General features: G+C 40.7%; 8 protein-coding genes across 12 annotated transcripts; 6 read left to right on the forward strand and 2 right to left on the reverse strand.

The window, feature by feature from the left end:
• Positions 1-11,871: 11,871 nt before the first annotated feature.
• LOC308091178 (galactosylgalactosylxylosylprotein 3-beta-glucuronosyltransferase 1-like) lies at positions 11,872-16,631 on the forward strand (the record flags this gene model as incomplete). Its single annotated transcript, XM_080436601.1, has 5 exons — positions 11,872-11,989; positions 12,429-12,940; positions 13,186-13,482; positions 14,157-14,262; positions 16,127-16,631. 4 exons carry the CDS (start codon positions 11,872-11,874, stop codon positions 14,241-14,243), a joined length of 1,014 nt encoding a protein of 337 aa, XP_080292727.1. The 3' UTR covers positions 14,244-14,262; positions 16,127-16,631.
• A 904-nt stretch (positions 16,632-17,535) lies between these two features.
• Positions 17,536-24,718, reverse strand: LOC308090339 (beta-galactosidase-1-like protein 2). 2 transcript variants are annotated; one of them, XM_080435465.1, is made up of 19 exons: positions 24,588-24,718; positions 23,971-24,156; positions 23,813-23,881; positions 22,591-22,686; positions 22,000-22,108; positions 21,813-21,905; positions 21,551-21,632; positions 21,308-21,372; positions 21,099-21,183; positions 20,594-20,731; positions 20,321-20,401; positions 20,108-20,214; positions 19,865-20,011; positions 19,365-19,436; positions 19,158-19,236; positions 18,879-18,966; positions 18,678-18,789; positions 18,411-18,527; positions 17,536-18,007 (listed from the first exon to the last, which is right to left on the reverse strand). In XM_080435465.1, the coding sequence occupies exons 1-19, from the start codon at positions 24,677-24,679 to the stop codon at positions 17,921-17,923; spliced, it is 1,905 nt and encodes a 634-aa protein (XP_080291591.1). In that variant the 5' UTR covers positions 24,680-24,718; the 3' UTR covers positions 17,536-17,920. The 2 variants fall into 2 exon arrangements, with proteins under 2 accessions (XP_080291591.1, XP_080291592.1); XM_080435466.1 differs by lacking the exon at positions 22,591-22,686.
• Positions 24,719-28,144: 3,426 nt separating this feature from the next.
• ei24 (EI24 autophagy associated transmembrane protein) lies at positions 28,145-35,930 on the forward strand. 2 transcript variants are annotated; one of them, XM_080435750.1, is made up of 11 exons: positions 28,145-28,262; positions 30,445-30,581; positions 32,236-32,381; positions 32,650-32,710; positions 33,129-33,195; positions 33,286-33,410; positions 33,515-33,634; positions 33,821-33,932; positions 34,030-34,141; positions 34,256-34,330; positions 34,442-35,930. In XM_080435750.1, exons 2-11 carry the CDS (start codon positions 30,540-30,542, stop codon positions 34,602-34,604), a joined length of 1,023 nt encoding a protein of 340 aa, XP_080291876.1. In that variant the 5' UTR covers positions 28,145-28,262; positions 30,445-30,539; the 3' UTR covers positions 34,605-35,930. The 2 variants fall into 2 exon arrangements, with proteins under 2 accessions (XP_080291876.1, XP_080291875.1); XM_080435749.1 differs by lacking the exons at positions 28,145-28,262; positions 30,445-30,581 and adding an exon at positions 30,809-30,930.
• Positions 35,931-36,919: 989 nt separating this feature from the next.
• Positions 36,920-45,735, forward strand: stt3a (STT3 oligosaccharyltransferase complex catalytic subunit A). 3 transcript variants are annotated; one of them, XM_080435409.1, is made up of 18 exons: positions 36,920-37,037; positions 38,217-38,339; positions 38,679-38,739; positions 38,828-38,949; positions 39,166-39,311; positions 39,438-39,528; positions 39,631-39,737; positions 39,854-40,018; positions 40,383-40,563; positions 40,863-41,018; positions 41,180-41,271; positions 42,094-42,249; positions 42,564-42,752; positions 43,369-43,485; positions 43,572-43,674; positions 43,926-44,114; positions 45,044-45,159; positions 45,354-45,735. In XM_080435409.1, exons 2-18 carry the CDS (start codon positions 38,252-38,254, stop codon positions 45,390-45,392), a joined length of 2,118 nt encoding a protein of 705 aa, XP_080291535.1. In that variant the 5' UTR covers positions 36,920-37,037; positions 38,217-38,251; the 3' UTR covers positions 45,393-45,735. The 3 variants fall into 3 exon arrangements, with proteins under 3 accessions (XP_080291535.1, XP_080291536.1, XP_080291537.1); XM_080435410.1 differs by having other exon boundaries at positions 37,001-37,087; XM_080435411.1 differs by lacking the exon at positions 36,920-37,037 and adding an exon at positions 37,050-37,072.
• Positions 45,736-46,891: 1,156 nt separating this feature from the next.
• On the reverse strand, positions 46,892-52,879 carry LOC308090176 (cytoskeleton-associated protein 2). Its single transcript, XM_080435232.1, has 7 exons — positions 52,747-52,879; positions 51,952-52,040; positions 49,140-49,957; positions 48,706-49,033; positions 48,356-48,416; positions 47,665-47,932; positions 46,892-47,518 (listed from the first exon to the last, which is right to left on the reverse strand). The coding sequence occupies exons 2-7, from the start codon at positions 51,994-51,996 to the stop codon at positions 47,254-47,256; spliced, it is 1,785 nt and encodes a 594-aa protein (XP_080291358.1). The 5' UTR covers positions 51,997-52,040; positions 52,747-52,879; the 3' UTR covers positions 46,892-47,253.
• A 2,745-nt stretch (positions 52,880-55,624) lies between these two features.
• thap12a (THAP domain containing 12a) lies at positions 55,625-62,538 on the forward strand. Its single transcript, XM_080435219.1, has 5 exons — positions 55,625-55,840; positions 57,591-57,711; positions 59,637-59,729; positions 59,818-59,851; positions 60,349-62,538. The coding sequence occupies exons 1-5, from the start codon at positions 55,755-55,757 to the stop codon at positions 62,178-62,180; spliced, it is 2,166 nt and encodes a 721-aa protein (XP_080291345.1). The 5' UTR covers positions 55,625-55,754; the 3' UTR covers positions 62,181-62,538.
• A 1,816-nt stretch (positions 62,539-64,354) lies between these two features.
• On the forward strand, positions 64,355-82,036 carry LOC308089783 (uncharacterized protein). The gene is made up of 11 exons (XM_080434703.1): positions 64,355-64,771; positions 66,527-66,647; positions 69,170-69,277; positions 71,931-71,967; positions 72,118-73,931; positions 74,053-74,083; positions 74,268-76,045; positions 76,162-76,210; positions 76,596-78,397; positions 78,535-78,571; positions 79,836-82,036. Exons 1-11 carry the CDS (start codon positions 64,656-64,658, stop codon positions 81,365-81,367), a joined length of 7,425 nt encoding a protein of 2,474 aa, XP_080290829.1. The 5' UTR covers positions 64,355-64,655; the 3' UTR covers positions 81,368-82,036.
• A 10,076-nt stretch (positions 82,037-92,112) lies between these two features.
• wnt11 (wingless-type MMTV integration site family, member 11) lies at positions 92,113-103,794 on the forward strand. The gene is made up of 6 exons (XM_080435206.1): positions 92,113-92,329; positions 94,000-94,185; positions 96,689-96,933; positions 98,386-98,663; positions 99,722-100,014; positions 102,643-103,794. The coding sequence occupies exons 2-6, from the start codon at positions 94,079-94,081 to the stop codon at positions 102,815-102,817; spliced, it is 1,098 nt and encodes a 365-aa protein (XP_080291332.1). The 5' UTR covers positions 92,113-92,329; positions 94,000-94,078; the 3' UTR covers positions 102,818-103,794.
• The last annotated feature ends 40,385 nt before the right edge of the window (positions 103,795-144,179 follow it).

Raw genomic sequence — 144,179 nt, forward strand, 5'->3', positions numbered from 1 at the left:
CACACCATCACAGCTAGGTAGCAATATTGATATAACTTGTTATCCTCCTTATCAACCAGGTTGAATTCTTTATGCTGTCGCCTTCTTTCCTGGTCTCATTCCACAAGCCCCAATCCATATTAAACATTTATGACATTTATGACTTTCTGACACACACACACACACACACACACACACACACACACACACACACACACACACACACACACACACACACACACACACACACACACACACACACACACACACACACACACACACACACACACACTCACCTGTCTCCCCCTATCTACAGTAGAGTATTTATATATCTGTTTTTACAGTATCTATTAATTGATACTGTAAAATATTTGGGCAAATTATCCCATAATATATCAGTGCAATATTTTCCCCCCTTTTGTTTACTGCAAGCCTATAAGTAATTATTGTTTAATGAATCCAATTTTGCTTAGGGCATTGTGGATAAAAAATTACTTACTGTGCCTGTACCTTGTGTTTACTTGCTAGTGCAACACAGTCGAGTGTTGGTTTGTTTAACTCTGAGAGTGTACAAATGGAACGAAATGGACCCGTGAGGTTCTATTTGGTTCCACCTCAGAGTTAAATTAACACTGATTATTTTACAGTGCAAAGGTTCTATAGTTGATGGTTGGTAGTAAATTCCTTGAGGGGATGAAGTGATGTTTACACAGGAGAAACTGGGAGTAAACCTTGGAAATTGGAATTTCTATTTCAATTACCGGTGAACAAACTAGCCCCAACAACTACAGCAATCACTGAAACAGAATCTTTGTTGTTCAGTGTACGTAATACAAAGCATCACCCAGCTCTGTTCCCCCTGACATCCCTGTCACTGGATATAGCCTATTCTTGAGCTCTCAACTGTCTTATGGAATTACTTATTCATACTTTAAGATACTGTATGAAGTTAAGACATGCATATTTAACTGATGATTCTTTGGAGCAACGTGTGTAATAGGTTTTATCATCATATTATTTTATGATATACCAAAGAGTAATTTTATGTAAAATACACACTGAGTTACTAAGAAACATAACAGAAGGTGATCAAGGCCTGTGATGGGCAGGCTAGTATCTGTATGCATAGAATGCATATTTTTTTAAGATTACATTCATTTTCAGGTCTTGTTCCTTTCCTCGTGTACTTTTGTATGGTCCCTATCAGATTTTTATTTTTTCCATTTCAATATGTACCAGTGTGAAACATCATCATAGTGAGACCATCCACCCAGTGCCGTTTTAAGATATCACAAAGCTCACGTGGATAAGCCCACCCATTTCGGATGCTGTCAATGCACTGAATGGGACATTATCATGTTTAATCAGACTATTGATTGGTCTAATCAAGAGATACTGACCTATCGACGGGGCTCAGTGGGTGTTTTGTATAAAGTATAGTTTTGGGCCGCGTCAGAGGCGCGCCGTCTCAAGCGAACTTGAGCCACGAGAGGCACCAGCGAGTTGCCGTGCCGAACGTTGCGAAGTTCGCTTGAGCCGACTCAGTGCCGTCCGAGTTATGTACCGATAGGCACAGAATCGTGAATCATGTTTTGGGGTGAGCGTTTGCCCCAACTTTCATCAACCCACAGAATAACGACAAAACACCTACTGAGCCCTGTCGGTATAGGTCAGTATCTCACCTACTTAGACCAATCAATAGTCTGATTAAACGTGATAATGTCCCAATCAGTGCATTGACAGCATCCGAAGCCGGTGGATAAGCAAATATTCTGAAAGTAACATCTCAAATAATCATTTGCTGACAGTATGCTCTCACAGCTGTGGACTATTCAACATTTCACTCATCTTAAAATACAGAAGCTGCCATTTGTTTCTCAAGCCAGATAGATGAAAGATGCTTCCTCTTTCCAAACACCTGCTCCCAGGCAGCCGCACAGCTCATCCACAGCCAATGCAGTCTGTCCCATGCCAAAAGATTAGCAACCATTTCCTGCTTAATTGCTTATATCAGCATGCCACTCAATCAAATCTCCTTAGGAAATGATGTACTGTACAGCCTTTCCTCCAGCTGCGTAATTCCTTAAATTAGATGCATATTTTTACCCTTTTCCTGGCTCAGACTCTTCAGCCATAGTAAGTCCATTCAGAATGCACTCCTTTGATAACACTTATCAGGAAATTAAAGCAAAAATGAAAAGAATTGCCCTTACTGACTGACTGACCATGTGACAAGCTTTTTTTTATGCCACAGATAAACAACCCTGATACTCGGCTCTCTCGGTCCTCAAAGTCCGCTTAAACCAGAAGCATGAATTCCATTCATAGAGCAGTGACATTTTTTATGTGATTTATTCCATTGTCCCAAGTCCCCCAGCCATGGTTACCCCTCCACTCTGTCCCCTTGCTGTCAGCTTTGACAATCCCAGCCTTTGTTTTTGCTATGAGAAGCTGCATTCTTCCAGAGGGATGACCTCCTCTGTCTCTCTACAGGGGCTGGCACTGAGGACGCGACCCTGCCCAGGGATTGGATAGCACTGACTGGACGCTGCCACCAAACCTTGTTGTCACCCCGGTGATAGTAACTCGGATGTGGGCAAAATCGTCTCTTCTTCACAAGGAAGAGAGTATAATGGATCTGACTGATCATGCTAGTTGACACATCAAGGCTTGTCATCATCGCTGTTAACCATCAACACAGAAGACCTGGATTAGACTGCATGACAAAAGTGGATTATTGTCATTATTTAATGTGAGTATAAATCTCTGGATTACAGTAGATTATAATTTTATTAACATGGCTATATTGGTCACCAAGGCTTAGTCTCATATTAGTCATTCAATATTTACAAACTTCGAGAGCCAGTCTTTAACTTTCTCAAATTTTGTGGTCTCATGTTTCATTTCGTGTTTAGTGCTTAAAAGCAATATTCCCCCCAGCACAGAAAGACACAGCAACAAGACACAAATCCGCTGTGCAGAAACAAAGCAAAGATGCTGAAACAAAAAGACATTGAAGAAATTAATGTATAAGTTCAGACCTAAAATCCAAGGCAAAATACAGTATTGATTTCAAGCTACCTGCATTCAGGCAACCATGACTGCTTCTACCAAGCCAGTTACAGTGCACACTAAAATCATTTAACTTTCAGTGCAAAAACTGACCCAAATGGACAGATCAATCACCTAAAGTACATCGGTACCTACAGTACACCTGCTGTGCTGTAAGTGCTGCTGTGCATAAGTTATCTCTCATGTTAGGGTTCACTAAAGCCAATCAGTGAAAAGCACTATTCTTTACATAAATATTTTTAAAACAGTCAACCTGGCGAGCAGTTTACAGTAACCAAATGAAAATACCATTGCTATTTGTTAGTTTCATAGAGATAAGTCAGCCCTCGAACACACATTAAAATAAAAGTAGTTAGAGCATGTAGCTAAAGCATGTCAACCGGCAGCTAAGTCAGTCTACGAAAGTAGTACAAACTAACAAACTAAAGGGTTTGTATTACTACCAGCATGTATGAACCATGACCATCCGTAATCCACTGGTATGTATTACCAGCTCCTGGAGCAGTCCTCTGTGTGTGTTTTGCACTCCATACTGTAGTGTACGGCGCAGGCTTATACAAAAATCTCCTGTTTTGGTGGAATTTACAGTGTTACAATGTATGACAGGATACTTAGGGCAAAAAGATGAAAAGGAATGTCTAAGTTACAGTAACAGTCAAATTTTACAATCAACATCATCACACAAACACACACACACACATACACATACACACACACACACACACACACACACACACACACACACACACACACACACACACACACACACACACACACACACACACACACACACACACACACACACACACACACACACACACACACACACACACACACACACACAGATAATAATAATAATAATATAGGCAATGATGTTTGAATGAAATGCACCACACATTTCTGTGTGTGCTGAATTGCAGCGCTTCGTCTCAGTGACAGTTCCTGGGTTTAGGTATGAGGTCATAAGTCATTTCTCCAAAGGCTAGACTGCTTGATGAAGCTGTCATGCCTTTCTACTGGCCATTTGATCACAGAATATTCTAAACAATTCTAATAACAAGGTCCACATCACAATCTGAGTGAGCTAATTTCACTATTTGAAATAGGGCTTAACTTAAGTGTTTAATTAATAATATATTTTTGTACGTTTTTTTTGTGCGTTCATGATTTGCGGCATTTTGTTCAAAGCCACTCCTACAAACTTTAGATGTCAATCTTAGCCAATCAGGATGGAAAATTAAAAATTAAACAGATTTGTCTTGATCACATGACTATAGAGATTATGTGTACCGATTTGCGTGAAATTTGTATAAAATCTGAAGGAGTAATATCCAAAAATGTGTTTTACATAAGTCTGCCTCCTGGTGGCGCTATAAAAGGTTAATGTGAAAAATACAGGGCAAATGTTTTTCCTTGGCCTCTAGGGAGTGCACATACAAAGTTTTACACAGATTGGTGCAGTTATAGGTAAAAACAGGAATCAGCCCGTTATAGCGCCACCATGAGGTTGATTTGAACATTTTTAAGTGACATTTCTTTCTTCTCAGTGAGAATGTGCGTGCAAAATTTCACGGAAATTGCATGCTGTTTTCATGATTTGAGGCATTTTGTTGAAACCGGAGCACTCCTGCAAACTTTGGAAGCCATTCATAGCCAATCAGGATGGAATATGAAAAATCTGAAGGACATGTTTGCTTTAATGACTATAGAGATATTGTGTACCGATTTGCGTGATGTTTGGACAAAATCTGTAGGAGTACTGTCAAATAAGTGGCCTCCTGGTGGCGCTATAACAGGCCCATGTGAAAATTTGGGGCAGAGGTTCTGAAATGGCATCCAAGGAGTGTGTGTGCACAGTTTCGCTGCGATCACCCCAACGGTGCCGGAGATTAGCTGTCCACAGACAGAATGACACACAGACGGACGGACGGACGGACGGACGGACGGACGGACGGACGGACGGACGGACGGACGGACGGACGGACGGACGGACGGATGGACGGACAGATAGGGTGCAAAACATACTCTCTCGCCGTGTCTTTCGGCCTGGCGGAGACAATGACATAGAGAGAGCTTTTAGGAATAGGATCAGAGCAGAGTATTGTATAAATCACAACACTGTATCTCTGCTCGTGCAAAACGAAAGCACATACATAAATCAAAGTAATCATTATTGTCCAAGAGAGTGTAATCTATCAGGGAGAACACGTCGCCGATGCAACACAGCCGGTATAATGCACCATTACCACGAACATCCTTCAAGTTATCCCACCGGGAGGACCTTACACCTACCAAGGGCTAGGTGTGAGATTTGAACCTCTGACCTTTGTGTACACACCAGACAGTTTTTAAATTGCTTCATTTAATAGTTATGTTTGATATTAATTTCATCAGACACCATCCCCATAACTATAAGCCAATTCAACTTCAAACTCCATGTTAGAGTAATTGAAATCACACGTCCCTCCTACAAATATTGTCCTTCTATGAGGAGACCTGTGTTTTTTGTAATGTAATGTTGCATCAAGGAGTCCTGTAAGTCCATGCATGAAATCCATTAGATGGATATTTCCCTTTCAAACATTAATTAGCATTAAAAACACGTAATTTTAGCATCTACTCTGGGCTTTTGTGAGCAGTGAGCACCCCAGACAGTTTTTAAGTTGCTTGATTCAGTATTTAGACACTTCCTATAAAAATCCATTGTCAACTTCAAACATTTTAACCATGTTAGATTAATTGAAAACACACGTCCTTGGTTCTGGTGACTGATATTGTCCTTCTAATACGCGAGGGGGGGGGGGTTCAATTACTTTTTTCATTTATTTTCATTTATTATATTTACTTTTTCATTTTCCCAAAAATATATTTAAAGAAATGTTTAAAGTAATTGAAAAAAACACTGCCCCCTCAGTGCCCCCACACGTTAGAAGGACAATATCAGACACCAGAACAAAGGACATGTGTTTTCAATGATTCTAACATGGTTAAAATAGAGTTTAAAGTTACAATGGGTTTATAGGAAGGGGTGTGTCTGATAAAATGAATATCAAATATCTAAATACTGAATTAAGCACCTTAAAAACTGTCCAGAAAAAAAAATCCAGAGTAGATGATATAAATTCACATGTTTGAAAGTGAAATATCCCTTTAAGTCCATGAATGAAATAACCAATTGAAAAATGAAGTTCTCCCCATTCATTAGAAGGACAATACCAGTCACCAGAACCAGGGACGCGTGTTACAGTGAACACAGAGTTTGACATTGAATGGGCTTATATAAGGTTTATATCAAATTATAATCTAAGAAAAAATGTCTGATCAAATTAATATCAAATATTGAATTAAGCAACTTAAAAGTGGTCTGCAGAGCACACAAAAGCCAGAGTAAAAGTAAAGATTACCCCAGAAATTCGCCTTTAAAATCTTGCATAAACTATGCTCTACTTTTGAACTTACACAAAACTGGTGCAACCCACAGATGTACAAATGCAGCTACTTTGCTGTAGTGTGTATTAGCACTGGGTGTAACATGTTGTTTATAATCAGATACTGTGTTGCAAGAGGAATCATATGACCATCCAATGGTCACAACTGTTTCAGAAATTGCCACCGCTACTGGTTAGATTATATACAGTACTTTGAGTTTGTTTGTCTACAACACTCTCTAGGACTGTTACAATAAAACTGTCACAGCTTGGCTACAGGTCATACAATACACCATCCACTCCACTCCACTCACTGCAGTTTCGCTGGTTACATTAGCAAAGAATTTCCACCCAAGACAGGATTTCATCTGAGAAGGGTTATATGGTTGTTTCTTTTCTGAGGTGTGTCCTACAGTTACATTTCAGCAAATACTTTAAGGAACTCTCTGTATTTTAAATGGTGACTGAGACTGACACAATATTTCTGTTTTCCCTCCACAGTAGAGTTCTTTATTACTCCAGTCGTGGATAAAACAGAGTTGTCACACAGCTACACTTAGACTTAGCGACTTAGACTTGCATGGTAGTGTAGGTTTAACCAGTGTGTTTGAACAGTATTTGGTTAGTCTGGTTATTTATATTTTGGGGTGTTATAGACATGTAGTGCAGTATGTCTTTATGTACTGTATGTATTACCATTCACAGTTGTCATAACAAGGCAATACCATATACAGTAAGAGAGATCCATGAAAGTAATGCCATGCCCATTAGCAGAATGATGAGGCTTCATTGTCTGAGAGCCCAGTGAGACCATATGCTACATAGCCTACATATTCTAATGTCTGTGAGGCACCTGTTCATCCTGCGGTCCACCTATGTATCAAAGTGTCCCTGTACAAGATATTTAACCCATAACTATACTCTCCTCTGTGACCTCAACATGACCATCGGAACAGCCATCAGCTTTGTGAAGCTGAAACAGAATTTCCCATGCTGGATCAATAAAGGTCTACCTTCTTTTCATTTTTGTTTGGGGAATGCTGAGTAACTACAAAGGCACTGGAGCAATTTCGGACAATTGAAGCCTTTTTAATAATCACAGGGTGCGGGCAAATAACGTTTCGATATCAATGCATCGTCATTATATGTCAGGTTTGTCATTTTTGTGTCCTGCAGATACAAATATCGATGATAATTTGACAGTAAACAGTTAAATTGCCCTCATGGCTCACAGCGTGCAAACAATAAAATCACACAGTTCACGCTTGAAGTAATGTGCTTGCATTAAAACCTGCTGCATGGAACAAAATGGATTCATTCATGATTTTAGTATGCATGAGATACTCGATAAATGTGCACTGAGAGGAATCTCCCATCATGAAAATAAAATCCCATCTTATTTTATGTATCTGGCCAGCCATCATTCCATTTAATAAGGCGAGAATATACTGTAGCTCCCAGCTTGGAGTGTGAAAATCAATCTTGGCATTTCAAATGAATGGGAGTCTAGGTGATGGTGAATCTGGCACATCTGCAGAAGTCATTACAATACAATCGGGCATTCACTATTTAACGATACTAGGTTCACAGGCCCCTGTATACTTTAACAATGATTCTCAACCTGTGGGCCGTGGCCCACTGGTGGGCCGCAAGGGTATTGCAAGTAGGCGCCCAAATAATTTGCAAAACACTTTTTTTTTAAATGATATGACGAAAAAGTATACTATGTTCCATAGATCCAAGGAGGAGCACAATCGATTGATTGATCATCAAAATAAACTTGACACGTCAGCCGAATGTGGTCAGATGGGTGGGCCACGAATGCTTTCAGTATGTTCCAGAAAAGGTTGAGAACCAATGCTTTAAAATATAGGTATTTTACAATGTATCCGAATCCAGATACTGTGAATCTGTGTTTCAGTTAAATCACAACATTTAGGCCTACAAGAACAAAGCTCTGTAATTCATCGGCCTATAGGAAGAATATTAACAGGCATTATAAGTTAATTCAGTCTTCAACTTCACATTTGATCTATTTTCTATTTTGAAATGCGGAAATAGCAGATCTGCAAGATCACAACATGTCACGTTGTGGATCAGCTATCTTTGCTGTGCGACACCATCGTATAACAAAGCATAAAATTGGGTTTAAATAATGATGTAGTCCCAGTATTGTTTTACGTATGTTCCAAATATATAGTTTGTGATTAGGTCCCTGTCAACCATGTCCTCTCCAGACTACTTCTTTTTTTTTACCTTTATCTATACAGCTGAGTCCCACTGAGATCTCTTTTTCGAGGGAATCCTGTTCAGGGTAGCAGCAGTACAAAAGTTGTGGGTAACAAAACTTATACAGAGGCGGAGGCGTGCATGGCGGATCAATGCGACTGGTCGGGCGGCCACCGAGTGGGCCAGATTTGTGGGTGCCAGTCCATGGGTGCCGGCGGTGGCGGATGACACTGTTGGCGCCATGGCTGGATCTGACCCGCCCGCTGCTGGCCCGGCCGGCCGGTGTGGGGCTCAGAGCCTCCCTGTGTTTGATTGACGATAGTAACTCTGCATCCTTGCAGTCACAGTGCACCAAAAGAAATCCCCTTTCACTGCTGTTTGTCTCTCCTTAAATGTCATGAAGCCAGTTTAAACCAAATCTTCAGTCACACCGACTGTACAGCTCAGCTCATTCAGTGTTTTAAAAGGTCTACTCTGGTAGAGGTCAACACTTTACAGTGGCTACAAACTGTTTTGTGTCACACTGTGAAGCGGATTGTTGGAACTGAAGCCAGCACAGTCAGGTGTTGTTGTTGTTGTTGTTGTTGTTTTGGGGAGGAGGAGTGGGGGGCTATGATGACATAAGAATACTGTTGAGCTGGAGTTGTAATGATCTTTATTGCGTGACATTTCTGTGAAATCTCCAGCTGGTACTGTAACTCCAATAATACCCTGCTCTAATCGCTGCGTCACCAAAAAAGATAGCTTTGAATATTTGTGTCAGTTCAGGAAAATGTCAGAGAAGTGAGAGCAAGCATTTTTTGTTTGTTTGCGGACTGTGTTCAAACAGGGATCTCATTTAACCCAACCTCAGTGTGATAATTAACTTGCAAAACTTCGATCTCACAGACCACGGTTGATCCGCTTTAATCAAGGATTAATTTCAGTATGTTTCTGTCTTCATCAGTAGCCTACTCTTGACATGAAGGGTGGCTGGATGCAGTAGGCATTGTTTTGTAAGATGATATTCATGTTAATAAAGGCTGGGGGTTTTAACTGGCCGTTCTGTATAGGGAGCTAATGGACAATCTCCAAGCTCCACAGAAGGGGACGCACGCACGCACGCAATGCACGCGCGCGCGCACACACACACTGTGTCTGTCTACTCCACACCAAGTAAAACCTTGAATTGTGTTGCTGTAACGTTTCTTGTCAAATCTCCACTGTAAAGGCAGAACCCCCCCCCCCAATCAGATAGACCTACTCAATGCAGTCTGCCCACATGCATTAGTACTAACTTCTGTATTCTTTCTGCAGGGATGCTGTACAGAAACCCTCACCTCTCCCACAGATATCTTCATGTAGATCCAGTGTCCCACTGAGCTGGCCATGTGTGTGAGCCATAAAGAATGGGTATGTTCTTACAGAACATTTTACTGTACCTCTTCATCATCATTACATCATGACGAATTGAACACAACAAGGAAGTGGATCCTGTAGTCGCTGACGGATGGAAACCCTGTATGTCCCAAACCGTTACTTTTCAGGAAATGGGAAAAAAAGAACCATGGCGTTCCAATGGATCCAATGTAGTTATTATATAGTTATTAGTTACAAGCTCTTATTAATACTTATATTTGTTCAATATCTATAAAACCCACCGACAGACTTAACCACTTTTTCACATTCCCCCAAAAAATCTAGAATAGCACAGAATTGCCGATCTACATGCTCACAGTGTGGCTATTTTTGCTACTTTTTCGTGACACTATTGTATACCAAAATACAAATAGGGCATTCATTCACGAAAAATTCACGTTGAAATATGGAGATATGAGGTTTCGACGATATGAAACCTCTTCCCACGCTGGGAAGAGATCTTTTCAAACAATGAGACCCTCTCTGCTAAGCTGTAGACTTCCCCTATCACTCACACACACTGAGACATGCTTTCCCTTGTAATACAGCATGGTTTCATTCAAATGAGACACAAAAAAGGAAGCTAGGAGCATTTTGTGACCTATTTTTCCAGTGTGCAATGGTTCCAGTGAGCCAGAGACACTTTCTATACAACATACCTCCTTGGAGTATTTGGCCAGCAGCTATGCTGAATCTCAATGGAGGGCCAACCCTATAGTACTTTAGAATACAAATCACATAGTAACTGTGGCAGGCTCAATGGATGGGCTCCTCTATTCACTGGCTATGAGAGCATGCTAAATATAGTAGCTCAAAGGAGGTGAATTTCAAAAAGAAAGAAGAGAGTGAGCCACTTGAATTTGATCAGTCATGTCTCTTTAGATAATAATAGCAACCATAACAACAACACGTGCATGTTCATAAGTGATTTAGAAGAGTGACGATTTAGAATATATGGCTCAATGGAGGGGGAAAAAAGTGAAGAATCCCCAGTCTGTTGAAGTTCATCAGTAATCCTTAGGGACGCAGCTTAAATCCACAAAAAAAACAAAGTGACGAAAAGTAACAAAGTTTTATTTAAGTGTATCTATGTTTGGTTGTTACAGTATATCTTCTATTTTAGGATTATCAGAAACAAATGTTCATACGAATGTTACCACACACAAAAGTGTGTTCATTTCCAAATATCAAAGGCTGCACTACAACCAGGGTTGCATTGCTCATGGGACGGCCTTGCACGCCGTGCAGGAACCTATTTGACCAGGAGCACGCGCAGGCACACGCGTAGATTTAAAACAACTTTAAATTCACACCTCAACAAAGTTCACAAAGGCTCCCGACTCACACCAGGTGGATTAACATAGGAATGAGCCTAGATACATATCAATTGTCCAGTGTGACCTGTAGTGTAGGTGTTAAGCGACGTGCGCATCACGTCATTAAAATAGAGTGCAACCACGTTCCAATTCAGCATTGCAACACTGACTACAACTGTACTGCATTGATCAGTAGCACACCCATATGACTCTGAGCAGAGTGGGCACACTTAAATCTAACACACCCATTATTAATGTTGCTTTAATTACTAGCCTGTTTTTTATCTTCTGTAGTTTTTAACCTGAACTGGAAAACAAACAAAATCAGCCTAAGGTTTCCCTTTATGTGAAAGATCTGAATACTTCTTCCACCACTGATCATCACGGAGTTTGATCTGTTGTTTGATGTGTGCTGCAGGTAATGACTTGACTCAGGTCTGATCCTGGAGATGACGAAGAGACGAGACATTCTGGCTATTGTATTGATTGTGTTGCCATGGACACTGCTCATCACTGTTTGGCACCAAAGTACCATCACCCCTCTGCTAGCGTCTCGAAAGGACAAAGGTCATTTTGGGTCATAAAGGTTTTTTTCTTTTCTGTCTATGGTTATCCCATCAATAATTCTGCGTTGCTATTGTGCATGTGTCACCTTGTGAAATGTGCACAAACACTGAAGACACATCAGTCTGAGACGGGCTCAACATTCTGCTAGCAAGCTGTCAGTCACTTGTTGAAACATCATACATTTGGTTAATCCTTCAATGAAATTACAGAAACATAAATTGTTTAAGTTAGATTCAAATGTGGAAATAAGGTAAATGGGATTTTAATATCTTAATGATCTCTGTTGATGAGATCGAGTTTGGTGTCTCCAAAATGTGTCTTGAAATAGGGGGTTGTTGTATTGACTTTCAATGTACAATATGTGGTATGAATTAGAAAATGTACACAGAGTACACATTACCCCATTGTAACATTGGGCTCCTTATCCATTGGGTCCTAGATGAAAGCGGCGATAGCTCGTCCAACTCCAGGAACACCTTTGCGCTGAAGGAGTCCTGCTCCCTGCAGGAGCCTGACATCGTGGAGGTGGTACGTACCGAGTATGTCTACACCCGGCCCCCTCCCTGGTCCGATGCACTGCCCACCTTACACGTAATCACCCCCACCTACAGCCGGTCGGTGCAGAAGGCGGAGCTGACGCGCCTGGCGAACACGCTGCTCCACGTGCCCAACCTCCACTGGATCCTGGTGGAGGACTCCCAGAGAAGGACATCTCTCGTCAGCCGCCTTCTCCGCGAGACGGGCCTCAACTACACCCACCTCAACGTGGAGACGCCCACGAACTACAAGTTACGCGGGGACACCAGGGACCCCCGGATCCCGCGGGGAACCATGCAGAGGAATCTGGGCCTGCGGTGGCTCAGGGACACCTTCAGTGGCAACAGAAGCCAGCCAGGGATTGTTTACTTTGGAGACGACGACAACACATACAGTCTGGAACTGTTTGAAGAGGTGAGGGAGGAGTGATGTGTCTGGTACTGTACATAGTCCTGGACAGAAACAGCGATGTTTGTCTGCATTTTGTGCAAGCAACTCTATAGACTTTAGCCTGTAACCAGTATTGAGGTGTTTCCATCTGACTGATCATTTTGACACAGATTATGATAACCTGTGCTATAAGTATTAACATACTCAAAAGGTCTTGTGAGAATAATTTCCACCACTTGCATTCTTTCTGTGTATCTCCATCTGCATAGATGCGTTCCACCAGAAAGGTGTCCGTGTGGCCCGTGGCCTTTGTGGGAGGCCTACGGTACGAATCCCCTAAAGTGAACACTCTGGGCAAGGTGTACGGCTGGAAGACTGTGTTCGACCCACACCGGCCCTTCGCCATCGACATGGCTGGCTTCGCCGTGAACCTACACCTCATACTCTATAAACCTCAGGCCTATTTCAAGCTGCGAGGGGTGAAGGGCGGCTATCAGGAGAGCAGCTTGTTAAAGGAGCTGGTCACTCTCAACGACTTGGAGCCCAAGGCTGCTAACTGCACTAAGGTAATACAGCATGGCTCTGCTCGTATGAAGTGTTACTAGGATGAGAGGAAGGCAGAGAAGACACGCACATCCCAAACCTACTAGGTTGGGTGCTGGATCAAAACTTTGACAAGTAATCAAAATAAATCAAATCCGCACACCAATGTACTGTAGCCCCATTTACTATTAATGGGTTAACTTAAAATTAACCCATTAAGACCTGAGGCCGATTCTACAAATGCCTTCTAAATCAGTAGTTCTCACACTTTCAAGATTTTTCAAAATTTTTCAAAAATAGCAGATGTACAAGCTCACAGTGCGGCACGAAGTGACGCGCTGTGAGCTTGTATGTCTGCTATTTTTTAATAGCCAATGCAAAAAAAATCTAAAATTCCCGGTTTTAATTTATTTTTTTGCCAGTGTGCGGGTCCTTTTCTTTGATTTCACCATCAGAGATTCCCTTCTGAATACATAATTTTTTTGACTTACGCACCTGTCACCAACCTTTGAGGTGTGCATCGGCCTTCTTCACAAAAAATGAATAGTTGAATAAGGCTAGACCAATGAAACGTCAAATAAATGGAGCTGGAGTGTGTGACACATGATAGCTAGAAGCAAAATGTGTATACATTGGAGTATATGTGTTTCCATAACATTGAATATATTTTCACCCTTCCATGTTTTCTTGATTTCAGGTACTAGTATGGCACACACGGACAGAAAGACCTGTGCTGGTCAATGAGGGCAAGAAGGGCTTTACAGATTCCACTGTGGAGATATGAGATACTTCTTCCAACACAGGTAATAAAAGAGCTATAGGCAGCAAATTAATCTGCTCCCACACAGTGATTATCTTCGGGAGGTTGGTTAGGGGCCATATCGGTTAAACTATGCACCATTGGCCATATTCATACACCAGCCAATTTACTCATACATATATGAGTACATATGCTCACTTAAAGGACAACTTCACCTATTTTCAACCTATCTTCATATAATAGGTCCTCACTAATGCTCATGATAAAACTGTACCCTTTTTTGAGTGGTGCCAACCACTCCTACACTTGACTTTGTCTGTGTGTCTGTGTGTCTGTGTGTCCGTCTGTGTGTCCGTCTGTCTGTCTGTGTGTCCGTCCGTATGAGCACGGCCTCTCTGTATGTTTGAGCACAGCCTCAACAGCTGCGGCTGATTGCAACACAAAGATGCAACCATACAGGTACAGTACAGTACAGACCGTACAGTACAGTACAGTACAGACCGTACAGTACAGTACAGTACAGTACAGTACAGTACAGTGCGGTAAGCTGTGGCTGATTGCAACACAAAGACGCAACCACACAGGTACAGTACAGACCGTACAGTACAGTACAGTACAGTACAGTACAGTACAGTACAGTACAGTACAGTACAGTACGGTACAGGTACAGTACAGTACAGTACAGTACAGTACAGTACAGTACAGTACAGACCGTACAGTACAGTACAGGTACAGTACAGTACAGTACAGGTACAGTGCAGTACAGTACGTACAGTACGTACAAGGTACAGTACAGTACAGACCGTACAGTACAGTACAGTACAGTACAGTACAGTACAGTACAGTACAGTACAGTACAGTACAGTACAGTACAGTACAGTACAGTACAGTACAGGTACAGGTACAGGTACAGGTACAGGTAGAGGTACAGTACAGCACAGTACAGGTACAGTACAGACCGTACAGTACAGTACAGTGCAGTACAGTACAATACACACACACACACACTCTTTTGAGTAAAAATACTTAAAATGAGTAAAAATACTTAAAATGAGTAAAAATACTTAAATATTAGTAAAGATACTTTAAAGTTCCTAAACTGAGTAAAATACTTTAAATGAGTAAAAATACTTTAAATGAGTAAAAATACTTAAAATATGTTAAAATGAGTAAAACACGTACACATCTGTACAAACATTTTAAAGTACTTACAATGAGTAAAAATACTTTGAAGTCATCAAAGTCTGTAAAACGTAACTAATGAAATTAACTCATGAAAGGCACCACTCTCCTCACACTGGGTGTGATTTTTTCTACTCAGTCTGTGTCTCATAGGAGAGCTGTGGACAGTTCAGAAAGCCGTCTACCAGTGACATCATCGATGGGGAATCCAAGCTAATAGAAACTGCAGGCTTTGCATTCCTGGAAAGTTGCAATGCAATAATAGAAGCCATTGTTCTCGCGTTAATAAAAATAAAAATCTAAATAAAATGTTTTAAATCTTGTTGAAAAAAAGAATCCTGCCTAATGATGATGTCACTGGTAGACGGGTTTCTGGACTGTCCCCAGTCCTCCTATGAGACACAGACCAAGTAGAATTTTTTTTTACCATTTTATCATGAGCATTAGTGAGGGCCTATTATATGAAGATAGGTTGAAAATGGGTGAAGTCGTCCTTTAAGAGGAAAATGGCCACTGCGTTATTAAGGTCAGTAAGGTTTGGAATGATTTCTGCCATTTTTATGTCATGTTTTGCAGTGATTATATTGTATCCCAGGTAAAATAAAAAGTCAGTGATTCTCACTATAGGTTTTTAATGGATACAGTATGGCCATTTTTATACTGTCTTCACTCATTTATTTATTTTGGACTATGTAATCATTGTTCTTTTACTGGTACTGTTTCAGGCTGGATTGAAAGCAACCCTGTGGCTCCATAAGGCTATGGTCAGGGGTCAATAATGTTTTTGCAGTGCTGTAGCTGACCTTACCATAACTCAGGAACTGAGGCAAACATGGGCCACCACGAGCAGCACAAGAAGCGTGCGCTGGAATCACAGCACATCCGCACTGAAGAAACGATCCTATTCTGTTAGAGGCCCTGACTGATGTAACACCCAGGCAGAAGCTGCCAACATGAGCTCGCTTGCCCATTGAGATCCCTCCGGAGAGCTAAAACAAAGGATGTCAGGCAGTTTAAACTGCAGCAAGGGATGGCACAGCAAGCCATAAAAGGGATGCTTAAGCCAGACAACACCAGCCAACCATCCAATCGGCATTAAATAGGGTCCCCTTTGTCCCGAACCAAACTGTTTGTCTGGGCACTGGCCTGCACAGAGGAATAAAGGAACCCTTGTCTCAAGTGAGTCAGCGCTGACTGCACAGAGGGGATATGAACCCTCGCCACTTTCAACTGTACAACACTGAGCTATTCAGATAGCATCCCGAACTCAGCACTAATTAGGAGTTCTGTAACTCTCCAACATGCGCACATGTAACTGTTACACAACAAGTATGCACACAGGCACACACACACACACACACACACACACACACACACACACACACACACACACACACACACACACACACACACACACACACACACACACACACACACACACACACACATGCACTCAAATACACAGATCAATGAGGTATTGATCTATTTATAGGGTTATTTCTTTGTGGACTTGTTTATTTGTGATATACGAGTTATTTGTAAATTCTCAAAGGCGAGGTTCAGGATTTTTAGAAGCCTGTGAACAGTGAGACCATTTTCATACCTAACGTAAATGACCCGGTATAGTATTTATTAGCAATTCTAGTCCAAGTTAATGTGGTATATAACTCAACGTTGTACATAAGGACTGTATTTTTTCACTCTAATTATGAAAGTATCCAGCAAAGAAACCTCATGGCCTTAAAAAAGACATCAACTCTCTAGAGGGGTCTTATCCACTTAAGGCCTATACTGCATTGTACGACGGATAGCGAAAATTGCAGATCGACAAGCTCATAACGTGGTTCATTTGTCATCAGTTGAATGGACTTTTAAAAATCCTGAACCTTCTCTTTAAGATCAGGGTCGGTGATGGTTCAACTTGTGTTGTTATTTATACCTACAGTATGTATGCACCCCTCCTAGGAAGAAGTCATATTAAATCACTGAATAATGTTTTTAAATAAATATTTTTAAGACCGCCAAATGTTACACCACACATTCTGTAGTATATGCAGTATGCACACAATCCATACACTTCTAATGATGTTTTGTAACCAGATTCTAACCGAACCAGAAATGATTGCCTTTTAAATGGATAACCAGAAGCAAAATTATTTATTTGGTAATTCTGCTTATTAAAAAGCCACTGTAAAGACAGGTACAGTATGTACAGAATTATAAAAGCCTTCTCCTTACACATGTGTCTGTGCCTTCAATTGGCATTTGTGACTGGGTTGGTACAGAATCTGCTGGACGGGTTTTAGTATCTACAGGTGTATCACAGGAGTAACAGAGTTTAATACAAAACATGGACTGCAGTAAAGCACAGTGTACATTTTCATGTATTGTTATCTAAGTTGATATTTGCAGTGACTGATAAAAACAACACCAAAGTAATATCAATATGTATCTGATATCCAGAAAAAAAAAAGAAAAAAAAATCTTTGTCCATGCTTTGCTCTGATGGGGGGGAATAATCACTGGATGTCTGCTGCCATGCCAAGATCAGGCATCTCCTCAAACTGGACCTTGTATTCAGCCTCTTGCTCTTCAAACACAATGATCTGAGTGCCATGAAAGGTGAGATATACTGTGAGCATTTGAGAAAACCCCTAGGAGTTAGAACTATTAGGACTGGTTTTCAATGTGGGGTCCGGGGACCCCCAGGGGTCCTTGAGGGGGTTCCAGGGGGTCCCCAGCTAAATGATTGATAGTTCATGATTGATGAATCCTTACAGGTTTGTCACTCGAGAGAAAAAAAACTCTGCACTCTCTATGGGTTAAAATTAACACGAGGATTTTACAATCTATGGATAAAAAGAGATCCCAGAGGAAAATAATATCAAATAGGGGTCCATTCCCTAATGCATATCAAACTGGGGGTCCTTGAAATTAAAAAGTAGTCTGAAGGACAAGCTCCATGTGACAAATTATTCCACTGAACAAATGCCATTTTGCAGTACTTACCTGGTTGATTCCACTGTTGAGAATGGTACCAGGCAGATAGAGAGCTTGTTGTGGGCCAATAGACCAGTAACGGCCCAGGTTCACCCCATTAATAAAGACAACACCTTTCCCCCAGCCCTGTGGATATGGACAGAGTAAAATAATACATCAAAACTGGTTTTGTAAAAATCTATGCAGTGAAGTTCTCTCAAATCTAACAAGGAATGAAAGCAGTTGTATCACAGTAAAGTATTGTATGCTTATATATGTTGGTTGGTATCCACTCACTGGCAGTTTGACAAATGTATCACTTGGATAACCATATGTAAACAGTCTCCCCATGAAAAATCCTGGGAAGCTGGGACTTTCAGGGAGGGATTTCCAAGGTGCTTGATAGAGACTGAAATAAAGCAGCCATTTAAAATTCCATGTAAAAAATTAAATTTACAGCATCTGTACAGTGCTTTCAGCTTAACGAAGAGCACAAACCTATCAATAAAGCTGGGTTTCATATCCAAGCTGTATATTGTAAAATCCCGCAAAGGGATATTGTTTAATAAAATATCTCCCACGAGACCTGCAAGAAAGTGAAAAACAATGATAAAAAATAGCCAGTATTCCCACTGCTACACAGTAAAATCCTCAATGTTCTTTAAAAAAATGGACCCGTTCATTTTTACAGTTCAATTAATACTGAGGAATGTTGATACCACACAGTGCTTGAGCATTTTAGTAGCATGTATATTGATGTACTGCAACTTGCAGTACCTTTGTGTTGTTTGTCAATGGCTTTTCCATGGTGCACCCGTCCACAGTTCTCTACTAGCAAGCTCAATGTCCGTTGTCCCTATAGAGAGAAATCTCTGTGAGGCACTTTCAATATGTCTAAATGGTTTAATCAGCCAATGCTTTTTGGCTATCACATTGGATAGAACAGACTGAGTGTCAATGGACAATTGTGCTCACTGTCCATACCTTACCATCAGGTACCGCTAGCTCCAGGCTCCGCCGTTTGAAAAGTCCAATGTAGTGTCTGTCTACAAACACCTGGAGACGATACTCACTTTCAAAACTTTGGTTTCAAAATAACATCAATGCTGTCATGCTTTAAGGCATATCTTAGAGGACATTAGTTTGGCCAATGTTATTACAGTCATCATTTCCTTATAGGCTACTTTACATTCACTGTATGCCCTTGGATATATCATAACTGTTGACAGGTGTTAATTGTCAGTACAGTAAACTGTAGTAAATAATAATTTAGTAAATAAGCAGGCATGTTGGAGCTCAGGGTTTGTCTAATTCACTGATCTTGTAGAGTGGTTTGCAGTCATTTCTTCAATGAAGTTCTTGCAACAAGTCGAGTTGATTGCAAAGGACACTGTGCCTTCTATTGTGCTGAAATTATTGATAGGACTGCGTAAGGTGAGCTGATTGATGCATGTCATGTAGTGTACAAGGATTAGGCTACTCACCAGGGCACGGTCTCTAACATTATCTTCAGATTTGAGTAATCCTCCAGAGTTGATGGTTGTCTCATATAAGGTGTATCCATATGACTGGCCATTGTTATTGTTCAGTGGTAGATTCTCCATGTTTACTGGTGTGGAAGATTTAAATGACTATGGAAAAATATAAGGTGGATATGATGTGAGCATGCAAAAAAACTGTCTCATACAGTATACTTGTGCACAACAAATAATGGATGGCACGCATACCCCTTCAGTGAAGCTCAAGGCATCCCACAAAGACAGGTGATTATACATGATGGCTGGTTCATAAGCCTCCCTATAATGCAGGGCTGGCATATCGAGGAGACCCTCGCCTGCCATAAAGTAGTGATTGGGCAAAGAAGTCAGTCACAGCCTCCATGGATTAAACATTTATTACAGAGGTAAGTATTATCTATATTCATTTAGTATCAAACTTACTATTGTATCGGCTAAAAAGATCTCTGAGGAGATGGTACTTTGGAGTGTACTCCCCAGCTTCAGACAAGGGAGCATCATAATCTGTGTCACATACACCAAAAAGAAGGATGGATTTTCTGTTTTATACTGCCTACTGCTGGTTATAAAAAGTAACACAGCATTATGGGAAAATAGAGCTCAATAACCACAAATGTCATTCTGCTTGATCTAGTAATGGTACAATTATTTTACAAATGTTTTTATATTTATAAGAATGGTAAAAGATAAACCAACCATAGCTGGGCACTAATGCTTTGTAGGAAGGGTTGGCCAGCGCTCCACTCATGAAGCCAAAATTCGTGCCCCCGTGGAACATGTAAAGGTTGATGGACATGCCTCGCCTTAGAATCTCTCGCACAGTGGACACCACATCTGCCCGAAAGACAGATGTTGTGACAGCCTTTAAGCTATAATGAAGGCTTATGACGCTTCACAGTCGTGCAACAAAGTTTAAATGACTTAGCCTGATATTGTGATACAATGTGGGGGAGGTACAGTATCCTACTTGGTGTATACCTATATGCTACACGATGGTTACACTTTAAAAATCGTTTTAATTCTACATGCTGAAATACTCCGTCATTCACTTCCCCTGTTCTACAGCAGGGCTGGCCCCACACACGTGCTGGCCAATACAAAGTAGGTAACCCTGGGCTAAATATTATAAAATAGGGAAACATCAATGTCATCTAATACATCTGTGACTATAATTTGCATGTAGGAATTAAGCTGTTCATACCCTCTGGTGGGAGCACGTGGTGGAGATCACCCCACACATCAAACGAGCCAGTCCAGTAGTCCATCACCATAGCAGGGCTGTCAGGCTGAAATGGGAGGAAAGAAATTGTAACCTACAGCAGCAAACTCATGAGCCAATTTGTAAAGTATATTTATTGTTGGCTTGTATAGTGATGATAAAGAAGTCATGTAGAGAGGTTTAACATATACCTGGATAGCGTTCAGCTCCTGTATGTACTTCATGTTGAGTTTCTGCAACTTCACTGTTCTGATGACTGCGAGAGAGAGAGAGAGAGAGAGAGAGAGAGAGAGAGAGAGAGAGAGTGAGTGTGTCTCCAGACACAAAAATCAGGAGCCTTACGTGTCTATTATTACATTTTCAGAGTTAATTGGACACACATTGATTTCAATTAACACTCTTTTACTGTGTATAAATGACATACTGTAGCCTACCTCCAGTCACGCCACCTGCCTTTAATCCGTTGTGGTCATCTGATGTGAGCAAGAGCTCACTGATCCCTCTGGACTGTAAGGCCTTTCAAAGCAACAACAAAACAAGTTACAGTAGCATCATCAGCATCCCTCCCTCTCTCTCTCTCTCTCTCTCTCTCTCTCTCTCTCTCTCTCTCTCTCTCTCTCTCTCTCTCTCTCTCGATGTCTGTCTCTATATCTAGCCTATATCTCTGTTTGTGCATTAGTATAAGCAATGCATTACCTCCTTAATGAAAAGCATATAATTCTCATCCTTTGCAAACGATCCATAGTCATTTTCCAGTTGGACTGCAATAATGGGACCTCCTTTCTTGAACTGAAATAACACAATAAATAACAGGATTATAAAGAACACATAGTAAGTCAACTACAGTATACCCATTTTCAAGTTTGCCTGTAAAAACAATAACCTGTAGTGGAAGGACTTTTGGAATGAGTTTATCAAAAAACATGTTCACAGCCTCAGTGAATCCTGGGTACGTTGTTCTCAGCCTCATGTTTGCATCACGAAGAAGCCAACTGCAAAGAGACAGAATACAAGGTTCTAAAAGCCTCAGTAATACTTAGTTGTGCGTGTCAGTGTCGTGTGTCAAAAATAGCCGATCTACAAGCTCAGAACTGAGCTTGTAGATCCGCTATTTCCGCGACAATGCCACCGAGCTACAATAACGAGAGAGGCATGCTAAGCTTCACATGCAGCACAAACGTTCCCCTCACAGGGAAATGTAACTAGCTTACAGTGGTCGCCATGGCTACATACAGCAATAAAAATAGCACTTTGTGGTGTGAGATCAAGTGTTTTCTATGCGATCAGATGTGCACTCTTACTAAGTTAAGTTTATTTATTGAGGAATGTCCACCAGAATGAGCACTTCTTTTCAGAGAACTGCAAGGACTTTTGGCTGATTTGTACCTTCTACTTTACATCGAATTGTGTATTTCAAAATATAGATACAATACAATACTTTCCCCATATGAATTAGTGTTGCACACTGATTTACCTAGGCAGCCCTCCTAAATCCAGCTCAGAAGATATATATGGCCCTGGACGTAGAATCACCCAGAGTCCTAACTCAGCGGCAAGGTTGATATAGGCTCTGAAATCAAGATTGAGAATATGTTCACAATACATACAAAAACAACCTTATTTTAAGCATGAGAAGGCAGGGTTTGTCATTAAGTATGACACTACGTCGTATGTACACACAAAGGATGTTCTTTTCTTGGTTAATAAAGTTTCAGTGTAGTTCCACAACATCTCATTATTTGAACTGTGTGAAATAATTAGGGATCACATCTCACCATATACTTATCACCCCTGTGCCATTAAGTGCATGATAGGTTGTTGTTGTGGTAATGCCACTTGTTGTCATGGTGAATACCTCTGCTACCTACTCCCCTGGGCATCAGATCCCAGGGGTGAGGCTGGTGTCTGATACCAGACACCAGCCCTGATTATTACACCCGATGTATACTTTGTCCTACAATGGCCCCATACACAAAGGGAGAAATTCCCAATACACTTAAATATTATTGTTAGATACTAGTTTCGCATTTTTAAACAGGACCACATTACCTCTATACTGGCCTCCCTTCATTGGCGCCCAATAAGACACAGAACCGATTTTGAAGCAGTATTATTTGTTTTTAAAGCCCTGAATGGACTAGCACCACCCTATATCTCTGAGCTTGCAGCTACTCTTCCCCCTCATCACCTCTCAGGCCACTTAAGGTATCAATGATCATTGGACCAGATGCTTCTTACAGTTCTGCAAACCGCGAGCAAAAGTGTGATCATGCCTTTTCTGTTGGTGCCCCCAAACTATGGAATAATAGCTAACCTTTCTCTGTTAGCTCTGCCCCTTCAAACCATGTCATGCACGCCCCTTTTTTATCTTCTATTCTATGTGTTATTGTGTATCGGTTATATTTATGCTCTTTTAACTCTCTTAACCTTAGTTATTGACTGTTGTATTGTTTGCTGTGTTTATTCACACGCTGTACAGCACTTTGGTCAACTTTGGTGAAAATATAATTGACTTGACTAGACATTTCTGAAAGCTGTTTTAAAGTTTGGAAGCTCTATTTTATTTATTTGTATCATGAGAGTGAGAGTTGGTTTATCAAACCAAGCATGGTATGTCATTCTACAATGCAGAATGTATAGAATGACACACTACAGCGCAATTAGATATTACGATAGTTCAACGGTTTGGTCCTTACTCTAAGTCCAGCTGTGTGTGGAAGTCGTACACATCTCTCTGTGGCTGGTGTAAGCTCCATGGTATATGCCTGCAGGGGAGGGTGTGTTTTTGTTAGTAGTCATTCAGTGACCAGGCTTGTGATATATAAAACATTGTGATCTGAACTGTACATCCTACGTAGTAAGAGTGTTGATGCCACAGGCCTTCATTTTCATCAGGCGGTCCTTCCAGTAAGCCCTGGGGACGCGAAAATAGTGGACCGATCCACCAATGATACGAAAATACTCTCCCTCCAGGGTGAACTGAGATGAGTTGCCATTCAGACCCAATTTCCGAGTCATTCTCCCACCTCCTGCTGGCATACTGGAGAAGAATTGGGGTTTTGTGTCACAGACAGACACATGGCATCTTGTTTGAGCAGACAGACCACATGACTCTGATAACATGCCTGGTATTTGAATGTGTTATGTGTTCCAACTTCCAAACACTATACAAATAAGAAACCATGCACACACACACACACACACACACACACACACACACACACACACACACACACACACACACACACACACACACACACACACACTCTCACACACACACACACACACACACACACACACACACACACACACACACACACACACACACACACACACACACACACACACACACACACACACACACACACACACACACACAATGACAATCATCTGTGGTCAAAAATTAAAAGAAGAGAGAAGCTAGAAATAAATATAATGATATAGTTGAACAAATTAATTTTAAGAACTTACCCGAGGTATCTGTACATAATGAAGCCAACGATGCTCAAACAGATAAGTACATATTGCCTTTTTTGTACATTTCTTATTCTCAGTACAACCATCGATAGAGTTTAGGAGATGCCTTTCAAATGACATATGCGTCAAACAACTTGAGTTCCTCAATGGAAAAGTAAGAGTTGTTACACCGAAGATGAGCGCAAGATGCTGCTGGCTAGAAATGTACCGCCTTGTGGGTGTGCCACTGTAGCTATGGAAACCAAATCAACATCTAAGTTTCACAATAGACCATTTATTTCTAAATGGCTATCTTCTGGTTTTGAGTCTATTTGCCAAAATGTGCCGTTCACAGTGGTGGGCAGTATCGGAGTAAATTTACTTCGGAGTACTGTACTTAAGTAGTATTTGTACTTTACTTGAGTATTAGATTTTTTTTGATACTTTTTACTTTCACTCAAGTACATTTCCAAGACAAATATTTTATTTTTACTCAAGTATGTTTCTAGGAAGGCTGTAAAGTAGGCCTACTAGTCACTTTTAGGTTGCCACCTTTTTCTTTTTTTCCCCCCTAAAATGCAATTGGCCACACGCTATGTTCTTCAAAGAAGGAAACCTATCACAGTACACACTCTTCACTGGGATCTACATCATGGGTATTCAATAGGAGGTCCGTGACCCCTAGGCGGTCCTCTGAGTCACTGCACGGGGGTCACCCATTTTTTTTTCTGATACTTTTTTGTTTTGTCTTAAATGTCTGAAAATATGCATGAATCCAACATACTATTAGCAAATATAAATTGTAAGAAAGACTACCCAACTATACCCCAACCCCCACTGTGTGAAGGACAGTAGCAATTTAGGCAACAGATAAGTTAAACAATATAGAACTCCTGTCTAGTAAAAGTTTACATACTTCATATAATTACAAATATGAATGATAATGATTCAAAGATAAGCCCTCATAAAAAGCCTGTCAACAGAAACTACTGTAGCAAGTTCACTCTTTTGAGTGTTACTTGCATAATGTCCTATAATGCAAACCACACTTCACACCCACAGGGGATGTTTACATTTCCTTCTTCTGCTGCATGTTTTTAAAGGTGTTGCATAGCTTAATTTGCTATTTTTGTGCCTTTAATACTCAGGTTTTAACAAGAAAAATGGAGACTGCCATGCTCAACTAAAACGTTTTAAGACTTATCAGGATGAGAAAACAAAGCGACCTAACCTACATTGTATTGAATGAGAGCAGGGTGGAGAGCAACTGTAGTTCAGAAAAACCAATATTTAATTATTTCTCCGAAAGCAAATAGGCAGGTGCTCGAGCACTGGTTGTGGTTAGCTCCTATGTGAGCACCTGATGGAGGCACTGCATGCTACACAGGTCACAGGTTAAACTGCATGCTACACAGGTCACAGGTTAAACTGCATGCTACACAGGTCACAAGTTAAACTGCATGCTACACAGGGACTAAGGAGTCACTCATAACATTGTCAAAGAAATTAGTGCTGAATTGTCAGATGTCATGAAAGCTGTGAAGAAGTTGTGAAGAACAGGTTCAGAGGTTCGATGGATTTCACACGGAACAGTGTTCTCACACATGGTGAAGTTATGTGTCTAGTCAGGAGTTTCATGCTTCTCCAAAACTGCACAGAGCTGGCTGACAATTTCAATGACTATGTGTGGGTTGTGAGCTGACCAGAATTTTAAAGTTCTATGCAATTAAATATGAAAATAAAGAAAATGCCTGCACACTTGTAGCCACGATGCAGGATTTATTTGGAAACCAACATTTCGACCACGCAAGGTCTTCTTCATTCCCTGAAGAAGATCTATATATATATTTAGATCTTCTTCAGGGAATTTGATACATATATAAAATACAATTTACTTCTACTTTTACTTGTACTTGCACTTAAAATCATGTAGTTTAGAATACTGAAGTATATTTAAAAGCAATTACTTTTGTACTTTTACTCAAGTAACATTTTGACTGAGCTACTTTTACTTGTAGTGGAGTAAATTTGACCATTAGTATCTTTGTATCTTGTACCTTACTGGGGTTGAGTACTTCATCCACCACTGCCCGTTCAACTATCAAGGTGATAATAAGAATCTCTAAAAACCTGAGCTTTGAAATAAACAAAATAAATAAACAAAAGAAAAAACAAGATAGTAGCCTAATAATAATAATAATAATAGCCTAATAATAATAATAATAATAATAATAATTCATTTCTTTGAATTCAGATTAATTTCGTCAATGACCTGCACAGAAGGATTATGCATTAATTAAAAGTAAAATAAATTCCTATTATCATATAATATCTTTAATCAATGCTGTAGTGTAGCCTATGCCACGTTTTGGTGGACTCTGTCGCCACCTGGTGGTACATGTTGCAAATTGCTCAACTCAAAAGACCCCGTAGTTTAAATTTAACCACAGTAGTACGGTAACGGTAACTAACCACATAGCGGTCAGGGTACTAAAGTATAGACCTATACATTTTAGGCCATTTGAAAATAGCCGATGCGATGTGACGCATTGTGAGCTTATCTGCAATTTTCAAAAGATTTGTATACATTTTATACATTTGAAACCTGTGAATGGGACCTTCTGCATAATGAGTTCTTTCTACTTTTGGTACTTTGACTTTAAGACCAGTACATTTTGATACCAATACTTTTGTACTTCTACTACTCAAGTACATCTTTAATTCTGGACTTGTAATTGTAACAGAGTATCTGCATTGCGGTATTGATACTTTTACTTAAGTAAAACATGTGAGTACTTCTTCCATCACTGTTGCATGGACATGGTGGTAAACTAGCTGTAGTATACAACCCTCGTAGACGTATTTATGATTCTGACGTCTTCAATCTACGAGAGTTGTAGGGTTCACGCCCCATGGAGACATGGACTTTCAGCACTATGCCCCATAGACACTCCAAACGTGTACAAATTGAAAATAAAGGTGCTAACCCCCAAGCCCCAAATGTTAACTGACTCTACGCGGTAGTAGTTTAATGTAATAATCCATATATTTCAATAAAGAAGTGTTTTAATGCCGTCTGTGGCCGAACGCCATTTTTTCACCCTCGTTTACTTCCTGTTTACATTTAGTGTAATTCCGGGTTTCACCGGATGCGCCCCGTCACTACCCGTCACTACCGCCCATTGGGAACTTCCGACAGAATCGGCCACAGACGGCATTAAAACACTTCTTTATTGAAAGATATGGATTATTACATTAAACTACTACCCCGTAGACCCAGTTAACATTTGGGGCTTGGGGGTAAGCACCTTTATTTTAATTTTGTACATGTTTGGAGTGTGTACGGGGCATAGTGCAGAAAGTCCATATCTCCATGGGGCGTGAACCCTACAACTCTCGTAGATTGAAGACGTTAGAATCATAAATACGTCTACTAGGGTTGTATACTACAGCTAGTGGTAAACCATAGTGGTAAACTGGTAAGAAGAAGATATTTCCTATGTAGTGTAGTTCTCTAGTTGGGATTCACTACACTTCCCATGATCCTTAGCGGTTTCTTGAGCTTGCGCAATACGTTCTCCACGGGCCTGTCTTGTTGTAGCGTTTGTTTGGTTTTGTTGTTGTTCACATAAAGGGAGGAAAAGAAGGATTTGGCGAAGTTAATAACACCACCTGTTCTTATCGCATGAGGTAAGCAGCAGTTAACACTCACAATGCTACCTTGCCTTTGACTTTCCTTGTGTGCTAACATGTTGTCTTCGTGGAAAAAAACACCAAAGTTGGTCGCCCAGCTAACTTAGCCACACAGACGCTAACCAGACACCAAAGCAGGGGTCTTCAACGTTTCTCAGGCCACGGACCCCTTAGCTGAGAGAGAGGTGAAGCGGGGACCCCCACTACATTGCATACAAATGTGTTGCAGATTAAACCTTTTCATAGATTTCATAGATAGCTTCATTGACTATCATCAGTGTTGTGTAAATTCATGTTGTTGTTGTTTTTCTCATTTCAGTCTGACATTTTCAGTCATTTCACCACTTAAACCTTCAATAAGTCGTACTTGGTTTGCTCCTCTTCCCCCCTACAATAAACCTCTTTGCCGAAAATAGCCGATCTACAAACTCACAACGTTGTGAGCTTGTAGATCTGCTATTTTTGGCTAATGTTCCTCAGAATAGAGATACTACTAGGGTTAAAGTGGTTAATGTAAAAAAAAAAATCTATCACACAAAGATTTGGCGGACCCCCTATAGTAACTCTGAGGACCCCCTAGGAGTCCCGTACCCCCCAGTTGAAGTCATGCTGTCCAGTGTTGAGTGATCAGACAGACACTGTTCTGACTGACTCTGAGTGGACTGCATGTATTTACTTGGGGAGTTTCCTCGGTCTCGCCCCTTATCCCCATCATGCCATGTATATCACAGTGGTTCTTAAATAGTCACTTCACTGTCATCTGGGTACCCCACCCCCCCCCCGCGGCAGCCCAGGCCCCATATACCAGCTCGCGTTATGTCAGGAATCTTTGTCAGGACAAATATTTACACCAACACCATTCCATCAAGTGTATTGTACAAGGTTTTAACTGATTTGACATGATCACAGCATTGTTTGTGACATGATCCTTCTAGACAGTATCAATAAATCTATCCTATATGTCATTCTTACTTTTATGAAAGTAAACAGCACCTCAGATATTTGGTTGTCTGTCTTCTTTGTAGATCATTTATGTATTTGATTGGCTTTGCTTGGTGTTCACATTCACAGTGGATATTCACTGCATTGTTTATTAGAATTAGCCTTGAACACATTTAAAACACATTTAAAACACCGAACAGACCGCACATTTGGTTAAGATATGAAAACTGTCAAAAGTTATCTTGGTGTGTCATTAGGCAGGCAGACACTGAAGACTCCTCATGAGAGGTGTTTAATGGCACAGCCAAACAGTTTAGCATTTAGTTTCATTAAATCATGTTGTTTTCTGGGATTTCTTTTATTACTCTTTCATTACAGCAACAGCAAATCTATGGCAGTGGTGAATCGGCACAAAATGGCCACTGAATTTTGCACTTATGAAATAAGATGCTGATCTGCTGTTTGATTGATTGATTGAAATTTTTATTAGGCAAAAGAATGTAAAACAACACAGTTACATTTATAATGCTTTTGTCTAAAACCTGTCTGGTCAAGAAGGACATTCTGTAGGGACAGCAAGTGAAACATACTGGTATTGTTCTAAAGCACAATCGATGTTGGTAATGTGACACATATGTATGTCTGGACTACCTGCTAAGACCAGAAACAAGACCACCAATGGCATTCTCGGATGTCCTCGAGCAACTGGGTATATTTTCATTTTCAGAGCTGTTAGTGTAACTCCCAGGATTTGAACCTGTGTCTACCACGCGTAAAGCCAACGTCTTAACCACTAGCCTAAAGGGGAATTCCCCCTTGACCGGGGAAGATATTAGGCTTTTGGTCATCAGGCAGAGGCTCTGAGTCTGAGCCACTACTGCTACATTTGCTCTACAACATAAATTTGGCGATATAAGTTCAGTTATTTGAGCTTACTTACAAATGTCTTTAAAAGCCTGTTGAGCTCAGAATTTGTGCTCTGACAACAACAACAACAGTATTTTGACTGGAGGAGTGACAGTGAAATAAAACTATAAATGATAAAATAAAACTATACATGATTCCCTTAAATTTGTATATTATTATTATTAAATCAAACAGTAGAAACGATCAACAAAGAGTAGAGATTTGTCTTTTCTTATACTTGGTGGTATTGCTTGCTGCCTGAAAATAAGTGGTTTTCAAGCTGATAACGTGAAGTGTCTCCTGTTGCTTTTCTTGTGCTTTGTGGTGACAGGTTACTGAGTGAGCCCCTCTCTGCCATGAGAACTGACCACCAGGTCACCAGCCCCCCCTCCTTCTGCAGTTGATGGATCTGCTGCTGGCCCAGAGATGACAGACAGCGTCAGGGCCTTCCTCCGCAATGTTGCGACGGTCAGCAAACACCCATCCTCACCTCACACACAAGTGAAACAAAGTGACACACAAGGCAGGATCATTCTCTGGCACCATTGTGTCTTTTCTTATGTGTCTTATGTATTGATTCTTTATATTTTTTTCCATTATCATTATTATGTTGCCAATGCCTAATGTGGGCATGCCTAAGACAGGGCCCCTCAGCGGACTGAGGGGCCCTGTCTTTCCCTAAGAGGGCTAACAGTGGGTAGCTACTGGGACGTAAGTTGGGGCTTGATCAACCCCGGCTGGGTCACCTTGGCAAGGGTGTATGTTGCGAGACCCGAAACACCCGTCGACCCCAGGGTACAACACTGATGATACCCAGGTGCATCCACATGATGTTTTTTATTTATTTATTATGTTGCCAATGCCTAGTGTTAATCAGGTTGTATACATATATTTACTCAATACTCTCTTTGCATAAAGTAAGCAGGTTAATAGGCAAGCTTCATTGGGCCGAGGTGGGAATTATCAGATAGCTGTAATGTGTTACGTTTTGTTCTATGAAGAACAATACTGCTTCATAAGAGCAATGCAAGAGATTTGCTGAGAGGGAAAAATAAAATGTTACATGCATACAGTAGATCCTTAACAGTAGCCTAAGTAAAGTTCACGTTCTCTTAATGACTTTCACTTTCTTTTCCTTGTAGAGACAAGACCGATAATGTATAGTTGATAATAGATGCGTGTTAAAACATTTTTAGGGTGAATCTCTCATACCAACATTGTTGTTGTGAAGTAATTTGTTAGTGAATTACCGGTATAACTAATTAGGTAACCAAAGCAGTGGCCAATTTACAGTAACATTAAGCTCATCTATTCATGGACATATTGATTTGTAAATTCTTCACCAATCGATTGATTGATTGAATACCTTTTTACAGTTTTACAGTTTGCAAAAGGTACAGTTATACAATAATGCTAAAAGTATAACCCAAAAAGCCCTCACGGCTTGTTTCCATTGTGGTCCTGTGTATTCAATTCATCAAGGACAATAAGAACAAAACTACTTCACAGAAACTATTTTGGTGTAACTAAGTGATTTGCTGAAAAATATATTTTGTACATGCATAGATTATCAATTACAATGCAATTTCCTGGTTTTACACACAATATTGTGATATAAACACTGACAGTCGGCTTATTTGACATTTTCCAAGTGAAATAAATAAATAAAATAAATTATCTTTGTCCCGACTGTATCCCGGGGAGGATTTCAGTTTTCCCCAAATACATACTTTGTCATCTCCAAATGACTAGTCTCTGTGCAAATGTTACATACTATACTGATACTATAACAGTCATCTAATGTTACTTGGAAGAGACATTATATAGAACCTCTCCATAAAGTAGGCCATGGTGTGAATGACTATCTGCTGCCATTGCCTGATATGTTTTTAGTTTGTTTGGTGCGCACTGTCACAAATAATAGTTGATGCCATTATTTTGGTGCCCTGACCAATAATTTTTGTTCTATGCTTTTGAATTTAGTAATTAGTCTTTTACTGACCTACCACGCATACAGTACAAGGGTCCACCTGAAGCCCTTATTTTGAAACTTGCAAAATAGACAGGTTTCCATTTAACGCGGGAATGAGCATTGAAATCTATATTTTTTTCTGCTCTTCAGGGGATCAAGGACTCCATTTTGGGGATTGGAACAATCTCTAAGCTGGATGCCCGCATCCAGCAAAAAAGGGAAGAGCAGCGGAGGAGAAGGGTCAGTGGAGCCCTGGCACAGAGACGGGCACAGAGCGAGGAACGCAAACCTGACAAGTATGTTAGGCACTAGAACGAGCTGCATTGACCACTTGTGCTCTCACACTCTGTCCTTCCACAAGAGTTAAGCTTAGTTTATACTGGCACAACATTGTCGCTAGCTCAACAAGAACTGTTTTTGTCAGCAAGCAACACCGTCATACTCTGTAGTTCAAAATTAGGCTTCAAACTCTACCAAACTAGTGTGTTTTTCCTACTGATGACTTGTATGATATGCAATGGTGATGTTCATTATGGGTTGTTCTGTTATTTTCTTCTTTCTCAGTGAACCCAAATTAGCCAGTAGGATTTTTCAGTGCTGTGCGTGGAATGGAGGAGTGTTCTGGGTAAGCTATACTGCTTTTACATGCCTATCTAATTTATTTCAACTTTGTATATACATTTACCGGTATATGTTTTTGTGCGTAGGTGGGTGCACGTGTACAATGTACCGTATATGTTGATGCTTTTTACACTTAATACAAATTACTGCATGTGATAACATAGCACTCATGATATAAACACCTCATTCACGGATGTTTTTAGGAACATATAGTTTTTTTTATTGCCACATTGTTTTATATAACTAGTGCATTCTTGGTCTTTTGTGAATTAGAATCAGAACACATTACTGCAACTAAATATATAATGAAACGACTTCTAAAAAACTGAGAAAATTGGAGAGTCAACTAGCTTACATGGAATGTTTTTTTTTTAAGTTGAATGAAGAGTAACTAATATAGCATTTCATGATTTTCTCCTCAGCTCAGTCTGTTTCTCTTCTATCGGGTGTTTATCCCACTGCTGCAGTCTCTCACGGCACGAATCATTGGTATGTACTACGCCTGCTAGCAGATCTCAGGGGTGTATTATTTACATGACCACGACAGCGTGACTTCAGTGATGTTTGTCTTTCTTCCAGGTGACCCGTCCCTCCATGGCAGTGTGTGGTCCTGGTTGGAGTTCATCCTCACCTCTGTGTTCAGTGCTCTCTGGGTGCTTCCTCTGTTTGTTCTCAGCAAGATAGTCAATGCCATCTGGTTCCAGGTCAGGTTCCTGGTTATGCTGCCCTTTGATGATGATCATCACTGGAATCAAAAATGAGATGTCAAATCACAGTGTTGGTATTGTGCGTTCTTCTCTCATCTTAGGACATAGCTGACCTGGCGTTTGAGGTGTCTGGCCGTAAGGCCCAGCCCTTCCCGAGCGTCAGCAAGATCATTGCAGATATGCTCTTTAATCTACTACTCCAGGCTCTCTTCCTCATTCAGGTACTGCCCTTATCTGTGAAAACTATTTACCTACCATATTGTATCATTGATGCAATTATCTAAATCAGTACAATCAGTACATTTGCACATAAAATATTTTTTTCTTGAAGAATTGCTCACACACAAAAACATGCAAACTTTGAAACGGTAAAAAGAAATAATATACAAATTGTTGTGGTGCTACAGGGCATGATTGTTAGCCTCTTCCCCATTGATGCCATTGGACAGATGATAAGCCTCCTCCACATGTCTCTGCTCTACTCCCTATACTGCTTCGAGTATCGCTGGTTCAACCATGGTAAGATGCTCCTTTCACTCCCAAACAAAAGATCCCGTCCCATCGTGTCACTCAAAGAGCATGTCATAAATCTGCATTTGCTGTGCACATCTTTCAGGCATCGAGATGCACCAGAGACTGTCCAACATAGAGAGGAACTGGCCCTACTATTTTGGCTTTGGTTTGCCCATGGCTCTATTGACAGCCCTCCCATCCTCATATATTATCAGGTATGAGATCAAAAACATTCCAGACCCTCCAACAGAGGTCAGAGGACATCCAAATAATTGTTTTCAATTAACACCCATTATTCTTTCCTAATGTGTGTTTTTTTTCCTTCCCAGTGGCTGCTTGTTCTCCATCCTATTCCCTCTGTTCATCATTAGCGCTAATGAGGCCAAGACCCCAACAAAGCTGTAGTGAGTATATGTGTATATATATTAACAGTATATGTCTAATAATAATAACAAATATATAAAGGTTTCTTTGTCATCAGTCACTGGTCTTAATGGGGTGTTCCCGTATTGCAGCCATTTCCAGCTGCGTCTGTTTTCCTTGGTGGTGCTGATCAGCAACAAACTGTTCCACAAGACTGTTCACCTGCAGTCCTCCATGACCTCATCAGCTTCTACAGAGAAGCTACCGTCACCTCACGCCTCCCCGACCCGTCAGAGACCCCTGCCCTCCCAGTGACGTCCCTCTCCTTCTACGCGCTAGGAGGAGACAGGGAAGCAACTTAGAAGCTGCTTTCCATGATGGAGGAAGGAAAAAATGAAATATTTATCTTAAAGAAGATAACGTTTGTCTTTTGGTTAAGGAGAAGGGTTTACACATTTAAACTAATCTTTGGCCCTTTGGTTATTCATTTGGAGCATCCTTTCTTCAGCTATATTTTTTAATGTGAATGAAGTTTGTGATTGACTGTCCTGTGCCTCACACTCAAAACACATGTATGCTATGTTTTTGTTTTGTTTAAATTTGTCTTCAGTTGTATTTTTATGTATGATGTGCCATTTGAGTGTCACTCTAATCAAGCACAGTACAAGAAGTCTTGTCCATGCTGATGTAACTACAAAAGTTACATGATATGCTGTAGTAGGGGCTTGTTTGCATTCAGAAGCAAAGCACAGATTCTGTCTCGTTACATTTGCTTTTTTTTATGTTGCAAGTGACGTTCCTTACAGTGAATGCTTTCTTGCAGATGAAGATCTGTTTCTCTGTCACATCACACACAGCACCCATGCGATTCCTTCTGTCAAAGTTCCCGAAAGGATCTGGTGCAGTTAAAAAGGGAGGCTTTTTAAAATTCTAGTAAGTGCTTTGTTTTTAGTGGAACTTTACATGTCAGCAAAGTAACTGATAAGCGTAGCATAAAAAGGAAAGGTAACCTTGCTAACGGAATTCAAATATTTGAATCACCTTTTGTATATGATAAGAAAAGAGGTGCCTGAGATTAATACAGAGAAAAAAAAATTTGACTCCACTCTGTGTAGAACAGTTTGGCATTTCTAACAAGTAATTGGGGAAAATAATAAGTCAAGGGAAACGCTAATCTGTTTATTTGGTGTGTATTAGGTAGGTGAAGCTACAGACTGCTGCTGGGTCAAATGACACTGCCAAACTGCTTCATCTACATTGTGTTGAATTCACACACTGAGCTGTACAGTATAAAAAAGATGTCAATTTATGCATACTTTTCAAGGAATATGCATACCATAAGTACTCATTTTAGGTTTCCCCAGAAGCAGAAACATATACAGACCATGGGCCTCTTGTTGTTTGTGCTGTATATAATGACATTATGCTCTGAATGTTCAACCAGATTCCCCCACAATGAGGTAACATCACCAAACCTTTCTGCTACACTCATGTAGCTCATGGCCATGGGAAGGGGCCATGTTTTTCAAACGGTATGTAATTATTGTAAGAAATACATTGTGTTTGTGCAGACTGATATTTGTGAGTGAGGTTTTGTAAAAGTAATACGTCTAATTTCAATAAAAATTGGTCAGTATTCAACATTTTCAGCTTGTGTAATTTCAATGCTCAAATCAATGAGGAATGGATGGACACTAATGAAAATGCATTTGTAGCCCACATGGCTTGAAGGGTATACTGAAACATAATATTAAAAGTATTAATCTGCATCATTACGTAATAGTTTATCAATAAACTGAATTCCTGCATTATTTCATTCAACGTATTTCACTCGTAGTTGAGTGTCCAGGAGTATCTACTCTGATTCAAGTACTGGGGTTGAGTACTTTTTCCACCACCGTATTTAATTTAGTCCAGTGGGACTAGACCAGTGGTTCTCAACCTTTTCAGGCCGTGACCCCCCAAAATAATCATATTTGAACTGACAAGCACATGGAATTGCAGAAGTTGAGGCATTACGTTTAGTTTGACTGTTCCACGAAAATAGCTGATCTTCAATCGTTATTTTCACAAGTTTTGCCTCTTTCTTATATTATTTGACAAATTGGTCAATGTTTGACCAGTTTTTATAGTATAGTTTGTTGATTACGTTTCATGCAGTAATTATCTTTTTTCATTTCATTTCTTTTCTTAATTGTTTTTCTTTTTTAGGTATTAAAAATGTCTTAAAAGTCCTTAAATTGTCACTTCACTCCCCCCCACCTTCCCCTGGGGGTCCCGAACCACAGGTTGAGAACCACTGGACTAAGGGTGCGTTCGGATATTGCACACCGGAGCGCACTCGCCTATTAGTTTGTATTGGCCAGTGCGCTCAGTGCTGTATTTCCGAACGCACCCTATGACTACGGTAGATAAAATCCTTATTTTTAACTCTAGGATAAAATCCCAGGTGAATAGGAATAATCATTCTCACTCGAGCCACCAGAGGGCGTCGTGGTGACTTGACTCCATGCTATGCTAAAGTAAGGACACGTCACACCAACAGCGCCAAAAGCCAGGGAATCTCCGCATGTTTGGAACACGACTTGAGTGATTAGCTGAGGAGCCAATCACGGTCGTGCAGCGTCGCACTTTAACAGCAATCAGCCAATTGGCGCTCTATGTAGGGCTGCTTGGGGGCGGGAGTAGCGTACGCCCAGGGTTGTGCTTGTGTGAAAAAGTGGTGAGAGAGAGACAGGAGCGGAGTGGGTGAGTGTCACTGGACATAAACTGCTCTCATATCTGTGCGTTGTAGCGGGGTAAATCATCAATCAATGCTTTTAATTCTCATTATGGCTCTATGTTTGTGGGATTTAATTAGTTATTGAGGTTCGTACAAAAGAACACAGGGGAAGAAGTGGCTGAGACTAGGCCTCCATTCATTTAGACTGCAGCTAGCCAGCAGTGTTGCCATGTCCGCTTATTATAAGCGACTTTGGGCTTGATTTTCTGTAAAGTTGCTTGTAAATATTGGTGGTTGCAGTTTTTTGGGCTTGTTTCTAAAGTGTAGTTGTTGCTTATTTGGGCTTGTTTCCTACATGCTATTTCAACCAGTGGTTCTCAGACATTGTTATGGCAAGGAAACCCCCAAATTAATATCATACAAGATATACGTTGTTAAAATATTCCAAACTTCCCCCCCCCCAATATTTTATTTGAAAATAGAAGATCTATAAGCTCCCAACATGCGACGCGTTGTGAGCTTGTAGATCGGCTATTTTCAAATAGCCGACGTGTTTCAAGTGCTCATGATGTGGCGCATAGTCTCTTCTTTTGGGCTTGTTTTCATAGACCTGGTTGCTTATTTCTCTCTCAAAACCTGGCAACACTGCTAGCTAGGTACAGCTAACAGTTAACATTGAATGGAACCAGACACAACTCACACATCATCACCTTAAAAGCCACATTAAATACAGGCTAACGATGATTAGAGTTGCAAACACAATAGTTTAGTGCTAATGTTGCATTCATATTTAATGTACATAACTAAGTGTACTACTATAGCCTATATAACGTTACTGCGGGTGTTTTCATTGGCCTTATTGATTCTTGCCAGGTTTAGCTAACTTCCTACATATCTAACGTAATAAGGTTAGCTCTCCTTAAAGTTGAAATCATATCATAATGTCTTAAATGTGAGAGAGTGTCATTCTTGCACACTAGAGTGGTTCTAGACGAGACACTTCCGGGTTGGTTGCCCACCGCCACAACAAAGTGCGTGGCCTTATCTGGTTGGACTTGACCTAAAGTTTACCTTCTCCATCCCAGGATTTTGTTTCTTATCAAATATCAACACATTTTGTCAAGCATTTGTTATTTTTAGACTTGACTCTTAATTCAGCACTGACTGAGGATTTTAATGTGTCTTATTGTGTTCTTCCATTGTAGGTAGTGTATGGATAGCTGTCCCTAACATTGTCAGAATGACTAAGTTGGGGTTCCTGCGTTTGTCCTATGAGAAACAGGACACACTGCTGAAGCTGCTCATTCTGTCTATGGCCGCTATCCTCTGTGAGTGCTCCCTCCACACACCAAACTCGACTTTTTCATGTCAAGGACCCCCAAATTAATATGTATTTATTCAAAAGTAGCAGGTATACAAGCTCACAACGTGTTGCATCGTGACTGTTCGATAAAGTGGTTAAACTGATTTTTATGCTTTAATACATTTTGCTGGGGACCCCCTGGAACCCCCTCAAGGACCCTTGGGGGTCCCTGAACCCCATATTTAGAACCACTGCACTAAACCAAATTTAGGTTATAACCTGCATGCCTACCTTCACGATGCACCAGTGTATAAATCAGACTCAGAAGGATTTTATATTATGCTTTTCTTTTCCCTTTTTCTAGCCTTTTCCACCAGATTGTTCTCTGTATTGAGGTTTGAAAGTGTCATCCATGAGTTTGATCCGTAAGTCTTTGAATTTCATTGACGAATATGTAATGACATACTGAGTTTTCCCCCATGTGGTGCTTAAATATACATACTGTATCCTCAGATATTTCAACTACCGGACCACCCGCTTCCTAACGGAGGAGGGCTTCTACAAGTTCCACAACTGGTTTGATGACAGGGCATGGTATCCTCTGGGCAGAATCATTGGTGGCACCATCTACCCAGGTACGAATGCTCAATAATCACTTCAAATTACAGTTACTTTGGTCTGGTTGCTTTGTTTCTTTATTTTATTATTATGCTTCATGATCATTTACTTTGGTACAAAGGAGTAGCATGTCTTAGGTGCAGTTAGGATGTGGGATGTCCATCAAGTGTGCGGCTAGCACTTGGACTATGAAAACAGCAAGCTTACATCTTCTCTTGTGTCTACCTCAACAGGTCTGATGGTCACCTCCGCTGCCCTTTACCATGCACTACACTTTTTCCACATCACAATTGACATCCGCAACGTCTGTGTTTTCCTGGCTCCCCTCTTCTCCTCCTTCACTTGCGTCGTCACATACCACTTCACCAAAGAACTGAAGGTACTCTAGATAATAGACAAGTTTAAAGGAACTGTCATAGCATTGCTGGCTTTGAATGACTGTGAAATACTGTACACATCTTTCTTAACTTTGTTCTGGTACTCCCTTGGACTTCTCTATACTCAGGATGCAGGTGCTGGACTTCTAGCTGCTGCCATGATAGCAATCGTGCCTGGTTATATTTCCCGTTCAGTTGCTGGTTCTTATGACAATGAAGGTACTGTCCCTTATGCATATTGTTCATTTTCTAATGGGAGATAAATACAGTGTTAGCCATGATAAATGACTAATTTTCATGCTACTTTGCTCTTACACCTAGGCATTGCCATCTTTTGCATGTTGTTGACCTACTACATGTGGATCAAGTCTGTGAAGACGGGTTCAGTGTACTGGTCATCCATCTGCGCCCTGGCCTACTTCTACATGGTCAGCAACTATCTACATGGCAATACAAGAGAACCAATGATTCATTGAGCTGTTTTTACAAAGCGTATCTGGGCTTCAATCACACTTATCGGAGGGGTGTATTTGTGCGTTCACAGGTGTCCTCCTGGGGTGGCTATGTGTTCCTGATAAACCTCATCCCCCTCCATGTGTTGGTCCTGATGCTCACAGGCCGATTCTCTCACCGCATCTACGTTGCATACTGCACTGTGTACTGCCTTGGCACCATCCTCTCCATGCAGATCTCTTTTGTCGGGTTCCAGGTAAAAACAGCCGTGTTATCCTTGATAAATGCACATCCTACTACAATAACATACCTAAGATCGTTTTTTAAAAAAAGACCTAAAAATAAATTGGTTATGTTGATCCTTAATCTCATCCCAGAACTCCTCTCCTCCCTGCCCACATACATGTATTTTGTTGTTTGCATATTTAATCCCACTCTATTCCCTCTGACCTACAAGCTCACAACACACGACGTGAGCTTGTATGTTGGCTATTTTCAGCGTGTAACACTGTAACACAGCGACAAAGTATGGATTGGGCTTAAAGGAGTCATTGGGTTCAGCTTTGTTCTGTGATGTACTGTACAACCCTGCTCACCCTGTCCTCTTGTCACACTTGCAGCCAGTGCAGTCGTCAGAACACATGGCCGCCTTCGGTGTGTTCGGCTTGTGTCAGATCCATGCCTTTGTGGACTACCTGCGCAGCAAGCTCAACCCCCAGCAGTTTGAGGTCCTGTTTAAGAGTGTCATCTCCCTGGTGGGCTTCGTCATGCTGTCTGTGGGAACTATTCTCAGTTTGACCGGTAAGAAGCCCCAGTGTCAACCCCAGTAGGAACATAGTGTGTGCCACCCAGTTAATTGCAGATATTCTAGCATAATGAAGCTGATTCTGTCTTTTCTGTTCTGTTGACAATTGCACAGCCAAATACAGCATGTGGCTACTCGGATGAAAGGCAAATAATAATAAAAAAAAAAATGTTGGTGTGGATGCAAGTGTACTTCACTGATGTGTTTTTATAAGCTTATTTCCCTCTGGGTTCTTCTTGGGTAATGGAGGTGCTTCTTCTTTTGTAATTGCTGACCCCCATGTCTCATGTTTTAGGCAAGATCTCACCATGGACTGGTCGCTTCTACTCACTGTTGGACCCGTCCTATGCCAAGAATAACATCCCCATCATTGCCTCTGTCTCTGAGCACCAGCCCACCACCTGGTCCTCTTACTACTTTGATCTGCAACTGCTGGTTTTCATGTTCCCAGGTAAGTCAGACTCATGCTATTAGACTTAAGGCACAATTAATCTCTTGTTGGTGTAAGTAACCAATATTGACTATTAATTGATACTTTAAATTAATGATACTTTTATAAATATAAACATCATATATTAAAAACTTAAATTGTTTATTTTCATTTTATGACAGTGGGTCTGTACTACTGCTTCAACAACCTGTCTGATGCCAGGATCTTCATTATCATGTATGGAGTCACCAGCATGTACTTCTCAGCTGTCATGGTATGTTGTTGATATACAGTATATCTCTGCTGTCGGGCAGAAACCAGCAAAATATTAACTTCTCAGGAAATGAAAGAAACAATGTTTTTAGAACAACACAATACTGCCTCATCAAAGTTGGTATGGTGACTTTATACATTGTCAGATACTTAAATGTGTCCTTATATTATCATAACTTTACCCAAATACAGCTCAAGTGGAGGTAAGATGTTTTTGACCATTAATGTGGAGATAGGGATTTTTTTTCCATCTGACTTTGTCATTCTAATCAATGGGGGACAATCCTCAAACTGCCGGACAAACCACCTAACTCCAACTTGTGGTGTTGGGTGGTTTGTCTGGCAGTTTGAGGATCCAATGGAGTTAAAGGGTTTAGTCAGATGCGCTTTTAAAATTCTTTTCATTGGTTCAATATTTGTAAAACTCACAGAGGTAAAAGGTGTTCAATAGCACTGATTTTCTTTTTTTTTTTAACTGAAAAATGGAGTTGGCTGATCTCTGCCCGACAGCGACAAATATACTTTTTGATTGATTGAATTGCTTGAGGGCTTGTTTCCATTGTTGTTGCTATACTGTATATGGAGGCATTAGGCAAACAGTCCCCAAACACAGCCTTTAAAGTACACCTGTGTTTCTTGACAATAGTCTTTAGCCAAGAGTTTGTTTGCTTTTAAGGCTGGTCCAACCTTAAGAACATGGCACTAAATGGCACCCAACACATGACTATGTAGCCACGTGTATTAAGTATAATTAATGAAGTCATTGAAGAAAGGTGTTTTTGGTGTATATGTGATAATAAAAAACTGTCAACTTTGTTCTTAGGTGCGTCTGATGCTGGTCCTGGCTCCAGTCATGTGCATATTATCGGGTATTGGCGTCTCTCAGGTGCTGACCACCTACATGAAGAACCTGGATGTCAGCCGTCCAGACAAGAAGGCAAAGAAGCAGGTGGACGCTACTTACCCAATAAAAAATGAGGTGAGCAGAGAGTCCATCTTTGAAGGGTTTTTTAGGACAATTTATTTGGACGGTTCGTGTCATTAGACATATGTCAAACATTATATAATTAGGTGCAGTGTACTAACAAGTGTAGTTGTTATAGATCAGAGAGAATTCAATTTGGAACCAGTATTCGTTTTATGATTAACATACTTTAGGACAAATATGAAGCGTTTTTGTCGAAACAAAATGATTTATTGATATATTTTGTATTTGACAATAGTACTATTTGGTGCTACTGCGTTATCTGCTAGCTTGCATCATGTCAGTATAAATTGATGTTTCTCCTCCAGGTTGCCAGTGGGATGATTCTGGTCATGGCCTTCTTCCTCATTACTTACACCTTCCACTCTACCTGGGTGACCAGCGAGGCCTACTCCTCTCCCTCTATTGTACTGTCTGCCCGCGGCGGTGACGGCAGCCGGATCATCTTTGACGACTTCCGAGAGGCCTACTACTGGCTCCGCCACAACACCCCAGAGGTTGGAAAACAATCCTGTTGTTATCCGTTTAAAGGCCAAGTTGTTCGGGAGCTTGTGTTCTGACCATCCTCAACATCCCCAGTTTGATTCCGTCCGGAGACCTGTGTTGCATGTCTTTACCGCTCCCTACTTTCAGCTTCCCGTTTCTCTCTCTACGTTCTCCACGTTCTCCTATCTTCTTGAAGTCCATGACCATGTTGGTCTATGAAAGAAATTCTGATTATTATTTTAATTGCCATATAACTTCTAATGAAGGAATAAATTAGGCTAAAATGAAAGACACAAATGTGCAGTAGTAGTGCACACCCAGTGATTGGATTTACTGTAGTTTCGAGTATAATGTTTGGAGAGGTGTGGAAAAACTGTGTTAATCAAAGTCTGTCATTTTAGTTATGATCTGACTTCAAAATGTCAGTCAATACAAAATGTTCTTTAGTCTGTGGATAGCTTGTTCTTCGTCAACATAAACATTATGTATTCAGCTTTTTGGGCGACACATTTTATATGTTTGTTCATTGATCATTTGCTGCTGTCCAAAATATGGTCTAATTTTTTTTAATCTAACTTTTATACTGTGACTTGTGGCATAGTGAAAATGTTCTATTATTTTTTTCAGGATGCCAAAGTCATGTCATGGTGGGATTATGGCTATCAGATAACTGCCATGGCCAATCGAACTATCCTAGTGGACAACAACACGTGGAACAACACACACATCTCCAGAGTAGGACAGGTGAGCTTGTCGACATAAGATGGAAGTAATAAGGGTAACCGTGCCTTTCTTTGCACTACAATGTTTTACCTCCATTCCCTCTGTAGGCCATGGCGTCCACAGAGGAGAGGGCTTATGAGATCATGAGGGAGTTGGACGTCAGCTACGTCCTGGTCATCTTCGGAGGACTGACGGGCTACTCCTCAGACGGTATGTCAGACACGATGTAACTCTTAACATTGAGGTTTCAAATGCAGCATGTGTGTGTTGTCTATCAGTCCTTCTCTCCTCTCTTCCTTTGTGTCATTTCCAGTCTAATAAATCAGTAGCGCCATAAAATATTAAGCATAATATCTCCTAATGCTTGTTCTTGTTGTTCTTGGTATGTTCCCTACTTAAGTTACGAGACAGCGTCTTTACATAAGGTGTTTTTAATTAACTCATCCATCTGCCTCCTTTAGATATCAATAAATTCCTTTGGATGGTGCGTATTGGGGGCAGCACAGACACAGGAAAGCACATCAAGGAACACGACTACTACACCCCCACCGGGGAGTTCAGAGTGGACCGGGAGGGCTCCCCCGTCCTGCTCAACTGCCTCATGTACAAGATGTGCTATTACCGCTTTGGACAGGTCTACACAGAAGCCAGTAAGTCACTGGAACGGCAGGTCCTGCTTCCTGATAGGAATTTAAAATATGAATAGTTATAGGTTAAAAGTGTTGTCTAGGATTTATACATGTTGATACCAGAACCCATATAGGAATTAATTAAAAGATGACCACACATCACCAACATAGAATGTAGCCAGTTTAGACAATTGACACCTTGCTTTTGCCTCCTTTGCTAGAGAAGGAAGGGCATATTGTCCTTAATGGCACTCTCAGAAATTCATATTTTAAACCTTGATCTGGTACAGAATCAGCTTGAAGCAGTGTTTTAATGCCTTACACTTGGTGAGTCATTAAAACAAAACATTGCACCAGAAATTGGTGCAATAGTAGCAAATATCACATTCTGGTATACTGGTTAACATTACTAATTTTAACCAGTTAACCCATTCAATCCGGAACGCATACAAGACCCAGTAATAAACAGTGGTCCTGACAACCTATAGGGATTGACTATAAGATGTTAAACCATTCAATCCGGGAACGCATCTGTGTCATTTTTAGATTTTAGCTATAACCATTATTTTATACTTTGGGCTATTCAAAAATAGCAGATATACAAGCTCATAGCACGGCTATGAGCTTGTAGATCTGCTATTTTTGAAAAATCTTGAACATTTGTGCAAATCTGTGAACACATATATATATTTTTTTCAAACTAAAATTTTAACTCTAATCTTTGCTTCTGGGGGTCCCTGGAACAACATATTTTGATGGCCGGTCGGCGGCCAAATACATATAATTTTGTGGGTCCTTGACATGAAAAAGTTTTAGAACCACTGATATAGCAGATGTCTATAGAAGACATTTGTAGAATCAGCCTCAGGTCTAAATGGGTTAACCAATTTTCAAGTTTACTATTCCATCTGAGATCAACTTTAATCCTGATGTCATCATCTGTTCTGCAGAGCGCCCACCTGGCTATGACCGAGTGAGAAATGCTGAGATTGGGAACAAAGACTTTGAACTGGACGTGCTGGAAGAGGCCTACACAACAGAGCACTGGCTGGTTAGGATATACAAGGTAACAATTGTCACTTTGTGACCATTTCTTATCTGCCTCTTGGTCTAGCAAAGTTTCTCCTCATTGTCTTGACAAAGAAAAATGTCTCTGCTTGCATTCTTGCTCTGTTCCATCAAAAGGCTGTAAACTGTTTTATAGAAGCTCATTTTTGTTTTAGCATTGTTGTAATACAATTCCTGTGTTCAACCTTACAGGTGAAAGACCTGGACAACCGAGGGCTGTCAAGGACATAAGAGCTTTCATCTGTCAGCAATCACACACCCCTTTTAGCACACAGCACTGAATGCCTTCCCCTGTGGTCAGCAGATGAGTGGGAAATGAATACTTTTTATACCTTATGTTGGGGAAAGTAAATCACAAAAGAGATTTTGTTATGTGGATAATTTTTTGTTTTGTTATTTTGTTACAATGAAATGTCTCATCTGGGATCAGAGGGAGCTGGTGTGATAACATCCAAACTAATGTCAAGAGGTGTTATCTACAATCTTGTGGCCAAAAGAAAATGTTCAATTGAGAGCTTGGATTTGTACAATATGGTCAATAAAGTGGGATAAATGTGACAAAATGGTGACTGTTTGTATTTTCTGGTTGAGTTTTCTTTGTACCATTTCCGAGTTAATACAGATTTTAAACCCCTCCAGGTACCCCTTGGAGGGGTACCTGGGCCCCTCATCCTCGCAACACTGATAAGCATATACTTACAACATTTAATCTAAAACAGTTGTATACAATGTAGTGGGGGTCCCTGCTTCATCTCTCAGCTTGGACTGAAAAACGTTGACCCCTGCTGTAGAGTGTTTGTTCAATAACAGGGTCTCCGTTTCCCCAGCTCTTTAGTAAATAGAAAATGCACTTTCCGGTCAGGATACCAATAAGTCAGGAGATAACTCATAAATGATACAGCATAAACAAATTACATTGGAAGTGAGGACACAAAGAAGTGAGACAAATTTTGAAATGGAACACAAATTTAATCTGATAACTGGGTATTGAAATTGCCAACCCACCTGAAGATGTAGTTGTTAAAGAGATGGTGAGACCCCTGTCATTGAACAACACTATAGCAGTGATTTATTTCCTAGGTGCCTCCCCTTATTACACATCTGACACAAGCTGAGACCCCCCCACACGTGCGAACACACGCTTATTTTAGTCATACATTAACCACTTATATGCCCTATATACACTTCTCGTACGCCAGATAGCAAAAATAGTCAGATCTACAAGCTCACAACACCTCACAATGCGACACGTTGAGTTTGTAAATCAGCTGTTTTTGCAGTACTTCATATGAGAAGTATAGGGCTTAAGTAGTTAACGTCTGAAAAAACAAATTAGACTAATGAAACATTAGACTACCTCTAAACAGACATGGTGATTTTGGGCACCCCGGATGGGAAACACTGACCTTACACTACCTTTACATACCATACTTATTGCCTACAGGTTGTCCACAACTTCAACCTGGTGCTGTAAAAACACTTAACAGATCTCACCTTTCCAGGGTTCCTAGATTCTCAGCTCAAAATACATTTCAGTGGCTGGCAAAGCTGATCATATGCCTTAGTGTAAACACCAGCAATAGTTTATTAGATTGGAATTACCACAAAATGTAATATCAGGTCTGAACATTATTTTGACCAATTCCCAAACTATAGTAGATGGTACAATTCTCTGTAGTTTTCCAGATTGATAATAATAAGCCCTATCAAGATCAAGAAACATTCAGAAATTAGGTAATAACACGTTTATTAACAGTTGTGCATTACAAATTACACAGTTCAGTAGACTAAGTAATCATGCGATTTTGAAATTACCTCAATATACAAGTTATTAATACATATTGTATTAAGGAATAACAATAAATGTAGCATTCAAACATAAAATACAGATTGCACACAGAAGGAAAATGTTAGTTGAAAAGCCTGTTCTTTTAAGAAATTATAAAAGCAGTCAAGAGTTTTCGATTGCACTGAAGCATTACCCATTTTAAACCATTTTTACAAATGTATTAGAACGATATACATAGAATTCTAAATGCAGAACCCACATAAAGTGAACATTAGCTCCAGTGTGAATAACTTAACAACTGGTCTATTGTGGCAGGTCGGGCAGATCTTCCAGAAGGGCGGGGTTTCTTCTGTAGATGTATGCGGTGGGGTCATTATCACCTAACCCTGCCAGCTCCGCCAGTGAAGACACACAGGGGTCGTGGTTGGCCAGCATTCCAGGCAGACGAGATGACTGGCGATGGATGCGGCTGGAACGCCTCACTGGCGTTAGGAACTTGAGGTCTTTAATGTTGCTCTTTCGCCGGGACCCAGATGCATTTGCTTCACCTTCGATAGTGTTTTTAACTCTAAAAAAGGAGGCAGTTAGCAATGGTTGAGTAGGACTGATCCTGGTCAAAATGACATTTCTTTTATCACACTGTTTTTTGTGAATCAACTTAGTTCAAATAAGTACATTACATGTATTGTTATCATAGCAATGAACAATACACACCTTTGCAGGTATGGAGTGGTGCTCACACTGTATTTCACTACGGAAGCTCCCTCATCCTTCTTTGGTGTGGTCTCCACAGAGCCCTCATCGCCATCTTCTTCATAATCATCACTCTCATCTTCCTCCTCTTCATCTTTACTCTTCACTTTGACATCCTCTGGCACAAAATCAATGTCATCTAGTTCTTTCTGCTCATCACGACGTTCATCTTTTGCAGCGCTGTCCTCCATTTCAACCTCAAAAGAGGTATCATTGGTCTGCTGGAGTCCTTTGGAATGAGAAGCAATGTGGCATGTAAGTAAAAAAACATGTCTATATTTCAACTAACATTTAAAGAGTATCCACCATAAAACAGGACTAACCTGTTGACTAACATACATTCTTGAAGGTCAAGTCTTTGGTCTGTGTTTAATTTTTTATGTACCGATTGTGGCTAAGCAAATATAATTGTTGTATCCTTTTATACAGTTATATGGATAAGATCAATTACAACCAATATCACAATCTGTGTGTATGGTACCAGAACCTAGCGTGATTTACCACCATAAAATTTCAAGTGGAAATGATTTAACTTATTTTATCAAAACAGTACTTCAACAATCAGCATATAAACCTTGTTTGAACATTGGACTGACAACCCAATACAATACTGCTGTGTTAGTGTGTACTGTGTAGTGTGCAATAAACTTACCATCCTCACATGAAGAGGGCGTCTCCATGGCTGCTAAGACCTCGCACAAGTTTACCACAACCTGTCATATAAAATGACGGGGAAAGCTTGTTAGTAACTTGTTTAAAGACCCAAAACTTTTGAAGCTCAACTATGAAAACCCTGGTGGTTTCATTAATGTTTTTATATATGGTTTTCAGGTGAGCAGTCACTGAAAACTAGTTTTAGTTGAAAAAAAAAACACATTAACCACACCAAAAATAAGATTAATGTTGTCTGAAAGACCCACTCCACCAAAAATACGATTTTAGGTGGAGTGAGTCTTTCAGACAACATGATATCGACTGAAAGGGACATTTTCTTTTGCTTACATCGCTCATTCTGAACTCTGGGTCAACAGGGAGGTCAACTTCAGAGTTGTCCAACAGGTCCAGAGTGGTATTCATGATCTGTGGAGTTGAGGCGTCATGGGCTGGCTGTACAAGTTCCTGGTCATCTTCAGGCTGAGCAGCAGCAGGTTCAGGATCAGATGGTAACAGAGGCTGAGACTCGACACAAGGCTCTATCTTGGTATCAACCTGGGATTTAAGCTGACAGTTTGGCTTAACGACTGTTTTGGTTTTGGTGGGAGCTACTGTTGCCATTGCTGGCCTCTTCAGAGTCTTCCCCTTGGATGCCAGCCACTCAGCCAGCTTTGCCCTGGTGGAGGAACATATAAAACATGATCAAATCTACAATCCCTAGAGTAACAATGAAACAAACGGCAAGGAAAACACATGTGAAGAAAAACTCAAAGACTGCAAACCTCCTCTCCTCAGCCGTCTCCGTAGAACCTTTGAATTGGCTGATAGTACTGGTAACGGGAGGCTTGCTGACCTTCTTGTCCGTACCAACTGGCAACTTGTTGGGCTTGCTGTTCTGTGTCCCTTTTGCCTTGGGCAACACGGTAGCATTCCTGGAGCTAGCCACAGTTGCTGGAATGGACCTGCTTGGGGGGATGGCAGAGCGAAGGCCCGTAGTAGGGCGGCCAGTGACTGGGCGCTTGGATACTGGAGGAGGTCCATTGCACACCGATTTTGACCTTTGGGACTGAAGACTCTGCATGCCACGCCGAGGCAAGTCAGCAACAGATTTAGACCTCATTGTCATCAACTTAACACCGGTATGGCTTTCTACTTTGGGTGCTGATCGTTTTGCAGTTGGTTTTTGACCATCCCCTGCTACCGAAAGACTTGACTTCCAAATGGCTCCGATTTTAGACTGGATAACTCTGCCTTTATACATACCAGGAGTAGGTTTTGTTGGTGGCACAGCAGCTGGTGGCTTTGGAACCTCTGCAACTAGTTTTCTATGTCTCACAGCCTGTTCGGTGTGGAAAGCTTGACTCAGTGTTGACTTGGGTTTGACATCAGCCTTCTGCATAGTCTTCACAGCCTCTCCAGATGACTTCTTTGTATTCACCTGTTTGGGCTTTACTTTTAGAGAAGTACCATCTGTAGCCATGGTTGCCTCCTTTTCATTGCTCTTCTGGCACAGTGGGGCCAAAGTGGTAGACACCGGTTTGGAAACATATGTTTTAGAGGTCTTACTACTATGTGCAGGCTGAGCATTTTCTTTGTTTCCCTAAAGAGACAAAGAAAAAGAAGGTATATCATTAGACAAAGCCAACGTTATATTAAACAAGTGATGAATATACAAACACATGAACACATAATATTCTGTTCTCAATCTCATAGCACTCATTTACTATGAGAATTTTCTGCAGCAAGAATGTATATTCTGCATCACGGTTGCTAATTTATTCACCCACATACTCTGTATATTTCTTTGGCTGCAACTGCAAAATATAGGCTAGAATATACTGTATAGTCTTTGACACTATCTCAGAGAGTATCGGGATCCCAATTGAACCAACTGTAATGACGGCTATTTTTGGAATTTCTCCCCCTACTCTATCACTACCGAAATACAAAGCTCACTTGGTGGCCTTTACCACCCTCTTAGCTAGGCGTTTAATTCTGATGAAGTGGAAGTCCTCTGCTCCCCCATCCCATCTTCACTGGATTAGAGATGTACTCCACTTTATTAAATTAGAACCACTTTGAGAGGCTCGGTATCACAGTTTGGAAAAACCTGGGGTCCCTTCCTTGCACTGGTAAACAACTTGCAGTTCCATGCTGTTCCAGACTGAGTATAGGCATGAATTTGAGTATATTGAGACATGATCTCTGACGCAGTTGGGTTGTTCTAGTATGTGTTTTATTGGGGAGCTATGCGTGGGTGTATTGTTATGTTCATTATATGTTTTGCTTTGTGGGCTGATCAAGCCATGTTTTGTTGTTTTGTTGTGATGTGTATTATGTGGTATAATGTTTGTTTATTTATTATTCTCTTTCTATCTGCACATTTGTCCATGTGTTGTCTTTGTTTGTTTGTTTTGAAAAAAACCTTGATTCAGGGTATAATAGTCTCCTCCTTGCTGGAGTATGATTGTTAATTTTTTTAAATATATTTTTACTTTTGATATTACTCGACTCTGCATATTCTTGTCTATTTCTCTGAATCTTGAAATAAACAAAACAGTGAAAAAATAAGAATTTACTGTATAGTGTATCTCAGTAACCCAGGGAAGATTGAACAATTTTTTTTAAAGACATTATGCCCATCAATGGTCACAAATATGTCTTATGGATGCTGCTTTTTGGCACACCTATAAAAAGGTTATTTAAATGTTCTACACGTTATCAATTAATACTACTACTTATTTATTACACAGATTGGTTGATGCTTGATTCTGATTGGTCAAACACTAAATTCAGCGGTCAGTTATTTCTGGATAGCAGACTACCTCAACTTATCATATCCGCACTGCTTGCCGTATTCCGTGGTGGACAAATGACTAAACTCCAGTGGTACTTGAGTCAAAGTATAGATACTCCTGGTTAAATATCACTCTACTACAAGTGAAAGTTGCTTAAACTCAAATTTGGAATTTGTGTTAAAGTAGCCTACTGGAGTGCTTTTAAAAATGCTTAAAGGGATATTTCATTTAAAACACTCCTGGGGTCATTTTAACATCTACTCTGGCTATTGTGTGCACCCCAGACAGCTTTTAAGTTGCTTGATTCAATATTTAGATATGTGATATTCATTTGATCAGACACACCCCCACCTACATCCTTTAAGCCTATTCAACTTCAAGGGGGTGCATCTGATCAAATGTCAAAATATTGAATCAAGCAACTTAAAAAAACTATCTGGGGTGCACACAAAAATTGGAGAATATGTGAAAATGAACGCCGAAGTGTTTCAGTTTAAACTTTTAAAGTATCCCTTTAAGAGTTGTCCAAACGTACATGTTTTTTTTGTTTTAAATAGTTAAGTATTCAAACGTGCAAATTACCACGTACATTTTCTTTTAATCAATGCATTGCTGTATTGCAATCGATTTGTTTTCCCTTCAAAATTATAGACATTTTCAAAAAAAATTCAGAGGTGGTGAAAACAGCAGAATCTACAAGCTCAGAGCAACATTTTACTACTTGTATGAGTGCATGTGTTAACTAATGTCTAAATTGAATAAAAAACTTCGTGAATCGTGAATAACCTTAAATTACCCTTTTGTTGTTGTAGTGTCTTCTTGAAATTACGTTGTTATCCATTTTCTCCGTTCTCTCTCGGCCAGTTAGGAATGAAACGTGAATCTCTGAGGGGCGAGTTAAAAAAACACAAATGTTAGTGTCAGTTAGCTAGTAACTTAGCCAAGGACAAACGGACCTAGAGTTAATTGAGCGCTTGTAGTTACGACGTGACAATAGTTAACGTTATTCTGGTTAATAACCAGATAAAGTAGCAATCATAACCGTTGTAGTTCTATCCACGGTCAGTGTTGCCAGATTTTGCGAGAGAAATAAGCAACCAGGTCTATGAAAACAAGCCCAAAAGAAGCAACTTAGGCCACATGAGAATTTTAAATCTATATTCATCGGCTATTTGAAAATAGCAGATCTACAAGCTCTAATGCATAGCGATGCGTTGTGAGCTTTTAGATCTGCTATTTTCAAATAAAATCTTGGGGGGGAGGAGGAAATTTTGAATATTTTGGAACATTTTAAGTTTTAACAATGCAAATCTTGTATGGGGGTCTCTGGCAAAAAAATATTTTTAGATGGGGCGGGGTCGGTGGACAAATATTAATTTGTGGGTCCTTGACATAAAAATGGTCGAGAATCACTGGTTTAAACGACATTTGGAAACAAGCCCAAATAAGCAACTACACTTTAGAAACAAGCCCACAAAACCGCAACTACCAATATTTACAGAAAAACAAGCCCAAAGTGGCTTATAATAAGCGGACAACCCTGATCCACGGCCCAAATGACATTTCTTAACTGAGAATAATGTTAACTTACCCAATATACCCTGATGTTGAGTAGAACTGGAAAGACGAACCGATGCAAGACAAAGATGCAGTATCTTGTCTGTACCACACTACCAGACTGCCTCGCCTTGCCTTGCTTCTTCTACAATCTACTGGAAGAAAACAAACTGCTTTGCTTTTTGACTTTGGCGCCGCTACGCTGTGATTGGTCAGCCTGTGGTCGCTCGAAACCAAATCCGACCAATAGGATTTGTTTTCACCGGACGTGAAGCAACGTAGAGGCGGAGTTTCTGTCCTGAGAGAAATCCTCCTCTGTTCTTTTTGAATGTTTGAAACACACAAACAAACCAAACCAACCAGACCAGTATCTATCTGTGGTTTGAACCTAAACACAATTCCTGCACTAACTGCTACATAGCAAAAAAAATTACTTAAAGGGATACTTCACTTTCACATAAAATAAACATTAAAAATATATATAAAAAAAATGAAAGAAGTTATGGCAAAATAAAGGCCCCCTCACACATTAGTAGGACACTCTAATGCGTGAGGGGGCCATGAATTTTCCATAACTTTTTTCATTTATTTTTAATATATTTTTTAAATGTTTCCCCGGCCCTAAAGTGAAGTATCCCTTTAAGTAAAAGTATCAATACTGCAATGTAGAAATACTCTGTTACAAGTAAAAGTCCGGAATTCAAAATGTACTTGAGTAAAAGTACAAAAGTATTGGTATCAAAATGTACTTTAAGTACCAAAAGTACAAGTACTCATTATGCAGAATGTACCATTTCAATTTTTCAAATGTATAAAAATCTTTTGAAAATAGCCGATCTACAACCTCATGCATTGTGAGCTTGTAGATCGGCTATTTTCAAATGGCCGAAATGCATATAGGGGTTGATGTATGTTTAGTAATAATAATCAAAATCTACAAAGTAACTAGTAACTAAAGTATTCAAATACATTTAGTGGAGTAAAAGTACAATATTTGGATCCGAGATGTAGTGGACTAGTAAAAGTATTGGAAATACTCAAGTAAAGTACAAATACCTCAAACTTGTACTTAAGTAAATGTACTTAGTTATTTTCCACCACTGCAAAGCAACACGCCCAAACCAAATGAGTAGTGTTGTTTTGTCTCTAAACACACATAGATAGATGGCAAACTCAAAGGAGAGATCCACAGATGCTTGTATTGTTTGGCTTTATGTATGTTGTTTGATTGAATGATTGATTGAATACTTAATGAGTCAGAAATGTAAACAGCACGACATACAGTCAGACATTTAGGCAAAGAGGATAACCTGGGGTCCTGGGGACTTGTTTCCATTGTGGTCCTATATTCAATTCATCAACATAGCATAAGTATAAAGAAAACATCACATGGATGCACCTGGGACGTATCATCAGTGTTGTAGCCTGGGGTCATTGGGTGTTTCGGGTCTCGCAACAACATACACCCTCGCCCAGGTGACCCAGCCGGGGTTGATCAAGCCCCGACTTACGTCCCAGTAGCTACCCACGGTCAGTCCTCTTAGGGAAAGACAGGGCCACTCAGTCCGTTTCTCCAGAACTCTGCCGGGACCGGGGGAGGCTCTGGCACGTGGAGGGACTAGGCTCTGTGGGTTGTCTCCTGGCCGGGCTCCTCCTTCGTCTCACCAAGTCCAGGACCTGAGCGCTGCACCAGACTCCCCCCGATCCAAACATTTCCTTCTGGTGTGATGGTTTCTTGGGCCGTGGTGGTACTGCAGGCTCCACTTGCGGCTTGCTTGAATGGCCCTCCTAAAGGCCTCACCCGCTCACCGTGGATTTGTTGGGCTTCTTCATCACGGAAGACACAGGCTGGGGCCTTATTGTGTTAAAAAACAACACAATAATACATATCATCAATAAATACAAAACACTTATGTACAAAGGAGAAAAATGTAACTTAACTATCTCGACAGTCCACACACAACATCAACAAAGCTTAGTGTAAGTACTGACAAAATAAGTGATTGGTATCTCTTCAGGACAAGGTCACATGCCTACAAACACAGTGTGTGGCCCCATGGTATGGCCACATTGCAGGCACTGACATTCTTGTAGCCTAAAGAGAGCCTCCTCAACAGTGTGGGCAAAATAAAACAAAATATCACAATAAAGAAGCTGAAATCCTGGAATCTATCCAATTTATAAATAAATACATAAACATACAAACAAATCTGTAAAAATCATTAACATATACCACAGACACCAGAGATCAAGAGATGAGCCTGTTGTGTTATGTATTGTATTTATATCATTATTTATTATCAGTTGACTACTTGGAAACTTTTGCCCGGGCTTGTTTCTGAAGAATGAATGTCTTTCGCAAAGGATTGTGGGAAAGGGGAAGGGAGGGGACACAGTCAGAAGCGCGAACGTTCCAGTGTTGCCATGTCCGCTTGTAAATATTGGTAGTTGCGGATTGCGTTTTTTTGGACTTGTTTCTTATTTTAGGCTTTGATTGATTGAATACTTTATTTAGAAGCTTGCAGAGAAAAAGCACATGAAAGTACGGGCTTGCTTACTAAATGTTGTTTAAAACAGTGTTTTTCAAACATTTTTCTCGTCAAGGGCCCCAAAAGTAATTGTCCACGGACCCCCGCCACCCCCATTTATACTTATTTTGTGACCCCTGTTAACAGATTAGTGTTAAACTTTTTCACCTTTAACAAATATTTTTTTGAAAATAGCAGATCTACAAGCTCACAACGCGTCGCATCGCGACGCGTTGTGAGCTTGTAGATCAGCTATTTTCAAATATCCGACGCTCATGTGGCCTAGCCACTTCTTTTGGGCTTGTTTTCATAGACCTGGTTGCTTGTTTCTCTCGCTAAACTTGGCAACACTGCAGCGCGCGCGTTCTCTCTTGCAGTTGCAACTTGCATGGCATCATGCTGCATTGTTGTTGATGTTGTGTGTGGACTGTGGGAGAATAGAGATAGTTAAGTTACATTTAGCAGCCAACGTTATTATCAGTCGCTTCTTGCGTTTTCCATTGAGTGGTGAAAGATGCAGAATCACTGCGCGGTGTTGAACTGCTCTAGTGGTAAATCCAGCGACCAGCCTCTCTTCAGGTTCCCAAAGGACGCTGAAAGGTAATGCTGCTAGCATAGCCTTGTTAGCATCATGTGTTCCTACCAGATCCTCAGTGTAGTTCATTTAACCCTGAGAAGAATCTACAAATGTAACTACAATTTGGTTGCATTTGCACAGTGGTGTAAACTGTAAAGTAACTTAGTACATGTACTCAAGTACCATTTTGAAGTGTTTTTACTTTCCTGGAGTATTTCCATTTTTCAGTACTTTTGCTTCTACTCCTCTACATCTCAGAGGCAAATATTGTACTACAATTATATGAAAAGTTGAGTTACTTTGTAAATTTTGATTATTTTTACAAAACATACATAACCCACTAATCCACAGCCCTATATACATTTCGGCCATTTGAAAATAGCCGGTTTACAAGTCGCATTGTAGATCTGCTTTTTTCAAAAGATTTGTATACATTTGAAAACTTGTGTCTGATAGAAATGTTCTACCTTTGGTACTTTAAGTACATTTTGATACCAATCATGCTTTGGTTACAAATGGATAAAGGAACACTGAGAATCTTACTGTGTAGCCTACTGTAGGCTATTAGTACTTTATGTGAATGAAATGAATCGGAGGGGACTAGTTCAAAGTCCATCACAGAACGTTCCTTTTTAAAGCAGTGATTCTCAAAGTGTCATCCCCGGACCCTCAGGGGTCCACAACAAAATGAGTTTAATTTCACAAGGCTAGTTACAATTATTGCAGTGGCTAGTAGTGGTGTAAAGTAACTAAGTACATTTACTCAAGTAGTACTGTACTTTAGTACAATTTGTTGGTATTTTTACTTTACTGGAGTATGTCCAATATTCAATACTTTTACTTCTACTCCACTACATCTCAAAGGCAAATATTGTACTTTTACTCCACTATTATTTGAAAACGTTAGCTACTTTGCAGGTATAAATTATTATATTATATACGTACATTAACCACTTGAGCCCTATTTTATACATAGGCCAAGGGTATTTGAAAATAGCAGATCTACAAGCTCACAAAGCCTCGCACCGTGAGCTTGTAGATCAGCTATTTTCAAACATTTTAGTACTTTTGCTTTTTGTACTTAAAGTATATTTTGATGCCAATACTTTTGTACTTTTACTCAAGTAACATTTTGAACAGAGGGCTTTTACTAGTTGTAGCAGAGTATTTCTACATTTTGGTATTGCTACTTTTACTTAAATAAAATATCTGAGTACTTCTTTCACCACTGGTGGCTAGTAGTTAGTCTCGCATAGCCAGCAGAACCTTCACAGCGCCGCCTACTCCGCCCGAGGAGGCGATGTCTCACTTTAAACAGTATGAGCCTGTGTGTTGGGCACAAATGGGGTATTTATGTATTTCAGACAGTCATCCTCTGAGAATACTACAACTTCTTCTAAGTCATTTGACTTGTATCAAGGGAAGGACCGTTAATGGCTGAGAGTATGTCATATATTCTTGAGGGGTTTCATCCCCAGAATCTCATCTAGAATAGATTTCCTGTGGCATCTGTTGAAATTGGGATGTTTTATTATGAATGAAGTTAGGAATTTGTAAAATGTAAAGAGTCTAAAGTAATATATTGGTCTTTAATAATGTGTTGGGTGCTCCCAGGTCTTATTCAATGTACAATTTAAAACATCAGGGACCAACTGCATGTTGTGTATTATGTTACCTTATTTGGGTCAATTAATGTTATTACCTGGACATTATGAAAATTCAATATGGCATTAATCTCCTTTTTTCAAATTTCATTTGATTTCCCTTAATTAGATGCCGGAAGTGGGCTGAAAAATGCCATCGCAAGGATCTTGAGGACAAATCACCTGACCACTTGTACAGATACTACAGGCTTTGTGCAAAGCACTTTGAAACATCTTCAGTTGAGAATAATGTAAGTAATGTATTATAGAGACAAACTTTTTTTTTACACTGAAGAAGAGTTTGCAGACTTTGCACATTAAAATGTGATGTGGTCAAATAGTCTACATCTAGGATCTCCTAATAGTTTTGCACCATGGACCACTTCCCTGTAGTCAATATTTCTGGACCACCGGTGCTGGGGTGGGGTGTGTAAATTGCTTGTTAACCATTGCTGTTTCTGAATAGACAGGGGTTCCTTACAATGCAGCTGTTAAAGCTGCACTAGGCACATCATTATTATTATTATTATTATTATATTTTGTTAGGCATAGACTAATAATAAATAACCAGTAATGGTAAGTTCAATAATCAGTGATAATAGAATATTAATTTAATATTATGAATAACCAGACAGTAACCATCCTTCGTCCCTAAGCCTCTTCCTCACATACGCAGATGCAGAAACCAAAATAACAGCCCTTGTAGATCGGCCCTGTTCACCAGGCAACCCCGTTGTATGACGAAGCATAAGTCAGACATTACTGCTGCTGCAGCTCTCCTGCCCGGGATGGTGGAGCCCCTGTAGGCAAGACAGCAGACGTCAGGACTAAATATAGAACGCAGTTTGTTGACTCGGGGGGGATTGTTTTGTTTGCAGGCATATAAAAAAGATCACTTGGGACCCCTCCAGCATTCATTTACCACCAGTCTTAATTTTAAATCTGTGAGTGTAAAGATGTAACCTTTTAGGGTCCATTTTTACACATATAAATGGAAGCCCTTTCTTTTCACCAATATAACTGTATGGGAAAGCCGTGAAGTCCCAGACTCTGCGCAAAGCCAAACAAGTTTGCTGTTTGGTGAGCTGTAATAATAGGTTTAGTATACTGTTTGGGTAGAAGAAGAGGAAGGACGCTGGTGGTTTAGGTGCCTGTGTGGCCGATATCACGGCATAGAGAGACGATCAGCTCAGACGAGCAGCCGTGCATTTGTGTACAGTCGTGATTGGACAGCTGATAAAGAGCAGTCTATGTCCAGCGACAAGTATGCAATCACATTTTGGTCATTTTTCCTAGGGTTTAATGTTAATAGGCGGTCCGTCCCTATTTGCTGCCTATTTTTTTAAAGGCGCAATGCTACCTAAAGCAATTGTTGTGACTTTGTACTGGCATTGTGCTGCTGAGGCTTAGCTCAGGTTTTTTCCCCCGTTGAAAAAGCCTGTCTGCAGCGAATGCACATTACGCCCTGTGGACAAAATTATTGCCAGACAGAACTAATCAATCCGGTCACTACCAGGCTTGGTGAGGTCTGAGCCAATGACAGATGCTTAATTATTTTCGGAAGGTGGGCTGAGGGCCCTGGAAGAAAATTGATTTATTTCCAAAGCATTTAAATTTTATTAGCTGTCTGAATATAATGAAGAATATAATAATAATTTTAAAAACATTTAACGCAAAGATAAATACCTAGTGCAACTTTAAGTTGGCTACTGATATACTGTCCGTTTTCAACTACTGAGCCATAGCAACTCGGCTAGAGCGGGGAAAATGATTGTTGTCAATATAATGGTTCGCAGTTCACCAACCCCATGTCTGCATCACCAGCAGACTCACAACACAAGCTGTATTGTATTAGCTTTCATTGGCTGAATGGAGATTAAAATGTATTCTACAGGCAGGTACACGCAATGTGTTCACATTCCAAGTATAAATGAGGCATGCATGCATGATTCTGATATGTCATCAAGGTCACAGAATACATTTCTATGATACACCAAGGGCTATGGGACACATTATGTCTGAAACATTTGGTAAAGTATGATCCCAGACAAAAACAACTCCATCCTTTAGGAGCTGGAATACCTGCTGGACTTATTGGCAGAAAATAAAGTAGGCTTATATAGGAATGTGAGGTGATATTTTGGAGTCTTATGAGCTTACTGGTTTATGTTGTCAGGATCCTCACAATATCATGCTGAAGGATGATGCCATACCAACCATCTTTGATGTGGCAAGCCAACCACAACAGCAGAAGCAGAGTAAAGAGACGGTAGGGAAAACAAGCATGTGCATCATGAAGTTATTATTTTCTTTTAATTATATATCTTTTAAATGTTTTCTCTCCTCTTTTTTGCTAGACTGAAGGTGAGATGGATAATAAAGTGAAGAAAAGTAAGTAGTAAATTTACGCTAGTGTAAATTAATGATAGTACTACTACTATTGTTATCACCAGTGAATTTATTCACAACCTTGATATTTGCCAGATTGTAGGTTTTAGATCTGTATTTAAAAAGAAAATGCGTACATTCAAAGTAGGGCTGGGTGGGTATGGACAATCAAATATCGCAATGCTTTTGACCAATACCGATATATTGACCATATTGTGACGAATAATATAAATTGTTACCTTTATCAATGATAATTTTGCTTAATACCAGGAAAAGACAACACTCACGATATTTCCATATCCAAAATCCCAGACGATATCTAGTCTCATATTACGATATTGATATAATATCAATACATTGCCCAGCCCTAATGCAAAGGAGTCATTGTTAACACCCCCATTATGAAATGCATACACTATTATTATCAGATTTTGAATTGATGTCCTACTTTCATTGCTGTTAGAAGAAAATTATTACAATGATTTATTTTTCCCTCGTAGAAAACACAAAGGCCCGAAAAGTGACAAAGAAAGATGATGCTCAGACACCTACAGAGGAGGAGGTCTATAAACAGTGTATCAGGTCTTTATTTGAAGCTCTTGTACTGTTGGGGGAGCAAAACATTCCTTTAAAGGGACCTGCTGAAACACCTTCAACACAGGAGAACCTTGTTTCAAGCAACTTTCAGGCATTGCTAGAATACCGCATGAATGCTGGGGATGAAGCCCTACAAAAGATGTCTAATGCAGACCCTTTAAACAAAGAATGCTGCACCCCTACGCAGCTGAACCAATTGATCGAAGTGTGTGAGAAAAGCATTCGTGATGACATCTTGGAGGAAGTTAGGAAAAATGTATTTTTCTCATTGATAACCGATGATTTGGTTAAGATCTCTGGGGAATGGCACCTGCCTGTGTTTGTGCGTTATGTGGACCAAGGTAATTGCCAGCAGGAAAGGTTTGTTGGATTCTTGCCCTTTGAGGGAGATGGAGAGGCTCTGACGGAGAGACTGTTGTCTGATCTACCTGACAAATGGGGGTTGAATATGGAACACTGCAGAGGTCAGGCTCATTCCTACTCTGGCAGACATTTTGGCAAAATTAAAGCGTTTGCCACCAAACTGACAGAAAAATACCCAATGGCAGTACTTACACAAAGATCCACTTGTTCCTTGAATACTGCATTGGCCAGTGGCATGGCTTCACCAGCAGTACAGCTTGTCTTGTCCACTTTTAAGAAAATTGAGTCATTTTTCAGTCACTCCCCTTCCCTACAATTAGAGTTGGAGCATGCCATCGCAATTTTCTACCAGGACAAGGCAGAGAAAGCTAATGAACTTAAAGAGATCTGTCGCACTAGCTGGACCACAAGGCATGATGCCTTTGAAGTGGCAGTCGACATTATAGAGTCGATACTCCTCTGTGTGGATAGTGTGCATGATAACGAAGACATGAGATGGAGTGACCAAGTCACACATGATGCGTTGGAGATCTCAAAGGCGCTAGCTGATTTTGAGTTTGTCATGGCCTTGATCGTGCTAAAGAACATTATGTCACTTACACAGGCCTTTTCGAAAAATTTGCAAAACAAAGCAACAGATGTTTATTTTGCAGCAAACAGTTTGCAAGCTGTACTGCAGTCATTGGCCGAAGTGTCTGACAACATTGATGTGTATCATGAATTCTGGTATGATGAAGCCATTAACCTAGCGACTGCAATGGAGATCACTGTCAAGGTTCCGAGGTCATTCTTGAGAAAGCATCTGTCACAAAGCGGTGCTGTGATCCAGCCACAGAGCTACTACAAGGAATACCTTTCCATTGCTGTGGTGAACCATGTTGTTAGAGAATTAAAGGATCTCTTCTGTGAGAATCACCTTAAGGCTCTGAGGTGTCTTTTGCTCATCCCTGCTGTTGTGGGGCAGAGAAAGTCTTTCAAGTCCGAGTGCGAAACAGAAATAAAAATTTATGAAAATGACATCCCTAATGCAGGCACTCTCCCTGCCGAGCTGCACTGCTGGTGGGTTAAATGGGGGCACAAAGGCAAGGAGGACACCCTGTCGTCCACTCTCAGTGAAACACTAAAGCTGTCCGACATTAAGTTCTTCCCCAACATGCTTGCAGTCCTTAGGGTGGTTGGCACCCTACCAATCTTTAATCTTGAAAGCAGCTACGATGTGGCCTACAGGCGCTTCAAACTATACGTGGAGAACACTCCAGAAATCTACAGATTAAAGGGCCTTTCTCTTTTGAATGTAAACTGTGATGCTAGACATGACCTGGACTCTATGGTTGAGACTTACGTGAAAACATTCCCTAAGGAGAAGGTGTAGTTGGCCTTAATCACTTGTTCCCTGAAATAATAGCTCAGACAGTGTTTTTTTTTGTTTGTTGCTGTTTCTACAGCATTGTTGATAGATATATCTAAACAATTTGATTCATGTGTTGTTTTAATTGTCCTTTTGAGGTAAACGTTAATTGAAAAAAGAGAAAACATTCCAGCTCTCACTTTTATCATTGTCTTTTGTAGTATGTTTTTCACTTTTTGATTTGACAGTGTAACAGTTGTAAAGGATCCATCAAAATGATCTGATTCATTCATGTGCAGTTTTAATTGTGCTTTTGTGGTAATAAATCTGTATTTGTTTTTGTAAAAGAGCTACCAAACTGGAGATGTGAATCATTAAACATTCATTCAACATAATTTTGTTTGAAGCCTATTGTCATCTTTGAAGTGGTCTCAGAAGCCTCTCAAGAATCCTCCTATAATTTGACAAACCTCTGTAGTGCGTGGTGTAGTGGTGTCCTCCTATAATTTGACAAACCTCTGTAGTGCTTGGTGTAGTGGTGAGGCCAAAATTGGTTCTGCCCGGTTCTCCTCAGTGGCTGGAGCAATTGATCTGAATTTGCACAGAGCCATTCACCAGTACCATGTGCACCTAACAGCGAAGCCCGTTTTTCGATTTCACGCAATCTCAGCTGTTTATTAACGCTTTTGTGTTCGCTGGCTCCCTGGTTGCCAGATCATGTGCGCATATCCCCCCACGGGTATGGTCTAGTCTTAGTAATTAAGCAAACTAGTGGAATTGGATCTGCTTCAGACTCCCCTAGCCACATTATTAGCATGTAGAGACTATTATGGATTTATTTGGGGACTTTTTAAGTGTTATTGTTTGACATCAGCACTTTGTGTTCAAATTATAGTATAAAAAGTAAATATGGAAAATAAATTGAATTTCCATCTCAAGCCCAACTGGGGTCAGTATAAAATGCAACACATGCTGACAAATTGTTTTTGAAAGCAGAGATGGGTAAGAAATTGTGATTCCTGGGTTCAGGTTGCACACTCCATAGGGTTAATTTAACTGGGATTAACTCTGTATACAAATGCCACCAAATGCACCATTTGTTACTGGGAATTTACACTGTACAGCCTCCACTAAAAATACAGAAGTTTGAGTTTAATTTAGTGTAAAACCCCAACCTTACTTTATGATGGACTAAGTAAATGGAATACCTTTCTTGCAATAAAGCTTAGGCAGTCACTGCCGACAATTAACATACAAATCTGAGAACGTATTCAAACCTAAGCCTAATTGTATATTTGACCATGCACTGACGGGTAGAAAATATGTAACCGTTCACTTTTATAGTAAAATAATTCCAGAACACATGCTGGTGAGGGTGTGTGAGAAGTGGGCTAAACCAGTGGTTCTCAAAGATTTCTTATAACGGGCCCCAAAATGTAATAAGCTGCAGACCCCCATTTGACAGGTTTTGTGCCAGGGATCCTTAACACGAGATTATTTTGCTATTAGATTAGATTTAGTACAGAATCCTACAACTGTCAGTGAGTGGAGAGCGTGAACCCATATGATTTGAATAGTAAATCTTATACATTTGACTCTTAGCCATTGAACTAGAAGTTGAATTAAATTGGCATGGTAAACACAAAGGAGGGAGCGCACACCTGTGTTGAAGTGCTGACCACGGCAGGTAATAATGTTGACAAGAATGAGGCCGCACAGTTCTTAGCCACAATGCAAAAGTTTATTAAAGGGTACAACCAACGTTTCAACAATACAGTCTTTGTCAAAATGCATAACACATTTTTACTCATTTTGCTGGAACACTGGCTGGGTGTCCCCTGACGAGAGAGAGGGAGGGGACCTGCCTCAGTTGAAATGTAACAGCTCGATGTACACATCATTTCTATTCCCTTTTAATTGTACATATATTATTTTGTATTGATTGTATTGTTCCACTCTGGCAATGTAAACGTATGTTTTCTCATGCCAATAAAGCCCATTGAATAGAGAGAGACCAGAACTATGGTGTAGAATTTGACAATTTCCAGAAAATGTGTGTAATAAACTATCTTTGGCTGAATGCCTGTGACATGCTGAGCAGCAGGAAGGAAGCAGTGTCTACAGCATGGTCAACGTAACGTTTGCCTCACTCTGCCCTCTACTGGCCAAGTAATTCCCCGCACATCGCAGTTCCTGGTTTATGTCGTTGCACGCTTTTTCTGGCATATCACGCAGCATCAACTTTTGAAAGAAAGGAAATGAGTTGGTCTCTCGGCGCATAGCGTCGAATTTCGACGAGTTTAGAAAAGTCCACGTGTCGACTCCAGTGTTATTTCTCTCTGTTGCATGAGGCATCATGCTGTGGTAGTACATACACAGTAGATAGACACAGGTTTGCAGTGGGCTAGCAAGCTTGCAGCCGCCAGTTAGCCCGCTAGCGTGCTAGCTAGCCAGCTAGCTAGGTACAGTTAGCCTACTAGCGTGCTAGCAACTAGGTACATGCAGTCCAAAATGACTGACTGCTGTGCTGCGACGAACTGTGGATTCAACAGAGAGGACTCGTCGTCGGACAACAATGCTGCTCCTCTCTTCAAGTTCCCCGTGGACCCAGAAAGGTAAGAGTTCGCGGTGGATGGTGTAGTTTATAATGAGTCTGTACAGGGTCAGTGTTGCCAGGTTTTGGGAGAAAAACAAGCAACCGGGTCTATGAAAACGAGCCCAAAAGAAGCGACCATTTAGGCCACATCAACACTTTAGCGATGCGACGCGTTGTGCGAACATTTGAAATATACAAACCTTGTATGAGGGTCCCTGGCACAAAATATTTTCTTATAGTAATATAAGAATATATAATTATAATAAGTACTTGACATGACCATAGACAAGAAAAGGTTTGAGAACCACTTAACCACTTTTAAACATTTAGGAAAGTAGCCCAAATAAGCAACTACAAGCCCCAAAAAACAACCAATATTTACGAGCAACTTAACAGAAAAACAAGCCCAAAGTCGCTTATAATAAGCGGACATGGCAACACCGCTGTACAGGGTGTGCAGAACAGAACAGCCACCATTAGCAGTAGCCTAGCAGCCGATGCTAGCAGCACGTTAGCTACTACAGTGACAACTCTTGAAAATGGCGCAGACTATTACTGAAAGAAAAGTCCCTGTGAAATTCACTCTGTTCTTTTTCCACTGTTTGCTCGATGCTCATGAATAATTATTGGTCGAATGGTATCGTTGTGTACGACCATAGACGCTTTAAATAAATCGCATCCGAAAACTTTTAGTTATGTAATTAAAATCGCCATCAATAAGTGACACCCACTGTGGTTGGATCATGGATGTTGTTTTTGTCCATTGACTGATAACCTGGGGTCCTAGGCACTGGCAGTAGGCAAAGGGAATTGAGTTCCCATTCCAACCAGCCACAATCTTGCTATCGTCATCTAGGCCATGTTACGTTCACTTTAATCTGCGCAGCCTATTGGTGGATTGTAGAAATTGAAAATCGTCTGTGTCTTTTACCAGGTAAAATGAGTCTTATCATAGTTTTGAATGAATGTTACAATAAAAGTTCCTGTCCGCGAAGTGCAGTATGGCGCCCCCTATTGAGTGGTCACCTCATTCCTTGTGCTACTTTTGTGACGGAATCGAACATTTGCAGGGCTATTCACTTATAAATAAATATGTATTGAATAAGTAATGCATTGTAGGTTCGACTATGTAACTGTTAAACATTGCCTTATAAGCATTGGAAATTATAGTGCCGTTGACAGGAAAACATATTGCTCACACTCAGACCTTCATAGTAAATGTTTTTTGAAACATTTAGCTTTTCTGCATGAAGTGAATTGCACATAAAGTTGCCAGACATTTTATTTCAATTTTTTTGACAGGCTGATGACTACATAATAATCATAATAATAATAATAATACATTTATTTTGTAATCATCCACTTTTTACTTCATTGAATTATTTTGACTGAATAGTTATTGAAGCACCTTTCTTGTGCTGTTAATACCACCAACATAGGCTACACTGCACAGAGACCTGCAATTTTAAGAGGGTGGAATTAATTGGCAAATGCATCCACACTAAATGTACTAACCAGTAAAAGTCCTTCCTGACCCTGTATTGAGTGCATCCTGTACTGGAGTTATGTCAAATTAATCAGTACCGTGAAACTTTACCCATTAAACACAGCCCACAAAATATTCCAATTGCAGGGAAAATAAAACATGTTTTATTGTGTGAGAAAATAAATCTAATCTAATGCAATGACATAATTGTTCATTTGTGTGTTACACCTAACAACGGCTGCTTGTCATGAAATAATGTCTATCCTTTCTTAACCTTTCATTTCACAGATGTAAACAATGGCTGAGCAACTGTCATCGCCAGGACTTGGCATCAAAACCTCCCGAGCAGTTGCATGAGCTCTACAGACTTTGTGCAAAACACTTTGAGCCCTCATTGATCGCCCATCAGGTAAGCTATAGCCGATTGACCTCAGGGAAGAGCAAATGGTACAGCAGTCGAGTAGCGTTATTATTAGGGATGTGAACGACTCATCTACTTATGCCTCCGACACCTCGACTCGCAAAATACTAAGTCTATTTATAAAGTATTTAAAAAAAAAATTCGTCTAAAAAACAGAATGTTGCAAAGCCAAAATGTTTCAAAAATGAGAGCCTTTATTTAAAGTAAATATGTTAAAGGTAGGGTAAGTGATATTTTTGGGTTAAAACAAAAAGTTTTTTGTTAAAAGGTTAAAGCACTATATTCTGATAGTAATCATTGCTATAGAGTGTTTGTTCAGTAACAGGAGTCTCCCCGTCTCTCCAGCTCTTTAATAAACAGGAAAAAAAAAATCTGGTAGGTGTCAAAATCTCAGCCAATCAGGAGAAAGTACCCATTTTTAAGCTTCATTTTTATAGTGTTCCAGTTCCAATTTTGCCTGCTCATTTCTTAGTGTCATCACTTCCAATTTCACTTGTTTAATCTGTATCCTGATTGAGTTCTCTATCCTGATTTGATAAAATTGGAAATGAAACTGAAACTGAAACGAAAATACATTTTCTGTTTTATAAGTAGCTGGAGAGACAAGGAGACTCCTTTTACTGAACAAACGCTCTGTAGCAATGAGTACTATCAGAATATAGAGCTATTTAACACTTATTTTAACCAAAGAAAACCACTTACCCTACCTTTAACTTGACAATTCTGTTCATAGTTATAATTTGTTGTTTATTGTGTTGGTGCAACGTCGGCGGAAGAGGGGACAGCGCAGCCCCCTTTGCCGTAATTGTATGAAATCCCACTTCCTACTACAGCATAGGGCTGCATATGTTTCGCTATAAACCCCCCAATCTTTAGTTATGGAGTTTAATTTGTCTGATGGAGACACTATTTAAAGGTAGCTCCCCACCGCACCGACGTCGGCGGCGGTAAGTGTTGGAAAGCGTCCGAAAATCTGCTGTTGTATGGGCGGTGGGTACACTGTCGCGTCGTGTCAAAAGTTGTTGGGAAGCATCGAAAGCTTTTCACCGTCGAGCTGGCGGAGAGGAGGTAGAGCTCTCTGGTTGGCTGCTAGGAGGGGTAGCTGGGACCTTTTTCTAAAATGCAGTACAAAGGTAGTGCTCGCGGTAAATGTATTTTGTCTGACTACAGCGCTTAGCCATGTTATAAATATTGCTACTGCTGCATTTATGCTCGAAATGTGGGACGGTGCACAGACTGCACACACGCACATGTGTGGCTCGTCTCGTTCAAACACCAGCTGTCAGATTTTCTCTGTAACAAAACTAAGTGTATATGCTGTAAATTTAACTTATCAATATCATTAGCCCTTACTGCTACTTTTCTTAAAGTGAAAAAGGTCTGTAAAATCACTGAAGCAACCTGTGGTATTCCATAGGTTTCGCTTTTTGTTTTACCATTGCAAACCGAGTGCTCATTCTCCAACTATTTCATGGGACAATGGATTTACAGGGAGGAAAGATTGGCCATTTCATCAATTGAAAATGATGATTATTATGATGCACAATGCTCGTGCATTGTGCATCATACAGTAGGCTACTCAAACAGAAATGACAGGCTTCCGTTTTTTTTAAATCACTCTAGCTATTTATTATATTGATCATTAGTTGAAGCAAAATTATATGGCTGTGTGCTCACTGCGCTGCTGCTTGCTGCAGGCACGCAGTGCTAATTGTTTTAAATAACATTAAATACAAAAGATAAACACCTACATAGTCTAAATACAGATAACCCTGTGCCCATGCCCTAAGCACCCTGCAGTGTAGTAGTTATCTTAATAATTTCTTAAATGATGTAAGCATGTACGTGTTCATGTGTTGTTGACAAAGATATTGTAGCACCATTGTAGCCTTGTCGGTGTCTGCTCACAAGTGCATTCACCGACTGATATCAAAACTTGTTACGGCTGCCAGTCTGTAGTATCTGTAGTAGATAAGCTACGCTGACAGGCTCTTGTATCTTGCTTCAGACAAAGCAGTGGCATCATTAGCTGTAAACAAAACACTAAAGTGAAGAAACATCTAAATGTCCCCTCTTCCACAAGTTCCACTGTTGTTTTGTAGTGCAAGTTTAAATGAGTGAGAGCTCATCTAGCTAGCTACCTTGGTAACCTGATATGATCTGTGTGATCTCTTTTACCTTGATGGTTTCTACTCTGATGACATCAGCTACAGTAGCCTGATGGTGGGAGGCCAGGAGTAGATCAGTTTTACTTCCTAGTGGTTACAGCTGACCAAACCAACAGCTCAATACGTTTTCACGTAAATACATTTATGCATAGGCTACCTAGCCTCAGCATCAGTTCATTTATTACAAAAAAAAAGAAATGCACCAATATACACTTTGCTTGCAAATGTTTTGCTCACATTTGGCCCACTATTATGTGGTAGAGGTGTGTTTGGTAGGCAAAAGCTAAAACCAAATAAACATACTGCATCATAATGTTTAAACTCTTACAATTTGTGTTTCAGAGTGCTTCCAGTTGTGGCTTGAGGGAAGATGCCATTCCAACAATATTTGACTTCACACCACCTTCAAACAATCCATCAACTTGCAACAGGAAACGAGCAAAGCATCCTGTAAGTGTTTCATTTCATAATACAATATTGTTTTTTTTAAAGTATTCTTTTAACTTTTCAAAATAAATGGGTTTCCTCACTAGGGTCCCCACGGTCATGAAATTCCTGGAAATATTTTGAAATAAAAAAATTAAAAATCCAGTACTGGAAAAGGTTTGTAATTGATCAAAGGTCCTGAAATTTATCAAGGGTCCTGGAAAAATATTTGGCTATGCATTGTTTTTGGCTATTGATTTTGTTAACACAAAACATTTTCATAAACATGTATAACATTACACGAAATATGTAACATAAGTAGTTTTTTGCCGAACGGGCTGTGTGATGGCAGCCTAATGTATGTCTCAATAGAGCACCGAAGTCCTGACGTCACTCGTTCATCCCCAGGTTTGCGGAAGTAATTTCTCTATGGAGAATAACATTGGGTCATCTTAGAATCGTCTCATATAAGCATTGTGGTCCAAAAATAAACACCGCGTGTTGGCGTTATTGTCAGGGAGGAGGTTCTGTATCGTTTATCATAGTCAGTCACTTATATTTGATACAGTCTGTTTCTGGCGAAAATGTAACTAATTCGGCGGAAGTAACATTAGCGTTTTCTCACCGTCAGTTGATGCTTCATATCCATAAGAGTCAACCTGCCGGGGTCATTTGTTTATTTTTGGAACACAGTTCTTATTTGACGCGATATTAAATACGTCTATGGGATTCAGAACGGGGGTGGAAAACTGCGAACCAGGTAGACAAACAAAGGATGTGTAAATGACGTCAGACTTCGGCGGTCTATTGTTAGGTTGCACTGCATAGGGTGCCAGGTTGGTGTCACGTGATAAAAAGAACAGAGCTACAAGCTCACAACGTTCTGCAGCGTGATGAGTAGTTAGCTTGTAGAGCTGTTCGTTTGTCACGTGACACCAACCTGGCAACTTGTGCAGGTTGTGTGTTTGCTGTCCCAACAAAAAATTGCGAGCAACATGTGAATAGTCGGTGAAGCGTAAACGAACGCAGTTAAAATATATCGGTTGAACTAGTAGTATGATCCACAATGCCAGGGAAATGTTTGTTTAATAATTTGTGGCTTACAAATGAAAAGTTTAAAGACTGGGTAAAGCGAGAAGAGGACCCGAATAGAGCTGGCTGCAAGTTATGCCACAAATCTTAGCCGGATACTGTACTGTTCCTAAAATAAATGGCACTTTAAGTTTACCACTCTTGATTTGTTTTACATAATTATGTTCATCCCTCCTCGTGTCTGACAGTATCTTCTTGTTGAAAACTTAATAGGAAAAACATAGGAAAACCTACAACAAAAGTTGTAGTGTAATTTAAAACATCCTTGCATCCTTCATTACTTTTAAATTCATAAATGGGGCAAATGCAAGGCAATATTTAAAAAAAAAGATAAGTCATACGGATGCCATAATGAGTCTTGTATTCCAGTGAGCTATGCCCTAATTTTGCATGCAATTTTGAATGGAATTGTACCATTCTATATTCTATGCTTTATTTTTGCTACACTGCCTATCTTTGGGCATTGTACATAGGAGTAAGAGACACATTATTGCGCTGAATGATTGTTATATAGGCCTGGAAATTGGGCTAAATATTCTTGAAAAGTTTTGGAAAAGTTTTGGAAATTCATTGCTAAAAATGTGTGGGGACCCTGTCACTAGGTTTGACTGTTGTTGGGGTTTTATCCTATAACGGCCCAAAATGTGTGTAAGACATTCTGTGCCTTGAGAATTAGTATCATTCAACACAGAAACGGCATCAATAAAAGATAACTGCTCCTCTAATTCAGTGGTTCTCAAAGTGGGGTCTGGGGATTCCCATGGGTCCTTGAGGGGGCTCCAGGGTGTCCCCAGCCAAATGATTGATAGTTAGGAACCAAATGGACCTCACCCTTATATGTCTGTAACTCGGAGAGCGTAGAAATGGAACCAAATGGACCCGTTAGGGTCCATTTGTATGCTCTCAGAATTAAATGCTAGGTTGGGGGTCCCAGAAATGGTCGGGGTCTGTGACTAATGCAAATCAAACTGGGGGGCCTTGAAACTAAAAAGATTTGATAATCACGGCTATGGCTGTAAAAATCTTCTCTTATGGGGCCCCTGGCGTATCTTTTGAAACGGGGATCCGCGGGCTAATATGGGTCAATTTGGGGGTCCTTGACATGAAAAGGTTTGAGAACCACTGCTCTAATTAATCAGTTCATAGAACATGGCCATTATTTTATTAAGATTCTGGGCCGTACGACTAGTGAAGCTTCCTTCTAGAAGTGCCGACTATAATGGTGTTCTATTGCAGGCTGGATCCATCACACCATGACTCCTAAAGGACTCGATGAAGCATTAGATTTGTTGTTTTTCCTCTATATTTGCTCTTTTTGCGCTCTGTTTTGCTCTTTTTGTTCTGTAGCTGATCAAATACATCAGTTCTTCAAACAGGTCCCCTAATTGAACGAAATTATATACCTAGATTATACATGTAATATTATGTCTTTCTAAAGTTTATCTTATTTACATTAGAAATTACATAGTTCCTCATGCAACTTTTTTTTTGTTTACTCTTGGCATTGTTTGGACTAATTTACCAAAAGTAATGAGCTCTGTGTATACCTGAATTTGAATGACCGATTATTCTTTTGTTTATTCAGACGGAAGAGGAACCTTCTGCTGTGAAGAAAACTAAAGGTACATTTGTTTTATCTTCAGACCAAAACATGAGCATTAATAAGTGACAATGCCTTGCCTGTTCTGAACATTTCTTTGTATGGTATAGTCCTGACTCCTGTTAATATGTATGTATGTATGTATATAATATAATTTCATTTTTCTAATCAGAAAGTACAGCAACCCCTGCTGGGACTGAGGACGCAAATGAAGTGTCTGGAGAGAACAGCGTGAATTATGAATCACAACAAGATGTCCAGGTGCCCGAGGATGTAGCCACCACCAACGCAAAAGAGATCCTTACAGTCTATTTCAAAGAAATCCTTGCGCTCACTGGATTCAGCATTAATGGTGAAAATAGCAGTGCTGATGAGCAAATGGGAAGTGCACGAGGTCAGCAGACTCTCAATCCCATCTGTGTTGAGAAGATTGACCAGAAGGAAATCCTTCAGTTCAGTGAGGACCTCATGCGGGAAGAGATACAGAACAGCCTACATCTTGCACGATTCTTCTCCATTCTGCTCCAGGATGTTACCATCATAGAGGGGAAGCAGCAAATCCCAGTCTTCGTTAGGTCTGTCACAGTAGCTGGTTTCCCTCAAAAACATCTTGTTGGTTTCTTGCCTTGTGATGTAGATTCTGAGGGTCTGTTTTATATGCTCATCTCAGAGCTGAGAAATAAATGGGGCCTGCGAATGGAGCACTGTCGAGGACTCACCTATCTGGTTACAGGCAGCATGTGTCAGAAGATGCGAGACCTGACCTGCAAGATTCTTCAGGAGTTTCCCCAAGTAGTGCTAGCACCCAGCGACCCATATTCCTTCAACATTTGGATTATTCGCTGCATGCCTGTGGCTTCAATTCAGAAAGTTGCAGATACTGTTGAGGAGGTGGCCACGCTGCTCAGGAGAACGCCAGAGCTCTGCAAGAGATTGGATGGAAAGATCCAGATGACATATGGGCATATGAAAGGTGAAGCAGACAGAATCAAGGAGGCTAGCCGTGGTAGGTGGGAGTACGGCACAGATGCTTTTCAGACCATGTTGGAGATTCTTGAACCATTCCTGAACTGCATCAATGAGATGATCTCAAAGGTGGACGAAGACACTGCTGAACAGATGGCACGGCTGAAGCCCATTCTGAAGAATTTCAATTTCATCATCACTCTTGTTGTTCTGAAGAACACCCTCTGTTGTGTGAGCATTCTAAATTCCAGTCTCAAGGGAGTCATCAGCATCAGCAGCACCTTGCAGTACACAATTTCCAATGCCTTAAAGCTGGTTAACAAATATCAGCAGGAGATTTCAATACTCCACAGGAAGTGGTTCTCAGATGCAATTTGCCGAGCAAGGAAGCTGGGAGTTGAGGTCACTAAGCCAGAGATCTTATTGGAGACAGACGAAGAAACCAAGGATGAAACCCCAATGGAGGACTTGTACAAAGAAACGCTGAGCAGGCCCATCCTGCAGTATCTTGTAGCAGAGGTAAAGCGAGTGTTCAGTACCGAAATGGGGAGAATTCTTCGATGGCTCTCACTGGTGCCTTCTTACATGGCCGACCACAATTTCAGTATTCGACGGGATAAAGTGGCAGATGCTAATTTGAACAACCTCGCCAGGCCTGACACATTTTATGAAGAGCTTGGCTGTTGGGAAGTGAAGTGGAGGCATGCTAGCAAGCGCAGGATTTTGCCGACCACTGTGTTTGCTACCCTGAAAATTCCAGACATAGGGTTTTACCCAAATGTGCAGAGTCTGCTGAGAGTGTTGGGCACAGTTCCATGTGTGAATGCAGAGGCAGACGTGTATGGGCAGTACAACATGGTGCTGGAGCGATGTCATTCCTACCTAACAGCCACACCGGAGGACCAGAGGCGGTGTAGCATGGCATATGTCTTCGTAAACCAAGACGTGCACCTCAATGTTGAGCAAATGGTGGAATCCTACGTGCAAAAGCATCCTGATATATTGCAGTTGCTGCAAATGGTAAGTAGAATGGGGTGTTAGTCCATTGCTTGTCTTAGTGTGCAGGGTTTTGGTGTCATGAACATGAGATATCCTTTTAAGAATTTCTTTTAATTTGAAATTATTTTTGTGTTTGTTATAGGGTGATGGCACAGAAGAGAAACATCCCAATGGTGAGATTTTCTTTATTATGCATAGATGTGTGATTTTCCATTAATTCCAATTCATTTAATCTTTTCCACAAATATTCAAACCAATTTATTTCAATAAAATGACCATAGTATGGTCATTTCTTTCATAATTTCTTTCATAAAATTTTAATCTTGGCTGATAAACATGCTCACATCTTCATTTCAGCACTCACCTTAGAAAATGATGGAACCAATACTGAAAGGGACAATGAAGAAGAAGTGCAACTCATGACCCTGGAAATGGAGAGTGAAAAACTTGTGGAGATGAAGTGTGCAGAGACTGATAGAGAATCTCTCAAATCTGCATTGCAGACTGTAGTGAGTGCTGCAAGTAGCCACTACAGCAAGAAAGTTGGTGAGGTTTCTGCCGAACAAGATGAGGTTGAATATGTGTCCAAGTCTGAGATGAAAGAGGTTCTCACCGTTTGCGAGGGCGCAGTCAGGGAAGGAATTCTCATGGAAGTGGGGAATTCATTCTTCTCCTTGTTCATTGATCGTGTTGTGAAGTTTGGGGAAAAAGATTATCTTCCCCTATTTCTTAGGTTTGTTGACAGCTTTGATGTCATGAGATTAGAGCTGATGGGATTCCTTGACTCGGATCTTGACTGTGAAGACATGCAACAGCGCCTGTTAGAAATAGTTACAGAAGAGTGGCGTCTCGATTTCAAGTACTGTAGAGGCCAAGCCTACTTAGGCTCTGGTGATGTCTCTTATAAGCTAAAAGCTTTTGCCTGCAAAATCCAGGAGACATACCCCCTTGCAATATGCACCCACTGCTCTTGCTATTCCTTCAACACATGGTGGTCAAAATCCATCCCTGTGCCGGCAATTAAAAGGGCTCTGGATACTTTTGAGGAGGTATTGATGTTTTTTGGCGACAGTGCCCTTCTTGAAAAACAGTTGGACCATGTCATTGCTTTTGGTCTCAGAGAGAGCTTCGAGAAAATCCAAGAATTGCAAGGGAAGTTCTGCAGTCATTGGCAGGAAAAGCATGATTCTTACGAGGTGTTTGTGCAGATGCTAGAGCCCTTGGTTGAATGTCTTGAAAAAATCAAGAACAACCCACAACGATGGAAAGCTTTCGTGTCTGAACATGCTCACACACTTTTGCGCAAGATAATGGATTTTGATTTCATCATTGCCATGGTAATCTTGAAGAACAGTTCCTCGTTCACCCGAGAGTTGAGTGCAGCCCTCCAGAAGGACCATTTCAGTGCTGCCTCCCAACTTTGCCAAATCAGTGGTGTTGTGGCCACACTGAACCGAGTGAAAACGAATATGAAGGTGTTTCACCAGAACTGGTTTGATGAAGCTTGTGCTATGGCACAGAGTCTAAGAGTGCAGATCGAAGTGCCTGAAAACTCCTCTTTGCAAATGGAAAACATGATGAAGCCAGTCGGTTATTACAAGGATGCATTGAGTGTGCCTCTTATGGATAACCTGATCAATGCAGTGAAGGATCAATTTTCAGATGACCACAAGGAAGCTCTGAACTTCCTCTCCTTGGTTCCATGCTCTGTAACTGTAAGTTACATGTTTGAGAGCTTGAAGTCAAAGCCGCCTCTCTACAGCGGTGACCTTCCTGATCCTGATAACTTTACCACAGAGCTGAGCTGCTGGAGAGTGACATGGAAGACCAAAGTTGCATCTGTAACCATCCCAGATACGATATTTCACACACTGCGTCTGCCACTCATGCAGTTCTTTGGGAACATCAACACTCTACTGAGGATCATGTCCGTTTTACCCAGTACAGCCCTCGAGGATTGTGGGGTAGTAATGCGGCACAAGATGTTCCAAGAGTACTTGAGGAACACCAGCCCCAAAGATAGGACCCCATGCCTGGCTATGCTGCAGGTGAGCACTGACTTCAACAGAGACCTTGACCGGATGGTGAGTCAGTGCCTGAAGATCACCCCTCAAACCTTAGAGGGCATCTGCTTGGTAAATATCATTTATTTAGCTTTGCATTAAATATTGCGCTGCATTAAGTTTGTGTCTTTTAATCCTATTTGAATGATTTGATGGTTTATTATTGTCTCTCTGATATGTATTTTCAGGACAAGGAATCGAAGAATCTCATGAAGAACTCTGAGAATAATATGGAAGGTATGATTGTTGTGATCATTTTACACTTTTATTACTAAGTATAATGATTTTCACTTAAACAAACTTGGAAAATATGTGTCATTTTAGATTTCAGCTATTCACAAATAGCAGATCTACAAGCTCATAGAGCTTGTGGATCTACTATTTTTGAAAAATTGTGAACATTTGTGCAAATCTTTAAATATATATTATATATATATTTAAAGCAAACATGTTTTACTCAAATCTTCTGGGGGTCCCTGGAACAAAATATTTTGAGATACGGGTCCGCGGCCAAATACATAGATTTGGTAGTTATACAGAGCATAGTGTAGTTCAGTTTATTTTCTTGAGGCTACGTTGACTAATTATGGTGTCTTGATGTGTTTTTCTGGATTTTCTTTAGTTGATCACATCAAAGAAGAGGCAGAGGAACTCATGATTCAGCAATGTGCTGACAGAAAAGAGGACGAGGTCGCTAAACCACCAGATGAGAACAGCCACAGAGGAGATAATCGCCCAAGTTTGGAGACCGTTTTCAGACTAGCTGCATCACTGGGGAAGAAGAATAGCAGTCTCTCTGAAATCTCTAAAGAGGACCAAGAAACGTTCATCCAGGAGGAGCTCGGTAACTGTCAGTGGTTTGGATATGATGGAAAATCCACCCCTGCCATAGCTGAGGCAGACATGATGAAAATGCTCATAAAAGCAATCAGAGATGTCATACTCCAGGAAATACAGGAGTCACCGTTCTTCTCTCTTATTACAGATAAATCTGTTAAAGTTGCTGACAAGACCTTTCTACCTGCATTTGTCAGGTATGTGGGTGATTCAGCTCCAAAAGTGGAGCTTATTGGTTTCTTACCATTTGATGAAGCCTGTGAAATTGATGGGCAAGCGAAGAGTCTCGCCAAAATTCTCATTGAAGACTGGAGCTTGCCAATGTCCCTGTGTCGTGGCCAAGCATTCATGTACTTGGGCTCCGGCTGCCAAAGTCTGAAGAAAATGTCTTTGAATTTCCTTAGGCAGTATCCTCTGTCTGTTGTTACACCTAGTGAGTCCTGTGGCCTTGCCTGTTGGCTGGTTGGAAATGTGCCTTGTCCCTCTGTAACAAAGATGCTAGATATCGTGGAGGATTTGCTACTGTTCTTTGACCACTCTCCAGATTTGGAGGAACAGTTGGCACAGGCAGTTGATGGGCTGTTGAATACACCCAGAGAAGCCCTGGAGGAGATTCCAGAAACGTGCTGTTCGAGGTGGAAGAAGAGGGAGGATTTCTTTGATATCCTTGTTGACACACTGGAGGGAATCCTGAGCTGCTTGGAATCTGTCAGCTCCAGTGCCACAGGCGCCAAGTCTTTGCATGCACAAGTTCTCTCTACCGCTCTGAGAAGTGTGGACTTCATAGTCACCCTTGTGATCTTGAAGAATGCTTGTGGCCCTCTCCGTAACTGCAGCACTGTCTTCCGCTGTGGCAACCCTGCTGACATTATCTGTGAGGTGGAGAAAATCCCTGCCATCATGGAGACGTTTAACAACATGCTGGAGAACATAGGTACTGTGCATGCCCCTTGGTTTGAGCAGGCATATCAACTTGCTACTAAAGTGGCTCCTGAACAAGTGTGCTTCCCAGAGGAAGCCAACAGCTATGAGTCCCCCGAGATATACTACAGAGAGAACCTAAGCGTTCCTCTGCTCAGAAGTCTCATTGAAGAAATGAAGTACAGCTTCTCAGACAGCCACTTGAAAGCTCTATCTGTCCTGTCTTTGCTGCCATCATGTAATCCCCAGACCATCCTCCCCGAGTCCACACACAAGCCATTCAGTCTTTACCTGACAGATCTTCCTGAACCTGAAACCGTGGAGCAGGAAATCAATGACTGGGCCACTGTCTGGAGAGAGAAGTACCAGGATGTTGCGCCTCCCACATCCATCTCTGAAACGATACTCCACCCTGAGTCAAAGAACCACCCCACCGTTACCTTGCTGCTCAAACTGGTGGCCGTCTTGCCTAGTGTCAGCATAGAGTGTGACTTGATGAAGACGACGCTGAATTCAATGAGTGATCTTTTAGATAGCACCGTTAGCAAGGGAAGCAAAACGGATTGTGTGATGCTTCTCACTCATCAGCCAACTCTGCAGGGACTGGAAGAGATCATCGAGAAGTGCATGGAACTTCATCCAGAGAGCAGCCAGTGTCTCTCTCAGGTAAATTCACAGTAGCAATTGAATACACGGTAATGAAAAGTTTGTCAGACGTGTACATTTTATGTGATTAATTAATGGAGTTGTTTTTACACAGTATTTCATAGTCAATGAAAATTGTTTATTTTGTTGTGTTTTAGGTGAAAGAAACTTTCCGAGGACTGAAACTGGGAAATGGTAAGTGAAAATATTATGATGAACACTACAATGTACATTACCCAATGTACAAATTGTATTAACAACTTGAAACGTAGCATCCCTATTCTGGGAGGAGCATTCGCCAAAAATAGCAGAGCTACAAGGTGTGAGCTTGTAGGTTGGATAGTTTTGGCAACGAGATTTGGTGCCAAATGAAAAGAGCTCATACAGAGGCAACACAGGCCCAGTTTATTAAGTATAGAGGGTTTAAGTAATGTGTAGACTATTGACAATTAACAGTCAAGTAGAACATTGGGAAAATATTATCTGTAAGAATGGTGTAAAGTTAAAGCATTTTGTAATAATTGTGATTGTCTCAAGGCCTGAACATGATGTGTTTTGTTTGAAGGATTCTTTCACACGTGACACCAACCAATATGTGCACGTGTCCATGTTAGTGCTTCCTCATAATTTCTAAATTCTTGGCCACATTCAGATGCATGGCCATTACAATGATCTGCATCCATTCATTATCATCTACATATTCACTTTACACAAAAATAAAACCGAAACAGTTTGCCAGTAGTAGGTGTGTTTGATCATAGTCTGTTCGGTGCATGTGATGGATCGGGGTCCCTGTCCCCCATAGGATGTTAATGTTGTCATAATCCCCTTTTTTATCTGTAGGGGCCGCATATCTAGGGCTGGGTACCAAAATTATGACACCGACCAAACTGCTTTGATACATGAACTACTGAAAATGTCCTTGTCATTCAGTACCAAATTTTGATACCTTCAGCCTAATTTGTAATCCGTTGTATGTTGTGTGACAAAAATAATGACCTACAAGCTATCAACGCATCGCAAGCCGTTGTTAGCAACCATAGAGATAGTAGATCAGTTCTTTTCACTAGGGAATAGGGATGCAGGAAAAACATTACATAAGTAATGTTTTTTACTTCATGAGGCAGAGCTTGTGTGTGTGTGTGTGTGTGTGTGGTGGTATTGAGAGGCTTGACTACAGTGTGTAGAGATAACAAAAGTATGTCTTAATTTGACCACACTTCATTCAATATACAGTATGCAAAAAGCCATCACTACCAAGACTGGCAACAGAATAAATTTGATGACACATTTGAACGTGCATTTAAGAGCAGTGTTCGCTGCTGTATTACTGAGGACGTCACTGTACACATGAAATGTACCCACAGATTGTTCAAATAAATGGTTCAAATTTTTTGAACAATACCCAGCCCTATTCAAAATGTAACACATGTTCAATTTTAATTGAAAAACAAATTAGGACCTGCTGAGGTTGAACCAGGGGAGAGTGAGACGCATGCTTCCGGTGTAGCAGAGCTGTCCACTGATGAAGGGATGAAGGCGAACAAGGATGCTGTGATAATGGAAGAACCTCAGGAACCAAGAAAAACCATGTCTTTCTATGAACCACACCAGCGTGAAGAAATTCTCAAGGAACTCTGGGACTCTAAGTTCTTCACTATAATAACCGAGCAGGCTGTTGAGGTGGGTGGTGTGCCACATGTCCCCCTGTGCGTCAGGTACATAAACAAAGAGGACATCCAGTGTGAGGAGACATTGGCTTTCATCCCATTCAATGAAGACCCACTTGTCCTTGCTAATGCTATTGAGACAGCACTGTCATTGAAATGGGGCCTCAACATGGAATATTGTAGAGGACAGGCCATGTTAAGTGTTGGTGAAATGGGAGCTCAGATGAGGGCTGTATGTTCAGCAATAGCTAAGAAATACCCCCAGGCTATCCAAACCTTTAGTTCTGCCTTGTCTCTTAATGTATGGCTGGCCAGGTCGTCCCCTGCAGAAGAAGCAGCCAGTGGTGAGGTTTTGATGGAGAACATGTTGCTCTGGCTCACAGAGGACCCACAGCGCCAGAACAAACTGGAAGACATGATCATTCATGTGTTCCAGGATGATGAGGGAAAGGGTACAGAGCTGAGGGACAAACTCATCAAAAACTGGGATAAAAGCCATGACATGCATGAAGTCATGGTAGAGCTTTTAGAGGCAGTGATGCTCTGCCTGAATGAGCTTAAGCGGGAAGGGACTGGCCCAGACAGGCGGCAGGCATCAGCGTTCTTTGATGCAGTCAGAAACTTTGAGTTTATCTTCTCAGCGGTGGTGCTGAAGAACGTCCTTAGCAGAACCAAGAAGCTAAGTCAGTCCCTTCTAGGCAAGCCCCTAGATATTTTGCTTGCAGTAAACACCCTGTCCAGTCTGAAAGCATCCCTCAGTCAATTGACCAGTGATCTTGATACCCACCACAAGGCATGGTTCAAGGAAGCTGTGCAGCTGGCTTCTAAACTCCAGGTTCCAATGTTGCACTCAGTGCTTTTAGAGCCCCTAAGTGAGTTTTACAAAGAATCAGTGAGCAAGAAGGTTGTAGAACACTCCATTGCAGAAATCACTGACCTCTTCACAGAGCAGGTAGTGGATACCTTGAAGTGTTTGGAGATTGTGCCTTTTGCAATGTCCAAAGTTGAAACTAGCGTTGTGGATGGTATTGTGTTCCGCCTGTACGAGAAGGATTTGCCAGACAAAACCTCCCTCCAAACTGAGATGCAGTCTTGGAAGGAGAAATGGCTAGATCCCTTGGCAGGCTATCTGCCCACTACTGTGCTTGACAGTCTGAAGACTTCGCAGATAAGGAGTTTTAGTAACATTGAGACTCTCCTCAGATTTCTAATCATTATGCCCTTCTTAAGGAAGGAGAGCAATTTCAGGCAGGGGAAAAGAAGCTTGCAGGGATTTCTACAGCAGGAGAAGAGATCCCTAAACCAACTGCATCCTCTCTGATAGATGAAGGTCTTCCATCAAAGTTAAACATGAAGCTTTTCAGAGGGTGTCATCGGCACCATGCTTCTGACCCATTGTATCCTCAGCCCTGATTTACTGTAGATCCCAGGTTTTGAGCTCGCCCGATATTTCTCTGTACATTATTGAGCTTAATTGTTTGAGATTTCATGTATTGTTTTCCTGCGAGCAAAGACTTTTCTTTTTCTGTAGTTTGAACAATTGTACTGCCCAATGGGACCAATGTCTTGCCAAAAAGCAATGCTCAACTGAGGGTTATCAATGCTTGTGTGCCTTTATGCAAAACTAAAAATCCACCCCCATGTATCACAGTACAGTTTGAAATTGAAATCATGTTTGAAAATGGCACTGTCCCATCAGGCATTTGAAATGAGTTTGTTTTTAGCATTACCAAAAATCATGCGTTTGACTTTTAAATAAATCACTCTCATTGATTCATTGCAAATATTAAATTGCACCACTATCTTTTTTTTCTTTCTTTTTTTTTTGCACAAATAGGTTAGTTCCATCATGTCTTCTGATGATTTCAGAGTATTCTGTCTCTTTATAGGAATGAATTTGCTGTAAACGTATCTTGAAAAGAATGTTTCCTCGAGAGGAAAACCTTCATATATATTTGTCAAAAAAGTAATAAAAATCTCCAAGGATTAATAGGTTTGATCTTTGTTTTCAATACATTGCATGTCAAGTTTTTATATTTACCTGCTGATGCAGTACTGTAAGATACCACAAGATGGAGCAGTGAGCCAATGAAACTCCATTGGAGAGATGTGATCTGTACTATCCAGAGCTACACAAGGTTTTAGCATCAAGCTATTTACATATATAATTTGATATTGATCTTCTGAGCCACGTTTGTCAAAAGTAGACTTAAAATATCGAACCTACCTTCCAACTTGATTTATTTTGCCAAAAGAAACAATTCTATCTATAATTAGTTACTTAATTTGATCTTTCTAGTTGGTAAGTTAGTAGTAAATTGACTGAGTAGGTACTTAGACATATTGCAAATATTAAAGCTTGCCGTTATAAATGGCATAAAATAAATGAGGACTCAAATACTTTACAAATGACAATGGGAAATGACCTAATTTTATGTTACTATGAGAGCTTTTAAGTGTTAGCACTTGCTCTGCATTATAAGGAATGGTGACATTTAGATTTAATATATAGAAATATTGATGATTTCTTAATCAGGGAAGTCCACCGTCTTGGTCATTAATGGATTTATGGGAAGGGAAACAGAAATTGCACAGGAAGGCTCAATACTACACCACTAGAAGTGATCAAAATGAAGTACTGAATCATCACGTCTGTATTTGTGGCACATTTTGTGTAGCTCTTGCACATCTTATACTTTTCAAAAGTTTCTGACTTATGCTATTCCTGGCTAATGTTTAATTTCTTCTGAGAAACAGTTATGCATAGTTTCTGTAAAACATTCCAGTCAATAATTTGCCAGAAATTCTATTGACCTTCATGGTCATTTACACAACGTACAGTCATTGCCACTAAGAAAAGCTGTTGATTCCTATGAATTCTAGGTTAACTTATTTTCTGTATCGATGAGAATTTATTTCATTGTAGATTTAGCTGGAAACGAAGTTGAAAAGGACTGTCTGGAACGTACAGTACATAAAAAGGTTATACTAAATTCAAATCCTTTACATATTGTTGGGTCTATTTACATAATGAATTTGAGCACCACATTCACCATAACTAATGAGTAGTTTTATACTAGTGCCTGATATTGGTCTTTGTCTTTGTCGCTCAGTTGAAACATACGTAGTGGACTTAGTGCATCTGTTTGAGTTTTATTGTATTTTTTTGTAGTCAGTTTAATTTGAAATCACTCTGCTGCGAGTTCTTTTATGTGTTTATATTAAAAGCATTTGGTAATGTCGCATGACTGAGAAATGTGCTACTCATTGATAATGTTTGTGAATTTCCATGACAAATAATTTGGTCTTCACACTACCATATGTCATGTCACAGATAAGAATCATCATCGCTCAAGAGGTCTCATGAAAAAAGTATAAGCTACATTTCTTGCCCCCACCCCAAGTATATTTTCAAATATTTTTTGATGTGAGGCTTTCATATCTTAAACACTGATAACCTTAAGTAAGTCAGTGTACTTAAAGAGGCATGTATTCTTCCTGTGAGTTGTAAGAGCAGATCCCTCCCCGACAAAGGCTTGATTGTTGCTGCTCAGCTCAGTGTGAAAGGTGCATCTCCATGTCCTTGTTCGGCTGCTGAGCAAACGGATCTGTCTCCAATGTGAGCCGGCAATCGGCTGTGTTCACAGACTGGAGAACAGTCCTGGCCATTCTGTGGCCATATGCAGCCCAGGAACATACCGATATAGTCTTATAACCCCATCCTGACACACCCTGCCAAAAGTGATGGACCTCCTTGTACAGGTTCTACTCTGTTTCTGCTTTTGATGTAGGGGTGAACATTCTTATAGAGTGTAAAGCCAATTTTATATTCCATCGCATGACGGTGTCACTTGCCGATGAGAACTGATTTTGGCTACAGCATATAAATTAGGCTTAAGGGGGTGAAACTGAGCTGGACTCTGTGTTTCTTAGCAAAGGGAAGACATCCTCTGTTTCTAAGCAAACCGAAAAATTGCCATAATTGACCCATATACCAGGTTTCCTCCTGGAAGTCAAGGTTTTGCACTGATGTAAGACCTGTGGCACTCTGTAATCATGTCCATACACAGCCAGGATTTAACTACACTCTGGAGGGGAAGACAGCAGGCTTAAGTGGATTTTATTTCAAGGTCCCCTTTCAAGGGGAAATGGCAGTATAGGCAAGGATTCCGAACCTACAAATAGACAGTTCTTAGTTATAGTGATGTCAAGTTGTCATTACATAAAAATAAAAATAAACATTTAGACATTCTAAACAATTTTGAGATGTGTGGATAGGAATAAGAGCAGGAATCCTACCAATGAATTATGTTCATACTGAGAGAGCCTGAAGTATGTTAGATCTTTGTTTTACAGATTTTATCCCGAAATAGCTTATCACTTCATGTGGATGTGGGTGCTTAGTAATTAAAAGAATATTGTTTGGACATATGTCTGTGACTCTGTCAGAACAGTTAAACAGTCCTTTGGCCCATTTTTTTGTTCCAGCCCACCAGTTGGGGAAAAACTCTGTGCATCTTTCTGAATGTTTTCACTGTACAAAAAAAGACCAAGAGAAAGAACAGTCATCATTAGAAACAGCAGGCAAGTAGGATGAGTTAGTCATTTCACTTGATTGTTTCTGCTTTTGTAATACTTTAAGATGTAAGCTTCATATATATTATATATAAAATTGCCCAAGTACACTGACACCGCTTTCAGCCACTATGAAAAGAGCCCCCCCAAAAAACATAGGAAACAGATGTTTCGGCACAATTTATCTATTGTACTGGTTAGAAGCCTGTGGCACTGGCGTCTGTCCCTATGGCTCTTCCACTTTTCTTTGGCCCCATGTTTAGTGAGAGGTGACAGCAGAGGGAATGCTAATCTATATATCGTTGACCGGCTACATTGTATTACATTGTAAAATTATGTATTTTCTTTTTTCTGACTATTTGTGCCTTACAATATGAATTTCATGGAATAGAAGAAACAAAAAACAGATAAACAACAAACCTAATATAACTCAAGAAAATGCTAAACAAAAGAATTAAAACAAAATACATAGCAACTTTGTATATTTTAGCTCGTTGCTTATATCCATGATGACCATAGTGTATATCCATAACATTCTTATCAATTTTCAGATGCATTTTAGCTGTAACCCATTCCATAATTAACACCTCATTCTTTTGTTGCCATTGTTTTCTGTTTGGGTGTTGAGGCTTCAACCATATGTTTTTCTTTTTGCTATTAAATGTAGGGCCCTTAATAAATACATTTTCTTTTTCACCATTTGGGCATGTCTAAGATGATTAACTTATTTTTGTATCCAAGATACATTTCTGACATATTTTAAACAGAAAAAAATATTCACTCAGACTGATTTCTGTATTTAATTCATAGGACAGGACAAAATATAAATTGGGCTTCAGCTTGGACTGGAGGGAAACCTTACTGTACCTTGTCATCACCTCACGTGCATGACTCACCTCAATCCTCTATAGCCTCAACACCTGCTCACCGCTTTGCTCTTCTTTCAACACACACCTTGTCATCGGACACAGCGATATGATTTCATATGGTGCAACGAAAGAGCTACATGAGTCCTGGCTGCCACATATTGCAAGAAACGTTTTCTTTTTAAGCTTGTCTAGTTGTTGAAGAATGTTCACATTTCAGGCAATAAATTGTGAAATTGATATAATTTCCCGTTTTTATATTTTATATAAGTTGACCAGTTTTGTATGTGTTTAGCTAGATAGACACATTGTAGGATTAACATTTTTCGAAATTCAATTTCTCTTTCTCTTAGATAGTTTGCATATAGTTTGTGGAACACTATATTTAGCTCATCCCCCCAAAATAGGCTAACAAGATTTTGTATTTAGAGATGATCAGCCCATATAACTCTAACTTGATTCATGCAAGGATAAACAGTCATATGTAGTATATCCTATATAGTGACTGTTGTTGAGCAGTCTGAGTCGCTCCTTTAAGACCACATATAATGTTCAAAAGTGCCACCCATCTGTCACTTGAAAGAATTTAGTCCTCAAAGCACAATAGAAGAAAGGTTATAAACAAATGGTTCACAAAAGATGTGGGTCCAATCATGCCCTGTGGGTGCATGAAATGGATGGAGATTGTTGTTTCTGGTGGGACCCCTGCTGTGAGATACAGCACTTTTCGTAGGCACAGGTGGGGCACCAGAAAATGCTCTGAGAGATTGGATTTTCCCATGGCTGAACTGAACACTACAGACTTTTTAATGAAGCATTATCCCTTTTTGAAATATATTGGTATTCAAAATGTATTAGGATAGAGGTTAGGCACAGCATAATGTTTTAGTTATTTGTCCCGGTGTTCATAGCTGAGAAATGAAAGCAATTAATGCTCTTTCAAAAAGAGTTTGCTTTGACATCACACAATCAATGTTGATTCATGAATGCTGGTTGATCTCACTATATGAAAACTTCTATGGAATGTATATCATTTATTTTAATGTATGAAATGCTCAAGGGATAGAATTCATGCCGACAGTGAAAGGGATAAGTTTGTGTATGTGACACTAAGTCTTTTTTGTTGGTGCTGAAAACAGAATTTAATCAAAATATTTGTATTGGCCAAGTATGTTCACATACACACACACACACACAGTAAGATCATGATTGTTAATTTAACTTGAGACTTATGGGTACATTTGGGTAAATCTTTTCACTTTCAGTTAAATGAACATGTAAGATTTTACTGCGTACAAGGAATTTGACTTGGTGGATTGATCTCAAACAAAAGAAATATATACAGCAGATATAAACGAGTATAAAATATAATATTACAGTTTAAAAACGTTGATATAAATATGAAAGTAAAAATAGGAATATAAGGAGCATAGATTCAGACCAGATGTGAGCAGTATAAGCACTGTACATAATTGGATGCGTATATTATGCTGTGATGAGACATGTAATGTATCATCTATTGTATAGACCAGATAGAAATATAGTAATACAATTGCGTGCATAACACATTTATATATGTACAACTTTTTAGTAGGGCTGTCCCCTCATAGACGATTAATCATTTGGTTTGGTCTTAGTCGACTAAGATTCTTTAGTTGATTCGTAATTTTGAAGCTTTTTTCCATACATTTCTCTTTTAAACTATAGATATAGCACTTTATTTGTAGGGCCATAGTGAATCAGAATATTCAGTTCTCAGCCTCACCAACCTGAAAAGGCTCGTCTCTGCATGATTGTATGCAGCGTGCAACATAATTCTATGGATTTGTTGATTAAATAAAATAATCGATTAGTCATCACGTTCTTATGAATATTCGTCAACTACGAATTTGTCTAGGATATCTCAACATATTAGTTATAGTACTAGACATTGCACTTGGTAGGTGCATGAATGCACAAGCTAACAAGGAATAATGTGTGCACCGCTGAAGGAAAATAACATGCTTTTGTTTAGTGGTTGAATTTAAAATTCTGAATTTAAAACAATGTCCAAAAAGGGCTAATGTTAGTTCGCTGTTCCACCAGCATGCACCAACATTGTGAACTGTATGTTTGTTGTGTGCGTATTCATTTTTGAAGCATCTGTTAAATCTCTAAGAATTGTTTCTCTCTCACCCACTGAGCCAGAGATTCAGTCGCTTTGTTTCACGGAGCTCATTACAATTTGATGTCCTGATGAAACCCTGGGAGTATTTTCAAGGAGTATAGCTGTGACTCGGGACTCATTCAGACCCAGGTCTCTTGGGTGAAAGTTGAGTGTCCTTATCTCCCTCTGGTGAGCCTCCAGACTCTTGATTTTGCCCTGATCCTCTTGAGATAGGACGGACAATGGTCCAACACTGTGAGTCGTGGAAGCCATTCCTCAGTCTTTAGCACTGTACAGTATATGTGCACCAATGCTCCATTGAGTTAAGCCTTTATTCAGAAAGTTCAGAAGGTTTATTTTCTGGATGATTAAGATGTTGAAATAAATTATTATAAGAACAGATTGTCTTATTAAAACTACCAAGAGATGAGTTAAAGAATTGCAGCTTCTATTTCCTTTTTGATTTACACTTGGATGCTTGTCTTTACAGTACCCCATTTAAAATGAAATTATTAATATAAATTATCAATATATATCTTAGTGTATTTTTTGGTGTGTACCTCAGTGCTGATGCAAATTGGTTATTTCTAACCAAATGTTATTGTGAAAACATTTAGATTTTAAACATTAGATTAACATCAGAACATATAGAATAGTTTAAGATTGAATATTTGTTTCTAACCACGTTTGCATTTTTTTATTGTAAATTAAATTGCATATATGTATTGATTGCACACTATTCTTGTGAACATTAGTGTTACAATTATAACCCAATTATTAGACCATATCATGCTAAATTGACAGACAGTCAAACAGGAAAATGTTGATGGTGGTGCTGAGGCTCAGAATATAATTACCTAAATAATGTTTTCAACATAAATCCTCATATAGTTCAGTTGGAACAGCCAAAGACTTCAGTCTGATTTATACTTAGTTGAGCGCCGTTGTCGCACACCAAAAATAGATGATCTACAATCTTAGAACACATTGTGGTGCAGCAAATTATGAGCTGGTAGATCAGCTATACTATATGTCCCCAGTCAATGCGTATTTTAGAGATTACTGAATTGGATGCAATTTACCTCAGTGCTGAATCATGCGAAATGATTATTTAAACCAAATGCGTGTGAAAACATTTTCACATAGATTTAAAAAGAATTACTGACATACATATGAGATTACCATCGGGGTAAATATAGCTGAAGAGTGAATGACTGTTTGTAATCATGTTTGCATATTTTATTTTTATTGTAATTTAAATTTCATATATTATAATTGATTGTAGCTCTATTTGTGAACATTAGTGTCAGTCAGCCAATTATTAGACCATTTCATGCTAAATTAGAGACAAAGACAGTCAAAAGGGGAAAATGTTGATGGTGGTGTTGATATATGTCATAATAAGTAGGCTCAGAATAATGTTCTGTAATTATATAATTACCCAAATAATGATTTCAACATTAATCCTCATATGGTTCACTTGCCCCCTCTGGAACAGCCAAAAGGCATCAACCTGATTTACTTAGTTGTCTGCTCATGTTGTGCACCAAAGATAGGCGATCTACAATCTCACAGAATGCTGCATCACATCACGTTGTGAGCTTGTAGATCAGCTATTTTCGGTGTGCAACACGGCGCACCACCAAGTACAAATCAGGGCATTCCTCCCGCCCAGTGTGTTACTTGGAAGGTGAGAAGCGAGATCAAGAGACTGTGTGTTGATCCTGGCTTAGTCAGGAATGGAGAGCCTGAGTGTAAAAAGCTCAGCTCTCAGACAGCCCTGGTTCCACTGTGAGCACCACGACGCCCACACAGTTCAGTCTATGCCCATTCACAGTTGACTGCCATGGAAAACACATTGAGTCTCTCTGGAACTAGGATCATAGCCGCACTGTAAATAAGATATGTCCATGCCCAGTCCCTTAGAGCTCCCTCAACATATGGGACTGTCATATAAAGTGTTGGAGCGGGTCATGTTTGGCAAACAGCTTTGGACGTAAGAATCCCCACGCTCCCAGAGGAAGTGGGCATGTTCTGGTCTGTTAAAGTGTCTTCTCTAGGGGGTTAGTTAGACAACATGACAACATTTGATCTCCCTGCTACACTGTAGAGGCCAGTAGTGTATAAAGATTGAATGTTATGGTTTTGAGTACCAATGTCAAGGTCTGGACCTTGACATTCTCCCTTTGCTGGCTATCCAAAAGCTAACTTGTAACTTAATGTGTAAGATTTTTTTTTGAATATTAAAGAAACAAATGAACTCTCAGTGGAAACACTCAGTGAACAAAAACAGAATATAAATTTATAAATGTGTGTGTGTGTGTGTGTGTGTGTGTGTGTGTGTGTGTGTGTGTGTGTGTGTGTGTGTGTGTGTGTGTGTGTGTGTGTGTGTGTGTGTGTGTGTGTGTGTGTGTGTGTGTGTGTGTGTGTGTGAGAAAGAGAGAGAGAGAGAGAGAGAGAGAGAGAGAGAGGATGTGTGTGTGTGTGTGTGTGTGTGTGTGTGTGTGTGTGTGTGTGTGTGTGTGTGTGTGTGTGTGTGTGTGTGTGTGTGTGTGTGTGTGTGTGTGTGTGTGTGAAAGAGAGAGAGAGAGAGAGAGAGAGAGAGAGAGAGAGAGAAATGGTACTGTATTTTTCCCATTGTATAGGACAACAGAAATTGAAATGAAAAGTCTTGAAAAATCTTTTTTGATGTCTGTAGGGAAATTCAGGTGATAGCAGTAAAGCTTAAAACCCAGGATAGGTACAACTTAAGTAAGATAAGAATAAATATGGAAATGAAATGAATGGACATGACTAACGCTAAACATCAGCACTTGGACTGAGTTAACATGTATATATTCTATCAATAAATATAAGTAGGCTATAAATATACAATCTATCATACTATTTTTGCAAGAATATACATCCACATACATGAATACACATCTATTGTCAACAGATATATGGATGGATATTTGTACAGACTGTCAACAGTGAATGTGATATACCGTATGTGTAAAATGTCAACCATTCTTCAGCAGTGAGTATCTGGATAATATGTGTATAGTCTATCAACAGTGACTGTTAATATAATGAGTATATGTACGGTCTATCAGCAATAAAACCTGTTTACAAACCAAATAGTGTACAGCAGGGGTACGCAACCTTAGGCAACCTTAGGCATCCTTAGGCACGGATGCCAGCATCGGCACACTGGTAAGAACTAGTAACTGGTGAGAGAGAGAGGATTTTTCTTTTACAATAAAATATCTTAAAAAATGTAGTCAATTAAATTAAGTGTCCTCATATCTGTTTGCAAATTACATCCTGCACAAACTTCTACATTCTTTCAAACTCTGAACTTTGACTGGGGAGGGAGTCTGGGAGATGTGGGTTATTGCTCAGTCTAATGACCATTACAATGTCTTGTTGTGAAAGAAAATACTTTAAAAGAAGAAAAAAATAAAGGTTAATATGGACAATCACAATAGAAATACTTTATTTTGATGTGATGTCATAATTAAACTTAACTTGATATGGCACACTGACTATCAAGCAAATAAAAAAATGGCACTTCATGTCAAAAAGGTTGCGGCAGCCTGGTGTACAGGACAGAGTTAAGCCAAACTGAAATGTTATTGAATTCTGGTTCAAAGTCTGATGTAGCTGGTGTACAAAACATGAAGATTGCGTGAAATGCTTCAGGCCACAGAAATTAAATAACATTGTCCTCAGTGTATTTTGATACATAGCAAAGCACAATTGAGGCTTTCAGAATAATTTTCTTCAGATGGTGACTAGGCTACAGAATGTATTTAAACTGTTAAAACAATAGTAGGCTATAATATAATGTAGCCTACCCTATATAATATTAAATATATACTGAAAATGTAGATCTCATTATTTAAATTCAGGTGTAGGATTCTGTTCAGAATTAGCTAGCCTACTTAATACAGTTTATATAGATTATTTGTTCTCAATTAGTTAATTGTTTCCAAGTGTCCTAAATCATTAACTTTTTTTAACATTATCGTTTTAGGCTGCATTATCATAACTACTGCGAGTTACATGTGATTGTAATTATTTTGGCATAAATACGATTATAATAGATTAGTCTATTATTTTCCAGCAAAAGTGTGTTATTGTTTAAGGGTGGGCTGTTTAAAAAATGAAAACAATACTTTATTGTGTGTGTGTTGGCAAAGCCCGCTATTTCTCAAGGGGGATTTGTGTAAAACATGGCAAAGTATACTTTGCCATGAAGTCAAAGTAAAGTGATAAATGAAGAAATAAATCCGTGCCGTGGTGGATTAATCTTTTTTATTTTCCCAATACAAATGAAACAACAATGTTAGTATTTGGAGTTCCTTCTTTTAAGTCCCCCCTCCAGCTGCTTTCTTATGCTAATCAACGGTGACATCAGCAGTGAGATCAAAGCGGCGCAGGAGTACTTATGGGAGTAGGGGCTGCTGCACTGCCCTGTCCGACACATTCCACACACAGCACACTGCGCCGCACACAGCACACTGCACTGATCAGTGATCACTCTACTGAATGATGCTGACCCATCTGGAGCTATTCTCACCTCATTGTGGATTTACTACTCGTGTACCTGGCCGCGATCACACTAACTAGATGAAAAGGATATTTCGCCTATTTTTGTTTTTTGTTTGTTTGGGGTGATCGCAACTTTCGAAACGTGAGCAATTCAATAAAGGTGAGTGATTGAATGCGTTTTTTAAAAGAAAGTTGTAGCCTAATTTACAGCATGCATGTTCGTTTTTAGTGTTGTTTGTATACTTTTAGGTTGTTTAAGGTTATGGTTTAGTTAACAAAAAAAGGAAGAATAGAAGCAATTTTCAAATAGAGTGAATTTAGCCCACATTTCGCGTGGTGATGCTGTATTAAAGAGATCGTCTACAACAGGCATTGAAGGGAAGTTATTGTTATAGCTGACACTAACACTTCAGCCCAGATCATCATAGAAATGGTAAATACATTTTATTTAGCCTTAATTACGCATCGCCAATTTTGTGACTACATTCGGTTCATTTAGGCCCTCTTAATTTCATGTAAAGTAGCCTAAATCAACATCGGTAGCAATCATCTTGTTTATGGTCACATTGTTAATAGCGCAATAAAGGCTATATTGCAAAATGACCCCTTTGAAAGGGTTGGTGGGTTTATCCGTGTAATTTCTTAAAATTAGGCAACATTTGATTGCAGCTAATCAATGGGCAGTAGTACTAGCAGGCAATGATTAATAGTGATTATTAATGTTATACTCTACCCATCGGTAGTCCAGCCCAGCGTATCTAATGGCTTGGGTGAGATCTATCGAACAGTCAGTGACCTGGCCTAGTGTCCAGTGACCTGTAGTAATAGTCTATCCTCCTGTGGGTAATTGGTCTACAATTAAACAAACATCAATGAGGATACAATCAGCCAAGCAGGGCGTTTTGCGCACACATTTGAAGCACTCTTTAAAGAGATAGTCTCTACCTTATCAGCACAGGGACAACACAAAGCCCTATCAGATAATGTGCTTCAGATGCACTACTGCGTCCACTGGAGGGAGATGTGATGGTTTGGATCCTCTATAATGGTTGTTTAAGCAGGCCTAGCTATCTCAAAGTCTTAGGTTTTCGCCAACTAAAGTAGAGTTGACACTATTAGAAATTAGACTGCACTCAAGCAGTCAGTCTTGTTTGTCCCAATACAATAAATAAATAAATAGCTACATTTATACATTTGACAGGTACCCTATTGGGGGGAAGTGTCGCCTGAAAGAATGCGTCTCTTTATAAAGGTTTAGACAAAATAACTGGTTGGTTGAGCTTGCTTGTGATTAATAGCCATGATCTCTGTATTTTAGTGTTAAACTTATATTTGGCTATGACCTAGTGACTGTGTTGTGCCATATATTTCTATTTAGAGCACTTGTGTATCTAAATAATTGTTAGTAAAAAATATTTTGTTTAAGAAACTTTTGCTGTTGAAAATAAGCACATCTCTATTGTTCACTGCTATTACGTAGTATGTTTTGACAACGTGACTATAATAGATACAAGTACTGTTCTTGTATCTTGTTCTTGTATAAATGCTTTAAATACCTTTTATGACTTCAGTATGTCAGATTTCCGTTTAAGTCATTATCTCAGATAAACTAGTTTTTAGTTTTTTTTACTCTTTGATAGGCTGTCTCATGATCCATAATCCATGATCTAGTTTAGTGGTTACTCAACCCGTACAACATCATCTCGTGTCAAGGAGTCCTCCCATCTAATTTGAAAATATTCTATGGCAAAACCTATGATCACGTTATTTATGTCTTATTTACTTTGGAGTGTTGCCTCAATGTGAATGCTTCGACTTCTTTCATGACAGGGTGAAGACGTGGACATGACAACTGACCTTTGAGTGGATTCTCTGAGAAGTTAAACAGCCTCCTATATTTCTGTCCTTTATGAATCGGAACCACGGTCTAATCATGAGGAGCACTTCGTATATTTTGCCTGTTGGTCTGCTCACTATTCTGCTGCTGTCTCAGGTCTGTTCGGGAATCAAATGGCTGTAAGTATTCTTAGCAGTATTCTATTTTTGAAGACGTAAATAAAGCCACATATTCATATTCCACTATTCACTGCACACAACATCGTAAAGTGTCTTTTACTTTTCAGCATGGTACATAGATATAAATAATCTGTATTAGTCGTTAAGCCCCACAGAGCAGACAGAGTCAGGGGGACCCCACATTTGAGATGTCGTACCATTTGTGGCCTTGAAATGTCAGCGTTTAGATGGGAGAAGAAATGGACTCCAATGTCACAATAGAGGAATTGGAAAATGGCGGCATTTGTATTCCATCTACATGGCCGGGGTTCAGCAAGTGAAACCTTGTTTTTTATGCTGATTATATGAAAGGTGACCGTGTGTTCAGTTGTAATTTCTCATATTGAATTGAACTTACTGTGAACATACTATGTATGGCGATGAGAGGATTTGAAAAGGAAATAATTAGGAAAGAAACGCCAAGGCATCCTGGTGGCGCGGGCCGTGCGTGGGAAGATGTCACTCCGCCGCTTAATTTTTAGCAAGCAACATGAAAGTAATTATTATGAGAAGGGGAAAAGTGATTAATTTTACAGCAGATATGCATCAGAGAGATACAGAGTTGCTTTTTTCATTGTAGGCTACAAGCATTTCAAATTCCTCAGGAACTGTGAATCTACGTTATGATTTGAAGGAAATGTTTAAGGACATCAGTCACAATCACAACTTATCAGTGAGACATTTGTTTTCGCACTACACAGGAGAATCCTCTATGTTCATTTAAAAATGTTACCCTCACAGGTCCATTTGGGTCCATTTACACTATCAAGAGTAGTTAACACTGAGGATTTTACTGTGTACCTAGTGTTATTGGACTAACATAGCAGCAACATTCACACAGATGTGCCCATGAGAAAAGGGATGGCATGTGCTAAACACCAAGTGAGGACTCTCACAGCCTTGATAATGCATGGCTACCCCAATGCAAAACAGATGCAGCTGTAAACACCTGTGAGTGCTGGGTTACCACAAGCACAGGGGAGTCACAGCTTATCATAGGGCACAATGAGTGGCGGCCCCTCAACCTTAATGTGAAACAGGCCAAGGTGCAGGACGAGACGCTGCATTCTCACGAACTCGCTGTAGAGTGCAAGATGCAGAAAGCAGAGATCAGAGCTGACCTTCTCCTCCTGTGGTTCCTCTATTAAGTTAATCCTCAATAGGTTTAAATTGTTGTAATGAAATCTGGGCACTCTTTAATCATCTGTAAACAGGTGGTTCATGTCAAACTAAGGCCACAGAGAGCTAACCCTTTCAATAGCAGTGGATGCAGAACGCAACATGCGATGAACCTACACACAGGATGCAGATCCTTACTTAAGATCTGGGTTAGATCTCTAGTGTTTTGTTTTGCAATGAAAGATTCTCTGGCATATTCTCTGCCAGGACCTCTGTGTTGAAACAAAAGTGAAAGCTTTTCTTTCTTTTTTCCTTCTAAGATTTTTGTTAGGGCATTTTATGCTTTATTTTAGAGAGAGTGTAGAGAGACAGGAAAATTAGGGCACAGAGAGGAGAAACATGTGAGAGACCGGACCGGAGTTTCTGCAGGAAATTGTGATAAATTATGAAATTATGATAAATTGGTTCCCTTCTGCCAAAGTAAGTCAAAAATTTCGCCTGCTTCCTGCAATCTGTCCAGATTTTTTCAGTTTTATCTTCTGAGCTGATCATCTCAGATGTTGGCAATCTGCATTACAGAAAAACAGGAATGTACATATAAATACATCTGAATGGAACTCACAACATTCCACTTATTGTTGCCTATTTTCATGTTCTCGAATTTGATTCCTTAACGCATCGTATTCATTTTAACCCCTTAAACCCTACTGTACGCATACTTTGTTGTACGTCAAATGGTGAAAACGATCGCAAGACATTAAGGTCCGCGTCACAACGCGCCCTGCTGCGACGCGTTGTGAGCTTGTAGATCAGCTATTTTCACCAAATGTTCGCCTACTTTTGCCACAAATGTCACGAACATGCTCAGAATCGGTACGCTAGGGTTCACGTGGTTAAGACAGACGGGAGACAGTCCATGTTAATATATTAAGACCTGGAACGCATCTGTGTCACTTTTTGATTTGAGCTAAAAAGCATTATTTTACACTTTGGCTATTAAAAAATAGCAGATATACAAGCTCATACGAGCTTGTAGATCTGCTATTTTTGAAAATGTGTGCAAATCTTTGAATATATACGGTTTTAAAGCAACATTTTTTAACTCAAATCTTTGCTTCTGGGGGTCCCTGAAACAAAATATTTTGAGATGGGGGTCGGCGGCCAAATACATATCATTTTGGGGGCGCTTGACATGAAAAAGTTTGAGCACCACTGTTTTTTTCAGAATACTGTTGGGATTTAGAAGACATTGTAGAATCGGCTTCAGGCCTTGGGTTAATACATACAGTATTATACGTGCTGCGTGTGTGCACTGAACTCACCATCTCTGTGTTTCCCATTGCAGAGCGCTGTCACACACCCCCACGTCGTTATACATCAACCAGACTCAGCACTGTAAACAGCTGCCAGGCCTTGTGTCCTCCCAAGCCCAGCTGTGCCGCAGCAACCTGGAGCTCATGCAGACCATCATTCAAGCTGCCCGCGAGGTCAAGAAAACCTGCCAGAAGACCTTCGCTGACATGCGCTGGAACTGCTCCTCCATCGAAATACCCGTCGAGTCACCAAAGTATCGCCCAGACCTGGACAGAGGTACGTGCTGGCCCATAAACAGAAGGGGGTGAATGTTGTAACCACCTAACTACACATTTTTTATAATATTGTTTTAAATAGCCCATCTAGAAGCTCACAACCCATCGCGGTGCTATGCGTTGTGAGCTTGTAGATCGTCTATTTTCAGAAAAAAATACATTTGCCTATAATTTCCGTCCCAACATTGGGACGCCAGGTTAAAGTGGTTAAATTAATTGTGACGTGATCGTCTGTTAATCATGGATTCAAATCTCAGTAGGAACACTGATGTTTCCAAAGAGCATCTGAATGGTTTATTAAGTTTATTCACGAGGGTGGAATATTTACGGCAATGGTTTGTGGATTCCTTGATGTTCAAAAACTTTGCGTGTATATCCCAGGCCAAGGTCGTCAATCCTCTTTATGAACTGCATCTTTTTCACTATTCTCTGGAATGATGCTCATAAACTTGACAGTGTCTGGGCTCACACGCCACAATTCGTGTGAGTTTTATATTGAGAATAAGGAAAGGATGTAGACATAATGAAAGGAGAGTTATAAATGAGAATTATATGTGATTTCAAGTTGTCATTTTGTAAAGAAAATCCTGTTAATCTTCAACATTTTATGTTGCTAAATAAATTCATCGTACATAATGACCTACATAATACATTTCTGAATAGACCGCAGCAGAAGCTAGTAATAAATCTGTTCTTTGAAAATACTCCCTTCCCTTTAAAATAATGTGTATAGGTAGAATATGATTCATAATTGTCTCATTATTGATACATTTTCTACTACTATCTACAGACAGCATGAATGTCTGTTTTCTACTCTTTGAGTATGATGTAACACAACTTTGAGTAGGCCAGAGGAAGGGGTGTGGGTGAGGGCTTGCTCCCCGGAAAAGAACACAGATTCCTTTTGCCAAGTGAACATCCTTTGAGGCTCTCGGAGACGGGAGGCGGTGCTTCTTTATCCAGGGATGGCTTTGATCTACAGTCCGTCCTTGGTTATGCATGATTGTTATCTTATCTCCATTTGCTCTCTAGCCCCAAACACATGTGCTCTTCGTGTACGCACATCATCACCAATTACATCAGTGCTGCTCGGTCCATTGTTATAGCGCGAGTAGCGACATACCCTTGATATATTTGATAATTACATTAAGTATTTCAAAAGAACACGGGAAGTTCACTCTAATCAGTACTTTTCTTTTCCTTTTTAGCGAAACAGTAAGAAACCTGAGAGTAGGACGAAGGCAGGAGGGACACAGGATAGAAAGTTCTAATGGAATTCAGTTCCAGGCCCAGCAGTTGCACATGTGTTTTCAAGGACAGGAGTCTTATCGGCTCTGCATATCTCTCTGGATGTAGATAATTATATTGACATTTTCAACTCTCGAGAGACTTGATTGTACCACATATTTAGTAGATATACCTAATGCTGATCCATGTCTTTCCTATTTGACAGGAACGAGGGAATCGGCGTTTGTTTATGCCCTGTCTGCAGCGGCCATCAGTCACACAATAGCACGGGCGTGCACATCAGGGGACCTGCGGCTGTGCTCATGTGGTCCTATCCCCGGAGAGATCCCGGAGCCTGGCTACCGCTGGGGCGGCTGTGCAGACAACCTGCACTATGGTCTAGTCATGGGCTCCAAGTTCAGTGACGCCCCCATGAAAATGAAGAAGGCAGGGTCCCATGCCAACAAACTGATGCACCTGCACAACAGCGAAGTCGGGAGACAGGTAAGCTCAGGATTGTCTTAGGATCCCTGGCTAATAAGCCAAATATGCCTTAATTACATTATAACTGCCCTCTATAACTAAAATAAATAATTTTAAAACACCGTAGATATTTTATTTATTTTAGAAACAGTTTATCTTGTACTCAAGAGGGGCAATGCCCATCGCAAGTTGATGATGTCAAGTGTCCATGTGTGGCCTAGCCCTATGGAATTCATGTGCAAAAAAAACATATTTAAAATATTGATTTGATGATCATATTAACCGTAGGAAGTTGTTTTTTTATTTTCACATGCATTCCATAAATTCCATAGGGCTAAACCACACATGGACAAATGACATCATCAACTTGCGACGGGCATTCCCCCTAATTGAGTGAAAGATGAACTATTTCTAAAATAAATTGTTATATTTAAGGTGTTTTTAATTTTACATTTTAGTTATAAGGGACAATTATAATGTATTAAGGCATATTTGGCTTATTAGCTAGGGATCCTTTTAAATATGACCATACTCACCCACACACACTCTCATGTTTGCAACAGTTGCAATTTCCCCGTCAATTCTGTCATAGAAATATCCTCATAATTAAATGTAATATCGTTGCTGTCGGACAGAAACCTCATATGTTTTTTTGTAAATTAATGCCCTACTTCGTCATACTACAGTGTCATACTAAAGTGACAAAAATAGCAAACAATGTGTTGCGATGCCACGCGTTGTGAGCTTGTAGATATTTTTGCAATAAAAAAAAAGTAAAGTAAAGTAAAGTGTGGAAAGATTAAAGCGTTTCAGTGTGTCTGTCGGTTTTATAAATATTTAGTGAAAAGTATTAACAAGAGCTTGTGACCAAAAATAGCTACATTGATTGGATCCATTGGAACTTTTATTTCCATTTCCTGAAAAGTAGAGCTTTTGGACGTACAAGGTTTACACTCGACAGCAATGATATGCATTTGTGAAATTCTATTTGATTTATTGAAGAGAAATGTAGTTTGTTCATATCAAATCTAGAAAGCATCCAGGATTTGACCTCTGTCCTCTCCTCTCCTGCCCTCCAGGCCCTCAGAGACGCATTGGTAATGAAGTGTAAATGCCACGGTGTGTCAGGTTCCTGCTCAATAAGGACCTGCTGGAGAGGCCTGCAAGACCTGAGAGACATTGCTATGGACCTGAAGACCAAGTATCTGTCTGCCACTAAGGTGGTTCACCGGCCCATGGGCACACGCAAGCAGCTGGTGCCCAAAGACATCGACATCAGACCAGTGAGAGAGAATGAGCTGGTATACCTGCAGAGCTCCCCGGACTTCTGTACCAAGAATGACAAGCTTGGCTCTGTCGGCACCCAGGACAGGTAATGGTCATACCCCTCACTGTGTGTGTTCGTGTGTGTGTGTGTGTGTGTGTGTGTGTGTGTGCGTGCGCGTGCGTGTGTGCACTCGTGTGCAGCGTACATGCCTGCATGTTTACTGAAAGTTTGAAGCTGCGGTTAAGGTGTAGTGAGAATTACTTTGTCATTTCCTGTTTGGACTCATTATCAGAACCCAAGTGACAGATCCGGCCGAGCAACAAACAGGAAGTGACCAATCTTTTTTTTGTCTGCTCGTCCAGGATGTTGACTTTAGTGAAGTGTTGGCCTCCTTGATGGCACCGTTCCATTTGGAGGTTGGCTGATAACCACTGGTGATCCCTGAGATTTGGCCTGTCTGTGACATGTCTAAGCACGTGTCCCTGACTGAGCCCCTTGTATGCTGCTATCAGAGCCAATGACTAATGTCGTTATTCTTAGGCCTGAGTGCACTCAGCTGATATCAATTTGAGAGTGCCACACAAAAGGGGAAATAGGTAATGGTCCCTCTAAGATAAAGAGAAACTCGCGCCATTCATGCCCAATGTTTTATTTGAGTCTGTGTTGATGGTGTGTGTACTGTGAGAACTTGGTGGGCAGTAAGGGGCCTCATTGTCTGAAAGCCAGACACCCCCCCACACACACACACACACACACACACACACACACACACACACACACACACACACACACACACACACGCACGTAGAGTTCTAGTCAACCAGTTGCACAAATGTATGCTATAAACGTGTGCTAGTGCATTGTATTGTATTTTACAAATTACGATAAATATCCCAGATGGAGGCATTTCTAGTCTAGGCAAAGCTCATATTTCTGTATAATTTATTTTCGGTTGCAGCACACTTATGATAAATTTAATAATGACCTATGTGTGGCTGTTGAAATTCCCCTGCAATTGTTCAAATTTGGTTTAATTCCACCAACATAAACCATTTAAACATCTATCAGTGTGTTTACTCAGGCAGATGATTTATTTAATCTCTTCCTTCATCCTCCTTTATGAAGATGACTGAGGATACTGTTAAATATTAATATTAAGTAATAGTAATAACAATATTGTCAGAATTGTGTACTATTCAGCACGGCACAGTTTTTATTTATACAAGAACCTAAGAAGAAATACTTGCTATCCGTATCAGTGTGACTATGAAGGTGTTATTCGTCACTGAGACTGGAGTCGTCCAGTGGTATGTAAATGTCAAACATCATATGCCTCAGTCATATCATATGTCCATCAGTCCCTGGCCACTCTGTAGATAACCTGAAGACATGCTTCACATCAAGTACACTCACTGTGCCCCATGCATCCCATGTCCCCCACCTGATAGTATAGCAGTCACATACGTCCTGCAACATATTTAGCACTTTACGCCAAGTCACGAGGCACCCAATCGGTGGCCGTCGTCGAGGCAACGTGTGATACCGATACATGCTTCTGTTTGTCTGTATGTTTCCATGAGCATCATCCAGGGGAATCTGGAGGATGTTCCAACCACCCACCATCCCAGAAACACTTGATCACAAGGTCACAGTGTCTTCTGCTATCCCACAGTTCTCTTGCGGCTTCTCCTCTGTGCGGTCCGTGCAATCTTGTAATATGTTTTCAGACCCCTCGCTCAGTGGTGGCCACTTCAGGACGGTGTTATCTGGCTTTACCCTTGAAGTGACTTCTAATCTTGCTACTCGTCAGCATTGATAACTGTGTGACCCATTGACGAGAGACGAGAGCGCAAGCAAACTCCGGTAGTTCTCCGACATAGGGCAAGAATGTTTGTCCGCTGTGTCCCAGGCCATGTACACTTATGCTGTACTACTTGTAGCGATACTCCTATTGTTTTGCGAATCCAGAAACAAGCACAAATAGATTTTTTGTTATACACCGAAGATAATGGATGATGTGTGATTACTATAGAATAAGTCTCAGGGGAGGCACCAATCTAGATGTGTACAGAGCTGTTCAGATTTTAGGCAGATTTTTTACTCCTGACAAAAACATATTCCTGTATTTTTTTAGAATGGCCTGGTCACAAAGGTCCTGCCACTGTAATTAGCCTGTCCTACGTTCTCAGTGACCCGCACCCCGCTCTCAGGCAACCATTCCCCCAATGTCTCTCTCACCACACTGGTCATTAACACTCTGGCCATTATAAAACAATACAATTATGTGTAGAGGGCAGGCTAAATGGAGGGAGGGTCCCCCTGTGTATTCAACGTGATTTATGGTGGGGCTATTGTCTACTCCCTCAAGATGCCCGGGGCTTCTGAAATGAAAGGCTCCGAAGCATCCGTTGCTCAAGTATTTAGGTAAATGAATGTGCAAAAGTACAAAAGCACATTGGTCAAACTCTGTTTGGGGACCATTGTGAGCTCCTTGTGGTCTGTGAGATTGTACACGGCGCTGGACAAAATGATTCACAGAAGAAGTTGTAAACGTAATTGTCCTCGGCAGGAAACCAAATTGTTTTTGTCACAGGAATTTTCGGAGTCATTTCAGGGCTTTCAGAGCCATTCACATGTAGAGAAAAATATTTAACTTTTTTCTCAGGACAGATACAAAATATATAGGCCTATGTCTCACTTTTTTTGCTCTTTGTCTCTATCTTTATCATTCAGGCAGTGCAACAAAACGTCAGTGGGCAGTGACAGCTGTGACCTGATGTGCTGTGGTCGTGGCTACAACCCCTACTCAGAGAAACTGGTAGAGCGCTGCCACTGCAAGTACCACTGGTGTTGCTATGTGACCTGTAAGAAGTGTGAGAGAATGGTAGAGAGATATGTCTGCAAATGAATCCCTACCACCGACAGCACAACCAGCAGTCCTATACCTTAATACCCAGCCACCCGGCCCAGTGTCTATCGGGCTACAGATAACCAAAGCACTACGATAACAACAAGGCTTACTTTTGTCTTAAGCTTTAGTATGTATATTTCCCCAAAAAATAAACAGTCTATTTTTTTGTAATTGTTATTTTTTCCCATTTTTTTTCACGAATCTCCCGAACTGCCAGTTGGACTTTCCAGTTACGTTTTTTCCCCCCGTTTTTTTATTTCACGAACATGAACGTGGGGTGTTGTGATAATGCCTGTTGGTTTACGTGAAGACCACCGTCCTAATGTTTTTTTTTTTTTTCCTCTTCTTGTTAATAAGCACACAATTGCCCTACTTGGATACTGAAAGTCTATTTTATTATATCTTTATTAAGAGAAATACTATTGGATTTTATTCTGGTGGAGGAGGGTCTCTGCCCTCAGGGGTGTTGTATCTCCAAGCCAACTACACCCAGACTGGTGTTTGGCTTCAGAACCATTCCATGGAAATGAAAAGGGTTCTGTAAGGATCCAAGAAACTCGAACGGTACGTTTTCTTTTCAATGTACTTTGGTACGTTTTTCCCCCCATGGAGTGACGGACAGACAGAAAAAGGAGCAACACAAAGGGAACTTCAAGTACTTTTCAGTTGTGGAACATTTTCGTGTTTGGTGTTTTTGACTCTGAGCATGGGTCCTATCGGTCATGTCTGTGCATCTGAGGAGCGCAACAACAGAATAAAGAACTTGCCATTTGTGAAAAAGTGCATTATCTCCACAATGTCTGAAGCACAGGCAGTTCAAATAATTTTATTTGGAAAGCTTATGAACTGAACTCATGGATTCTCCTACAATGCTTTTTTGTAAACCACTTTTGTGTGGATGTAAATACTGTCTTTTTGTATACTGAAATAAAGAAAGAAATATTTATAAACTAATTAAATAATCTTTACCAAGATCTTTACATGGAAATTGCATTTTTGTTCCTTTACTCTGACCACAGCTCTATATGATGATATATAGGTACACTTGCAGTAACTTGGCTGGGCCACATCTATAACCTCGAAGGCAAATTATTTTTGGATTAAGCTACTTTTTAAAAAAAGAAGGGGGGGGTGGGAAAGAATGGGGTTATTAATGACCATATATGTTCAAGTGTTATAAAATAACAATTCAACGCAGTTTATAGCACATTACGATTGTAAATCAAATCGGCACATTCCATAATGAGTTGCAGAGTTCAACCTGAAAGCCCTTTTGGGATCGGCCTCTGAATTACCTAACCCTGGGAAAGTGTTTGTTTGGTCATTCCACATCCTCACAAAGGCCATTGTAAAGGGCTTTTCATCCCTTCTATCATGGCCCTAACAAACACTCATCTTAGGACTCAGACCTCCAATGGCTTAACAAAAAAAAAACAGAAAAGAAAAGAACAAAATCTATTTTATTTTGATAGATAGTCAGGTTGTTATTGGAGACAAAAGACTTGGCACAGTTGAGAGCAAAAGTATACCCTCCAGTCTTGTGTTGGCTGAAGTGGTTCTCATGATTTTACACCGACAGAAATAGCTGAAGAGGACGTACAGGTCCATGCTGTGAGCTCACATGACACATCCAGTCTGCAATATCTGCACAAGTGTAACACCATTGACCCTAGCCTGTGGAAGCACACACACACTGCCAAAACAGCACCATATGCTTCAGAACAATAAGCCTTGCTGGAATGCCATCACCATTACACCAGACTGTAGTGTGACTTTTATGATTTGGGCGTTGATCTTTTCTTGGGTGTTTTTTCCATTCCTCATTTCATTTAGTTTTTAGCTGGGAAACCACGGGTTATGATTAGCCAATTAGCCATATTTTATCACTTGTAATGAGGGGAAATGTGACTCCAGATTCCATATTGAGATATTTAGTTAAGCCAAGAAGCTGGATACAAACTTTTTTATTTTTCAACAGAGAAATAATGATATAAGATACAATCATACAGTGTAGTAACTGGACAATGGGTTGTATTGGAGAGATACCATTAAAGTACATTATTCTGTCCACTGCTTTTCCCCCCTCTACACCAAAAGTCTTTCCCTGAAATAGCCAGCAAAGAGAATAGCTCACAAGAGCTTGTAGATCTGCTATTTTCACAATGTTCGCCCTCAGAATAGGGACGCTAGGATTCATGTGGTTAAAAGCAGAGGCACCAGCAACTATGGCCACAGTGTGTCTGTGGGTTTGGTAGTAAATAAGACTTAGGGGGAGGTCTGGTGTAAAGAAAAAGTGCAGGTGAGCGGGGGTCTGTTGCCATACAGCCCCGTCTGTCGACAGCCTCGAGGACCCTTCAGTCATTGGCATTCCTCAGCCTGGCAGTTGGAGAGGTTAAGATGTGTGTGTGTGTGTGTGTGTGTGTGTGTGTGTGTGTGTGTGTGTGTGTGTGTGTGTGTGTGTGTGTGTGTGTGTGTGTGTGTGTGTGTGTGTCTGTGTCTGTGTACTGTCTGCAGTGCATTACTGTGTTCAATGCTGTAAATGTGAAGCCTAACCATTTGAATGTAGGACTTGAACTGAGGAACAGTGGCCTAAGGAGTTGGAAACTCGTACTTTTGAAACCACTGTCGATGAATCCTGGATCAATCAAGATGTTGAGGCAAACAGAGTCTGGCACACTTGAGTATTTCTAAGATAGAAGTTTATTGCATGAGCTCACAGGAGAAGTACATTAAAATACAGGTTGGTGTAGGGGAATGCTAGGCCTTATTTTAGATAACTTGTTCCTCAAACAAAGAGTGGGTGTAAAATTGTTAGAATTGGCTCATTTGTTCGCTTATCGACATTTCATGTAAGGAATACAGATCGAGGAGCAAGTCGGTAATTCAAATTATTATTATTATTATTATTATTATTTGACCAAATGCAGGCTTATATTCTTATATCTGTCTGAAAACACTATTTCAATGGTCTCCGGGGGTAAAACAAAAAAGCAAAATACAAAAAAACGAAAAGAAAATACAGGCATAGTTTGAATTAGAATTCCAAGCTTGCCCCTCAACCAAGGCGAATGACGACGAAAGGGAACAATTCCATTAATGTTTACACCCACGCTTTGTGGTCCAAATGATCAAATTAATAGGCCCTAGGTTAAAAATAAATAAAAAATAAATCCCCTTTAGTAGTCTGCCAAAAACAGGCCTCAGGCCATGTGGTTATACACGAACCTTATGTCTCAGTCACAAGCTGTCCTCATAACAATATGTCCTACAGTAACAGGTCAGCATGATGTGGCACCTTGGGTCTACAATATTCAGATTATCAGAAGAGAGAGAATAAACTACATCCTCATGTCAGTGTTTGTCACAAGACAGCTCCTTCCACAGCCTTGTACACATAACAAAGACAGTAAGGCACTCTCATAACTTTCACATATTTTTTATTGTGAAGCGCTGCATTAAGTGTTTTTACACCATCAGATGGCAAATAAACATCCAAAGCCGACATACATAAAAAGTAAAAGTAAAGTGCACATATACCATATATCTGGAATGGATTATTTGTAAATTATTAACACCAAAAGCAGTCTTCATTTCACAGAATATTGCACAGGCAATCACATAACAGTGAAACGAAATTATTCCACGCAACCAGAGCTACACTAGTATAGAGTATGAGTGAAAATATGATATAAATTTGTTTGGATGTAACTCTTGAAACAGAGCTCAAAATATCACTTTTTGGAAGGCTATTTAACCACTTACATTTATGGGCAACATCAATAACACAATCTGATATAAAACGTTTGAAAATACACTGCATTATTTATAGAAATGCACTGGAAGAACAACGAAATACTAACATTTTGGAGGGTAACTGAACTCTTGACCCTTCACAGTGTCAACTAGAACCCTGTGACGAGTGTCTTACAAAATCTACTTTATCTTCAATCAATGGAATCCAGGTCGTGTGAAGGCCCTATGTACAATATCTTCCATGTAATTGTTTGAACCACGTATAATCTCGCTGATATCTTTCAGAATGTCTGTCACTGACAGATCTTTGAGACTAAAAACAATGGCAATGAATATTAAAGACATTTCATCACACCTCAAAAGATTAGATTTTGAATTTGTATCTATAGCCTTCTGTGAAATACAATCGTAGCTGATGTTCTGAGTAACTATTGTTATCAACAAGACGTGCAACTATTGCACTGACCTGTTTCTAACCTCTTATTGGGGATATGGTACACGTAACACAATTTCACTCAAAAGAAAGGAATGTAGTATTGCACTGAAATGAACTTGTTTTTTAATAAAAATGTTGCACATTTTTGTTTTGTCTATGAGCCCAGGATCATGTCACAACCACTTTCAAAGACCCCCGGTAAAGCATTTGTTTTAAAAAAGAACACAAAGCAAAAGGAAACACAAAATAATGGAACTAATTGTTACGGTAGAACTCAAGTGGCCGTTTCCTTTCTTTCTTTCTTTCTTTCTTTCTTTCTTTCTTTTTTCTTTCTTTTTTCTTTGTCTGTCTGTCTGTCTGTCTGTCTGTCTGTCTGTCTTATCTTTCCTTTTTTGTTGAGAAGTATCTACATGTCTCAGTTTGGCAGAATAGTGTTTGCTATGACCCCCCTGTGTCTGTGAGAATTGCCCTGTAATAGAGAAAGTAAAGGGGACTTTAATGGAGAGCAGTGGAAATATCAGGGGTTAATGTCAGTCCAGACAATATAATGCCAACTGCCTTTGTATAGTCTCTGTACAAGCTAACTTGCTGCGAATAAAGGGGACAAAGAATTTGACTGCAGCGGTAAAGGCTTTGAGATGTACTGACCCGTACTGTAAATGGACTTTTGTGGGACACACCCCCACCCTCCACCCTTTAAATAGCAGGAGTATGTGCTGTTAAATGTTGTTTTGTTGTTTTGTTGTGCGTGTGCGTGCGTGCGTGCGTGTGTGTGTGCGTGTGTGTGTGTGTGTGTGTGTGTGTGTGTGTGTGTGTGTGTGTGTGTGTGTGTGTGTGTGTGTGTGAGAGAGAGAGAGAGAGAGAGAGAGAGAGAGAGAGAGAGAGAGAGAGAGAGAGAGAGAGAGAGAGAGAGAGAGAGAGAGAGAGAGAGAGAGAGAGAGAGAGAGAGAGAGAGATGGGGGTGTAGTTAGAATCTGTCCCCAGGCACATTGCTGGGAGATAGCAGATAGCAAGCACCCAACCAGTAGATAACTCCTAGTGTTAGCAATTAGAGGCAAAGATATTTGACTTGATTTGGCAAATTGGCAAAAGTTTGACTAAAGACCATTATGCTTTAGATACAGGAGGGAATAGTTGTAAGTGTTGATAAATTGTTAGTATCCCGTAAAATACTCTTGTATAGCTCAGTTGTTATTTGCATATAGCAACGACTGCCAAATAATTGCAAAAATCCACTGTCTATACCTGCTTGTAATATTACTTTTCATGTCAATTCCGTCAATTTTAAATGGAGAATTGCAAGTCATGATTAGCCTTAATCACATCCAGAACATCCAGAATATTAAACGTGCTTCAGGCAATTATTTTCGAGGAGCAAGACACATGCAACTGTTTCATGTTAAACAGAGCATAATCAATAAGGATAATGCATGGATATGTCTTCTGTCTTTCACCAATTTTTTTTTTAAATTCGGTCATTGCTTGTCATAGTGAGTCTATTTATAGTAAGTGGGATTAACCAATAGGCCTACTGTAAAACAGCGTAATAGATAGCTAGTTTGTATATGTAACTCAAATATGTCCTCAGTGAACAGCTGAAAACCTTGACCCTTTGCCATATATAGGAACATGCAGTCAATGCAAGTATCTCTTTTGAACTCTGAAAACTATAAGGGTATTCAGTACGCAGATCACTTTAACCATGGACCACACCCACTCGATCATAGTCATTACTGTATTCCCAGCATATAACAATTGAGTGTATAATCATTTGTTGCAAAATAGTTTTGAGAAATGAGTCTTGGAATTTCCTCATTTCGTGAGAATAGTGGAACGTTAAATTATACAACATGGCACTTTGTTTTGAAAAACATGCCATTGTTCATCTTCAAACTAAACAGTTTTAAAATATAGCATCAAATACATTTAGACTAGCTAATCCCAATGTATGGTGTATTAGTGCTTATCTGGCTTCTGGACATTTAGTGTAAGCTACCAAAAGAAGGATAAATGAAAAGAGCAATGGAAATGAAGGCATATGAATAAAAGATACAGACAGCTAAGTACTCTGGGAAAAGTAAACACTGGTCCATGTAATCACAGTTAATCTGGCCGGGTGGCCTGCAGACAGAGCAGGCTTCACCCTGAGTTTAGCAGCCAACTAATTGATATTACTGAGAAGGGTTAAAGAGGATAGCTGCCTTATTCACATAAAAACCAATAACGGATCTCCATGTGTAGCCACTGTCTGGCGGAGTTCAACAGTACGATTGAAGAATATAAATCATGGTCTGAAAGACATTTGGTCTCTCGCAGTTTTGGCATCTGTGTGTGTTTGCGTGGCCTACATATGCTCAACCTAGATGGCTCTGTGCTTTCTTCAACTCTTATTTTAGCTTTGATCGAAAAGTACAAGTTATAAATAATTTTGAATATCTATATTTTACATCATTTAGTTAATCGATTGAGCCCTATCGTCCCTATTTTGGGCTGAACATTTGGCAAAAATAGCCGCTCTACAAGTTCACGACACGTTGTGAGCTTGTAGATCGGCTATTTTTGGCGAAGAGATTTGGTGTAGAGAAAAATGGGCCTAGCAGAGGATCAAGTACAGAGCCCTGGGGGACCCCAGTCAACTAGGTATAACTAAAGTGTGGCTTATAGTTTTTCTCAATTGCTTGGATGCGTTTCCTTAAACTCCGACCTATCTCTAAAATCGAAAAATCTTTTCTCATAACGCTATACCACCTGTGCAAAATAAACTGTAAAATCAAAATCATAACCACATGCGTCAAAAGTCAAGTGAGTCGATATCTACAACAAAACAATGTCATCAAATGTATACTATAGCACCTTCTGATGTGCAAAGTATTTGCATCAAAACGGGACAGTTTGTGTACTTTGCTGTCAAGGTAAATTAAATTCCTAGACACACAAATATGATGGGGAAACAAACCCACATGCATTTCATATTTCCATTTTTTATGGATGTTTAACTTTTTTAAATTTAATTAAATGTTACTGTTTGTCCCCTTGTACAAACAGTCAAATTCTACTTGATCTTCATTGGGCATCCATTCTCTCCTCTCTGTTTGGCCTCAGCACTACATCCACATCATACCTGATGTCTTGCCTTTGAAGGCGCCGAGGGAAACACTTTGAGGGAGAACAGACGAAAATTTGCATTGGTGCTACAACCCGGCTTGTTTACATCTGTATCCCTTGACTGTATCCCTTGGAAATGACAGCATGTGTTCTCCATTACTCTTCAATTGTGCGAAGGGAAGTTACTCACTCCAAAGACCCATCATGCTGACCATATCTTTTTGTACAAACATAATGCTCATTTTACACAATATTGATTTACCCAGTGAACTCATATAGCCAATTGAGGGGGGAAAACAACAATCTGTTTTGACTGTAATGTCAAAGTGGAATGAGAATTGCCTCTAGACGATGACAACAGCATTTAGTGTTTTGTATTCTGTGCGAACATAATGAGAAGTTAAATAGTGTATTGGCCAATTGCCTCAATGACGTACGTGGGCAGTGTTGCCAGATTTTGCGAGAGAAACCGGTCTATGAAAACCAGTCAAGGGAAGCTATTTGAAAATAGCTGATGAAAATAGCCGATCCAAGTGACTTTACAGAAAAACAAGCCCAAAGTCACTTATAATAAGCATACATGGCAACACTGTACTTGAGGGTTTGAGTCACTGTTAAGAGAATGTGAATACTGCAACCCCTATGTTTAGAGTACTGTATCCCAAACAGTGGGTCGGGACTCATCTTTGGGTTGCGGACCAATTGTTATGGGTCCCAAGTAAATATCTCCTTTTTTCCGTTTCCTACATTTAAAAAAGTTTAAACAAAAAGAATCTCAACTTTTCATCAATTAAAAAAAAATCCAACATTTTCCAAAAGTATTTCATAAATAAAATGAAATAATAAAAATGATTGCCATAAATATATTTAATACAAGTTTAAGAAGTAGTGATAATATCTGTTTTGGGTCTTGAGCTAAAAAGTTTTGGAACCACAGAAACCTTGTATGTCCATATTTTATCTTTATCTAGCCATGTTTTTTTCATAAATGATTGCCCAGTTTTATACTTCGTAGTCTGACAAGAGTGGCTTGTAGATCTACTATTGTTTCAACATTTTTGAAAATCTTTGAACATTTTCACTTATAATGACAAGCCCAAAATAGGGACGGCAGGTTGAAAGTGGTCAAGTCTGTCTGAGGGTTTTATAAATATTTAATCAATGAACAGTATTAACAAGCGTTTGTGACTAAATAATAACTACATTGGATCCATTGGAACAAAGGTTCACATTTGTCCATATCCTGAAAAGTAACGGTTTTGGGCACGTTTCTGCCTGACAGTGATAATAAAATATGCTATGTGACCATTAGATAATCCTCGTCAAATATTACTCAACAGTATATGTGAAAGCTGCTCAAGTGAAAAAAAGTATTCAAAAGTACAAAGTGCATGTTATTTTCTAATATAAATAAGAGTGAAAATAGCAGATCTAAAAACTCACAACATGTTGCATCGTGGTACATTGTGAGCTTGTAGACCTGCTATTTCTACTATATTTGAAATAGGGCTTCAGTGGTTAAATCTTACAGTACATAATCCCCTTCCCAGAAATGTAGTAAGTCAAAAGTACAATATTTGTCTTTGAAATGTAGTAGTAAAAATACATATACTCAAGTAAAGTACAGATACCCCAAAAATTGTGTTCTCAAGTAAAAAATATACTTTGTTAATGTCCGCCACTGGTTGCAGGAGACAGCTGACCCTATGACTTCACACAGCACTACTTTACTTCTTGGGGACTCATGTGTGAGGCAGGTCCAGTCACATTAAAGGCCATCATCGTTTTCAACATCATCTCTTTACATTTGTTTTAGGGATTATGTTCCATTAGTGGCAATAAAACTGACTCTTCCTGTGTCTCTATGATAGTGCAGAACTTGTGGTGAAAAGTTAACCCCAGTGATGTCACTGGAGTCAAATCTGTGAACGTGAAAACTACCACCCCTAAGACCCTGACAGATAGAAAGCGTCAATGAGGCTCACGTCAATAGGCTCACGTCAATGACACACGTCATCTGAGGCCGCCTGTTTACCATAATTGCACCACAATTATTAATCTCATTTGAACCGCACCGACCCGAATGGAACGGGGAGGTACTGTAACACACACACACACACACACACACACACACACACACACACACACACACACACACACACACACACACACACACACACACACACACACACACACACACACATTGTATGTTGCAATACAAGTTTTAACTTGTCAATGACGGGATGCCATATTCTCCCAAATATACAATTTTGTTTGAGGTTACTCCTGTTTCACAAGATTAGATCGTTTCTTCTCTTTTTTATTTTTTCCTCAAAATTGCTTGGATTTGTTTTTCGTTTCACAACTCTTTACTTGATCAGCTATTGGGGTTGGGGAATGATTCCTTGATTTATTTAATTGTTTTGCTATAATTGAAGTTATTACCTCAGCAACCTTATACATTGCAGACATGTTATATCTTGATTCAAGTTTTCTTTTTTAACCATTTAAGCCCATTTAAGTAATTGTATTGTCATATGATGGTGTATAGCCATCCTACAAGCTCACAACGCATCACAACATGTTGTGAGCTTGTAGATGTGCTATTTTTGCTATTTTTCAACAATAAAAAAAAAATCTGCGTTTTGGACCTATAGCCTAATGACATACATATCTAAAATAGGGACGCCAGGTTGGAAGTAGTGAACTACATAGTTCTAGTTAAATACTGGGACATGAGTTCAGGCTAGTATAATTGCTATTCTAGTTTCAAGCACAGGACACAGTTGTTGAGTGGGCAGTGGGTATGCACTCCTTACATCTTCAACTTAAAGTGGGCAGTCCACATGAGCTCACTACATGGCCCAAATCCTCTCTGATCCGGTTAAATGTGGCCAGTCTCTCTCGCTAAATGAATGGCTGAGCTATAGAATTCAGACATTTCCACTCTTGCTGCAACTCATGCGCATCACAGTAAATCAATCTCCCATTTTTCGGCCAACATCTTTCACCATTTCAAAGGGCCTATATATAGTGTATATATATGGGGTGTGTGTGTGTGTCTATATATATATATATATATATATATATATATATATATATATATATATATATATATATATATATATATATATATATATATATATATATATATACACACACACACACACACACACACACACACACACACACACACACACACACACACACACACACACACACACACACACACACACACACACACACACACATAAAATGAAAGTGTAATTTTCAGTGGTAGCCAGATTGCCCCCTCTCTTTAATTGCTTCCATATTTCTCAGGCTGGATGAGGTAATAGTAATACCATCTATTCGGTGAACGCTGAGTGGCAATGGCAGCCAGCAGAGTCATTATGTGTGATTAGCAGTGTTTGCAGTGCTGGTTTGATTTGTGAAATTTCTGACTACAGATACGCCCACCGGGAATATATGGTGATTCCTTTTTACGAGCTAAGCGCATACTATTGATTGGTACATGTCCTCATCAATCACCAATAATTAGCTGCTGAAATTGAAACAGGTGCAGAGGTAGAAGTCAGTACTCTACTAAGAAATTCCCTGGCAGAATGTTGTTTGACAACACTTCCACTTTAATATTACTGCAAAGGACAAATTAAAAAATAATAATAAATCATCTACTTCCACCGTAATCCCCAGTTGCTTTTGTATGAGTAAGGAGCCTGTTACAGACACCCATTCCCAGTGTTGTCTCTGACCCACAGACCCTCAGCCACAGGCCGCAGGTCCACTATATCATACCTGCAGTCTGACGCCAACCTGATTTACTAGCCCCTGTTAGAGCGCTGGAATGGACTCAACCCTGGGTTGTTAAATCTACACTCTGCTGTAGCCAAGGGGGACTGCTGCTGCACACTCTCTCTCCTCTGCTGTGGCTAGCCCTCTCCCCTCGAACCCCATCACCTCCCATCCAAACCCACTCCCCACAACCCATTATCAATGAGTCCACCAAATGTTATTTCACGTTCTGGTTAATTAATGTGCGTGGCCATGGGGTTGTTGGAGATGCTACAAATAGCCACTGAATGTTTTGTTTTGGCCTACAAGTATGCCTACAAGTATGTACGCACGTTAAAGCCTAATAAACCTGGGAGGGAGGCTGGCCATGCACCAAATTCCCTCTCATTAATCTGCTGCCCTCTAAATTGCCCAATTAAATTCACGTTGGGTCTAATCACCCCGTCTCTGGGCATATGGATAAATCAGATGCGATAGATAGACATCAGGGAGGGATTAATGATTATTTCAAGGGGATACCAGGAGAGGGGTTGATAGCAACACATAGAGCACAAATGTGTGAACAGTTATGTCAATTAACCCCCATCTCCCTCTCACACTTGGGGAACATATCACAGACATTCTTCCCATAGAGCTATAGGCCCACAGTTCTCCCTCTCTGCCCCTCTCTTGGCCCTGCTGTGTTCCGTACGCTTCCTGCTCATTCTAAATAGTCACGTCCTAATATTTACTTCTCCCTTTCAAGCCCAGGCAGAGCAGGAGCTCGGGCGCAGTCTGTCGGCACTGGAGAGCGGAGGCGGACGAAATTGATGCTCTCATTAATTCTGCAGAGGGAAACAAACATTTGTTCTTTCGGGGCCTTGTGTGACTTTGCTGCGAAGCGAGTGAGGGAGGGACAGATGGTGGGGTGGGGGGTGCTTAGGTGGGGGGGGGGGGGGGGGGTAATGGGAGGGGGATATTGGGTGAAGGAGGGGGTGTGTGAGGGGGATTGATGACGGCAGTCTTGCTTGTCAGGTTCACATTTGTATTATAAAGCCTTTGTGTTTTGTGTGTGTGTGTGTGTGTGTGTGTGTGTGTGTGTGTGTGTGTGTGTGTGTGTGTGTGTGTGTGTGTGTGTGTGTGTGTGTGTGTGTGTGTGTGTGTGTGTGTGTGTGCGCGTGCACGTGCACGTGCATCTGCGCCTGTCTGCTATTTGCCTGTTAAGAAAGACAAACGGTGAGGGAAGTGGTCTAATTGTTTCTGAGGCCGACATGAAAGCGTGCATTGTTTTAGTAGTACATGTAGTGTATTGGTGTGCATTATTTTGTTACATACTGCACTGGTGGGCATTGTTTTGGACCATGTACTGTGCTGGTGGGCTTATTTGTGAAGGTAGACCTCTCACTGGCAGCCTGTGTACATTTTAACTTGTTTGCTTCAATGTATAACTACTGAACAATGGGTCAGATTCCCAAACTAGCCAGCTTTTGTGGTGTGGCAATGGGGTCACATTCACTGTTTATGCTACAGAGAGTAAATGATTAAGAAGGGCTTTCGTCCTCTGTCAGCGGCAAAGACTGACTGACTGTATCCTGTCGCTGTGAGTCAAACAAAGGCAATAGCCATCAGCTGTGTTGAATACCTCAGAGGTCGCTGATCAATTGTATACAGTGTAAGGTCCCTCCGTGGAGTTTAGCCCTTTGTGTGTGTGTGTGTGTGTGTGTGTGTGTGTGTGTGTGTGTGTGTGTGTGTGTGTGTGTGTGTGTGTGTGTGTGTGTGTGTGTGTGTGTGTGTGTGTGTGTGTGGAAAGAATGTGTTTGTATATGGGAGCTGGGCAAAAATGGCACAAAGCAAGCGATTTATTTTTTTATGTGACAGCTCTAACATTTGTCTGTCAAACGGAGATAAAGACGTGATGGGGAAACCTCATATCCATCAGGGCGTTCTTTTCCTCCTGTTTTCCATTTTTCCTTCCCTCCTTCTCACTCTCTCTTTTCTCTTCTGTGGTGGAACTGGATTATTGTCTCCATTGCTGGGGAGGGTTGATCATGGGCGCAAAAGTGCATTCCGACATGAAGCTGTTCCCCCTAAGAATTTGCATCAATACTCTCATGAACATTAGTGTCATTCTCCTTCAGTAATTCATGGCTGGGCTGTGCTGGGAAAGGCACAAACTCATGACCATAGATTCCAACTGCAGGCGCATGACTTATGTCAAAATATCTTCAATGACAGCTTTATGCTACGTGACAGAGACAACTGAATAAACAACTATATTTGCCATTAGGAATGCTTTTGGAAATGTATCAGATATTTTCTGATCACCTAGGTATAAATTTAAGCCCCGTTTCCATTTTGTTGCTCACTTGCTCACTTGTCAACATATACGTATACATTTTAAAAAAAAGGTCTCTGTTCCTCCCTACTGCATTGAAAAAGGATGTATCACAACCTCCACTAATGGGATAATAGTAGTCACTGGCCAGGCATAGCACACACTGTCACTCTTACGTATGTTTGACAGAAAGGCCACAGACCACTTCATCAGTGATGAACGACATCAGCACGTATAGGCAGTCACACTTCATCCTGCCAACTGGGGATTAGCACTACAGCTTCGGGTGCTGGCCCCAAATCCTCCCCATAACCTCCACAGTCCCTCACCACTGTCCTCCAGTCCAAACACCATCCCTTCTCCCTCCATGCAGCTCAACTCGGCCTCTAGCATTCCTTTCTGTGTCACATGAGTCTCTGCCCTTCTTTCTAGCTTGCCAGGCACTGGCTAGCTTGCTGCCCCGGGTGAAGGGATTGGAGAGCCGGCATGGTGCTAGCATTCCAGCCTGACGGCTGTTTTGTTGGAGGGATTTCCTGAAGGCTTTCGTGCCAGAATGTCACTTATGATCCACAATTACTGATACTCAACAATCAGTGGCTATGACAGGTGGACAGAGGGGCTGGGGGCATTCAGCCAAGGCCCCTGCTCTGAACTGACCTGACATGGAGGTGCCACTCTCCACACTCAGCACTTAACTGAGAGGCCGCCTGCCTTTGTTGAGGACTTTATTGAATTTTGGTAAGTGGACAAGGACACATTTTACCCTTGTTAGTTAGTAAAGGTCATTGCCCTGTAAATTCACCAAGAACAAACCAAACAAGCGGCAGGTGGTCAAGGGGAGGGCCTTGTGTACTGGTGTGTCATGGAGAATCGACATGGTGGGCATCTCTCTATGAGCCCTGTCAGGAAATTGTTGTTCTTTTTTTGACAGGCACCTGTTATTGATATCGATGTGACTGTCTAAAGTTGAGCTGTGCTTCGACCACACAAGGGCCTTATTAGCTATGAATTAGATCTTGTTTAGCACAGTTTAAATCAACTCAGTTGCTAAATGAAGTGCAGCTGTGTGTCCGGCTCTATCTTGGCTGGGGGATTTGATGAGGCTTTGATGAGAACCCCAGAATGGAACTTTGAATCATTCATTCCCTGCCTGCCTGGATACGTTTCACAGATATGTTATCAGTCTATCTGCCGAGGTGTTGCCAGACGTCCAGTTGATATGTTTATGTGTTTAACCTTGGCAGTGTTTTGGGTGTGGGGCTGAGAAAGGGGTGTTGCAAAGAATAGAATTTTGTGATGCTAAAAAAGCCTGATTTATACTGTCGTACGACGGTGACACTTTATTGGCATTATTGGTGTACTCCGATTTTGCACAGTCATGAGTCATGCACGCACGCACACGCACACACACACACACACACACACACACACACACACACACACACACACACACACACACACACACACACACACACACACACACACACACACACACACACACACACACACACACACGCACACACACACACACACACACACACACACACACACACACACTCTTGGGAGTATCAGAGCACACATGCCAATTAAAAGGCTTTAATGAAGGCTTAGCTGGGGAGCAACAAAGAGTACAGGAGATAATATGGATCCTGTCTACATGGGGCCTGAAATGTTCCACTCCATTCATGCGTATCCCACTCTGAGGCACTACACTCTCAGCACTCAACTATGTGGTCAACACATGTGGGCTAGCTGCACTCTGCAAGTCATACTGTAGAGTCTAGGTTCAAATTTCCTCCACGGAAAACATGTCAGTTGCATCTTACTTTAATATAAATCAAGCCATGTCTATGCAAGAGTAGGTTTGCTTTGAGCGAGGGTTTCTGGTTATATCAGAGGCAGTTAGAGTGGAAATCGTCAGCTAAAATGATCGGTTTACGTGAAAGCAACCATAAGCATAACCGAAGTCTTCAGTCTTTAGGCTTGTGCTAACCGGAAGTCGATGCAAGGCTACTTCCTCTGAGAAGCAGAACCCCAGTCTCCACACTATTGAAACAAGGCATTCCAGCGTAGCGGAGCGCCTGGTAGACTTCAGATTGTCATTCCTTATCCCCCACTGAGCAAGAGTGCTGTTATTGAAGACACAAAGCTGCAGAGACCACTTTTCCGCAATGGCACTTCCTGAGTACCGAGTGAAACTCACACCGAGGAGACATCGGTGACAGTGTGGTGGTCTGTTTCTCTGACAGTCAGGAAAAAAAGAGATGGTTTGGTCTCGCAGCCAAGATGAGCACATGACTGTTACCACATGAAAGACTCTGCCTTTTTGGTTTAATCATTGTTGGCCCAGGGATTATCTTTTGATGTCGTCCTCTTTTGGGTCTCAAACTGAGGTTTTTGTTATGATAGGTGATAGCCTGTTAACTCGTTTCTTCTGTCTGTTCTTCACTTCCCATGGGTGGCATGTTTAAATGCAGACTTTAAGCCCAATTTATACTAGTAAATAGTATATTTAGTTATCTAGTATAGTAAAGTAGTTGCACAACTGCTCCGCTCTGCGAAAATAACAGATTGTCAAAGGAAAACATCATTTATTTCCCCTGACTGTCAAAGTATAAATTTGCCCTTTAGATTGAGCTCACCAAGTGAAGATACTGGGCATAGGGAAGGTTCTGGAAACCGTCTGTTAATTCACTCTTATTGGAGTGGCACTGATCCTTTTAATGGCTGTATCGGGTATTTAAGAAATTCCACATTAGCCGGGCTCCATTTGTTTTGATTTAGATGTTGGTCTGACTGTGAGCCATAGCTCCTCTGCCAGAGTCAATTACCAGTTTCATAATGGCTGTTACTAATATGAGCCCAGCGAATCAGAAAACACCTTCACTCTACACGGGATGACGTGGCTGGGAGCCAAACTAGCGCACTTCCTCCTTCACCACATGCCTGAGCAATGTCTCTGGGCAGCCAGCACCAGCACATAAGATTAATGAGCAGTGAGCACCCATGCACAGATCTCCCCTGCCTGTTTGACACTGCCAAGAGGATAGGGGCGACCAAGCATGCGTCAAAAGCCACGGGCTGCTGGTCCTTCAAAGTAAAAACAGTTTAGAATATTTATCAGTCTTCCCAGAGGAAATGGAAGGCAGACTTCTGATTTGCGGCTCTTTGTGGAGAATCTGTTTATTCCGATCGTGTTCCGTTTTCACTTTGCTCTCTACATGTTGACCACTCTGCTGTCTGTTTCCCTTGTGTCTCAGTGCTTGATCAGTCTCTTTCTCTGAACACTCTACTGACCTTGCACTTTACTTGTTTCCCCTGTGGCCATACGTGAATATAACAGCAGCTGGACTGGCTGTGCTGGCCTCCTGACTCTATGGGGCCTAGATTATTTCCGGTGTGCCCCTCTGCCCTTTCTTTCTGGCTGACAGTGGCTCTAATCCCCCCTGTCCGCACTCTATGTCCGCCTGCCCAACAGTGTTGGTGGAAGATTACTTTTAAAGTCAATTGTTATGCAACAGTTCTATTAAAAGGAGATATTGCATGACCACAAGTAAATTGTGGTAAATTTCACTATATTCCAGTAAAAACTGTAGACCGTAAAGGGTAATATTCTTCTACCCAATGGATTATCATGGGTTTATATCACCCCTTTTCAAAGTCAAAATCCTTCTGGTTGAGCAAGTCTATTCAGGTTGATTTGGTGTCTGTTTGTATAGAGGTAAGAGACAATGCCAGCCCAACAGCCAGAAAGGAAGGAACGGAAAGCAAACCAGACAGTTGTCATTGAGCCACTCTTCTTTCCTCACGTTTAAATATTACATTATAGGAAGTATGTTGTTCATTATCTCACATCACACCATACAGTAAACAAAGTAACGTGCGATGAAGTGTCTGATTCAGAGGCATCTCTTCCACCAACTCTCCAATGCCCTCTTGTCTGCTGCCTCGCAAGGTCACTGGAAATCAGAAAGGACGTTGCCATTCCGCAGGCAGCAGGGGCCCCTCCTCCCCTCCCCATCAGAAAGGTTCGACCCACACTGTTTAAGTTTGTAGTCATGCTTTGGTGCCTAAATTTCTGCCGCTTTGCCGTGGAGCTCATGATCTGGCTCTGTGGAGGCGATGGTTGCTGCACCCTGCCCCCGCCACCCTCGCCCGTTCACCGTCAAAGACAACACTGACTCCATTACAACCCTTTGGTCAGCAGTTTTAGTTTATCTATTGCACTCCCCTTGGCCCGGGATCAGCTGCCAAAATGCGGCAACCATTTTGGATCTTTGCGTTGCCTGGCCAGCGACTGGAAATGGGCTGGGGATAATGAGTAGAGGATGTTGAACCAATCTACGCTGACATACAGCAATTCATAGAGATGTGTTTGTTTGTGTGCATAAATACAACAATGAATGATCGCCCATCAACTCATGTAAACCTTATTAGCAGGCTCTGATAGAATCTACAGTTATATACAGACAGTTTTGCTGCAGGCTTTGATGTTCTGCTGTACCGCCGTAAACATTTATATTCAATTAAAACCATATATCATTTCACGCACACCCGTTGTTTATGTGTCATTATACACTGAGCCATCCAATCTTTTGCATCTTGCCCTCCATTTGTAATGACAGCTAGACACAGCAGGGAAGAAAGATGGATCAAATATTTACTTTCTCGATTGTTCCACTTGGTGGCCTCTCTTATTCACATGCAGGGATACCATTGGAAAGCAACAGCATGATCTGAAGAATCATTAACAAATGGGATTTGGCACCATGAGAGGCTATTTTGCTTGGGTTTAGTCATTTCTGTCATAACTGTTCTTACAATACCATCATTTTAAAGTAAATTTTCCGTGAATGTTCTGTTACAATGAAAATAGATGTGGAAGTCTCTTTCATAGCTGATTTACAAGTTTGGTATTCAGAAGATCATTACAGGATGGCACATTTTGTACTGTAAAGCCTAAGAACAAATGTTGTCAGAATCATGCTTGTAAATATAATTTGTCTCGGATTTCCAGAACATCACAAATGACTCCAAGATGTAGAACGGTGATTAGAGAGCAAGGGCATGTTGACTTCTAAATGATGAGCCTGATAAGCCCAGACTGTTTGAGTTAGCCTATAAACTATCTTTTTATCTCCGTGGCAACGGAAACAAACAAACAGACACTTCAGAATTACTATTTGCACAGAAAGGAATTTGCTCTGCTTTGTAATTATACATTATTTAAAATGTTTTTGATGTCTCAAAAATATTCTTTTTCTGAGAGCTGTATAAAACCTAACACAGGTGAAAACTTAGAATAAACTCTTTTAGATCGTTATAGGAAGAATATATGGCCAATACTTATTTAACAGTCCTCCCACAGTTTCTCTGAAATGTTTTCATTGCATGTGCAGGAGATTCTATTCATTCATAAAAATGTTTGATTTGAAAAAGTCATAATAGTGCACAATGCAATTTTTTAAATTATTATTCTTCATATGTACATTTTTGGAACTATTTATGACAATATACTCGACATATACAGTACTTTTGTAGTGGCCCCATAAATGGGTATTCTCCATTGCCATTTTAGGGGCGGCAGTGGATCAGGAGGTAGATTGTCCGTTTTGGAATCAAAGGGTATTTGTTCGATTTCCGGCTCCTCCTGGCTTTGTGTCAAAGTGTCCTTGAGCAAGACACTGAACCCATAACCTCTCCCAATGAGCAGGTTGGTGCCTTGTGCAGTTGCCTGCCATCAGTGTGTGAATACATGTAATGCACCTTGTAAAGTGCTTTGGCTAAAAGCACTTAAATGCATCATTTACCATTCATATCTCTCTCCACAACAAAGAGAGCAAGCAGAAAGCAGCCACGGGGGTATTTGGTTTCTGTTGAAGCAACAAATCACAGCATTGATTAGGACCTGAGGTGCAGCACAGTACAACAAAGGGATTTTATTGGAGTTCCTCCCTCCAGGGAGTCTCTGGCCATTATAGTGGTGGAGCTGGCTGAGCTGGCCCTGGTGCTCCCTGTTGTGGTGGGATTACAGGGTGAAGGCACTGCTGGAACATGCTCTGGAGGTCAGGCCAGCCCAGCATGCTGGCACGCAGGGGGGTCCCACTCGGTTCTCTGGCATTATTGGCCCTCTCCTCTAAAGACATGCAGCGCTGCCATTCAGTTGACGTTCGGATCCAAACACCAAGGCTGTCATTCTCAGGCACTGCACACAAGACTATGGGCTAACTACAATAGTACCAGTTTACATAACAGTTCTATGGCCTCTATGAAGTTGACAGGCTGCTGTATAACTGCCCAGCACAATTGTTGCTAAGCCAAAGCCAATCAGAGCTGACATTCAGTTATGCACTGTTTAGTTAGCTCTGAACAGAGGATAGGGTCACATGCAGGCAACCTGTCACTCCCAAAACAAAGATGCTCCCAGCATCTCGCCATTAGAATAAATCAACAGGTGTCAGACACAGCCCAAAGCTTTGAGCTGAGCAGGCTGGCTTTTAAAGATGCGCACCATCAAATTAGGAACAGCATCTTTGTAGATAGACATAGAGATTGCAGACCTAGAGTCTGCAATCTCCCATAAGATCTGTTTCTCTGTAGTAAGTTTTTGTCTTTTGTCAGTATTTCTGGTGTATTCAGGTTCTGGTACACAGGCATTGCTAGTCGAGCGAGCACTAAAATTGTACTTTTTGAAAAGATCTGAAGTAGAGAATAAACAATCAAGGGTTAACATAATGTAGGTACTCAAAGTATAAATCAAATAAGGAATTTTCTTCGTTGGAAATCTTTGCTTGCTGGATTGGTTCAAAGTGGCAGCCATGGTGGTGGACTCTGTAAAGTGACCTGTCCGACCAAGTGTGTGACTCCTCCCTGGGGCTGTCGTGAGTTGATTGTTGTGATAACGGAGGGAGGGGTGAGTCCTGGTGCGTGGTGTTGTGTTCTATCCAGTCCCTGTGCTTCTCCTGGGGTACTGTTGCCGTCAAAGTGTTCAGCTCAACCCCCCAGGCCTTGTGTGTCGCTAAACTGTGCAGAGACACAACCACTCAGTGTCATTAAAACAAATTTATGGGTCCTAATTGTACTCTAGAAATTATGTGTCATAAATTTCTATGTGAGAAGAATGTTACCCCATACAGGGCAGCCTTACAGTACATATGAGGTTTTGGAAACACTCTAACCTCAAATTATATCACGTAGCTGTAAGATTGATTTGACAGTGATGTGTGATTAATAATACACTTTTTTTGTTTAGTTTTTTCTTAGTGGATATGTTATTTTCATACTTGTACTTCCCTTTTGGCTGTCATTTTAACACATTGTGTGACATTATCAGTAGGTAAAGGAATGCTAAAATTATTCTTATTTTAGCAGCATGTTAATGGATGGTCTGTATAATAGTATTTAATTTGTTTATGTGTGATATGGCATAAGCTGTGAGTAGACAATGTATTATTGACACTGGCCCTTTAAGTTCTACTGAACATGAACTAAAACCAAACATTTATTCACAATGGATGGAGGTAAAAAAAAATGCTAGACTATTTCTATGTGAAATTTAGTTTGAAAGGTTAAGCATTTTATGGAAGGCTATTTAAGACTGCTTTCATTCAAAGCATGTATATTTTCATACACAGTATGGCATCCTTTATATGTTATCCCCAAAACTGATTATGAAGATTGTGTCTTGTGTGTTGATTTCTGGATTAGTTATAATATTATTTGGGGAAAAGGTCATTCACACAGCAAGACAAGGTTGCAATCTTCCAGGATGCTATGGCAACCACCTAATGACCTGGAAGCTCTTCATTAAGCTATAGCCCCGTTCAGATATACAAGATTTGCAGGCAACTTGTCGGCATATTTGATTTTGGTGTCATGTGTCAACGTGCGCTAAACTTTCAGTGTCTGCAATCTTGTTTCGGCATTCATGCCTGCTTGGGACCTATACAACATTGCAGGCCAAGTAAGTGTGAACACCATGCCGGCAGCATCATGTTTCTTTTCCCCACAAAGTCCCACAATAATCCAAGGACAATGGTGCCAAGCGTATCATGTCATGAAGATAGCTTGGCTCTGCTGAACTAGGTGGCTCTCTGTAATTCGGGAACTAAGGATGGGTTGATGAAGACTTTTAGCCACTGCAGGACTTCAGGTTTCAGGTCAGGGCCTGGACACATGCTGCCAGGAGCTGAAAGGCACCCTTGCCCTCCTCCAGAGACAAAAGATCAGAGGTCATTTACATCAATACAGTCATGTGGCGTCCCTCCTTGACCCCTGATGCAGATCACGTCTACTCCATACTTTGGTCATCAGGGCCACGAGTCTCAGGGGAGGTGAATGGTGCAGGTGTCATGCATTGATGGATTGATATATGGTCAGACATGCCAGACAACAGGAGCAGCCAGGTTGAACAGCTCCAGCATTGCTTCTTCTCAGTGGCTATGACCCACAGCAGGATTGGCCTCGCTGGGGTTGACTCTTTCTTTGAAGCCCTGGGGTACCAGGCTGTAAGTTAGGCTTTATTGCAGGGAAATGGATGGGTCAGGTTCCTGCTGTGGCTTGTTGTTAGCCCCAAGACAACCTTATCAGGCTGAGCTTAATCTGGGGGCTCAGCTACTGTGGATTCTGTAGCCACTCCTGTCTACCCATGTTACCTCGCAGAATGCCCCTGCTGTTGATGAGGAGAAGTCCATGCAGCATCTCTACAATGGATCCTGCTGAAGGATAATGAAAATGCATGGGATTATCTGGTTCTGTTTAGAACCTTCTTGTAAGCCCTCCACAAGAAATGCCCCCTAGGTGTTATTTATCCCTGTTTTGTACCACAATATTATAGGAAACAGATCGGCTGCAGTAACCGAGGCTTGGATTTGTCTTGCTGTGAAAGTGGTCCAAGGAAAGCAATCTAACTGGTTTTCTCTGTGCTCTTTGAAGATGACATATGTGGAGGGACACTGGCATATTGAGCACCACACTAAGTCGTAAAAGTTATACATATGTGATGTATACAACGACCGCTCAAAGTAGGAACAATAACACAGCCAAATCTGTTCATAATACCTACCACTGAGCCCTTTCTAATTTTCACTTCAGAATGAAGATGGTTTACAAAATGTGTTGTCATTTTGAATAGCTGTACTTAAATGACCACTGACAATACCGTTAAGAGAGGCTGGTAGTATAACATACAGAAAACAAAACAATGGAAACAAACGGCTGACATCCCTTTATTGAAGTTACGTTTGCGGCCTCCATTTTGGCACATTTTCATTGTTTTCATAAGCGTCCTGTGTTGCTTCTTTCTCATTGGGTCTCCAACATAGCAGAATCTGTTAATAATTTCCAGAACGGAGAAAAAGATCCTTCCTAATAATGATAATAAATCACTAAGACAACACAAAGCCACATGGCCATGAAAACGACTATGATGGAGAAGAGGCCATTTCAAACCATTTCCATAGAACAAAGACAAACTTAAATGCACAAAAACCAACAGTTTAAACACTGTTTTGTTTTGTTTGTTTTATCAGAAAGGTGCCTCAGTCAGTGCCAGTCAACTCTGGCGTTGTTGGGAGTATTACCTGCAAAACCCACTTGCAAAAGTAAACAGAGAGGTGGATCTCTGTCAATAAAAATGTTTATATTGGTTGTTTGTTTAAAGAGATCTTCTTGTGCTTTCTATATCAAAATATTGCCCACAGATGTTGTTAGATGTCTGACTCTAAACAGAGTGGCTGGTTGAAAAATGGCGAGATATTTTTCTCTGTCTAACTTAATAATAGGGTGAGCACTGAGCGGAGCTCGTCAGTGTCCAGTGGCAGACTCTTGGCTATTAGCCACTGGAGCCAAGCTACTGTCTGCACAGCATGCCTTTCCTCACAGCTATTTTACTAACCAGCCAAGTGACTGTTACTAAAGACAATATGAGGAACAGATGAAACTAAGCCTTTTGCCACATGCCAGCTAAGAACGAACATTAGAGATCACTGGAACAAATGATAAACTGGGACTGTAAACAATAAAAATGAGACATTATATTTATTGAATCATTAAAACAAAAATGCTGAACATTGTTTTCACAATGTCCTCCATCCCTTTTATCCCCCCTCATTCAGTGATTGAGTGCATTGCATGTGTGCACCCCGTTACGGTTACTGAACACGGCCCTTCTCTAAGGACGTTTTATTGCGCAACGCATGATGCATGAATGAAATTTATAGCACAACCATGATGAATGAAAACAACATGTGAATCTTGTATTAATCTACTAGTAATTAGGCTCAAGCGCTAATCGTATGGTGTCAAAGACAACGACTGCATTGTCATTTTAATTCTGATGGATCGCAATTTAAATAAGATCCCCTGTAATTGCACTAACCTTGTACACAAAAGATTACTGTTGAAACACTTCACACACACTTAAAACCACACAATCTTTAGTTGTTACTCTATGCCTGCCATAAACAGCTGTCGTTTAGTTGTGCAATAAGAGGCATCTGAAGCAATGTGCAACAATTATATTCAGTTCATCACACAAAGGAAATGCACACAAATGTTTCTTTAACCATTTATAGTTTTCATAGAATGTGGTTACAGCTTTTGCAGCGTTCCAGCTGAAGTTGCCTTAATAGATTATGCCTTTGCAATGATAGATTATCTCCACCTGTGTATAGGCTACTTGTAGATGCTATGGGACTTACAAAGCAGAATACTTCTTACTATTTCTTACCACTTTAAAAAAAAAGCGTGTTGCTGGGTTGTGCCCTGCATAGACCATTTTCAGATGGCAGCCATTTTTGCTTTACTTCAGACTCAGTGAGTGTGAAAACCCACCCCCAAAATATGAAGTAAAAGCAAAATGGCTACTGTGTGAAAATGGTCAATACCCCTGACAATGACTGTTTGAATAAATCAAAGATGCAGCATTGTGATGCAGCATTGTGATGCTCTCCATCATAAGGTAACCCTTAGCCCTTATTCTGTATTACATGAATCATCCACCATGATGGCACAAGGATAACATTGTGCAGGTGCCTCATCCTCCCTCCTCCACCATATGAATCATCCAACCACATACAATGACATGTATGACTCCAGCCACGTGGTTCTTCGTCTAAATGCTCGTAGTGTTTGCCCTCGGAAAGACTGGAGCAAAGGGGCAACAGCAGGGTGGCTGAAGACTAAAATAAAAGTAAATGCTTTCTCCGCTGACCACCAGTAAAACCACTGGGCTTCATGCATGCTGGATAAATGTTTTGACACGGCAGGGGCCCACAGGCTTTCTCTTCTAATGCTTATTAAAACTGTAATCATCCATCACTAAAACGGCTGGAATGGCGAGTACCTTGGGGCAAAAGGGAAAGGGGCGAGAGTGTTATTTGTTTATTTGATTCCTAACGTAGAATGCGGTACGGCGAGTTCTGTCTCAGCTCAAGGGCGATTGAAATCGAGGCTGGTGATTCAAAATATACTGACCTCATATTTAACTTGAGCTGACCAAAAGCAGGCATACAAATCATGGCCATGAACTGAATCAACAAACAAGATATCCAGATTTGTTTATGCAGTGTATTCAAAGATCCTACCAGCTTCATGAATGTTTTTGAATGTTCATGTGGTCCAGCGCTGATAATGGTTTGAGAAATGATTGACAGCAGGTAATAAAATAGGGGGGGATTAAGACACATATGAGGAAAAGGTGGTGAACAAGGGTGGGATACTGGCTGCTACACTCTGAAATGTTTCAGATATACTTTGGCCCCTCATTGCCTCAGGGCATCTTAGTGCTTTGATGTCCTACACGCCTGCTCTGTTTGCCTTGGTGGGTGGGAAAAACAAAACCAAAGCTGTCCCGGGAGTGGTTTAGGGCAATAACACTAAGACTTTGTGAGTGTATAAATTTCATGGGTGCTTTTTTGCAGTTATTTTTGCAGCACAAATCAGAGGATTCAGTGTGATCACTTGAGCTGCCTGAAATTAGTGCTTATATTGCAAGATAGAGCCCCAACCCAAGGAACGGTGTCATGACCCTCACTGTGGTTTCATGTATTTGACTTAAATACAGTGTGTTCTAAGACAGCATCATATTCTGATAAATAAAATTATAGATTTCATTTTGTCAGTGCTTTGATGAATCAAGAAAAAAAACGAATTACAGAACAACACATTTTTTTTCTTTCTCTAAGTTATTTATCTAATCATGGGCAATCCTCCATATTGTTGAATGTCGTCAACCCTTATACTGCTTATCTAAAAAAAAAGGAACAAGTTCAATAGTATCATATAATACCTTGTAATACCATACCAATAATACCATAAATCTGAATGTGAAGTTCCTCAAGTTCTTCAAGTTCACCGGCTGCCCACCAGTCTGTTTTTCTGGTTAGGATCTGTCAGTCATATTTTTTCCTTCCTCAGTCGAAGGTTATTTATGGCGCCACTGACCCGCATGCAGGATAATTAATAATAGTCTAATTCATTCCAGTCCAAATGTACATGGTCTGCTCTGAAGGAGAGAACAGCACAGCTCAGCTCAGAAAATCCCCCTTGATTTAAACCTACTAGACTCTCTGAGGGAGAGCCCAGCTGTGGTCTCCCAAAATCATAGCAAGCCAGTCAACTAGCAGCAACACTTCAGAACTCTGGATTATTCATGCCAGAGTAATGGGTCCATCATCTTTCTGTCAAAAGGTTACACGCTTTTTATTTTCCTGCCCAATTTAGGCATTGCCAATTTCCCCCATGCCATGTATGTATAGTCCCTGTGACTGCCAACCCCTACTGTTGATCTGGGGAGGGTGCAGACAACCACACGTCTCCTCCGGTACACATGGAGTCACCAGACGCTTCTTTTCACCTGACAGTGAGCAGTTTCATCAGGAGGGCATAATAACGCGTGTGGAGGAACACGCTATCCCTCCCATTTCTGCTCTCTGCTCAACAGGCACCGAGACCAGCCTGTAGGGGGAGCTGGTGCAGAGACAGAGATCGCCCTCCCCTGACAAAACAGAGATGGGCGGTGTTTTAAATACACATATCTGAAATGCGTATTTGAAAAATGGTTTTGTATTTTGTTATTTGTATTTGGCTGGGATAAAGATGTAATTTGTATCAAGATAGAGATCTTGTATTTTCTGTATTCTCAATACTTAAAATACATTACGTAATTTTATTCTCAAATTGACACATTTGACACTTGCCTGAACTAGTGAATGAAGCCTCTGGAAAAGTCCTTATGCATTAAAGATAGTTTACATTTGTGAAAACTACATTACTGCATAACCCAAAATGGTCAGACAAGCCTAATATTTAATTATTTGTGTGTTGCTATGTGTCAGTATCCTGGTCAGTATCCTGGTATCAGTATCCTGGTGTCAGTATACTGGTATGATACCAGTGTGCTCCTATGATTTCATTCCCACTAACAATAATTCTCCACGGAACACTAACACCATTTCTCCCAAAGAACATGGATCGTTTTGGTTATAAGCCCACTTGTTTCTATGATGAAAGAGCAAGTTAAATTGTTACTAACTTTCCGTGGTTTTGTCGACTCCGAGGACGCTACAAGTAAATGAGTTTCGGTTTGTTTCCAGTGGGAAGCGAGCGCACAGATGTAAATCCTGGCCACTACAGTTTATTGAGTAAAGCGCGGCCTGCTTCCTGATCTGAAGGCACGCCCACTTGTAAGCTCACGCGCACACGTTCTGAACGGGGCTCCCGACAGATTCAAGAACAGATTTCTGAATCTGTTCTTGAGAGATTACCAGTATACTGACACCAGGATACTGACAACAGTATCCTGATGTCAGTATCCTGATGTCAGTATCCTAATGTCAGTATCCTAATGTCAGTATCCTGGTGTCAGTATCCTGGTGTCAGTATCCTGGTGTCAGTATCCTGGTGTCAGTATCCTGGTCAATATCATGTTGTCAGTATCCCGGTCAGTATCATGGTGTCAGTATCCTGGTCAGTATCCTGGTGTCTGTAAAGTACAGGCGTAGAGGCAGCTTTGTGTAAGATTGTCCATTCAGTCTCATGCCATAGTTCTTGTCTCGCTTTCGACAATAACAAGGTCACTCTGGCCTGCGTTCTCACACACAGTGGTAAACATTTCGGCTGCCTGTTCCCAAACAGCATGAAAAATACTCTTTTGTATTGTGATCAATTCTTTGATCCTGTATTTGTAATTTGTATCAAAATACTTTTTGTTGTATTTTCTCTGCCTGACAACATCCCACCCATGAACACGCAGCTATCTATGCACAGCAGCCATAGCCTGGTTCCAGACGAATCTGCCTTTGCAAAATTGCATCGCCCCTCGGCCCCGCAGTGTGTCGTGTGATATTGTCTGGCCACGCGAGGCTACAGCAGCCATACTGCAGAGAAATTGGGCCTCTTCCTTACTTCAGGTCTTACTAATCATAAAGCTCTGTTCCCTTCTGGTCAAATAGAATCAGAGTCATCTTATTTTAATTTCTCATTACAGACCTCAATCACCAGACACCACAACCAAGGCCCTTTCTGCAAAAAATAAGAAGAAAAAAGACAGTAAATTGTGTCAATGGTGCAATGGTGTGATTGATGAGAGTAATTGCATGTGTATCAGAATGTAAACTTCAGACTGAGAGAATATTATCCCATTTCCATTTTATCTCATATCCAGCAACCGTCAGCTGTTTGCTTATGGTCTCCCTGCGTCTTTAAACACCTGGACACTCTTGGCTTCTAAGCCAGGATTTGTTTGTGCAATTCAGTTTGGACACAATCATTCCCAACCTGGTTCACATCAAACTAACCCAGTCCATCTGCTGGTTGATGTTCAGCTTCCTAACAAGAGGTATAGCCATCTGCGCTGTTGTCTGTCAGGTTCTCTGTCAGAAAGGCACAGGCAAACCAAAGTCCTGTACCTCTCCCTCATTTTCAGTAACTTAATTTCCAGCTGTCCGCCTCCTCTGTCAAGCTGCATGTGTAAAACTGTCTGAGGTTTTATTTTATTTATGTAACGTATTGCAGAAATAAGCTCTGATGGGGTCCTCCAATACCTATCACAAATAATGAAACAGTTCCTGTTTTTATTGTATCCAATTATGTATGGGTTCAGGGACTGGATTTGGAATTAATTAACTCTGACCTGCCACAATGAGAAGGTGTTGCAAGAAATTCAAGGGTGGGGTGTCACTGTTAGACGTCAAAGAAAGCACCAATAGAAAGCGAGCATGAGCGCAGACTTGGCTATTGTCTGGAAAAGTCCAGAGACAATGTGATCTGATAGACAGCGTTCCTCTCTCCTCAGAAGTCACCGGGGGTTGCAAGAGGAACTCCCCACCCTTCTTTCCCTCTGCGCTAGCCTATAGCAGATCTGGTCTATCTCAGCCACTGCTGCAGGTCACAGCCAGACGTGCATGTGACCCCACCACCCCACCCTCCCCTTTCCTGTTGCCAGTCCTACAAACGCCATGTCAGGTGTTAGTTGATACCTTTCTGCTGAGGAGGAAAATGGAGGAGGGGAAAAAAAAAGTGAGTGAACAGCTTCAGTGGGACTATATTAAAAATCAGGGATGCATTAGGGTAGAAAACGTCTGGTTCTGAGGTAAGCTGGCGGTGAATTTTTTTTTACAGACTGTAAAGAGTGCTGCTCCCCAGTGACCTTGCTTTTTTCTTTTTTTCCCCTTTCTAGAAGCGAGTTTATTATTCTCAGGTGTCATGAGTGATAATATAAAAATATCATATCTAATTCTCAGGACTGGGGGTGGGACCAAAGAGTAAGAAGGGACAGGACTGTGCAGGACACTGATGGGATGTGCATGTGTCTGTTGGAGCCTCATGGGGATGAAAGCTCATCACAGCCTCTTCCTTTGGTGCCTTATGAAACAACACGCGGTGGGCGTATCTGGTTGTGGGTTCGAATCCGCCGTGGTGCATCCGGCTTTGTCGAGTGTCTATACGAACACAACTCATTAACTGCTCGGGGGAGGGTGTCTCTGCATGTATTCCTACGGGCTGGCGCCGCACCTGTCAGCAGGGAGTGTTGGACGGGAGGAGTAGGATGAAGGCTGTAAGTCCTCCTGGTGGGGGGGGGGGGGGGGGTGGCCACTGGCAGGTGGGTCAGTAGGATACAACACAGAAATGTGTGTGGGGATGAATTCATTGGCATAATGACTACATTGGGGAGAAAAAGGGGTAAAAAGCAAAACAAAACTAGAAAAAGTGCTCCTCGGAGCACAGGTCTCCGCCAGGTCAGGTAGGTTATTGTGGCCACCTGGTGGCGCTATAATAGGCCAATGTGAAAAGGGTGCCATTTATTCCTCGGGCTAGTGGGAATGTGCGTGCATTCATGATTTGAGGCATTTTGTTGCAAAAATGTGTTTTGGTAAATTAGACCTGCTGGTGGCGCTATAACAGGCCAATGTGAAAAGGGTGTTATTTCTTCCTCGGCCTAGTGGGAATGTGCGTGCAAGTTTTCGCGGAAATCGCACGCTGTGTTCATGATTTGAGACATTTTGTTGAAAACGGACCAATCCTGCCAACTTTGGAAGCCAACCTTAGCCAATCTGGATGGAATATGAAATATCGGACAGATCCGTCTTGATCACATGACTATAGAGATACTGTGTACCGATTTGCGTGATGTTTGGATAAAATCTGTAGGAGTAAATGGGTTTTGCACAAATCGGCCTCCTGGTGGCGCTATAACAGGCCCATGTGAAAAATTTGGGCATCCAGGGAGTCGGTGTGCACAGTTTCGTAGCGACCGGGCCAACGGTGCCAGAGATTAGCTGGTAACACACGGACAGGACAGGACACACGGACACACGGACACACGGACGGACGGACGGACGGACGGACGGACGGACAGGGGGTAAAACATACTCTCTCGCCATGCCTTTCGGCCTAGCGGAGACAATTACAACTCACAGAGATGCAATTTACTGTCCATGGTGTCTTTTTTGTAATCTGTTGGGACATTTGTAAGCCTTTATTTGATACAGGCAATTGAGAGTGACAGGAAACACACAGAGAGAGAGTAGAGGAGTGACATACAGCAAATGTCTGACCAGCCGGGAATCGCTGTCAGCCCATGTGGTACGCACCTTAACCATTCAGCTATTGAATCGCCCCCACAGTGACTTTTTGTTATCTTTTCTGCTGAGCGAAAGCATATTACCTTAACTGACAGTAAAAAAAATATCTCTGTAAAATTTGTAAGCGGCCAAGGATTTTAGCCACAATTGCAGCATTATTACGAATAGTTTATTATGTTAAAATATTTGACACCACCTCTTTTTTATGTAGAATTTGTTCCACTAGTACTGTCATTCATTTTTATTTTCTTAGCATGCTTATGTAACAACCGAGATTCAAACCCGGGTCTCCCACGTTTTGAAACCAAGGGTTTCAAACCCCCCCCCCCCCCCCCCCCAAAGAATATTAGGCTTTCGGACTTCAGGCTGAGCTACTCTGCCACATTCACCCCCCTTTGACCTCCCCCTTCCCCAAAAGGACAACCCGATCTAGGTCACAGCGTAAGCCCTTGTGTAACCAGAACAATGACACAGGAGGACAGGATGGCTTGGTGGATGATGTGGCTTTACTGGAGTTGCTGCTGCTGCTGATAACCGAAATCAATGCAAAACATTTTTGGGGCTTAAAGGAATAGTTCACCCAAAAAAAAAAAAACGTATTTTCTATCAATTATGTGTAATTGAATTTGATGACCGGCGGAAAGATGCTAATGTCTCCGGTAGGAGACTCAAAGAGTCCGGCATCAAATTATTATATACGACCAAAACATCTCCATGAATTCAATGCTTCATGGGGTGAGTAATTGATAGAAAACTAGAAAAAGTGCTCCTCGGAGAACAGGTCTCCGCCAGGTCAGGTAAGTTATTGTGGCCTCCTGGTGGCGCTATAATAGGCCAATGTGAAAAGGGTGGCATTTCTTCCTCGGCCTAGTGGGAATGTGCGTGCAAATTTTCACGGAAATCGCACGCCACGTTCATGATTTCAGACATTTTGTTCAAAACGGACCAATCCTGCAAACTTTGGAAGTCAACCTTAGCCAATCAGGATGGAATATGAAATATCGGACAGATGCGTCTTGATCACATGACTATAGAGATACTGTGTACCGATTTGTGTGATGTTTGGATAAAATCTGAAGGATTAATATCCAAAAATGTATTTGACATAAGTCGGCCTCCTGGTGGCGCTGTAAAAAGCAGATGTGATTCCTTGGCCTCTAGGGAGTAGGCGTGCAAAGTTTCACGCAGATCGGTGCAGTTATAGTTAAAAATGCAAATCGGCCTGTTATAGCGCCACCATGAGGCTGATGTGAAAAGTTTTAAGTGCCATTTCTTCCTCGGCCTAGTGGGAATGTGCGTGTGCAATTTTATGCAAATGGCAAGCTGCGTTCATGATTTGAGGCAGTTTGTTCAAAACGGACCAATCCTGCAAACTTTGGATGGTAACCTTAGCCAATGAGGATGGAATATGGGAAATCGGACAGATCAGGGTTGATCACATGACTATAGATATACTGTGTACCGATTTGCATGAGGTTTGGTTAAAAACTGTAGGAATAATGGGAAAAAATGGGTTTTGCACAAATCGGCCTCCTGGTGGCGCTATAACAGGCCCATGTGAAAAATTTGAGGCAGAGGTTCTGAATTGGCATCCAGGGAGTGTGTGTGCACAGTTTCGCAGCGACCGGGCCAACGGTGCCGGAGATTTGGTAACACACAGACAGGACACACGGACGGACGGACACACGGACACACGGACGGACGCACGGACAGGGGCGAAAACATACTCTCTCGCCATGCCTTTCGGCCTGGCGGAGACAATAAATCCTTTTTTAGGTGAACTACTCCTTTAACTCATGATTGCAGCACCTCCCAGTAAAGCCACGTCATCCATCAAGCCATCCTCTGTGTGTGTCATTGGCAGGATGGCTAAAGGTTACCCTTAGTTTCAGCCTTGTACTTTTGCCACTGAGCAGCTCCACTGGAAGGGAGTACAGCCCTTGCTCAAGGGCACATACCTGTACTGTATGGGCAGTAAGTTAGAAGTTTAGTGGGTGAGATTTATTCATGCATTTTTCACACATAGATTTTCCCAGGTGGACTGGAGATTTAAACAATGTGAAGATCGTTACCCCTTAGAAAGGATGTTTTCAATGTAAATGAGAATTAACTAACCAATGTGCTAACAAATATATACCTAAAAGCCACAGACATTTGATTTATTTGAGAGTGCACGGCAGGAAAGGCAGGAGAGAGAGAGGGGAATGGGGATGACATGCACCACAGAGCCTTGTGGGTCGGATTCGAACCCGGGCCAGCTGCAGGAAGGACTGTAGCCTCATGTGGTATGTGTACTCTCACCAGGTGAGCCCCTTATGTTCAGAATCTATGAAAGATGAAACAACTCACAGAGATGCAATACTGTCCACGGTGAGTTTTTGATACCTTTTTTCTTACAATGCTCAGTTTCAGCCTTGTGTCTTTGCCACTGAGCAGCTACATTGGAAGGGAGTCGAGGGCATTGCTCAAGGGCAGTAATTTAGAAGTTTTGCGGGGGAGGCTTATTCATTAATTTTACAGACATACATCTTCCCAGGTCAACTGGAGATTCAAACCTTGTGAAGATCGTTATCCCTATTAGAAAGGATGTTTTCAATGAAAATGCTAATTAAGTGGTAAAAAAAAGGGCTCCTGACAGGAAATACAGTATTCATAAAACAATAAATGTTATATAACTCAAAAGCCACAATCATTTGTTTTCCACTGAATTTCTATGTTCGAAATCTTTTTTTTTCCCTTTACAATATTATTGGACATTTTATGCCTTTATTTGATAGTGATGGCAGACAGAGACAGGGAAGGCAGGAGAGGGAGAGAGAGAGAGGATGACAGGCAGCAATGTCATATAGACAACTGACGTCATAGATGACTGACCTCACAGTCTGGCCACATGTCACAAGTCAGAGTTGGAGCCACGCTGTCCCCATGTGGAGATCCACATGATTTGATTTTCTATTTTGTTTTTATCAAGTGAACAGTCAGCGAATGCAGTCGTTTATGGCTGTGGTTTCCTAAACGTAATTGTGGCTCACAAATGTGCCAACTGTCTCACTTGGGGTTCACACAACAATGAAAAACATAAAAAGGTTCTAATGTCTAGCATATAGATTAGAAGAAACACTTCCAATTTTTCCAATTTTATGTATACATGCTCTTTTTTTTCTCACCTTTAAGTGAAAGTTTATTGCAGAATTGATACCATGAGATTGGAATCGGCTGTGAGAATCTAGAACAGGAAAAATGAAATAAAATGTGGTGCCAGTGTATGACCTATTAGAAAGGCATTCACATTTTATAGCAGGCACCACTCAGAACAAGACTGTAGTTTGTCTGTGAGGGAAATTTATACTCCCCATAATGTGTTACAACCTTATCATCATACTCTTCATACTTGCTGGCATATGATTATTGTCTCTATATGTTATGGATCTGGGATTAACTGTAAGCATCCTAGAAGCCAAATCTTTATATATATATATAATATATATATATATAAAGATTTGGCTTCTAGGATTTGTTCTTTGATTGCTATATATATATATATATATATATATATATATATATATATATATATATATATATATATATGAATTGTAGCAATCAAAGAACAAATCACTGTTTTATATGTGATGCCTTCTTGCGGCCTCAGCCGTGTGGAATGCCCTATGCCAGCTGTCACTAAAATGACTTCTAATTATCACTGAGCTCCAGGACTTAGGATGTCCTTGTGTATGAGTAAATGTGTGCGTGCGTGCGTGTGTGTGTGCTTGTGTTCGTGTTCTAACTCTCATAACGTGCATGCATGAATACCCTTGAATACGTAATAGGGATTGTGAACGGGACTCTCATTCCTGGCTATATGTGTGAGCGCCGTGTGTGAGAGAGTGTGATGTTCAAAGTCTCTATAAAGTGAATACCCTTGAACACATAATAGGGATGATGAGTGGGACTCTCATTCTTGGCTCTGTGCGTGTGTGTGTGTGTGTGTGCGTGTGCGTGCGTGCGTGCGTGCGTGCGTGTAAAATACTCAGTGTTAATTTAACTGTAAAATGTGTAAATGTTTACAACCTCAGAGGGTCTAACTATGAGCCGAAAGAGTCCATTTGGGTTTAATTAATTCTGTGTGTGTGTGTGTGTGTGTGTGTGTGTGTGTGTGTGTGTGTGTGTGTGTGTGTGTGTGTGTGTGTGTGTGTGTGTGTGTGTGTGTGTGTGAACCATCAGCATGTAAAACTTCCACGTTATAAAGGCTGCTTTATTAGTGTTTACAACAGGGCAGAGTGGAAAAGAGGTACAATTTCCCACCTGTGAACAAAATTAGGCTATGATGTTGTGATTAAGAAGGATAGGTTGTTCTGGCCTCCCACACTGGGAACAGTGTGGGAGGCGCACGCACGCACGCACGCACGCACGCACACACGCGCACACGCACACACGCACACACGCTCACACACTCACACACTCACACACTCACACACTCACACACTCACACACACTCACACTCACACTCACACACACACACACACACACACACACACACACACACACACACACACACACAGACACACACACACACACACACACACACACAGGCCTTTCACTTGTTGACCCATAGTGCCAGGTTGATCTCGTCTTTCTTGCAGTCCATAAAGCCTGCCTACAGTGTGGACAGCCCCTTCACACTCAGGGTCCCTCTCAGATCTCATTACACTGTATTACAGCTAAGCCCACCATGTGTTCCCACAATGGAAAATCCTGCCCTGTTTTCCTCCAAGGTAGGGCCCCGAAAACCATTAATTCCACCCTCGCCTCCCCTTTCCTTACACTCATACACACTCCCACTCCTGACAATCATAAAATAAAAACAGTGTGAACTCCTACGGATGGTGAGATAGCAGCTCTATGAGTAGCATTCCTCTCCTATATGAGCTATGAATGAGGGGTGCCATTGGGCTGGAGGGTCTCATTGCTCACAACAGGAGCGATTCCGCTCCTATGGCTGAGAAGTGCTTCTCTGAGAGGTTATAAAGAATGTGGGATATTTGCTGAACAAAAACCTCACCGGACAGAAAACTCAGCAGAGGCCGGCAGCACTAAATCAAAACAGTGAGGGCTTCATTAATTTGCTTTTTTGTTTTTCTCCCTATGTCAACGCTGTTATTTTTAGAGCAAACTAAGAGAGTCTCTCTCAACAGCTGTGACCCACCTGGGATGAGTGTGTGTGAGTGTGTATGTGTAAGTAGGGGTGAAGAAAGAGGAATATGCTGTTATTAGTCCATGGTCACCTTCCAGGCTGAGCAACCATTGATATCTGAGTTGGGTGTGAATGGGAGTCAGGCGGCCAAAAAGTATACCCGTACGGGTCCATATTTACACTCTAAGAGTTATATTTACACTCCAGATTTTTCTGTGCAGTCATGGATTATGCTCTGTGAGAGTAACAGCATCCATACTGTGTAATATCTTCTATGAAATGTGCCACACCTACTGTTCCAACATGTGAGGGCCCTTCCAGACGATCCTCCTCTTCTTCCCGATATTTGTTTGTGTTTAACCATGACTTTACGACTTCAGACTAAAATCCACAAGCCAAGAATTCAAGACATTTACCGTACTGTACAGTGAAATGTGGGCAGGGGAGGAGCCAAGCTCTGTGTCTCTGAATAATAATAATAACTACCTCCGTGTTGAAATCCCAGCCTGCTGCGATCAGAGAGGCAAAAATGAATTCCTGTCTGGAGATGCCAGAAGCTGTTAGTGTGAGCAGTCAGTGTTCAGCCCCTCTACAAGCTCCAGCGAGAGCGAAACCATGAGGAAGAGAGAAAAGATGGAGAATGTGCAGCCGCAAGCGACTAACAGGCCGTTTGCATTGTATTCGGGTAGTGTATTGCGACCTCTTAGTCACAATTACCTCCACAGACTGCCCTATTCATGAGATATATACTGTAAGTTCTAACTGACTGTATGTAATGTTGATAAATTCACCAATATTGCACATGGACAGTTTAGGTCATCCTCTTTGTTTCTGCATGCCTTAACTTTTGTCATGTATGAGCAACTTCATGTCAATAAACTCTGCGATGGGTTGAATTTTTCAAGTGTTCTTCTCTTGCTGTGTTTTACACAGTGTGTTCTCATTATCACCACCTAGAGTTAGCAGACTAGGACAGCACACTGCACTGGGCGGGATGGTACATTCCATGGCGCCCAAATTAAATGTAAACAACCGGTTAATTGCTTGCAGGTTGGTTCTATATCTATCTATCTATTAATTAATAATTAATGAATTCATTAATTAATCAATTAACCAAAACTGTCTGTGTGTCTGTCTGTCCCAGGCCTAAATCGGGTGCCGTCCAACCAAATGGCCCCGAACTCGTCGCGTTTCTCCCATATGATCCATGGGTGTGCGGTGCTGAGGAGCAATTCGGTCAGACCAACGGGTTCCTAGCAACAAGAAAAAAACACTAATGTCGTTATCTGTCTACCTGCGGATCTGCAGAGGACACACTGTGTGTTTTGCGTACAATGAGTTCCCGACCTGCATCGTTCCCGACTTGCATCGCCTCCGAGTAAGCCGCTGCCAAAAGGGCACTGGTCTAATATATTAAAAAAAAGGAAACGCTTGAGTCAGGCTAATGCACATAAAAGGGAGATCAGATCGCGGCATGTTTTCATTTGAATGGGAGGTGATGGTAAACATGCACCCTGAAGACAGGCCTAGCCACACACACACACACACACACACACACACACACACACACACACACACACACACACACACACACACACACACACACACACACACACACACACACACACACACACACACACACACACACACACACACACACACACACACACAGACACACACAGACACAAAGAGGCTTTCATTAATTGAAGAGAAAGCGTTCCTCCTTTCGTGCCTCCCCTGTCCTTTCTCAGCGCCTGTAGTCTCCGCCAAAGTGTTTATCTCACATTTGGCCAGTCTGTGCATTGCCTACCTGTCTGATGAAGTGACAGGCAGACAGTGAGAGAAAGCGGTTATATAGTTACGGGGTATATGCTGTATGTGTACACACTGACAGGTCTTAAAGGCTTCTGACTCTGTAGTGACAGGCCGCCGAGCTCTGTGGTTGATGGGACACAGTTAAAGTTACAGCAGCAGATGGAAAAGCATTACAGAGAGCCATTCATAGCCGCTTCACATGCCCCCCGCTCTTGAGCTGTAGCAGCATATATATATATGGTAAGGTATAAAAAGTGGACGGACACATATATCTTCTGCTCAAACACATCCCGGGCAACCAGGAAATGGAGGCTCATAGCTTATCCACATTGCACCTGGGTCTTTCCTAGCTGAATTTTGGTTTCATTTCCCTTCCGCATCCGTGCTCACTCACTCTCACTTGTTTCCTTCCTTCATTTGTCTTTCTAGCCCCCCCCCCCGTCCCCTGTCTCCCTTCACCCTGCTATTCAACACCTCAGAGCTGTCATTGTCACACACAGACAGGGGATTTGTTTCCCTCAATACAGTAGGCGCAAGGGAGGGAGAGAGGGAGGCCTGCCTCTCCGAGGATGTGGAGTAACTGCAGGTACTGTAGGGCGAGGAGGATACACCACGCTCCCAGTCCAAGACACTTGGCGGTCATACATTGTCGTCCGCTCACACTGACGTCAGTCGACATTCATACCCACTTCATGCCCTGCAAACGGCTGATCTGGTTACCATTCAGCGAGCGCAATTCAAGAGGAATAAATCCTCTGCCGTGTAAGACTTTATAGGGCTCCCTCCTTGTTATTTATCCCTGTAGCCAGAGGGAGATCCCATGTGAGCATGAGGCATTCGGGGGTTAATGTGAAATCCTCCTCATTCCCCTCATACAGGATGATTTATTCCTCTGACTTAAGTTGTAGCACATGTGTCTCTCATGGACTGAGCAGCATATCGGATATGACTGCTGCCGTTAATACCGTGGGAGTCATTTGTTGAGGGTCCAAAGAGGTCCAAAATATCTATATACATATTTTGTTTTACCTACAATCAACCATTGACTGTTCAACATGTTGAGCTATACTGGTTCTCTGTGTTGATGATCAAGGATCGGACCATAATCCACAACACAACACAACACAACACAACACAACACAACACAACACAACACAACACAACACAACACAACACAACACAACACAACACAACACAACACAACACAACACAACACAAACACAAACACAAACACAAACACCAATACCTGATAAACTATCATGTTCAACCAAGCTAACACAAGTAGGCTACGTGTATAAAAAGGATGCCAACAACTGATAAATGCTGAAACTAGGTAGGCAACCACTGTACTGTCATCAGATGTCTTGTCATTTGATCTCAGGAGAACCCCCATGTCTGACTTGAGGCAAATCTGTAAGAGCCATTAAGGGTAGGAGCAAGGGGCAACAATGAACCATGTCAAGTCTCAAAAAGCCATTGTCTGCATTATTGAAGGTGTATTTTTATGCTCCTAAGCTTTGTTCATCTGCATCTCCAGTATCCACTTGGTTTCTATTCTTAGCTCTATTGTAGCTGGGATTATGGTGACATGTTGTCTATTATGGATGTTACAGCATCTACAGCATCCTTCCCCGCAGGACAACTGTAGTGCAAGAGTCACACAAAACAATCTCCTTACACGCAATGTTCACAAGGATAGACTTACATGTTGTTTAGCTGAAATGCATGAACCACTTTCACTCTGTCGTCCCTTTTTTGGGCATGTCATTACAGATTAACCTATTTAGACCTGGAAAGCCTATTAGTTCTTATACCCTCCAAGCCTGCAAAGCATCTTTTTAGATGTTGCTATATACAGGACATGTACTGTATATAGCAACGATGATAAAAATACGTTTTTCAGAAAACGTAGGTTAGGATTTAGAAGCCGTTTTAAAAACGGCCTTAGGTCTAAATGGGTTAAGATAAAGATTTGTCTTTAAGTGGTTAATGAACAGACCATTGATGCCTTTGTTCGTGGATATTACACAACTTTAAGTTTTTGTTGTAATTGTGTATCAAACAATATATGGTTCTTTTAAGGGTAGGAGTGGGATATTATGTACGTGTAAGTTGTGATTTCCAGATCTTTTTTTCTCTCCCCCTAATGACCAAAGTCAGTCCTGCTCACAATTTTACTCCTGTTTTCACCAGTTGGACTTCTTGGAATTCTATGATGGAGATGTGTGAATGGTTATAATTTGTATTACCATTAACAGTGGACCTGGAACTTCAATGACATCACTGTAGTTTTAGTCATGAGACGAAAGCAAACAAGTTCACGGCCAAAGAAGTTGACAGTCAATTGTACATACAACTTAAAAGTAGTGGCATGTAGGTGGGATGAGATTTACACAACTATACCTGAGGTGGAAAAAGAGTAGAATACCAGCCGATAGATTGATCCACGACAGGTGGAAACGGAATAAAACACCAGACTATAGACGGAGCCATGACAGGTTGAAACGAAGTAACACACCAGACTATAGACTGATTATCCATGACAGCTTGAAACGGAGTAACACACCAGACTATGGACTGATCCTCAATGACAAATTGAAACAGAGTAACACACCAAACTATAGACTGATGTTTAAATGACAGGTTAAAACCATAGAGTTAAAGGGTTAAAACGGAGTAACACACCAAACTAGACGGAACCACAACAGGTTGAAAGAGAGTAAAACACCATACGATAGACCAGCGTTTTAATTACACAGCAAAACCTCTACATTTTTTTGTTAAAGCGTTAAAGCTCTACATTCTGATAGTAATCATTGCCATAGAGTGTTTGTTCAGTAACTTGAGTCTCTCCAGTTCTTTCTTGTAAACAGAAAATACATTTTCAGATCGGGATAACATGTTTCATCCAATCAGGAGAGAGAACTCACACAGGATACAGGATCAACAAGTGAAATTGGAGGAGATGACACAAAGAAATGAGCAGAAAAAATTTGAACAGGAACACTATAAAATTGAAGTTGATAAATGGGTACTCTCTCCTGATTGGTTGAAATTGGCATATGTATTTTCTATTTATTAAAAGGCTTGAGAGACAAGGAGACTCATGTTACTGAACAAACACTCTATGAATACTATGAGAATGTAGAGCTTTAACTATTTAACTAAAACCTTTTGAGATTTTGCGGTGTAATTAAAACGCTGGGCTATCGTCTGCGGTTTTGCTCAGAATCAGAATATAGAGCTTTAACATAGCTTTTTGTTTTAACCAAAAAATATCACATATAGCCTTTAAATGGGGCATGAGGGTCAATATAGGGTTAATACAATTAGAGGGAAGTTATAAACTGTTTATATATTTTTTAATAGATAGAGTTTCAATGTTAATGAAAATTAACAATTCAAACATTTAACTAAGAATAACACTTTTTTCCTGTTTTTACTTCATGGTGTTAAATTAAATGATATAATTCAATAATATTGGGGTAATCGTTGAAAATGTTTTTTAATAGCTTATTTTGGCTTATTACTCTGTCTCTATTCCAGTAACATTATTTTCTGAGTGTCACTTACGCCCTATAACAACAAGCACAAAGTAATAAAATGTGGTGCGCAAAAGGCATAAGTGACGTTTTAGCTACAATGTAATAGTAGTGTGTTTTTTTAAGTATGTCTTTTACAATTCAAATTCCTTGAAGCCTAATCTGTATAAACGTATTAAATGTGTTGTTTTTGATTAAATAATTACAATCAATGAAAAGTGTGTTTTTGCTCTCCTGTAAAATTCTGAAAATGTCACTTACGCCCTTTGCGCTCCAAGCCCTCAAAATAGATCAGACAAGCCTTATAATTGATAATTTGTGATG

This window comes from Gymnoscopelus braueri, assembly GCF_963280865.1.
Source record: "Gymnoscopelus braueri genome assembly, chromosome: 8".
Lineage (NCBI taxonomy): Eukaryota > Metazoa > Chordata > Actinopteri > Myctophiformes > Myctophidae > Gymnoscopelus > Gymnoscopelus braueri.

What these genes read in the sequence shown, in the direction of transcription:
- wnt11 (XM_080435206.1), top strand. Translation starts at nt 94,079, where the DNA reads ATGAATCGGAACCACGGTCTAATCATGAGGAGCACTTCGTATATTTTG. An exon ending in TGTTCGGGAATCAAATGGCT is followed by an intron (nt 94,186 to 96,688) that starts GTAAGTATTCTT and finishes TTCCCATTGCAG; the next exon opens with AGCGCTGTCACACACCCCCA. An exon ending in TCGCCCAGACCTGGACAGAG is followed by an intron (nt 96,934 to 98,385) that starts GTACGTGCTGGC and finishes CCTATTTGACAG; the next exon opens with GAACGAGGGAATCGGCGTTT.
- thap12a (XM_080435219.1), top strand. Translation starts at nt 55,755, where the DNA reads ATGCAGAATCACTGCGCGGTGTTGAACTGCTCTAGTGGTAAATCCAGC. An exon ending in CATCTTCAGTTGAGAATAAT is followed by an intron (nt 57,712 to 59,636) that starts GTAAGTAATGTA and finishes TTATGTTGTCAG; the next exon opens with GATCCTCACAATATCATGCT. An exon ending in GGATAATAAAGTGAAGAAAA is followed by an intron (nt 59,852 to 60,348) that starts GTAAGTAGTAAA and finishes TTTCCCTCGTAG; the next exon opens with AAAACACAAAGGCCCGAAAA.
- ei24 (XM_080435749.1), top strand. Translation starts at nt 30,874, where the DNA reads ATGTTGCGAGACCCGAAACACCCGTCGACCCCAGGGTACAACACTGAT. An exon ending in ACAACACTGATGATACCCAG is followed by an intron (nt 30,931 to 32,235) that starts GTGCATCCACAT and finishes TCTGCTCTTCAG; the next exon opens with GGGATCAAGGACTCCATTTT. An exon ending in TCAATGCCATCTGGTTCCAG is followed by an intron (nt 33,411 to 33,514) that starts GTCAGGTTCCTG and finishes CTCTCATCTTAG; the next exon opens with GACATAGCTGACCTGGCGTT.
- stt3a (XM_080435409.1), top strand. Translation starts at nt 38,252, where the DNA reads ATGACTAAGTTGGGGTTCCTGCGTTTGTCCTATGAGAAACAGGACACA. An exon ending in TCTCTTTTGTCGGGTTCCAG is followed by an intron (nt 40,019 to 40,382) that starts GTAAAAACAGCC and finishes TCACACTTGCAG; the next exon opens with CCAGTGCAGTCGTCAGAACA. An exon ending in GACGGGCTACTCCTCAGACG is followed by an intron (nt 43,675 to 43,925) that starts GTATGTCAGACA and finishes TGCCTCCTTTAG; the next exon opens with ATATCAATAAATTCCTTTGG.
- LOC308090176 (XM_080435232.1), bottom strand. Translation starts at nt 51,996, where the DNA reads ATGGATAACAACGTAATTTCAAGAAGACACTACAACAACAAAAGG. An exon ending in GAGACGGCTGAGGAGAGGAG is followed by an intron (nt 49,034 to 49,139) that starts GTTTGCAGTCTT and finishes TTCCTCCACCAG; the next exon opens with GGCAAAGCTGGCTGAGTGGC. An exon ending in GCCCTCTTCATGTGAGGATG is followed by an intron (nt 47,933 to 48,355) that starts GTAAGTTTATTG and finishes CTCATTCCAAAG; the next exon opens with GACTCCAGCAGACCAATGAT.
- LOC308090339 (XM_080435465.1), bottom strand. Translation starts at nt 24,679, where the DNA reads ATGGTTGTACTGAGAATAAGAAATGTACAAAAAAGGCAATATGTACTT. An exon ending in GGCAGGTGGCGTGACTGGAG is followed by an intron (nt 21,373 to 21,550) that starts GTAGGCTACAGT and finishes TCTCTCTCGCAG; the next exon opens with TCATCAGAACAGTGAAGTTG. An exon ending in ATACATTTGTCAAACTGCCA is followed by an intron (nt 18,528 to 18,677) that starts GTGAGTGGATAC and finishes CCATATCCACAG; the next exon opens with GGCTGGGGGAAAGGTGTTGT.
- LOC308089783 (XM_080434703.1), top strand. Translation starts at nt 64,656, where the DNA reads ATGCAGTCCAAAATGACTGACTGCTGTGCTGCGACGAACTGTGGATTC. An exon ending in CCTCATTGATCGCCCATCAG is followed by an intron (nt 66,648 to 69,169) that starts GTAAGCTATAGC and finishes TTTGTGTTTCAG; the next exon opens with AGTGCTTCCAGTTGTGGCTT. An exon ending in AGGACTGAAACTGGGAAATG is followed by an intron (nt 78,572 to 79,835) that starts GTAAGTGAAAAT and finishes AAAACAAATTAG; the next exon opens with GACCTGCTGAGGTTGAACCA.